Genomic DNA, 104,734 nt, shown 5'->3' on the forward strand with positions numbered 1-104,734 from the left:
CAGAAAATTTGCTGTCTGCTTTAGGAAATATTTTAAAAAAATAGGTGTCAACAACACTGTTGAACAAACCTTTTATTGCATTAGCAAAAGTACAGGCTGTAGCTGAAGTTTTGTACTTTTTCTAATGATTTTCTGATTGTTGGTATCTTGAAAGCACATAAAAAAGGTTGATCTCTGCACTGAAATGAAGAAAAATGACACTTGATTGTAGGAAGTCTTTGAAATGTGTTGATTTCTATTCATTTCAGGTCGCTTCAGACCTGTAGGTCTCCATAACAGAAAGAAAACTGTTATTTTTTCCAGTGTATTTTTTCACATTTACAATCCTTGTGTCGCCACGGACCAACACACAGAGACAAAGTCCTCATCTTGTAGGACGTCCCTCTGCTTCTGACCACTAACAGTCACATGTTTCATCTTCTTCAAGGCAACAGGACACAATGCATAAATAGAAAACATTTATTTGTGGTGCATAAATACAGTACAGTGGTGTTTACGTGTCTGATCGATCAGAGGTAGAAGAAAGTACCACTCTACCACAATAACCAACAATCAGCTCTGTGAGATGAAGTATTCAGGTTGCTCGCTTGAATAAAATAATACCACACTGAAGAAATATTCTATTACAAGTAAAAAAAAAAGTCAAAATCTGTCGACAAACCGGACATTATATCTCAGGATCCAAGACTGAGAAGTTTGAATTTTTGTGTTCACGTTATGCTGGAGTGGTGACGTGGCCACAGTTGTACCTGCTGTGTATTATAATCTTATTGTGAATGCCGCTTCACTTTAAAGTTTGTTATTAAGAATTAAAAAAAAATATGTAAAAAATACGTATTGATGTGTGAGCAGCATTTCAGTGGTACAGCTGATCATAACTGCATTTAATGAGAATAAAACAGTTCAGACTCATTCACATTCAAAACACCTGATTGATACCTGATGGTATCCACACCTGCACGAGTAATGTGGAACATGTCAAAAGTGAAAACTTCTGGAAAAATGCACAGTGTGGAGAGAATATGGTTCAGGTGGATTTGATGTGTAGACAGATGTCACCTAGAAGTCCTGAATGAGTCCTAAATGAAGTCCTACATTCAGTCTGATCGTGATCGCTCCTGGAGCTAACAGTCGTCACTTTGCAGGATGGAGAAGAAGAAGGAGCACAGACTGACCCACGAGCTGCTGCAGTGCTCCTCCGCCTTTCTCTGGTGGTCGGCGCGCCGCGTGCACGCGGTCGGACGCGCAGCGGTGGAGTTGAAGCGAGGCGGCAGCGGGGTCTCCGCTTGTCCGGACTGGGCGGAGGCAACGGAGCTGGACATGTCCAGCTTGAAGTGCGCGTCCCGAGGCGCGCGCTTACACATGGTCGCCCTCACGAGCGCGCGGTCGTCCCGGCACGCTTTGCCTTGCAGCCTTTTGAACGCGCGGCCCACCTGCTTCCAGAAGCCCTTGGGGTCGGACTGGTAGCCCGGGCAGCGCTGGGGTTTGCCGTTGTATTGACACTCCAGGTCGGTCACCCCGCCTTTGATGCGCGCCTCAGGGTTCTCGCACTTGACCGTCAGCCTGACCGCGTCCGCGACATCTCTCGCCCCCCACGTGCACTGCATCCCCGCATCGATGGAGAACTTCCCCCGGCCGTTCGCTGCGGTCTTGTCCCCGCTCCTCTGCGCTCTGCCGGGGGCTGGGGTCCTGTCCGCTCCTCGGTTCGCATGGCGCACACCGGAGGACAGAGAGACCTGCCGCCCCAGGAAGGCCAACAGCAACCAGGGAGCGAAAGTCCTCAACAGCAACATGTCTTCTTTCAGCAGTTTATTATCTGAAAGGATGCAATCAAGGTATGATCAGGTGTAAAACAGTGATATAAAAAAGAGGCTGGAATTTTCTCTATTATCTTATATTGTGAATTTACAATAAATAAAATTTTTATTTCCCAGCCGACATGCAGTAGGTTTTTATACCTACATGATAACTCTATGGCGCATAGAAAAAGATGCAATTAAAACTGAGTTCTTCAGCCTGCAGTAGGTTGACTGATGTTAAAAGTAAGGAGGAAATACTACAGAATAATTTACATATTAGACATAGATGAAAGTCCTGCACACCGAGTCTAACTTACCCAAAATGTCTAGTGCCTCTGTGCGTCAGGTTGCTCCTTGTTTGTGCGCGTCTGCGGTGTCGCGCATGGTTTTCATACAGAGGCCGCGCTCCTGCGGCACGCCCACCTTTCCCGGAGCAACACACATGCGGTGGCCCCGTGGGCCACGCGCCTCCATGAAACACATTCATTTTTTTTTTTTTTTTTTTTGTGAGGAGGGGAATGTGTTTTTGCTCTGGCCTGACCCGACCTGCCCAAAACTGAACTCCCGCCTTCAGAGATCAAAGAGGCGGTAAACCGAAGCTGACTTAACCCAAAGAGCTTGAACGAGCCTGAAAACCGCGTCACAACCACCTCACACACGCACACGCGCAGCTTTGGAGGCTCGACTCCAACTTTCCGCCAATCAGCTGCTGCGTTGCTACCACGAGTGATCCACTCTGTTAACCCCATACCGCCATGTGGCTTAAGATGTGCTGCCAAAGCAGAGGATAACAATGCTATAATATAATATAACATAATATAATATAATATAATATAATATAATATAATATAATATAATATAATATAATATAATATAATAACAATCTGCTACAGTGAAAAAACGTATAATAGTGTCCATTAAACACGGAGGGAACAGGCCAGATTTAGGATGCCTAAACAAATACAAATAAATAAAAATAATGGCACGTTGTTTTATGTTACACATCCTTCTTGTGTCATAATTAACAGAACTGTAAGGAGAATTATTAACCGTTTTGTCTTTTTAACAGAATTAATTGCTTTTCATTGTGACATGTTAAATGTCACATGTTTCAATTTCCATCTTTCAAGAATGGATTTTTAAAGATGGCATAGACGAGAGAAATTGACTGTTATGAATTTGATGCAACTTATAAATCTCTGACTCTGACTGAGGAAGATCATGTGATGCAGCTGACAGCTCCAGAACAGCCACTAAATGGACCTTGTTTTTGTGTCAGTTATTGCACATTATGCTTTATCTCTCTTGCAGTCACACTAGGAAGTAGTGGACACAATATGATAGCAACCTAGTGCATTCCTATTCTTTAAAGCTGCTGTAGTGACCCAATATATTCTTTCTCCGTAATCAAATAATGCTTAAATAGAGTACCTTGGTCTTCAGGGTTCTTGGGATTTGGTTGGATAATTTCATAAGTAAGGTGTTATTATAACTAGAGAGGCTCAAACACTGGAAGAAAAGCTATCTGTATATCCTGGAAAAGCCATCAAATAGCTGAAATTGTTGAATTCTAGGCCTTATATAGTCTTGAATATAGATAAATACAGTGTTGTAGGCACATCTTAAATAGGCCGTCTTCACAGCTGACATTTTGATTAACCCTGACGGTGTGACAGTAGCCAAACCTGCTAAATGGAACCAGTGTTGACTTTATTATTCATACATGTGAGAAAAAGCTTCCTGGTTTCCTGGTTGTTCCTGGAGAAACGACATCAGCTGTCCTCTGCTGGGACAACACTTCTAATTGCCTTCGTTCTGTCTTCAGCACTGTTATCTACCCAGCAGTGACGCATTTTCCAGGTGTCAGCTCTCTCTCCTTATAAAGTCTCATCTGGTCCTTCTCCTCCTTTAAGGGTCCTGACATTGACTCAGAGAGGGTCTTTATGTAAGTCAACTCAGAAGAAGTCTTCATACGTCAAGTTTCATCCTGTTTATTACAACAATCGTTATTTTTAATAGAACGTAACCTGGGATAACTCTCTGGAGTCCAGATTCATTTTAGTTTGCATTTATTTTTGTCTTTGTTTCACACCTTTTAAACTGTCCTTCCTCCATGTGCATGGTATCTGATCGTCAGCACAAACTCAGTCAGAAGTCTAATTTATCATGTTGTCAACTTTACAAAGAGTGAAGTGGCCAGAAACCCAGAATACAAGAAAAATGACCAAAGTGTTTGTGATAAACACTCAGTTAGTTCAAGCTTTACAAAACGTTGCTTCACTTTTTATACGTATGGAAAAAGTAAGAAATAATACTATAATAAGATCAAATCAAAGGTTTTAAAAATGTCTCCCCAAGAAATTTGTAAGGGCATAAATGAGACACATCTGCACTTTCAGCTGGTTTTCTCAGCTCTCCTCAACAAGATATATAAATAAAGTTATGGGAGAAGCCAGCCTCTCTTCAACAGACCTTTCTATCAGGGAATTTCTCACTTGTCAAACACAGGTGTAATTAATAATATCACATAATATTTTGGTGAAAGTATTTATGTTGACAAAATGACGATGGAGAATCACCAAAAAGCTCCTGCTTAGATTATTGTACGATGTTTGGAAACAAAATCGAGCCATGGGAATGAAAGATGATGCACATTTGTTGCAAGTAAGTAAGAAATGAACTGTTGCAGGTTGGAACGAAGACAACGTGGGAACAAGGAAGGAGCCAAAATAATTTACAGTTGTTTATCACTGGGTCACTGTGACGGAAAAAGTAGTAGAGGATTTACAATAAAAGGCTGTGTGTGTGTGTGTGTGTGTGTGTGTGTGTGTGTGTGTGTGTGTCTGCACAGCTTTTCCTCTCTGCACCGCACTGCGCCCTCTTGTGGTCACCATGGTACTGACTAATGAAGCTGTGTGTGAATGGACGCAGGAAACAACACGTCTACATAAATCTATATATTTCATACATGATGTAAAAAGTCTCATATTAGATTTAATTCACATGAAACACAGAAGTTGCTCCTTTGCTCTGGTCTATTGCTCCTCTTATTTTCACTATTTTGAGCACATAATAAAATATGCACACATTAAGAAAGCTTTGTCTCATCTGCTTCTACTTAAATTAATGTATTTTGCTCATTTTATCATCTTTTTTGTGGATTAAAAATTATTTGATTTTATTTTTGTTGTGATATTGAGCATTTTAAGAGAGTTACAATTTTACACTTCATGATTTTGTATGTGACTTTTGTTGAGACATTTATGGCTGCCTACTTAAAGCTACTGATGAATGTATTTAATGTAATTAGTTTGATGGACATGCATTGTAGATCGTCTTATGCACTATTTATGTAGAGATTAGAGCTCAGCTCTATGAGGCTCTCCACTTTAACATGCAATTTTCCCCTCATGTTTCCACTTAGGTAGCTTTAAGGTTGTTAAAATCATCATATTTCACACACAGCATCACATACTGTATGTTCTGCATCAGATTATTTTTGCTCTTGTATAGGATGTTTAAACTGACTAAAATATTCTAAATCATCACTGCATGTTTTTTTTTCCAGATCAATCTTCAAATGGAGATATTCTCGGTGTCTTGCCACAAAACTTAGCCTGATATTTTTGGTGTCTTTGCACACTATTAACTATAAATCAAAATGAATTTTGAAACAGTTTGTGTGAGGTGATTTGCAGCATCCTGCTCCGCTATGTGCTTGTGTTTGAGTGCAATATAGAAAACAACACTGGTGCTGCAGCTGCTTGGTTTCCACTCACACAGACGCCCTCTGTTCCTGCACACGGTAGCTCTTAAGACTCAATTCATCAGGTCGTACAAAGACGTGTTTAGCTCTGCTCAGACGCCTCCTGAGACTGAGCTGTATTATCTTCACCGCAGTCTGGCTTCAGTCTGCCTGTCCCTTAACAACTTCCTCAGCCAGGCGGCAGACATGTTGTTACAGCCGGCAATGCAAAGAAACAAGGAGGCCTTTGAGTGAATGAGCGTGAAAAGTGATTGCTTCAGCTCAGCAGAAGAAACAAAGCGACACAGAAGAAGAAGAAGAGAGTTCAGCACTCTGACTTTATTCTCTTTACCTTCACATTTTCTTCAGTGTTGTTGAAACATTTATTTGAGGAGAACATTTTCTGTCATATACAAACAGAATCACATGCCTGCCATATGTTGCCTTTGCCTTGCTGTGTGTTTTACAGATTTAAAAATGACATGTACGCTTCATGAGAGCACGAGCTGTAGTCCGCTAACTGTGCGCAGGTGTAGGTCGAGCGTTTTTAGGCTCAGCCCGCCAAAGATGCTGCATAGTGGGGAGTCGGACCTCACGAGGTGGCGAAATAACTTCAGACGCTCCCACACAGATCCTGGATCCATCGCTGTGGTTTCCAACCTGACACGATGAAAAATGGATTTAAAATTAAGTTTATGTCTGTTGCGAATGGGCAGCCTGCACAGAGATAAACAGCTGCATGACCTTAGAGACAAGCTTTGGAGTTGAATCTGCTGTCTGCTCACACACCTTTTTTTTTTGCAAGTGATCTCATTACTGATGAACACAGTGGTTCAGTTTAATTCATTCACACCAACGCTTTTAACCAACCTCCTTTCTAACATCCGTCTTTCTTTTCTCGTCCGTTTTTCTGTCACTCACCTGCATCCACAGTATCGTCTCAGTTCTGGAACCAGCTGATGAAGTAGGTGCAGAAGCCGTGGAAGCTCTTCCAGCAGTACTCTGTGGCGAGGCGGGAGGCTTTGGAATCAGGCTGCTCAGTGGGACGAGTAGTGGTCTTCCCAGGCTTGGGGGTAGTTTTCTTGGTCTGGGGGCCCTTGCCTGGCTGGGGCTTGACGGGCTGTGGCTTGACAGGTTTAGGAGTAGTGACAGGCTTGGTCTGGGCGGGCACCACCGGTTTACGCGGCTCCTGGACGGGCTTGGAGGTTTTGGGTGCGGCGGGCTTGGGCCAGGAGGCCAGGAAGGTCATCTGAGCCTCGTCGGGGTATTTCTTGCACATCTGTGGGCGGTAGATTTTGGGTCCCTGGCAAGCGTGGGTCAGCTTCCTCATGTCCCACATCATCTGGGTGAAGTAGTGGCGAGGATTGAGGTTGTAGGGGCGGCACAGGTTGGGTTTGCCCTGGAAGTCGCAGTAGTAGGAGCGCCCTGGCGTCTGGCCCTGACTTGGACCTTTGCAGGAGACACGCAGGCGAGTATAGTCCCCGGCTCCAGACACCACCATGGTACAGGAGTCCTTGGTCTTGGTGCTGAACCGGATGGGCTCATCCCAGACGCTGCGTTGCTGTTGCTTGCTGTCGTTGCTGCTGTTGGTCTGAGCGTTCGACACACAAACAGCCGCTGCCAAGAACAACAGCAGCACTCTCATCCTGGCTCTCATGGCGGCGCGAGCGGTGATAGTGATGTACCGATGAGGGTATGGGATGATGCGTCCGCACTGAGGGTTGAGGTGTGCAAGGGTAGAAAGCTTCTGAGCGTGACTTTATAAAGATGAAGCCTCACAAAGACGCCATTATTCAGGTGAGGTGAAGGGCTCAAACTCCTCCTCCAGCGCTGACGACCCCCCTCCCAAACACACCACACACATACACTACACACACACACACACACACAGTGACCACATGAGGCTTGTGTGGCATGTTCGAAACTAAAAAAGTGGTGGGTGAGACGGATGGAGGGAGGGGGAGAATATAAACTGAGGGAGGAGGAAGAGGGAAAGCGGTCAATGGGTCTGTGGGAGCTGAGGGGGGAGGGAGAGTAGGAGGCCTGTAGGACGGTGTGTACGTGAAGTCAAATGTTGTAAAAAAGAGACGCGAGACATTATATAATCCCGCATAGGAGGTTCTTTGACTATTGATGAGGAGGAGAGGAAGAGGAGAGGACTTAGTTATTTGCTGAGGATTTAAAGTTGATCTGTGAGCCTGCAATAAAAACCTCATCATATTCGTCTTAAGACGCAGAGACTTTGTTTCTGCAGCACTAACAGAGCTGCACACACACACATGGTTTTATCTTTCGCTGCCTTCAGCAGCAACATGTCTGTTTCAGAGTGCACTCACTTGGCCTCACATGACATGAAGCTTGATGCATGCATGGAGCTAAAATATCTACATATTTTATAAACCATATTAAATCATTTTTTAAAAACACCACTGGGAAATGTGCACATTTGCTTTTAATTGCCACATACTGTATTTATTAAATTAAGATACAGCTTGCAGAAGGTTATTTTAGCTTAGCATACAGATTGAGAGCTATCCTGGCTCTGTTTAGGGTAACAAAGTCAACCTACCTGCACCTCTAAACCTCAGTGATTAACAACTTAGATCTTGTTTGTGTAACTCTCTGTATCCCACGCTAACTCTACACACATACTGGATAAATATCGTACAATGGCAGTGCCCAGTGTCATTCCACTGGCCAAACTGGTGTGCAGGGTAGGCGTTCAAAACCAGGCCTGACTGCAGTCTACAGTGAGTTTAATCTTATCAAAGTCAACAGAAAAACAGATGCTGCTTTTAAAGAGACTTAAATATTCCATATGAACCAGCTGGGTTGGACACAGGGCGGGAGGACAGTGTGTAGCAGAGTCTGCTCACACATGCCCCCCGGTACATTCAGGAAGTTCAGTTTTTACAGCCATCAATCTGGAGGTAAGTAGCCCTATTGCGAATGCAAAGGAACAGATGTTTTCCAAAACGAAGTTAGTGTAGTCCTCTTCTGATAGGATGCAACAGCGTCAGGCCACCTTAAGCCCCCCACCGCTCCCCGCAAACCCCCCCCCTCCCTAAAACAGACCTGAACCTTCTCAGCCGCTGTGTGCATGTATTCAGCTCTGCATACATTACATGAACATCCTCAACGTTCCTGTGTGTTTTGGCAACACAGGCTAAGTTGCTTCGGGCGATGTCTGAACATTTTCTTTACTTACATCATCAAACGTGTCCTTTTTCATTCCTGCCTGTGGCTCAGCGCTTATATAAAGAGCATAAAAGCTCACTTTAAAGAACATTTTGGTGATTTATGGCCTTCGAAAGTTTCCTCAGTGGGTGTATTTTCTGCTATCTGTGCATGCATATGGAGGAAAAACAAAAGCAAAACTTATTGGACTGAAATGTTTATTCACAGATTTGCACCATCAGCACAAACACCACTGTATTTTCAATTTATTTTTTGTGTACCTTCCTCAACCAGGCCTCTGACACCATAGAGACTTTTGGGAGTTTTATTTCTCAAACCATAGGATGGCAAAGAAAAAAAAAACCTCTGACACCACAAGCAACTAGGCCCTCACTAATGGTCTGGCGAGAAATGCCTAAAGACACAATATTTGTTTGTTAGCTGTCTTAAAACCTTGTTGGGGTAGGTGTACGCACCTTATGTGGGTGTTGAATAGCAAGCAACACTTTGGCTGTTGTAGTAGCATCGGATCAGGATAAACTCTGGATCCCACAAATTGTTTTCAGCCATGCTAGCGGCAAGGCTTGGTTCGAGTACCAACATGAGGATGACATTTTTAGTTTTTAGTCCACAAATATAAGACAGATTGCCATAAAATGTGCGACAGATATCCATGGTTACAAGAGGAAGATCTGTGATAACTTTGGTGATCACCTGACTTTTCATCTAGTCCCACCATCAGGTCAAAATTTTTAATTTGTCCAGCACTTTGATTGTGACAATATACTCTGTTTGGTGCTAATTAGCAATGTTAGGATGCTAACATTGTAAAATAAGCTTCAAACATGGTAAACATTATACCATCTACAAATCAGCATGTTAGCATTGTCGTTATGGGCTTGTTAGCATGCTGATGTTAGCATTTAGCTCCCAGCACCACTGCTAGCATGGCTGTAAACTCTTTGTCTTTATGCTAAATGAAGCTTACTGGCTGCTGGTATTCAACCAAAAGACACAAGAGTGGCATCGTCTCTTCTAACTTTCAGAAAGAAAGCAAATAAGCGTATTTAGCAAAATGATGAAGTATTCCCAAATTTCCTGGCCGATGCAACATGTTGAGCCAAAATGATGCAAAGCTATATTACAAATATTAACAAAGAAAAGAAAAAAGAAAAAAAAGAAAATGGCTACCACTACAAAAAAAACTACTTACATTTTATAAAACAAACATTAACAAAAATATATAAAACTTTCAAAAGTTTTGAAAGCGTAAAAAATGTACAGTTGTGTCACCGTATGTTAAAACTGATCATGCAAATACAAACAAATGCATTCTCTACAGGTCAAACTAGCTATGCAGGAACATTGCTCTGATAGTTGACAGGAGAAGGACTGCCGTGGTACTGCTGTGACTACATGCTGGTGTGTATGAGAGAACACCTGATAAATTACAGTTGGCTGGCATCAGAGGTCCTTGTCAAATGGCTTGAAGGGGCACTGGAGGCTGAGATGCCCTCACCACACAGTTCCTGAATGTTGCTGTTCTTCCCTTTGGTTCTTGGAAGTGTCAAAAGATTTGAATAATAAAGCTGGAAAGTCCTGTGATCCTATAAAAGAGAGGAGCCATGTGAGAAGTGACCTGCAACCGTCATACAGAGTGTGTTCTTTCATTAACCCTGAGTGAGGATGAGGAGTAGAGGGAAGAGCACTTACCACGAGGGAAATATCAGTTCCAGCTCTCTTGTCCGCTGTGGAAAAACAAAAAATGAAATCAGTTTATCAGCGACTTTTTCTTTCGTTCATGCTCAAAACCTGCGAAAGTGCTTATTTTCAGAAAAGCCGGTGTGTTAGTGCGAGTCAAAAATAAAAACACGATAACTGGAGATCCTTTTCATCTTAAAATTCAATTCCTATTGTCTTCAAATTGCAACAAGCTGTAGTTGTACAAATATAAAATACATGAGCTGACTTTGTAGTGAAAATCTGCAGATGTCCAAGAAGATCAAAGGAGAAAAAAATATTAACTTGATGGCCACAATGTTCTAAATCAAAGGCACAAAAGGGTGTCATCTATTCAAGATAGAGGCTTCACTTTAAAACTCTTGTGTACACAATTTAACAAAATATATTACCATAAATCTAGTAATAATATCAGGATAATCAAATATTCCAACAAGAAGAAACGTTGCACCGCCAAAATAAATACAGAAACGGTCCAGGTCTGTATTTCTGATATTTTGTGAGCATGTTTAATGCTGTATTTGTATTTATAAGCTCTTTTTTCAGCGCACACAGCAGCTTGTCAAGCACACAAGTAAACGCTTTGTCACCATAAAAATCTTGTTCTCCTTAAAAGATGTCTCCTGCATGTTGAACAAATCCACGGACAAACACAAAAATCAATCGGTCATGTTGTCTGCACACGATATGGACGCCGGACACATGAAGGGTCTTCAGCTTAAACCAACCCCATCATGAGAAACTTTTGTCATGTTGAGTCCTGGCATTTGAATCGGCGGCTAAAAGAGACAATGATGTGATGGATGAAGGATGAAGATGAAAAAACAGAAGAAACACTGACAAGATTTTTTCTTGAGAAAGAAGAAAAAATGATGATTGAAGGGCTGGTGGTTCTCAGATGCTTTTAGTTGTTTGTTAACGTTGTTCGATGAGGGTTAGTGGAAGGTCGTGAGTGACGATCAGTACCTCATCCTGTTTCTTCAGGTAACCAGTTGCAGTAGCTTGGGGGAGCGGAGGCCCGAGGGAACCGGGTCAGAGTGTCGTAATAGGGAGAGCTACATGTACACGCACAGACACACACATGTACATACATACATACACACATATGGGGGATTCTTTATAAATTTAACATCTGTGGAGAAATGTAGCAACACGTATCACAGACTCTCAATCATACACACAAAAATAACCCTCCACCAATTAAGACCGCGGCATTCAAGCAAGCAGAGACGCTGCTCGTACCTGAGCACAGCGAGGTTTCCGTGGATATCGCACACTTGGTCACCATGATTACCTGTATTACCCATACTGCAACACAAGAGCGAGGGCGGACAGGTGAGAAGGAGAAGGGGAGGACTCAAAGCGACCAGGATGGAGCGATCCTCGGACAGCGAGGAGAGATGAGATGAAGATCCGTGCAAAGAGAGGAAGAGCGTGCTTGTGATTTCTGATGCAAGAAAGACGTGAAAGAGATCCAAAGGCGTGAAATGTCCCATACCGAAGACGGAGGGGGCACGTGGAGGAGGACGAAAGAGGCGTTAAGAGCAGACAAACATCAAAGTGCAACAAGCCACGGATACGAGGAGCTGGAGAGCGAGCGGAAATAACAGGAGGAGAAAATATGAAGAGAATCAAGGACCATGAGAAGGAATAATGACAGAAAAAAGCAGAGAAGATGATCAATTAATTTTCTCTTGATCTACAGAAAAGATTCAGAAAAAACTACAACATTTCTGTCTACGGCTACACAGTACGTATAAAAGAGTTTGGACTCACTCTTCAAAGACGTCCTCTGTGTCCATCCTTCTGTAATACTTGGCCAGTTTGACGGAGAAGATGATACTGGGGATGAGGAGGACACAGCAGCCTCCCAGACCGAACCAGAACGTGTTCTGAAAAAAAACCAAACATGTTTACAAGATCATTTTTCACACTTTTCTCCAGTTAAGCTTTGATTCATCCCTGTCACGCTCAATTAAACACTTTTCTCTCTAAAACACACTTTAAAGCTAAAGTAGGAAGTCAAAAGCAGCGATAACACTGTGTGTTGTACTTGAAGTATCAATAATGAAAGTACCATAGTAATGGGTTATTATGTTTTTGGTGTTGATGCATTTTAGCCAGCATTTGTGTGTTATAGCTGGAGGAGGTGGACCTAATTGAGACAACTCTATAAAGTGAGTAGTTTAATATATCACTGCATCATAATTTATTAATCTATCACGTTTTGCATGTAAAATCAATAAAGTATTGTAACTACAGATAAATGTAGTGCTGTAAGAAAGCATAAAATATTTGTATCAGAAATGTAGTTAAATCAGTGAAAGCAGTATAAAATGCTATAAAACACTCCACCACTGCTCAAATGACAAACTTCATTTGAATATCTTTTGGTTTTGCTCACAACAAATGAAGCAAAGTGAAGCTGGACTCCGGGAAATAATGATTTTTCTTGCATGCACCATTGCTAGGTTGAACAGTGAATGTATCATTATGCGCCTTTGTGTTTGTGGTCCTGTCTGTGTTTTGGACATTTTGAACACTGAAAAGACCAAATAAAAAATGGACGGAATAACTGATAATGAAAATAACTGTTAGTTGCAGCCCTGCAGATTTTTCCTGCTATACTTCACACAAAGGCACACACACCCGGATGCACGAGAAATGTAAACATCACCAGCATAAATAGGACAGAGCCTATAAATAAAAACACACATGCACTTCTGTCAGTGGCTGCAGGCTCTGCTGGAGCAGTGATATATAAAATCTGACCACAGTATGGGGCTTGTTCGAGCTCTTTAGTCTCACAAACTGATGTGCATGATATATAGCTGACATGGAAATATGAAACTTTACCACTTCTCAGGGCCGGACTGAAAACAGTTTAGAGTCTATGCGTATATAACTTCCTGTCCCGTCTCGAAACAGCCTCTATCTCATCTCAGTGTGTGTAAAGGAGTGTGTCGGAGCATTGAGAACATGCTGTTCTCATACGTGTGGCCGATTGACTCCCCAGTCTTTATCACTCCCACAAACCAACAGCCCGCTCAAGCCGTCAAAGAGCCGTTTATACTTCGAGTGGAAGTGAAATCCAAATACATACGGAACATGATGTACTGTACATATAGCTGTGAAGTGAATCAGTGCACCTCAGCAGCCTTCCACACACACGCGCACACACACACACACACACACACGTATTTGCATCACTTCAGAAGATACAAAATTGACTTACCTTAATTTCCTAAAATTTAATGATTTACAATATGAGGACTTGCAGTTTTTCCCCGAAATGGAAGACGAGTCTCTATCACACTTGTGCGCATTCACACACACACATACACACACACACACACATGCACACACTGCAGGTAACTGCAGTGTTCTGGTGCCTTACCACTGAATCCATTATGAAGCTGCATGCTACTATCTCCATGCTGTCCACAAGGTTACTGATGGGTTTGCACTGGGCCACCTCTGCAGTCAACTGTAGAGGGACACATACACACATGCAGTATATACTTAAAAAAACATAAAAACAAAACCAGAGGTACAGATTACGGTGTGTGTATCAATGACAGGAAACCAGAACTTGCTGTAGTAACAGTGGAAAGATTCTTCTCTTATGGACACTTCAGTTCCTGCTGACTGATCTCTCCTCAACCGTCTCATGACAGACTTCAAATTTAAATCAAAGTGACCTCTTGGACTGTTAAAATAATCTAGTTACAATCAGTCAACTTCTTCCTGAACATCTGAACATGCTGATTGTAAAGACAGCAGCATTTTAGAAACACTTTTTTGGGTTTCCAGTGAGCAGTTTGCACCTTACAGTAATGGATTTACTGTAAGTCATTAACCCATAATCTTTCAAAGGAGACTTCAACACTATGCAACATTTTACACCTTCACCTGCACCTTCGGTGTACTTAACTTTTAGGTACACACATGCTTAACTAAATGGTCAGCCATTTTGCACTATATACATTTTAGTATATTTATTTCAGCTGCTGTTGAGTATATTTTTATTGCATTTACACATATTTTTATCTGCATGTTGGTTTAGTTTATTCTAGTATCTTTATTTTATTTTATTATTACTTTCTTATATTTCTTATTGTTTCTAACATGGGGGTTGCAATACAAATTTCACTGACATGCTGTGCTCGGTGATAATAAAGACAATCTTGAATCTTGAATCAGAGGGAGCATACTCACCGAGTTTTTAACCCAGTCTGTGTACTGTTTGAAGTATCCCACCAAGCTCTGAATGTAGCCTTTTGTTTCCTAGACACCAACAGAGAAGAAAACATGTTCGACTGCAGTCCGCTTAAAGTGTCCAACAAGAATATCTTAACTATCTTGCCTTTGTAGTGCTGCTTCTGCTCAGCTTAATCAAGCTTGGATTGTTGTTTAGTGTGATTATTTAAAATGTCTAGTTTAAATAAGAGAAAAAGGAGCCTGGACTGAGCTGAAGGACTGATAAAAGTGTCATCTAACATAACAAATGTGGCAAGAAACAAAAAGGACGATGAGGTATCCACATGTGTGTATTCAGTTACATACTGTATTGGTCATACAGTGTAATTCTGATGGCATTTCTTCACCTGTTTCACCACATGGGAGGCGTTATGAGTGATGAGGTACTCTGCTGCATCGATGGCACTCAGGATATTTGTGACCTTGACCTGTTCAGTGAACAATACAGAAGTTAAGAAGACGTTTTCTGCATTTGGTTAGTAGTAAGAAGAGGCTGTAGTAAATCACACAAGTCCATATGATGGTAAAGTAAACTGCCTGTTACAAACAGTATAACTGTTGTACTAGAGTGTTTTCATGAGTGTGCTTCCTCACCGGCAGGTCGCTGGACATCCTCTGCAGCTGCTTGATGCTCTGGCTCAGGGTGCTCTGTGTGAGAAGACAAAGCGTTAGCAAACAAAGCATGACTGCACGTCTCAGTACTCATTAACAACGACCCCACCACATCAACGCTGCCACGACATGAACAACACTGCTACGACAAACACACACACTTTCACATCGCTGTGTCTCAACAGCGGCTTACCCGCGCTCTGACATATTTCTGTCACCATTTAACAAAAGAAGAAGAGAAGAGAAGGAAAGTTGACAATATGTTGACCAACGTTATGTCCTTTGTCTACAATATTGGGTTAAAATGCATGCTTCACTGTTTTGTGATCTGTGAGATGGTGGGGTGCGAGAGGGACGGTAAATCTGGCGCATGCTAACGGGTAATCAAACTGTGAAGACGGGCAGTTTGCAGGCAAACAGCCACAGAGGAGACGGTCAGCAGAGCAAAAAAACTGAAGACGGGTGGGGAGGTTGCTCTGTTTCTGCGTTGCTATGTTCTGCTAACGTAATGTTTGGTGGTGATTTGAGTATCAGGTAACATTAAATTACTCGCCCACGTGAAGGGAGGGGTGTATGTGTTTGAGTGTTGAGTTCAAATATCAACAATCTTTCCCCAGAAAGGTTAAACCCCTTTAATCTGACAAAACCACAGAACAAAATGCTGTTTGCTCCAAAGTGCTGCATGAAGCTGCTGTTGCTATGAAGTAATATATACATGCAGTTCAAAAACTTGTTTTTTGGACATAGTGATCGGATCTGTGTGTATTTTATAATAATAATTTTATAATTATAATATATGATGTGCAGGTGTTTAATGTGTGTGGTATTAGTGTTGTGAGGGGGGTAATTACCATTGCTTGCTCCATGGGAACCACATGTTCTCTGTGAATTTGTCTGATACTGCTGGCATGTCCTTTCAGTGCGTTCTCCAGAGCACCTCGTGGCTGTACACAAACAAACACACACACAATGTGCAAAGGATATTGCAGTTTGCTTCGGTTGCAGGTCACTGAGTTGCCACAGTAACTGACTCAAGATGATAAAATCTTCAGGATAATAAGGCAATGATCATTAACTCAATGATTTATTATTGTTTCCTTCCTTAGAAATACATACACACACTAATCTTTCTGTGGCATGTCCCATGTGCCTTTAAATGGCACACTTCCTGTACTATGTGTACCATGTGCCATAAATGTGTGTGTGTGTGTTCAGGGTGAAAGGGCAGCTTGTTCAGGCCAAAAAGTCCGATCGCAGAGGTTAAAGCAAAATCATTTTCCAGAGGAGCTGCCTGACTGTATATTTGGACTTGTTGGTTAAAGAGTGTTTTATATTGTAGATCTCATTCCTGTAGTCTGCAACATGCAAATCAATCAAATGAGCATAACAAACTAAACCGATTGACCCAAATTATTTCCAGCTGTATGAACAATCTACAGGGATATTAGGATGTGGATGATTCAGTTTAGGTCTGTGAAGAACCCCAGAGAGGTTTGCAGTACTTCTGCAGCATAAGTTGATACTCTGTGTACTTTAAGTTTGACCTGCATCGCTGTCCTCAGCATGGTTATCCTCGAAATCCTCCATTATCGTAAATCCAAGCAATGTGGAAAACATTGTGTGGAAAACATAACGCTGTTGTCATGTTTCTTTCTGATTTTGTCGTTTGAATGAAAACAGCAGTCATGCCGCTGCCGTAATTTGTAGGAGTGATAAAGGTGCGACTCACCAGTTGGTCGGCCTGAGCCTCCAGGTCAGCAGAGAAGGACAACAGATCCACGAGAGTGACTCCCTTATTTACCTAAAGCAACAAAACAAAGGCTGTCACTCGTGAAGCAGGGGTAATAAAGTTTGCACAGCTTTCAGTTTTCACCTTAATTTCTCCAGTTAAGGTTGTCAGGTGGATGTTGTTTAGGATTAGCAAATAAACTATTCCCTTTGTGTCGTGCAAATTGACAAAAATGAGAGTTGAAAACATTGTATCTTTTCTGAAGTAAATGATAATAACAAGAATAAATAAATAAATAAATAAATAAATAAAATAACTTTTTTCCTGAAATGTTATTTCTATAATAATTTCATATCACAAGTTATACTTATGTTTAGTTTTATAATATAGTTATTATAATAACCTTGACACAAAGGAGCAACAATCACATACAAAGAGAACAACACTTTGACTTCTTGTGACCTGTGTGAATATTTTATTCACTCACATTAATTACTGGAAGTTTAACTTTGACCAAAAACCAGGTCTCACTGCATAAGTTGAGGGGATCTGCTTGTCATGTCCCCATATCGGAGGAGAATTCCCACACATGTGATACGATACAAGCACCACACACACACACACAGATTACCTCAGCCAGGTAGGCCTCGTAGTCAATCTGTCCAACTCCAGAGTTGGCGAAGTTGATGAGGTTGTCTCTGCCGGCCTGCTCCAGCAGCGTGATGTCCTGCAGGTCGACCTGCACGCTGTCAAACACTTTGGCCAGGTCCCTGTTGTACTGTTGTGACACACACATTGAAAACTCAGAAGTTACCAGGTTGTTATTCATCTTACTCCAAAAATGCACCACTAATACAGATTTTTATCAGCAGTTCCTACACAGGAAAGTGACATTTACCACAGTTCTGTTGAGGAAGGAGTTGATGTTGAACATGGTCTCCAGCTGCAGAGCATGGTACAGGCCATTGTTCTCATAGCACTCCCTACGGCACATATACAGCATGGTCACACACTGAAGCTCCTCCACTGTAAATGTTTGTGTATTTGTACAGCTTGTTATTTTAGGTTTTTATCTTTAGAAATGTGGGAATTCATTAGTGTTTATTTCTAACATTACAAAAGTAGTGTGATTGTGAAGTGATTATACCAAGAAAACAGGGTTCAAATAGCATCCCAAAAATGCATTTTGCATAAAAAACAATAGTTTCCCTATTCATCTGTTATTTTGACAGATAATAAGCAGTTCATTAGCATTTCTCTTCACTCTCTATTACCACATGCACATTCTGCATATTGCAGTAAATAATGCCTTCTTGGAACAGAAAACAAACATCTTTTGGATGTGCAAATGCATAAAGTCCAAGTTAGGATAAAACACAATGAGCTTTATGCACAGTGTGCACAGCATTAGCTGCAGGCATGTTACCTGTACATGCTTCCCAGAGTCAAGTCAATGTTCGGATTCTGAAACAGCATCCCAGGAAGGAAGTTCCTCTTCTCGGGATGAACCAAGAATGGTGTGTCTATGATCTACAGACACACACACACACACACACACACACAAACACACACACACATGCATATTCATTAGCACAGAGCTACAGTGCTGTCTGTAACCTAACACTATCCTGCCCAGATAAAACTCTCCAAGATAAACACAGAGCGAGGCAGAGAGTGAAAATAAGACGATTCAGGAAGGGAGAGAGTTTCTATTCAGTACCTTGAACAACTGCCGGTTAGCCAGCGGTTCACAGATCAGCTTCTCAACGTTGCCACCAACAACAAACAGGGTGGTCACGATGCCCATCAGCACCCAGGCAAAGATGAAAGTGAAACCCACCCCACTGAAAGAGCAAGAGACAGAGTGTGGGAAACATCAGTTATCTTATAGGCTCCTTTACTATAATTAACCAACATTCAGGTTCCAATTTGAAGTTGCTGGCTCACTTGTCAGTAACTGGCAACCTAAAAAAGTACCTGCCAAGAATAACTTTTTACTGGCAAAGGGACAAAGCTGCAAAAATGTTAAACTGTGGGGCCTGAGGGTGTATGAAACGGAACTTAGCCTAGACCGTATCTATTCAAATCTTCCTATAAATAGGAAATATACTGTGAATATACTGTGTCAGTCTCAACTGCATCTTAGGAGAGATTCTTTAATGTACAGATACAGAATAATCTGTATCTACACATTAAATAATCTAATAAGTAGCAGCGAGACTGCACGCACAATAGCAGAGCTCTGAAACTGGTCCAATCGATTGCAGCCAGTATTAGCTTTAGAAGTTTATAATAATTGATTGCGATGAGAAAATCACTCCTTATTCACTGTATAGTGTTGTCTTGGTAACGTACGCCATTAGCAGGTTGCCGCCGGTGTTCGACAGGCAGCCTCGGGTTGTTGGTGTAGCTTGCTTGTCGTAGCCACAGGTGCCGCACAGCAGTCCGAGGACGTTGAAGGCCAGGACCAGGACGATCATGCAGAGCACGGCAACACAGCCGATCCACCTGCAGCACAGACGCATCGAACTGGTTAGCAAACGGTTGCTTATTCAAACATCCTGCGGTTATGGAGCAACATTAGCTTTCATTCGGAGTCGTGTTTCTGGTCACCTGGTGAATCTAAGTCAAATATTCACTCTCTCTAAACGCTCCACTACCTAGTAAATAACTGCATCTGTCTGCAGTTTGGTGCTGAGCAGGAAGTGTACAGTAGGTTTTTAGAGCATTTGGTTGAACCAAAACAGTAAAGTTGCAGGTCAGACCAGCCAAGGGGACCAGCAGATTCAGGTGATAAATCTCTACATGTTCATCCCTGCATTGTTCTCACATCGGCTCTTTATACATTGTTATTATAAGAAACATCGATCATAGCTTTTGTCCCAGTAATGTGACAGATTTTTGTTCACACAATCTAATAATAAATGTACAGAGACAAACCTGTAGAAATCCATTTGGTCAATCTGTGGGTAAAAGGACTCAATTTTTTTCTGTTCTTGGTTGAGGAAAATGGTGAAATTGCTCAGAGAAGCTTCCACTGGGAACATCTTGGCGAAGCCGTTGATCTCTGTACCAATCTTATCCAGCATGCCTTTTACCCCTACAAACAAAAAAAACCAGACAGCAACGTGAATCAGTGCTTTCATCTCGAAGGTCATCCACCTCACAGGTGACAAAATTAAGAAAGGGGGAAACAGAACAGAGAGTGAAAAGGGACACAGCAGGACTTACGAGGTAGAGCTGTAGTTTCATCATCCACATGAAGGCAGGTGAAGGTGAGAGAAAAAATATGGAAGTGAAATACTACGGTCAGACTTTGTGAAGAGGATAACAGCTTCATTTGTTTGGCAAACTAAACATACAGTACATACAGCACACAAACAGACACTTGTGTACCTGAGACAATGTTTTTAGTTTGTTCTTTAACCAGCCTTGGTGTGTCGTTAAATGACGAGTAACCCTGGAGGTGGACAGGAAGAGAGAAAAGATGTGCTTTTTTTCTGTATGATGGATGAAAAAGAACGTGACCAGGAGGATGATGACGGGCTGGAGACAGAGACGAACCTTTTGTACTATGTTGCTGAGGTCTGTTCTCAGGACGGTGTTGATGTTGGCCAAGGCATGACTGACATCTGGGAGCTGACACGCAAAAAGAGAAAAACAGGGAACGTGGGTTAAAATGCTTGTTTCCACTCATTTCACGTGTCAGGCAGTTTTTAGTTCCTCTGTACCCTGGAGAAGTCAGCGTTGACTCCCAGCTGGGACAGCGTGGAGCGGATGCTGTTACAGGTGTGAGACACCGCTCCGTTAGTGCAGGCGGGGTCCGACAGGGTGTTGGACAGAGAGGCGCGCTCCTCCGACAGGCTGGCCTGAACTTTCCCCGTCCCCTCCTGAAGAACCTCCAAGGAGGAGCTGACGTTCTCCAGGGCCTCTTTAGTCTCCCGCATGGCTACAGGAGAGAGAAGACGGATGAAATTTAACCAAAAGTTCAAAAAAATTCAATAAATATATACTTTTCTTACAGTAATATACAATAGTGTGCTGTTTTGTATGGATTTATATTAATATACATTCACAATTCATGCAACCACAACAGACCAACCTAACACTGACTGACAAGACGTTGCACAGGGCACAACACTGGATCCACTGACACTGAGTCACAAGCACTGAAACACCGAACTCAGATCAGCCGTAATTACCTTTGATGGCATTCTCAACTTTTGCTTTAGGTAAAAGGAAGTATGAGAGAATCATAGAGGAAAAAGGGAAAGTTAAAAAGTGGTGAGGATGTGGCCTTAAAAGACACTTAAGGGCTCTGTAGTAACAAAAGCAAACTGCATGTAAAAAGAGAGCATGTAGCATCAGCCAATAAATGTGGCAACAGTTCACATGATGACAATTAGATATATCCTGCAATCTGACTTTTAGTTCAGCAAAAATAAGAAGTGTTTTATAACGTCCGTCTATTGTAGCTTTCAACATAATAAAAATGATTTTGTGTTTAAAATGAAGCAATAAAGTTTAACTGTTCAGAGGTTTTGAAGTTTCTGAGCAGCTTTTGTGACATAAAACATTTTACATTGTCACAAAAATGTCTCATGGCTGAAAAGGTTCATCTTTAAAATAATCCTTTGACATAAATATCACCAATCAGATGTGGTGACAGAAATATTTTTCAGCTCAGCAGCCATCAGCACTGCATTGTCATACTAAGTCTCAGCTGTTTGAATTGAATCGTATTCAGAGGTAATACATGATCATGTGTGTTACCTCCTGCCATTCGCAGCGCAGTGTCCAATGAGGGAACCACCTCTTTCTCCAGCTGACTGTGGATCCTCCCACCCAGCAAAGGTCCAATGTCTGTCAGGGCATTGATCAGGGATGATCAGACTGTTTCTTGGCAATACTACAGTTATACAGATAAACTCAGGTAGACACAGGCGAACACAGTGAGAGACATGAGACAAATTCTGCATGTAAACAGTCTGAGTTCAACCTACTGTCGAGTTCTGACAGGACTTTGTTCTTTGCTGTGGTGTACTGGCCTGTCAGGTAATCAATTTGCTGAAACAGAAAACAGACAGTGCACATTGAAAATGAATTTTGATTTATATGTCTTTTACATGGAAATGTGTGCGTGTGTGTGTGTGTGTGTGTGTGTGTGTGTGTGTGAAAGCTTACCGCAGGTGTGTTGTTAGCAAACGTTTTCAGGTCTCTCATATTGGTGTTGATGAACCGCCGAGTGCTCTTAATCTGGGAGCTGACATTATGGTTCGCAGCATAGGCAATAAGTACTCCCAGACTGAAACACACACACGCACACGCACACACACACACACACACACACACACAAACACAGGATCAGGTAAGTGAAGTGAAGAAGTGCACCGACCTGTATTCACCAGCAGAGGGGAGCATGGCTACATTAACATGTATTTCTGCTGCATGTGCTTCAAAAGTCACTGATGAAGGATGTGACCGGCCTGCAAAGTCACATTTCTCAGCTACATTTGGGGGAATATGATTGTTATTGTTATTGTTATTTTATTTTTTTTATTATATCTCCATGTTAAAATGTGGATTTCAAAGGCTAAAAATGTGACACAGAAAGCAGCAGTTAAGAAAATAATGAAGAGTTATAAAGTCTGCCAAGGTGCTGCGCTGATGAAAAGCAAAATTTCACCTGTTTTTGTAAACTGCTGCACATTTTGGCTATTCCTGACAAGAATCATATTATTTTAGACCTTTTTAAGGTAAGTACCTGCCAGATAACTGAAAGAACCCTCTGTGTGAGAGATTATAAAGGAATCATAATAACAAAACCCTGATCGGGTAATATCTCCACATCTCCAAATGGCCACAAAGTGCTCTATGTATGCATATGTGTGTGTGTGTGTGTGTTTGTGTGTGCGTGAGCATGCATGTTTGTGATGTGAAAGCGCTCATTCAGACAGAGAGGCCTCTCACAGTCAGCCAAGTGATATCAGTAACTCCTAACTGTCCCACACACTTTGGATCGTGTTTCTCTGAGCGAGCACCTGTTTGCTCCACGGCAGGTGTACCGCACACATGTCAGTCGTGTCAGTCATCGTCAGTGTGCGAGCAGATGTGGTTAAAGATTTTACACACTAAGTCTGTTCGCAGGTGTTGGAGAGCACTACTGCAAGTGTGCAAAAAGTTGTGTAAAGCCATTTGTGGCTCCAGAGGGAGCTGTGCTACAGGCTACATTAGCTTCTATTAGCATCAAACACCAATTCTTCAAAACTTTCAGCAATCAAGTAGCATTGTGGGTAATGTAGGCAACATGTTTTGACAGGGAAGAAGAAGGTTTTGCGTAATTTCTTGCAGTACAAAATTATTTTACAATGAAATTATGTTTACTTTTGATCTGATACCGCTGAGTAAAATGGAAATTTAACAATTAGCAGTGTAGTGACTTTACCTTTCACTCTAATAATACTTTAATTTCTCTCATGAAAGGAAAAAAGTCAGATAAACAAGATGACAGAGACTAAAGAGAAGATGATGATGACTCACATGATGAAGATGGAGGTGGCGATGAGCGAGGCAGTGAAGAAACCCCTCTGACAGTCGATGTTCTTCCTCTGTCTCTGGTGCATCTCCCCGCCGCAGTTCTCACAGCATCGACACACACAGAAACACATGCCTATGATGGGGGTGAGGACCACGAACAGGACACCGATGGTCGTGCACACGAGGAATCCCACCTCGTAGTAGATCCACTGCAGGAGGACAGGATTCATTGAATCATCATTCACCCTCACATCGTCTCTTTTTTTAAACATCGTAGTTTGTTTGCATTGTGTGAGATTTCAGCGCACTGTTGTGAGGAGTTTACCTGCAGCAACAGGACCACATTTTCTGGCTGTAACCCCGTAGCACGTGCACACCGACGCATGCAGGAAAACAAGCGCACATGCATGCACGCAGATATTCACGCACAAAGCCACAGCAAGAGGAAAACAAAGAGAAACAAAACAAGGTCAGTGTGACAGCCAAGAGATTAGGAGGCAGCAGAATTCCAATTTCTGAAGAGGGAAGTGAAGGCAACATCGAGAGTCAAGGAAGAAAAAAAGTTCAGTTACTGATAAGAAGTTCAGTTCAAACCAAATGTCTGCTAACATCACAGATACAGTCTAAGTGATTCCCACTGTTCCTGTGTCCTGGTGTTTGCCCCTGAGACTCAGACTCATGAGACTAATTCTGAGACTAATTAATCTTCATCCAAACGTCCCCTCACTGGTAAGCAGAGTCAGAAATGAATGTACATTGGAATAAAGTTGAAAGTAAACACAAATGTGATGATGCATATGTACGTGGTGAATATGATGGATTTCAGACCCCAGGAGGACGAGCTGGTGACAATAGCATCAGCTCATGGGGACCCTTTTAAATAAATAAATGTGTCCAAAGTATTGGAAAGACTTAATATTGCACAATAATGAAGCTTTACAAGTTATATTTCGTATACATTTTTTCTCTTTCACTTTAAGGCCATAAAATGTGATGAAGAATGAATGAAATTTCTTGCATTCTTTTACAGTTTGCAACAACAATCAAACGTACCTTTCTCCATTCTTCTATTTTGATTCCTCCCATGTTCTGTTGAATAACTTGAACGATCAGATCTGAAAAAATAGAGCAGATAGGTGAGCCGTGAAGTGCACAAAGCTTTCAATCTGCACAAACTGTGCAGTAATAATATAATGTTCATGAGCAGACAACACAGATTATGCAGATTCATTGTTTATAGTTTGGCAGTATGTGTGAATTCAGATATTTAACAGCTGTGTGTTTTGCTGAAGTGATTTGAACTGCCAACGAGGACTGCAGCTGAGTCCAGCTGTCTGTGTGTTTATATAGGTCAGCCAACACTAAGCCTACCTGGAGGCGACTCATCCGCACTGTTACTCAGCAGGTAAACACTCCTTCACACACACACACACATACACACAATTGGTAATGGTGGCATTGGTACTTTTACTTAACTAAAACCTCTGAATAGTTTTTCTACCACTGACACAATCATAAGCTCCATATGAACACCGAGCACTACTTGTTTGAAGCTGCATAGATAGTAAAGGCAATATTTTCCGGTGTTATACGTCTCTCAGATCTCTCAAATCAAAGCAAAAGGAAGATTAAGGTGATGACATGTGCATTTCTTTTCTCTTTGAAGGATGGAATAATGTCATACAGCAAGGCTGTGTGGAAGGGTTGGCACTGAAGGTGTCAGCAGTGCACATGACAGGCAGATGGAGGCCAGTTTACAGCAGCATGTGGATGCTGACACACACACACTCTGTGTGTGCTCTGTGTCTGTTTCGCCTTCTGCTTGCACACCTGCTGACCCTCAGGTGAGGTGAGGAAACACGTGTTACATTTTTGTCATCATTGTTTTCCCACGTTTGAAAATGTTCCAGTAAATGCTGTGAATTTAAGTACTATTCCTGTCTTTGTGCACTAAACATCCCCCCTCTGTCCCTTTTCATGCAGGGCTGCAACTAACAATTAACTTCATTACCGATTGACCTCCCAGTTATTTTCTCGTTTAAACAATGAATCATTTTGTTAATAAAATGTCCAAAAATAGTGAAAATATCCCATTATAATACCCCAGAGCCCATTCTGGCATCTTTACAGGGGTCTGGGTCTTGTGTATGACAAAAGCAGCAAATGTGCACATTCGAGAAGCAAAAATTAGAGAAAATTCAGCATTCAGACGACAAATTTTCAACTTATTCATGAATCCTTTGAGCTCTCTGTGTATTGACTCCTATCAAAACAAAGGCAAACAGGCACAATTAGACAAAGTTATTGAGTGTGCTATAATAAATCTCACTAGACACTCAAAAGACGACACTCCTTTGAGTGTCTAGTGAGATTTACTTAGCTGAACGATTGGCTGCAAACCGACTGCCTCTAAATCATGTGAGGCTTTCAGTTTGCGCTTTAAATTCCTGGTAATTTGCGAAAGTAAAAATGTTTCTGAATAATCCTCTGTGTTGAATAACAGGAAGTGAGATTCTGGATATTTTTGCGACCATATGGATAATCCTCTCAACACCATCTTCACCTCCTGCCGAGAGGTGGCTGCCTTACTTCTCTCAAATCGTTGCTAATTGTTTACAAAAGCGGTTCACCTGCAGGAGACCTCAGAGCTTCATGCGGGGTGAAGACATCTATCTCTGTCAACTCTGCAGATGCAGCATATAAGCATATCTGAGTTGTGGCGATGCCACCTGCTGTTGCTCAGCTACTTAGTTAGCATTAGCCACCAAGGGCAGTTAAGCTTAGACAGCTTAGTTCAGTGACCCAATATAAGAGGTAGCTACTGCAAATGAAAGGAAGAGGAGGGGGATAAACAACCGTCAGAATTAGACTTGAAAGGATGAAGAGACCACTGCCCAACTTGAACTAATGAGTCCGCAGCAACAGTCTGAGAGAGGAACATTTTTTTTTTGCAGGCTCATATGTTTTCTGCACAGAAAGTGGGACATTTTCATGTTTTTCAGTGTCTGTTGTGAAAAGCTAGTTTCGATAAACCAACTTTTTAGTGAATATTCTGAGCGTGTCTCTTGACTGTTTCATAATCAAAGGCCTTTAACGAAAGCCCAGTTAGCATTTTACTTTGGTAAAAGAAAATGAAGCAAACACACACGTGTCCATGCATACAGGCCGCTGTAAGAATAGAAATGTCAGCAGCAAACCATCACACACTGCTGCTAGTTAACTGTAGTTAGAACATACAACCCTCTTACTGTAATGTGTAAATATAGGCTAGTGCAATCCTCTACACTGACCTGCTCTGAGAGATTACTGGAAGGTGTTGACAGAGCCTTACGCAACCCAGCGACACCTCTGCTTTTTACATTATACGCTTTATTTAGGGTAAACACTCTCATCCCCGCATACAGAAAAGAGTGAAACAATCAGTGCATCCACTCCCTGACATGGTTAATCGTGGATTAGTCTTCATAGTAGAACTACAGAAAGGATTAAAACACAGCTGTAACTTGAATTTAACTGCCAGAAATGCTCATTTTCCCTCAAGATGGATGTTTTCTGTAGCCACAGTGTTGAATAAGCATAATTTTCAGTATTTTCAAATATTCAGTGGGGGTGATGACAAGGGTTCATTCTGCGATTGTAGCCTAAAGAGTCTCTCCAGCCCTCTGGATAGTGATGATCTTAACACTTTGAACTCCCTTTAGAGGAAGCAAGTTAGATCACAGTTACCCTACTGGAAAAATGCTATGGAGAAGAAGAATAACAGAGGACAGTCAGAGGAATAAGGTGACAATGGTGGCGGAAACTAAAGATATTATGTAGCTATTGTTCCAAACTACATTATTCGCTTAATTTTCATACAGCGGTGCTCAGTGGCTCGCCATTTGAGGCACCCTTGAGATTTGAAAAGGTAGGACTATCCATTATGTCACAAGAGAGGAGCAAACAGTAGAAAAGCCAAACGTGTTTTCTTTCCAAAGCAGTTAATCAGGAGTCCTGATCCCCGGGTAGGGAACCACTGCTTTTAAGTTACCATGGGACAGCATATGGACACAGTCTTGACTGACGGTTTAACATTGGGGTGACAAAGTGAGATTGTGGAGTCTGGGGTCACACCTTTACTTTATTTTTTATTTACAAGCCACGCTGTTAACAGGATGTGATGACGTGGGCTGTAATTCAAAAGGTGCTATTGTTATGATATAAGTCATGTCAGGTTACTTTAAGTACTTTTAACTGTACAGTTTTTTTTTCTCAGTAGTACTCGAGACTGTAAGTACAGCATGTATTTTCATGGCACCAGGAGCTAAAGAAAGTTACACAGCCCACTGTGAGGTGAAGCAAAACAACTAAGAGGATTATGTGGATGTCTTTTTCCCCCCAGTTGAACTGGACACTTCATGAGACACCACCCAAAAGAAATTATATTTCAAGACAAGACAAGAGACTGCAACAATCATTTTCATTATCGGTTAATCTGCAAATAATTTCCTAGATAAATCGAGTTTCATCCATAAAATAGCAGAAAAAAGTGAAAACACAAAGATATGTAGTGTATTATCATAAAACTACGAATATTAAGAAACATTAGAGACGTAAGAAGCAGTGAACTTTTGTCATTTTTGCTTAAAAAACTACTTTAACAATTAATTGATTAATAGATTGTTGCCCATCTATTTTCTGTCACTTGTCTTCTGAATTAACTAATGTGTCTTGTGTTTCAGCTCTACAGGAGACACCCAAAGTATATGCTGACACTGTGAGGTCCTTGCTCGCAAAGAGTTAATTTCTTTATCAATACATGCGAGAAGAAGTGCATGAAAGTTGTATGGTAGCTGCAATATAAGATGCAGATTTGCAAAGTGTTTGATGACATTTGCTTCCTGATAAACAACCTGCCGACTACCAATCGCAGTAATTAAGGCAAACAGACAAACCCCAGGGCTATGACCCACTTTCAGTACGAGTGCATATGTGTGCCTGCCCGTATGTGCTCGCAAATTTGTGTGCGCGTGTGTGCGACAATGCCATCTGTAGCAGCAGTGGCTGCGCAGTGTTAGCATTAGCCCTGTGGATGCTAATCCTCTAATCTACCCTGTGTGTATCAGAGGGATAAGATGCTGCCTCCTCACACAGTGAACAAAAATGTTTCTTCATCGTAAACGAGGGAGTTCAGATTAGGACGAGTCAGAGCCGGTCAGGAACGAACAGAGGCCATCATCGCGCTCAGATGCAAGCAGCTCGACTGGAAACCTGAAAAATGAACTACATTAATAATGTAACTGGGATTTGTGGAGATTTTGCCGCAGGCTTTGTGCCACATTAAAATTAGACAATGCACCAATCAGTCAGAGCAATCGACCGTCTCCCTAACATCAATATGACTTTCTCAGCTCAACCCTAGCCCTGACCCCAACCAGTCACCTCTGCAAAAGCTAAGTATAAGTCGTAAGCTCGACCATGGACAGCAGCACCGAGGGAAACATTATTTGATGGGGCAACAAACACTTCTTAAAGCACAGTGAAATAATCTTGGATCGCAAACAAGCCTTTATTCGACAAAAATCGGACAGATTTTTTCCAAGTTTCGGGGGAGAGACAACATTTGCAGAGACGTAACCCTCGCCAGTAAAACTATAGAAGATGTAATATTTATTTGGCATGCTGCTGTGGTATGTTCCCACCTCGTGCTTGTTCAGCGGCCCTTCTGTAGCGTTTCTGTAAGTTTAATGTTGTGTGTTTCCTCGTCAGAGATGCTAACTAGGTTAATTCAGCGAGATGATGCTCTGATGTTGCTGGCTTGTCGGGTTTACAACGCCTCAAGAGAAAACTGCATTTGGGCATCAAAAATAATCAATAAGCACTAATTCTTGATTATGGGATGCAATCTTGACCATCATAAACTTGCAACAGAACACTTATTTAAGTGGTTCTATGTAACAGTGGCTTGGGGAATATGTACTGTCTGTAGCTGTGGTCATGTGAATGGTGACTAAAGACCAAACAACGTTTCTAACCCACAATATGTCCAAACCTGTTTCCTGTTATACTGTTTTTCTCATCTTAAAGAACTTTTCTTGATTTTACGGCTGTATTTTTTTCAACCTAACCTTCACAATAACTCCATAAGTCATGTACAGACAGTTTAACACACCTAAAAGGGTTTTTTAGGTCTTAACCAACAACTGATCTGACAAAAACAATTTAAATGCTGATGGTTATGACAGATCCAATGACCAAGTCATGCCAGTAACCATTATAACAAGTCCCGTCCTACAGGCGCCTTACTAACATGTAGTGTAAGCAGTTTGAACTCACATTAGTAAAGAGCTTCTGTTATCTCACACAGCTGTAAGAGACAGTAGAATATCTGTCTGCAAATACTAATAAAAGTGCAAACAGGTGAACTCTGTATAGAGTGAACAAAAAATGTGACCATAAGTACAATTTCTTTAAAAGTTAATTGTCCAAAGCTATCATGATTAGCATAATTTTAAATGTTAAATTAAGAAGTTCAGCTTTTAAACACTTTATTCAGAGTTTATTAATTCAGTCTCTTATGTGTCATACTGTACGTATCGGCTCTGTTCTGCCAGTTAAAGTTTAAAACAGCTTTATTTGTCTTAGCAAATATGTTTGAGCTGTTTGAGTAACATGCTGGCATGTTAAAATAGGTAGCATCCTGGTCATCTAAACCTGGCAAACCTCACCCTGTTGAGTAACGCAGCTATTAACAGCGTAATGACCAACCTCCAGGTATGTGCGTGTGTTTGATCTCTGTGATATGATATGCGATGCGGGACTGTGTGACATGACACCCAGGTGGTCTCTACCTGTGCGTGTCTGTGACAGTGAATCATACTGGAAAGTCCCTGGCAGCAGCAGCATATGGTCCAGTGGATTAAGGTATTATGTAGTGATGCAGGTGACCGAGAAAGCCGCCTCTAATCGCTGATTTGCTAATTGATTACCCAGCCAGCGGCCCTAACCTTGGTCACCAAAATGGCAGCAACTTAAAACCTTCAATCCTATTGCACTGTGTCATCCTCCAACGTGACCACTCATAGTTGTACATATAGCACACAAACAAACCACTTTACGTTGGTTGTAGCTCTATATAGCCATTACTATGTTACTGCACAACACCAGGGGGCCAAGAAAGCAACATTCATTACGTATGTATTGATTATGTCCCAGACCTGATCACCCGGTAATCACCTCCATAATGTTAAATCATGGGCCCTGAGAGGATCAGTTATGGGTTACGACAGCTATGGATCCCATTAATCTGCTCGATTTATGCTCTCAACGGGCTCGCGCCTCCGTGCACAGGTATGCTCTTTTGACTCTGCAGCGTATTAATTAGCACCTGAGGAGTGTTTTTTGGGAGTCATGCGTGAAGTCACCTATGATATGGTACACATTTCTAGAACCGAGTCCAGCTGCCCTCGTTTGGGCCCTCTTTGGATAACCAGGACCTGGGTGACTGAGAACCTTCACAGATATCATACAGACTCACACTTGACGAGCAGACAGCAGCAGTGTGGAAATAACTCCTGCCACTCTTTGAGCTCTTCAACATTTTTTTTGGACTTTGCTGTTTAGTTTATGACGTAATAACCGGTCAGTCGGAGAGTGTGATGTGAGATACACAGCTCGGCCACTGGTTTCCAACTTTGTGAGCACTTAAAATAAACCAAAGTGAAGCCCTCACCACAGTGTGGACATGAGCTGTGAGCAGTTTATGTCCAAAGAATTAGTTTTCTTCTCAGATTGTTTCATTTGAAGGATTAGTCTGAAGCCTGGAGATGTCAAAATATCCAGCATATTATAAAAAAGCAAAAATACAGTAATGTCATTGAACGTTTTTATCTCTTTTATCACTTAAATAATCTTCTTACCCCATCAGTTTTATTTTGGGACCTCTTAGGTGGGTCTCAACCCCCATGTTAGGTAATATTTAGCTATAGCTTTAGGTTAAAGACTGACAGTGTTACAAAGTACAGGCAGGTGAGGTATTAGTACTTTTTTATAACTTTTTCTACATGCATATTTATTTTCTCTTATTTTATTTTACTTTTCTACATAAACTGAGCACCTGTGGCACAAAAACCAATTTCTTTAGGATGAGTAAAGTTCTATCTTATCTTATGTTATAATTATCTTAATTATATATCTAAATTCCAGAGGTTCACAGCATGTGGCCATTAGAAAACATCTGCAGCGACAATAAAGCTAAAACTCTTAATCAGGTCACAGAATTTAGTGTAACACCTGTTACAGCCACGCGCGCGCACACACAGTTTACATTAGCCTAAATGTTACTTAATGGGAATTTGAGGTAACCTGTGTTTACTAAGAATGACTTTTCTCCAGAACAAAAACTAAAGCACAAAGTATTTTCCTGTGTCCTGTCCTGAGCATGGAGGGGGAAGAGGGGAGTAAGAGGAGGGACGTTAATCTCACCTTTGGGAAAGGGGTTCGGCTGGATCACGTAGAGAAAAGCGTGGACCATGTGGAAGAGGATCCCTATGGCCCCTGGCTCGTAGTAAGCGTGGGTATCATAAACCGCCGCCGGTACAAACCCAAAATCCAACGGCTCCACCGGCGGAGGGGAGCGCTGCCTGCGGGGGTCCGCCCGCAGTTCAGCCGGGGCCGCGTCCCGCTCAGGCGCCTGCTGCTCGCCGCTTGTGGCCCCCCAGCAGAGCAGCAGGACGAGCCACTTCGTCCACAACATGGCTCGGAAAAGTCCAGCTTCGTACAAAAAGAAAAGAGAACAACCGGGACGGGACACTCCGAGCCCGGGTGGTGCTGCAGTCTAGCGGGGGATGGAGAGGGGAGAAGGGCTGCTGACGTGAGAGGACACCTGTCCCTCTCGGTGGTTTAATCCCCTCAGATCACAAGCAACCGTCCGAAGGGAAACTTTTACACTCAACATCCAACGGTCGAGGCTCTCGCTGCCGTTAGCTCCTGGTTTCTCGGTCCGGACTCATCACAGACATCTTCCCGGAGATCTTCCACCACTCAGGGGACCAACGGCCGAGGATGTGCCTGTTCTGTCGGCGTCCTCACTCTCACCGGCAGCCCGCTTAATCCCGCGTGCACGTGAAGTCCGTGAACGCTCGTGACGGCTGAAATCTCGCCCGTGCGCCTCTGTGGCGCGCGACACGGAGCGGCCCAATCACCTGTCCAGGTCCGCTCTCTGTACTTTGGTTGAAAATTTTAGGTGCTTCTACAGAGTATTTCCACTTATAAATCTAGTCCACTACAACTGAGAGAGAACTACTGTACTTTTTACTCCATACTAAATATTTGTAGTGTAATTATCAGCATATAATAGCGTATAAAACATATGAACAGCTAATAAAGCATGATGGTTTGTTCTAAATTAAACTATCCATCACTAGTACGTAGTACAGCTGAAACGATTAATGCTCAATGAACCAATAAGTCTTTCATGTTAACACCTGGCCAACAATAACCTAGTGATATAAAATATAATAGTTTAACACTCGCACAGGCCTTTTTTCTGCATTGACTACTTTTACTTTCAAAACTTTAAGTACGTTTTCGTAATATTTGTACCTCATTTGTAACTTTTACCTAACGATCCTTCAGTGTGAGTGGTCCCCCTCTCTGACAGGTCGAATCCTGTGGTTAGCATTGTTGGAAGGTTATTTAAGTACTATACTTCAGGTTGATTGATTTGTATTAAGGTATTTCTACCTTAAGGCTATTAAGGTACTTCTACTTTACTTGAGCATTTCTATTTGATGCTTCTTTGTACTTTTACTCCTCTACTATTTGTTCGAAAGCTTTTGAGTCAGTTTTTGTTGATACATATACAAATCAATCAACTTATATATTGCAATGCATTGTTATAGATTAACATAACCAACAGTTAATGAATCAGTAATAATAATAATTACAAAGTAAATAGCAAAACTGACAGGGGCAATCAATTCTGCATAACTACTCTCACTTTTGATACTTTATGTAAATTTTGCTGATAACACTTTTATATTTTTTTGAGGCAAGCTTTTGAATGCAGGACTTTTTCGTGTAATATAGTATTTTGGCATTACTCCCTGAAGGTTATAAACAATCAATCTTACTTTTACTCCTACTCACCTGAGCAGTAGAGGTCAGATACTGTTATGGTGTCTGATTACGACAGAACTGAACTACACCATCTGAGTGGGTCTGCATGAACGTGAGGAAGGTCACTGACTCTGCTCTGAGGCTGCAGAGCATCTGATCAGCCTCAGGCCTTCAGCTCCGAGGCTGATCAGATAGGTGGTCAAGGCTGGTGACATTTGGGCAAGCACACAAGAACTGAGTTAAAAAAAAAGGGAAAACCCAAAGTTCAGTTACAGATAAGTTGTGCAAGTCTCAGAAAACAGCTTTGAAGTCAGCGCACTCTTTCATCCTCTCTCACATGGCTCACTTTACACCACACATGACACTGCAGGGGTTAAACGTAAATGTGAAGTATGTATGTTGATGCGATTAGGAAAACACAAGTCATGCATCCAGAAGCACATAATTCATCAGAGTTGGACCCTGAAAAAAAAGCCCCCCCTGTGTGTGAATGTGTGTGATGACAGACTCCCCCTCCAAATTGCCCATTCAAGGGGAACAGTGCACTGCAGTGTTTGCCCTGTGAACAGAGCCTGCAGTGACTCCTTTCAGTGAAACACTCGCCACTGTTCCCGTGCTCACACACACACACACACACACACACACACACACACACACACACAGACAAACACACACTAGGTTAGAGAGTCACATCACACCAGAAAGGGTTATAAAAAAAAATCTTGATTTATTCTCCTTCTACCATGTAGGAGATGTCTTACATAGAAGGGTCGTACATGAAAAATTAAAACAATGAAATATCTGATTCATACATATAGTATGTCTTTTGGTAATGAGATCCATCCATGCACTGCAAATTATCTCTCTCTCTCTCACACACACACTCACACAGTCATGATGCATTCACACTCTTAATCCTCCCTTCACAAGACTGCAGTTGTTTGTTACTGTACTGACAGCCCCCCTTATAGTAAGTTGGACTTAACCCCTGTTTGTGCCACTCATCTATTTCCATTACATTTGAGTCACAGCTAAGATGAGCATCTTTTTTCAGAACAGTAAATACCTGACCATCTTTGAAAAACCCAGACAGTCCTTTACTTGAAAAGAGACGTTCAAGACATTGTTAATGAAGTGAGTACGAGTGATGGACACTGTGCAGGATTCTTAGTTTCCCGGTGAAGTGAGTTTTTGATCCTACACACCTGTCACTGTTCTCTAAATCTAAACTCTAAATCATGTAGCTGGAAATTCTCCTTGTTCTGCATGACACAGGAAAAATATGAGCATGTTATTTTGTTTAAATACTTACAATAAACATTAACATAGGCAAATACTGTATAATAGATTCTGCATAATGTCTAATAAGACTAAAAAATATTGTTCACAAAGTATAAATTGCACAAGGAGATTTGCTTTTTATGGCTTGCAACTTTACTGGGATTAAGAAAATAGATCTTTCTTTGATGATTCTGGAAATCTTTTCAGAACAACAACAAGTGTTGATCATCAGGTCTTTCTTATTCAAAGAAACAAATGTTAAACGCTCTGGCTCCAATGTAATGAAACAGGGTACTGGCATGAGAGGCACAACGTGGGGCGTGGCTGGACCCAGCTTTAGGCCAGGACGTACAACTCCTGGCACTTCAGACCTCAGTTATATGATCCACTTAGCTTGTCAAACAGAGCTTTCTCAGCATCTCAAGACACAAGCATTTGGAAAGAGCTTCTTGGAATAATCAAAGCCAGCAGACAATCACACCAAACGATGCCAGGAACCTTTAGGGGTCAAACCTCTGTGGAGAATGAAAATAGCTGGATTCACTGCTGATCACAGTGCTGATATGATCCTCCTTTCTGATTCTTGTCATTTAGAGGTTCGCCCTCACAGCTGTGCCTCAGCCTTAAGGTATCCATGAACATTTTACCTGCATACATGTAGTCTCAATTATTTTTTCGCACTACTGCCAAAATAATGGTAAAGAATAAGAAAACACGTTAAGTCGATGCCAGTGTCACACACCATGAATTTCAAATGAGACCTAGAACAGAGTAGTGTAACACCAAGACATGATCATCTGTAGGCTACATGCTTGAATGATGACGGTACACATGAAGCATACTGGAAAAAGAAAAATCACCTAAAAATGAAATATCTTCCAAACTTGTCTGGCTCGGAGCCCACGTCAAAATAAATACTTGTGCCTTTACAAACAGGCAGCATCTTATCTCAGTGCTTCAAATGAACAATATCAACACAAATTGCACGATACTTAAACCTTAAAACTTTTATCTGCGCCTAAAAGGTAAAGTTACCGCTGTGACTGAGCCATGAGGGTGTCGGCTCATGTAGCACTGTACTTAGTGTCACTGCTGCCATGTCTAACAGCTATGAACATCTGGGCTCATCACAGTAACTAAATTTAAACAAGATTTTTAAATGTGTGTTGTAGAGCGACTCTGACCCCATTTACACCTGGTATTAAAATGCCATCTGTTTCCACACACATTATACGATAAACAGATATTAATGCGAGGTGTGCATGCCTTGTGACCGGATCTGCCTGACCGCATCTGGAAGTAGTCTGGCTCGGCATCCGTTCGCGACATAATGTTGATGCTGATATTTGTTTTTAGCTGACATAAAATACAGACTGCTCCAATTTACACTGTGAGCATAAGAGAAGTTATTTTATATACAAAGAAAGGAATAATGTATTACATTTGCTGAATTCAAGAGGAGAGAAATAATTCAGAATTAGTTGTAGACGGCGTTTCAAGAAGTTTATTAAGTTTCTTCTAACTCAACAAACCACAAAACTGTTTTTTTAGGGGAGTTTTTTAAGGTTTTGGAGGACAGAGATCTGATCTTAATGAGGATAACGAGAACCCATTGAAAATACCAGGTATAAATGCAAAGGCAAGATCAGATCATTTGTTATCCAGATATAGTGTCCGAATACAGATCCCAGTTTAATACCAGGTGTAAATGGGGTCTTTGAGATTTCTACAATGTGTTAATGTGATTGTGAGTTTTAGTCCTGCAGTTGAACACAGCCGATTTTAGAAAAAAGATCCGAGCTTCTTCATAAAAACTTCATTTCAAATATTAGAATTTTCCAGCTTTTGAAATTAAAAAAATGTACAAAAAATCGACGAGTTCTGTTCTTTCTAAAAACACCTCTGCGCTGTACATGTGATTGTGCTTTTGAACACATACTCGCACAGTCCAACTGTGATAAACCTGTGATCAATCGGCAACCCGCGTTGTACAATGTCACATATGTAGATTTTGTTCCTCTCTTCGTGCTCCAGCTGCACATTTCAGCCTTTTCCCCCCCCATCGTAGTTATCAGCGAGCGTGTCTGCAGGTTGCTTTGACAACCAAGACCCATCCTCAAGAGTCTACCTGGTTCACAGGGCACCGACTGGACCAGATGGAAACATCTGAAGCGTCCTCTGATGCTTATAGTAACAGCTTTATGCCTTGGCTGGTTTTGTCAGTAATAAATAAATAAATACTCCAGGGGTCAGGTGCATAAAACATGTCCGGTCTGAGCATGCTCCATGACCCGTGTCTGATCCCTGAACCTTGCTGTTTTGCCAGGACACTGGTAGTTTTATATGGCATTCAGTCTATTCGGTTGCCACAGATGGTGAAGCGGTCTATTTCCAGCAAATCTTTCTTGGGCGCTCTGTGTTCAAGTCCGTCCCCTTCCAGTCCCGTGTCGACGTTGATGATTTTGTCGTCGTCCTCGTCTGGCGTGGTCAGGAATGTGTCCGAGTCGCTCTTGGGGAGTGTGGGGGCAGAGCGCTCTGCCATGTTTGTGGCCTGAGGATTGTCTGATGCCAGTGATATTCCTCCTTTGTCTGTTGTGGGTTCTATTTAAAAGAAAATAGTAGAGTTTATGATAAGCGGCAGAATAGCATGCATACACAGAACATCTAAACTAAACACTTTGACACGCTTTGTCAAAGCTCTCATGACAGGCCTCATGTGTAGTATTTCTGTATGAAAGTAGGGTAATTTTAGCAGCTCTGTCCTGCTAATTCTGGGAGGTTTACACTCCAGCAACACCAGCCAATGTTTCCTGAGATACTAGTAGTATAGTAGAATACTAGGATTAACTAGATCTACGCTAAAATACTGTACAAGAACAATGCTGTTCCTTTATTCACATGGATCATCTACTTTTTCCTGGCACATGCAGCTTAACCCTCAATCTTTCAGCACAATCTCATGTATGTGGCCATCAAGTGCTTGTTTAAGAGGTTTCTCGGTTTAAAATTAGTCAGCTGGACATATCAGAAAGTCATTCGGAACCAGTGTTTTCAACAAAGACATGGAGCTAAAGTTAGCTTCATCAGCTAGTAACAGTTGGCATTTCAAAAGCTGCTGTTGTGAGAAGTCTGCTTTTGCATTGTTTCAAAACTACCCATAGGTCTGAGTGGTAGATCTGCCGCCGTCATCACTGAAAACTGCATATGTACCGTTCAAGAACAGAACGTTTTAAAGGCAAAGCAACAGTAACTAAGCAGGGCAGAGCTTATATGTGCTCTATTAAGTAATATAGGAGTGGGATGCTGCAGGAATTATGTATTTTTGTTGGCATTGCACTGGTTCCCTCGACAAAGGTGATGGAATTTTTCTATTGGATTTTTTATTATTGCAGAAAATAAACTCGTAGTTTAGGATACTTACACGTCATTGAACAAGAGTTAACGTTTAAACCTATTCAAAAAAAGCATCAACTTTGAGACGAGGGAACCGGAATGCAACAACACTAACTAAATTCAGGATTTTAGGACTGATTCCTGCAGCACTCCATTGAGACATGGATAAAATGAAAGCTACCTTGCTGTGGTGTGGTGTAAACGTGTTTGGTGCGGTGAGCTCTGGAGTTTACGCGGCTGGAGACGGCGGAGGGTGGAGGGTCGAAGAGCTTCTCTTCCATGTTGGCCTCTTTGACGAACACACAAGACGTCCCCAGCAGAACTATGCTGTTGAGCACCTTCAGAGTGATCATCCTGTCGACACAGAAAACATTAACACACACGTTAAAGACGACATACAACTGTTTAGAAATGCAGAAGTAATAACACTGTAAATGTGTGTTGACATTTACCCCAGATAAAACAGCAGAACACACATGAAGGAGAGCGAACCCTGGATCTTCACTGAGCTGGTCACTACTCTGATCAACTGAAAAAAAAAAAACACACAAGAACATAATTAGATGTAAAGCGTACAAACAGTCAACATTAGAACATACATGATATCAATAAAGAGCGACTGACCAGCAGAGCTAAAGGAAGAGGGATGAAGCCCATTCTTCTGGATACTGAGTCACTGTAGTCTGTGTAAGCCTGGAGACACATTTCAAACACTCTGTCACGATGCATCAACAACCAGCATTATTCCTCTTCCCCAACCCATGCATTCATCATCACATTATAACATTCAATCAAATCACTACATGTCACATCAGTAAAGACAGACATTTCCTCTGTGTTGCAGCCATTAGTCTGTTTTGCATTCACTCTTTAACAAGAAATAAACAGGTATTTGTGATTAGCAATGGGACAGATGCTTTGCTAGAAAAACACACTCATATTGAGAGACAATACAAAGCTGTCCTTCTGTTTTATACCATGGTGATTATATCTTAAGTCTCTCTGCTTACATTTGACCATCGTGGGTACCTGCAGCAGGATTTTTGCTATAATGTGAAAAAGTGCTCTGATATGTGGAGGAGTAGCTCCAGAGCGGGATTATGCAAGAATGATGATATACAATATTTCAGACCTACATTAAAAAAAAATTATGACTAAATACAGTGTATGACCATGCACCATGGGCACAGTTCTGAGAATCTCTGGTCTAGCTGATTTATATTCTTGTTCAGTCTTTAAAATTTGCTCAGCAGTTTGGTGGAGACGCAGCTGATATCCGAACTTATTTTACTCACATTTTTCTGTCGACTGCTGACAAGGTCAAATGCAAGGCTGGCTCTGTATTCCCCGTATACCTGGAAAGTCAACCAACATATAAACACCAAAATATCAAATAAATATAGTTACTGACGTAGATGAAATGAGCAGAGGGTATCTGTGTTATACTAACGATGTCTGTTGGAGCCACATAATTAGCTTATGTGTTGCCATTTGCTGTTGTGTGTAAAGTGAAAGATGAGGAGCACATTAAAGTGCATGTACTGGATGAGCGTGGATACAGAAGAGCCTGAACGCCAGCTATGTGTGAGTGAGGTTTGTGTGATTAGGTTTGACAGTTTGGAGATAAAGGGGTTAATCCCTTCCTGTGGAGCTGGTTTCCCTTACATAACCAAAGTTACGGCTCCTTGAGGGAAACGGAAGAGGAAGAGAACACAAGAGGGAAGCAGGTGGGCAGCTAACAAAGTGACTGACAGTTCCCCTCTGATACTACAGTGGATCTGTTGTGTGAGTCTGAGACAATGAGAAAAAGAGAAGGAACCAACAAACTCTGCAGTAGGACGGAACAGAGAAAGAAATGAGCGATCAAATCTGTTGGGCTTCAAGATTCATTCACCTCTGAAAAAGACGATAATCTTAACTCAAGGTCCTCAAAACTGCATCTCACAGTCTGTCATCAGTGGATGGAGTTTGTTCAGTGTCAAGCAATCGCATCCAAAACTGATCAGTGTCATTACTAGAAATCACTACTTGCTATTAAGCCACAGTTTGTGATATAAACAGCACTCCTGAGTCAAATCTGAACACACAGAAATGATACAGAGATTTTTACATTTGTCCATTGCAGAACTTGCCCGAGAATGATCACGTTTTTTAATTTTCTTCAGTATCAAAGTAATCCAGTGATGGCTGTCCGTACATCCGTGATAACTCTGCGAAGAGGAACCACTAACAGCTAATTCAGCAAACTTTTAATGATGCCAGTTTGCCAAAGGGTAAACAAATATTACAGGCTTAAAAAAAAAGGCTCAAGTTGCAGCTCACAGCTGATTCACAGAATCTAAGGCGACATTGTACTTCCAAAGCATTATGGGAACCCTAGTCCCAAAACATCATTATTCCCAAAGCAGAAATAAGACAAAGAGTAAGAACGAGAGTGACAAAAATCCATGAATATAAACTTTGTGTTGAACAATCAATATATTTTTTGACAGTACTACGGTTTACCAAGTTCTGTCAACATGGTTTTTATATTCCTGGAGCACTGACACACTCCTCTATCAATTCATGTACAGATACTACTGCAAATAAGCAACACATACAAAAAGTCAACAATTTAAATCATAATTTTAAATAAAAACTGTTCTCAAACACGTACAACTTACAGGCAAACTGATGGCATTTCTGAATATCCCAACTTATATCTAAAATAATAATAAATGACATGTCTGGTTAATAAATGCAGTGATTATGTTGAAAGCCTGTAAATAAAAAAAGGAGCAAAAAAAGCCACCAACTGAGTGAACTCCTTCCACAGATGAGGTGATTTAAACACAGGAAAAGGCCGGTAAGAGGAGCTGGAATTTGGATTATTTTTTTCAAATTGAACCTACTCTTGTCTTTTACTTGCTTTAACATTGTTGCTCCACTCGTCGAGACACTGACTGCACCATAACCTAATGCATAAACTGTGCAAGCACCGTATGCAAAAAGGACTCACATCAGCACTGATGTCATTGAATTTGGTGATGAAGGCGTGCTTGACAACGTCCACGGCGACCTCTGAGGCTATCACCATGACTACATCCGGAAACAGCACCCACAAGTGGTCTAAAAGCACAAACAGCAAAATCTGATCAGTGTCAATATTCGGTACGAGTTCGACAAGTGAGCGACAGTTCACTGCGTTAGTTACCAGGGTTCCATGAGAACTGCTCCATGTTTCTGAGACAGACGATGAGCAGGAGGATGTAGTTGGTGAACCTCTCTTTTATATCTGTGGGACACAAAAAAAATCAATCCTGGATTAACCTACTTTGCACTCACTGCGGCTGAGCTCGATTCCATAAATTTACCTTGTGCTAAACCACCAAGTTCAAAGGCCGAGTTACAAAATGTCCACAGGCTGCTGCCGCTGTGGCACACGTTTGGTTGTTTTAGGTCTCATTCGCCACTTACCGCTGTTTGACATCTGGAAAAGGTTGTTCTTTTCAAACTTTTTGAACACGCTGCCTTTGATCTCCACAAACTGCAAACACAAAAAACAGCATGGCTGAACTCCTGCTGCGTGCACCTTCAGTTGAGTTAAATGCGTCTGTGTGCGTTACACTCACGTTGTTCGACATCATGATGGTGAGCAGGGACTTGTTGTGGGAGTTGAAGGCTACGTTCAGAGTGGTGGCCTGAACCATGATGAGGATGGCGTGGAGAACTAGATGCAAACATGCTGAGGAAAGAAATACACTGGTGGCTGAAGAATATCAGGCTGTGTGTTAACTCATATGTAACCCACTAATAAGCACATTCTGCCAGTCTGAAGTAAAGCGTGTAAGGCTGCAAACAAAAGTGATTTCAGTAATCATTTTGCAGATTATTTTCCATTAATTGACATCTCGTTTTTGTCTATAAAATGTTCAACAATAGTGAAAAGTTACATCTTAGTTTGCAATCACAGAAGAAAACAGAAAACACGCTGAATCCCAGACCGACAAACTCTGATGCATATTCTGGATTTCGTTTATCTTCCATCGCTCTGTCCACGACAACATACTGTACACACCTATAGATATTAGGGAAGATATAATCTTTAAAATGTATTCAATAACTGTGACTTCTTATTTCTATTTATATATTTGTCTAAATCCCTTCAATGTGTATTTTATTTCTGTTATTCTCTTCCCTTTTTTTACCTGCTCTGTTTCTTATAATGTTTAAAAATGAACAGATTATCAAAAAAGGTTGCCGATTAATTTCCTGCCGATGGATTAACTCTTCAGCCCTAAAGGTGTGTTTCTGTCCCAACCCTCTGATGTTTGTGTGCTGAAGCAACACTATAAACAGACTGGCGACAACCACCACTGGTCATTCTCAGTGAGGATACAGACGTAGAGCACAGCCATGAGGAAGTGAGGAATCACGCCGATGTGCGCTCTCTTCTTCTCCTTCGGTTCTGTGGCTGTCCAGTACAGAGCGTCCAGGATGTCCTGGCCAAATGATGAGAAGAGGCGGTCTGCCACCTGATAACAGGACAGGGGAAGGACGAGAGGGGGCACGAGAGCGAATGAGCAGGTGACTCACTGTACAGCGCAGTCACAGTAATAAACAGTGGGAGGAATCATCATCTCGGTGTACCTCTAACATGTTGTATATGATGTACAATTTGATGACAGACTGTCCCCTGATCAGGTGGTACATCATGGAGTAGTCCACGTAGCTCATCATAGAGTAACACAGCACCATAATGAAGCCTTTCAGCACGTCACACACCTGGGCTGGCTGGAGCAGGCGAGAGCCACTAAAAGTAAACAAATAAAGAATTACACACTGAAGAAATGTTCACATAAGAAAGTCACAAGAAGAGAAAGAACAGAGGAACAGAACAGGTTATTATTAGTCAGGCAGGGCTCTACTGCCCTCTACAGGTGCAGAACAGCGTTGCATCGATTGTTTCTGTTTACAAACGTGGATGTTGCATATGAAGGTATTTACCAAGTCTGTGTGTATTAGCCAGTTTTTACCCGGGCTGAAACTAATTATTATTTTCTTATATAACTTAATTTATCACATTTTTTAAATTCACTGATAAATTGTTTGTCTGTTAAATGTGAGAGAATAGTGTTACAATCTAAATTTCCCACAGCACAACTCTCCATCTTCAAATTGTTTGAAGAGTCCAAAATCCAAAGATACTCAATTTACAGTTTTAGCAAAATAGAGAATAGAGCAAATCCTCACATCTGAGAAGGGGAAAACTAGAGAATGTTAGACAGTATTGATTGATAGAAGACTTGAGCGACCTTGACTCAATCAATTATCAACATTGTTAATTGATTTTCTATTATAAAGAACAATTATATATCTGCATAATTGACTAATAATTTCAGCAGTACTTTGACAATATATCGAAACACATTGAGAGGGAGGGTTCACTTTTATGACGAGTCAATCAACAGAAAATTAATCTGCTGCCTTTATGATAACCTCTTAATCATTTAAGTAATATTTCAAACAAAAATTCCAAACATTTGATGGTTCTGGTTTCTCACATGTGAAATTATAGTAAACTATGTATTTTCATACCAGTGTTCAGACAAAACGAGCAATTTGAAGAAGTCCCTTTGGGCTCTAGAAACTGGTGGTGGCTGTTTTCTAAGCACATACATTACCTGAGGCCACAGCAAGGCAACGTGAGGAGGCGTAAAAGGGCCAGAATCACCCTGAGGGGCAGCAGGGTGAACACATACAGAAAGGCATCCAGACAGAGGAAGAAGCCGAATGTCATCAACTAAAGAGCGAGAACGAGAGAGAAAGACACACAGAGAGACAATATTTATTCAGTCTTCTGTGATTTCTGAATCATTTCTCGCAGTGTTTGTGTGTACGTTTACCTTCTCCAGCTCCTTGGGGATGCGGAGGCAGGTGTAGACCCTCTCTCTGCGCTCGGTGTATTTGGCCTCGTTGTGCTCCAGGAAGTAGCCTCTGGTGAGCTCAGTAGTAATAAATCGAACCAGAGACAGGTCTAGAGGCAGAAAATGACAGAGGATAAGCTTTAAACACAGACCGTACAGACTTTTGCCTAAACCAGCCGTCTCTCATTTCACATGAGCAAAATCAGTCTGCTTTCTTTTGAGGTCGAAATCCTCACTTTCCAATAAGGGCTCTCCCTTTTCCTGACACACACACACTTCCATCCCTGAGTGCTCTGAAGACTTCATTCACAGGTTAACAGCAGGTGCCTGCATTCACTGTAAACAAACAGGAGCTCTTAGTTAATAATAAACCATGTATTACGATAAGAAATGCCTTCACTGTATGGCTAAACATGTGGACATTTGATCATTACACCCATATGTGATTAAACCATTAATTTGCTGCTATAACAGCCTTCATTGTTCTGGAGAAGTTTTCCAAAGATTTCTGGGACTTGGCTGCAGGGATTCGCTCCCATTCAGTCCCAAGAGCGTTAGTGAGGTCAAGACCTGACTTTAGGTGATAAGGCCTGGCTCATGGTTTGGGTTGGCATTCATCCCAAAGGTGTTTGATGGAGTAGAGGTCAGGGCTCTGTGCAGGCAAGTCACCTTCTTCCATTTTGACGCTTTGTGCATTGCTGGGTTGAAATGGAAAAGGACCTTTCCCAAACTATTATCTAAACCAGGCATGTCCAAACTATTCCATAAAGGGCCGTGTGGCTGCAGGTTTTCGTTCCAACCAAGGAGGAGCGCACCAGGCCAACCAATCAACATCAAGGGATCCCTTAGTTATCAGCTGAAAAGTGAGATCAGCTGATTAAATGAGTCCAGCCTGGTGCGCTCCTCCTTGGTTGACATGAAAACCTGCAGCCACACGGCCCTTTATGGAATAGTTTGGACATGGCTGATCTAAACTATTACTGTATTCTGCAGCAGGAAGTTTTTCCATAAAGGTTTACTGCACCAATTCTATGCATCAAAGTAAATGTATTAGTCAACAGACTCAGCCTGTGAAAACAGCTGTATCACGATTTTTTTGGCTCTGAGTTGTGCTCCCTGGGTTATGGCAGGTAACTCATTGGACATTGGACATTTTTACGCGCGCATTATGTAATGCGACAGCGGAATTTCAAAGATGTGGGTGTTCACCTGGCATGAAGGGTCTATGGAAAGGCTTGACCTAGTTGCAAAGGGTAAAAAACAGCATGATCTGGAGCTTGAGTCAATAGTCAGAACATCTCAGATGAAAATATTAAAATCAATAATGGCTCAATGCCATTTAGCTGCTACGGTTTCAGGGCAGAACACCTGTGCTTTCCCTGATCTCTGTCACAACTCCCCCAACTTCATGCAAGTGCAACACTAAATAACTGGAGTGCCTTTTACTTGTAAGCAATAAGCCTAGCCCAAACCATGAAAAAAATAACCGATCAAAAAGTCCACTGAAGTAGGTGAACATGGTGTACCTCACTAAGCAGCACCTCTGAATGCGCCTGTGCAAAGAATTGGCACGTCTTGCTTTGACAGAGAAGCAAACCGGCCTGTTTACACTCCTGCATGATCACATGCAGCTGCGCTGTCTTGATGACAGTCGGGACTCCTAATACCAGCTATAATGAAAATGCACATATCATTAACAATCCACCCACAACAAACAGCAGCTGTGGTGATGCTAGCTAATTAACTAGCTACGTCCTGAGACCAAGTGCAAACTCGAGCAGCGCCCAAAGCTGCACACACCTAGCTGCTTGAAACTGCAGCTGCGTGCCGAAGCAACGTTGCTGTCACAGATAACCTCACACACATTGCGGTAAGGCAGCCACCTAACCAAGAACTGGTCTGTCCGTAAATGAAAAAACTCACTTCAGCAGCTAGCTAGCGCTGTCAAACCGGGGTCTGTGGCTGTGATACCGAAGCTAGCTCTCACCTGACAGGTTGCGTTTCTTGGCCTTGCTGCCGCCATTTTTGTTGTTGAGCCTCAACGCCTCCGTTAGTATGTCTTTCTCCTTGTTCTTCTCCGCCGTGGCAGCCTTCTTGTCCTTCTCGCTGTCCTCCTTCTCCTTCTCTTTCTCCTCTCCCAGACCTGACGAATGCGAGTCCGCCATCTTCGCCAAACGGTCTCATCTGCTGCCTGGGAGACTGACACCTGCGTCACATGATACGACGTCATCACGCACTGTAGTTTCACAGAGCCACCAGCAGATGTTGCCAAAGTGCGTCCATTCACGTCAATTCTGAATGACTGATAACAATAAATAAATAATAAAACAAAACAAAATAAGGTGCTACATAGAATTTCTATATAATTTTCATGTTTTTGAGATTACATTTTGAGATTATCCACACAATCTTTAAATTTTGCATGTTGAATTTGTCTAATAATGTAATGAATTTAATCATATGTTTTGGTGTGGGAAGATTACAGATAGATAGATAGATACTTTATTCATCTCCAAAGAGAAATTTGCAAAATTAATACAATACAATGGAATTCAGCGACAGTGTTTTTATTCCTTCGTTGTATGGCACAGCTTGAATTGTTCTTTCGATCTTTCTAAAACTTTAACTTCACAATTAGTCTTATAGAATACATTTTTTTAAATAACTTATTATTCCTTTCACTGTGTGGCTCTTAGTTTGTGGTAATATGTACCACTGAAGCACAATATAAATGAAAAGATTTAACAGTTTAAAAAGTTTAATACAGACGCCATGTAGCCTGCAAAGTGCTATGTGTGCACTGAAGTACAGTGTACACTGTGCATGATGTGCAGATGATGGAAGGAACAGGTTTGGTTAGTGTCTCACAGCTCATTTTTGCCCTCGGGCCCCAAAGCACACTGCTGGATTAACCTGCTTGGAGGTCCTGGGGCAAAAATGCACAGATTTCCCATCTTAACCTCTCTGTTACACCCCACTATGGTCATTGTGCACTGTAATAAATTTCTCTGTAAACTTACAGTAAATTACTGGTTAATAATTGCATTACTTTCACAGCAATTAGCTGTAAATATTTTCACAACAATTTACCGTAATTAATTCACAGTACTTTACTGTAATTATTCCACAGTAATTTACAATAAAACAGCAACACTTTACCGTAAATTCATGGTTGCCATGCCCAAGGAATTACTGTGATATAGCAGTAATTAGCTGTGGACTTACTGTAAATTAATGTTAAATAAGTACAATTAATTGCTGTGAAAATATTTACGTTAAATTACTGTAAAAGTAATGCAATTATTAACCAGTAATTTACTGTAAATTTACAATTTAACAGCGTAATATATTGTAAAATCAATTTCTTAATTGTAATTTTTCTGCACCCTCTCACTTTATGCTCAAAAAAGATGACAAAACAAAATAATGATTTTTTTTTTTCACTTTTTAATCAAGCTTGGGATAAGTGCAATATTACATTTAACAGAAAATTTTCCTGGGCAAACATGCTGCCAACATATTCAGAACAAGCATACAAGCACCTTTACAAAATGTATAAAATGTGCAACAGCAAAAGTGTGCAACAGTAAACCACTCACAGGAAATACAGATTTTTTTGGCTCTTACATAAAATCAAAATGGCTGCATGACAAAAGGGACACCCTTTACAAGCAGCTTTAAAAAATTAACGATTTAAAATGTGCAACAGCAAAACTGTACAACAGTATTTCAGGCATGTTTTAAAGGAACAGTTCAATATTTTTGGCAAACTGGCCCATTGCCATAACCCCTATAGTCATAGTCAGTAGGTCCATTATCTTTGTCAGTACAAGCTATTTTTTTTAGATAAGGACACTCACAAGTTTTTAAAAAAACAAAACAAAACATTCTACCTTCTACAACCATCTACATTGCCTGCCACTCGAAATCTTTCAGTGCAGTTCAATCCAGTTTGCGCATTAGAGTGCGTTGATCCCTCCACGCTTCCTTTCAATTTTTCAATATTTCAAATGCAAAGGCTGGTTTTCTATATAATAAATGATCTGGGGGGAGGGATATTTTTATCTGGTATCCGAGTCTTGGATAAGTCAAAGATTTGTAAAGAAACAAAAAACAAAAACTGATTTTGATGCCTAACTGTTCCATCAGTAGATGGCGCTATTTACGTTCTTTTGTGTGTGTGTGTGTGCATTACGATTTTCATTTTTAAACAAAAAAGGGTGTCAACTAAGGATCCAATACAAACAAGGACAACCGATGCAAATCAAACTATGAACTAGAGCATATGCAGCAGGTCAATGATTTAGCTACAATATGAACTTTTTATTCCATCATTTGATGGCTGTAAAAAAAATAAAATAAAGTTGTTAAGGCCTAAAAGACAAACACCCTGGTTACAAGCCGTTGATTAATCAAGAAATGCTTGGAAAAATGAATTTTAAAAAAGGACTGGTGTTATATTAGCCTACGTGCTGCTCTACTGAGAATTTCACATGCAAGATGAAAGAGAAACGTAAGCTAACGTTAGCGTGGGTGTTTTGCACCTTATCAAACAGCGACACAAAACGTCCCTTTAGCTCAGACAAATAGTTAAACAAACCAACTAACCGTGTTAATCCTCTGGACGATTGTCCCTCGCAGCCTTCGGTGAGGTGGGTGTCACTCGGTTTGACCGTGTAGAAATAAACGCGTCAGAGAATAAAGAGTAATTAATACGACTAACGTCACACTCGTTTAAAATGTCAATACAGTGAACGCAAAGGTGGAAAATGAGGCTAAATTACCTTCTCTTGTTCTCCGGGCGGGTGGTACCAAGTCCATGCACTGACAGTTAATAATATTTGAAAAAATCTGCGGCAGGTCCCACAATTCAGTGCGGTTCATGTAATTTGCTGTGTTTTTGCGTGGAGAGTCTTAATACAGTATTTTGCACTGAAATAACACAATAAAATGCTGTGAAATCCCAGTAATAATTAGAGATGCATGATAATTATCAGCCCGATAGTTATCGGGCAGATAACAGGAAGTTATGACGTCATTCCAATAAGTCCGATATGACGAACAGCCCCGATAACATATGTGTTTTTGTCAGCACGGCAGTGCCTCGCTCCCACTATGAGACCCGAATGGCCTGCAGTGAATGCTGCGTTCAAGTGACGTTAGCATAATCAGAAAAACTCTTTCTCACTGGGAAAAATCAAGAATACCCCCTCATGCCAGAAAACAACTCCTTAACTCGGTCATACTTTTGCTAGTTGCTGAGTTGAATTATCATTCGCAGTATTTCTTCACATGTTACACACAAAAAATAGAAACATGAACTTAAATAGGCCGAAAGAACGACTGGCAAACGAGGGAACGGGGGAATGTACGTTACACCTTGAATGCAGCATGCGGTACAGCGTGCTTATGAAAACAGAGTTCAGACTTCTTCAAAGTTTCCGAAGGAGACAGTTCGCTGGTTATTCGTAACAAATGTTCCAAGCGAGTTCCACTAGGAGTGAGAAATGGCACATGTTGGAAAAGAAGCACTTCATTTGTTACTTTGATTACATGGAGGCAGAGTTACAGAAACAGAAATTGAGCTGTTTGATCAAATGTAAAGAAGTTACAACGACTTCCTGTCAGTTTTCACTTCTGATAAACTGGAAATATTTCATGTTAAACCCTGTTACCGTGGTTACTCAGTGTGATCTGTGATGTCACAGTGTTGTCTGTGATGTCAGTGTGTGATGTCACAGTGTGATGTCACTGTGATTTCACAGTGCGATGTCAGTGTGTGATGTCAGTGTGTGATGTCAGTGTGATGTCACAGTGTGATGTCAGTGTGTGATGTCACCGTGTGATGTCACTGTGATTTCACAGTGCGATGTCAGTGTGTGATGTCAGTGTGTGATGTCACCGTGTGATGTCAGTGTGTGATGTCACCGTGTGATGTCAGTGTGATGTCACCGTGTGATGTCAGTGTGTGATGTCAGTGTGTGATGTCACCGTGTGATGTGTGATGTGATGTCATCATGTGATGTCACCGTGTGATGTCAGTGTGTGATGTCACCGTGTGATGTCAGTGTGTGATGTGATGTCAGTCTGTGATGTCACCGTGTGATGTCACTGTGTGATGTCAGTGTGATGTCAGTGTGAGATGTCAGTGTGTGATGTCACTGTGTGATGTGTGATGTGATGTCATCATGTGATGTCACCGCATGATGTCAGTGTGTGATGTCACCATGTGATGTCAGTGTGTGATGTGATGTCAGAGTGTGATGTCAGTGTGATGTTAGTGTGTCATGTCAGTGTGTCATGTCAGTGTGTGATCAGACCTGATCAGTCACCTGAAACATAACCACCGCTTTGACGGAGTTTGGAAAGCGTATGAGGACGCCCGGCCTGCTAAAGACGCTAACGTTAGCAAGGCAGCCGCAAAGAAGCCACCGGGACTTACGCGACGGAGAGGCTTTCGAAAAGTCCAAGAAATTTGCCAAAGATGACCCACGGGCTAAGGTTATTGAAGATTTAATCATGGACGTGATGGTGCTTGACTTACTATGGACTGCCCTTCTTCAGTTTGTTTACATACTAGTCTAAGTAAGGGATCATGTATCTTCCTTCAGGATGACATAGAAGCCCGACGCGATGCTTCTCCGTAGGAAACTGCTCACTATACGTTATCCCACTTAGGACACGGCTTACTACTAAAGCATTCAATAGTGTGACACAAAATACTGATTAAAACATATTTTATTGATTTAAAATGAGTCTACTCTTGCCTGTCACCGCTCTCACTGTGCAGTGGCTCTAAAAGTAAACAGGTACGTTGCCTAGCAACCGCCTCTCACTGTGCGCAGGCCGGCAGGCAGGAAAACTTATTTCTTTACAGCTATTCAGCGAAATCATGTAAAATATCCCAGACCTGAGAGAGACGTAGCTGGAGACAGAGCTTTGTTTACCACTATTTTTTCGGACTGATGGATAAAAGTCCTGCATCAGCTGATTTCTGCTTTCAGCGTCAGACATTAAAAAATCTGTCTCCAGTTTTGTCTCCACTCAGCAGTCTTTTAGCAGACCGATCGTCCATGCTGTGTTTCTCTTGGTGTTTTTTTCGTGTCTGTCGGCTTCAGTTTGGTCAATCTCTGCGTCCTCAAGTCTTTTGTGTCTTAATATCGCTCCTGCTGTCGGTCCAGCGTTGTTCTTTACTTTTCTCGTCTTTTTTGCTGGGGACATCATTCTCCAGCCAAGTGTTGGTCCTCTCCAAACAAATTAAAAATAATGTACGGAAAATGCTCCATATTTTGCCCCCAAATCAGTTGGCGATGTGTTATTGAGCTTGGTACATTAAGGGATTGCCCCTTTAGTCTGACTGTTAGGAACACCGCTGAATTTTCGCGATTGACCAATCAGAATTGAGTATTTAAGAGTGCTGTCTTCTAACTTCTGTCAGTACAATATGCACTGTGCATTACTTTTGTTGTCATTGAGGAATGCACTTTTTCAGTTTGTTTAAATAGAAATGTTGGAATCTAACTTGTGCCAGTGCATTAATTTTCTATGTATATTTATTTTTTGCAAACTTCTGGAATACACTTTTTCAGTTTGTAATCCTGATGCATGTATTTGCATCATTTCAAGGGGCCTTTGTTTTTTATATCAGTAAGTAATGCACCTTATTTAAATTGATGTGAGATATCAAATAGGTTTGTTTGATAGCTTTAAGAACATGTTTGAGAGGCTTACCAATAGTTTTTCATTGGAAAAATAAATATCTCTTCATTTAAAGAGTCAAAACTGATTTTGGTTTTGTTCGTGGTATTGATGTCATGTTAGGTATATGTGTGTGTTTTCGGTTATCGGTATCGGCCTTTAGGAGCTGAAAGTTATTGGTTATCGGTATTGGTTTTAAAAAACAGTTATCGTGCATCCCTATTAATAATTAAAACAACAAATAATACAGTAGTTTACTGTGATGGCACTGTTTTTATAGTAAACTTCTAAATTACAGTGTCATACTGTGAACATTACAGTTAAATCCTGTAAAGTGATAATACTGCAATTTAGAGTGAAATTTTACAGTTGACTATTGTGAAATCCTGGTAATTATTTACAGTGTGTTTTTCATTTTTTCATTCTGTTATATTTTTAATTGCTTTTACGAATATTTTTACTGCATGTTTATTTAATTTATTGTAGTTATCTTAATTTTATTCTTTCTAATCTTCTTATCTTACTATCTGTTCTTACTATCTGTATCTGGGGTTGCAATGAAAATTTCATTGACATGCTCAATGACAATAAAGACTCTTGAATCTTGAATCTTGAATTGTGCAACAAGTAAGCAGTAACTCAGGCTGTCTGAGGGGATGAGGCAATAAATAAAATAAAACGGGCACCAGCTGCATGCTGTGCTGCACCGGTCCTGGTGCTTTTATGGCGAAACACTTCTAAGTAGACTTTACTGTACAATGAAAAGTAGTGCATGCAAGAAAGGATGAGAGATGAAGGACTATAAAACTGTGGTAGCCTGAACCCATTGGTCCCTCTGCAGTTAATGCTCCCCTGACCTTTAAGGTCTGTGTTAAAGTGGGCCATAGCTGTCATTCTGACACCATTAACCAAGCTTACATGATTTCCTAAGGTCATCTATCATGATAAATTTCCAGCTCAAAGGCCAAGTCGCAAAAGGTTAATTCATTCCCTGAATAAAGAGGAGAGGGAGTGAGAGGGAGGACGCAGGAGCCAGGCGCACGGCGCACGGATAGAGTTTCTCCCGGTAAGAGATCCCTTTGACCGCCATAGATTCGGTTTCTCCTCCTGCGACTCGCTCATCAACACATGCAACATTTGCGAAGAGAAATTACTATTTTTCTCTTATCATGATTCACCTTTCTTTGTCAAACTGTAGAATAAACTCATGCTGATCGCCGAGTGCGCTTCGTGGTCGCTGCCCGGCGTCGCGTTACCTTCCTCGGGGCACCATGGGCTCGTAAGATGCCTTCGCTGTGGAAACGGATAACGTTCTCGGTGGCCTCGGTGCTCTGTGTGGGCTCGGTGGTCCTCCTGGTAGTGGCCCTGTCCACGGAGCGGTGGGTCACCGGACGGATCCTGTGTAAAACCGGGGCGGAGATAGTGAACGCGTCTCACCCGGAGCTGCATCAGTTCATCGGGGACATTTACTACGGTTTGTTCCAGGGAGGAAAGACCAAGAAGTGCGGGCTCGGCAAGAGGCGCTCCAAAATATACAGTAAGACTGAAAATAAATAAACGATTCTGAAATAAGAAGATAATACTGCAAAATGTACATTTATCTTTTCATTTACAGTCAAGATTAATTGAATGTAAAAAACAACAACAACATAGTTTACAGAACATATATGATACAGTGGAATTATTTGTCCAACCTTAAAGCTTCTTAAGGGAAGACTGTGAGTTAAGGGGTTTTTGCATTACAAATACACACCTGTTACTTGGAGTGGTTCATTAGATATTTTCTATTAATCATGATTATTGTATTTTTTTTTCATTGCTTGAGTTTTAAATACTTCTGGCAGTTGTTGCTTGATATAAATGACATGAAGACAATCATGCTGCAACACATATATAGATGCATTACTACAACTACTACTTGTACTGCAAACATACAGACATGCTAGTGAGTTATTTAGGTTACTGATTTATATCACAAATAGTTTTATATTATCAAATTAAGACTTTATGTCTAACCAACAGCTTATTACAATCATGTTAAGGCTTAAAAAAACTAAATAAATACATAAATAATTAACAAAAACTATAGTTTTATATTGCGCGCCATTACTCATCCTTGAATCTTAAGACATTATCTTACATGTTTTTCATCATAGTGCCACACAAGTGCAGGTGTTGTTGCAGCTGTTGTTCAGGTGGTGCATGACTCCTCCTAGTTTGATATTCAGGAAAAGAGAAACTGCATCCACATACACACACCCCAGCCAGTTGAATACATGTTTTTTCTCTGTTTCTTTGTCCAGTTTTCCCAAAGCTTGTGCGGACGTTGAACGGCGGCCTTCACATGATGGTGATCCTCTTCCTGTTGGTGGCCGTGGGCTTCGCGTTTGTCAGCCTGTCCTTCTGCATTTACAACGCACGCAAGGTCCCCTACCAGAGCATCAAAGGGCACAAGGGGCTCTACCTGTGGAACTTCATTGCTGGTGTGTGAAGCAACTCTTTCCCTCAAAATATCCATCAAAAGTTGATTTTTTTTTTTTTTTTTGCTTGCTTCACATTTCCACCCTCATGTCTCTTTATCAGTTTCTCTTTATTTTAATGTCACCTCCCAGTATTTCCCCTCACCCCTCTGTCACACACTTGAGTGTTTTTTCCTTTACTTCCCTTCCTCGTGACTCTGAGCCTTACTGTACCTCTCTAGTTTCCTCCCCTGACTCTTCTGCCCATCTGTCTCCAGCTCTTTTCGGCGCCCTGGCCGTGCTGTGTTTCCTGGCAGCCGTGAGGCACCACAGTCTGACCGAGAGGGTGGCCAACTATCGCGAGAACCTCTTTGTGCTCGTCGTCCTGGATGACAGCCTGGACTGGTCTTTCTGGCTGGGTGTTGGCAGTGTTGCGACTCACTTTGCCGTATGTGGAGTGGTTGCCATGAGCCGGATCAAGCTGCCCAAACCGGAGATCAAGAAACCTGAAGAACCCACAATCTCTTCTCTGGACCTGCTCTACTGAAGGACAAGATTGGTACATTTACATCATTGGTGGTTGGCTATACAGCAAACCACACTGACCGACAGCAGAGTAGAACCAACAGTGTGCCAGAGCCCCTTTCCTTTAGATCACTTATAGGCTCATTGCAGCCTCAGTTTATGGCTCATTTCCACATAAATGCTCACTTCCAAATCATTTTCCAGTGTTAATAAATGTTTATCTGTGACAATTATTTAAAGGATTCAAGTGTTGACTGGAAAGAAGTTTGCTTGTACTGTTGTATGAGAATAGAGCAACTTGACCTTTGCACTCTAGACATCCTGTGCTGTATATATTCTGTCTATAGCTGCAATATGTAAATACATTTTGTTCGTTATTTGTGTAGAATGTTGTTAACGGATCTGTTTTTCAGTCACTTTTTGGTTCGCAGTGTAAAGACTTCAGTCTTTGGTTTAGAGTGTGATTCAAGTCCCTTTATGAAAGGCAGTTTTTTTTACAGTCATGATCTTTTATTCTCTGTCAGAAAGTGTGAAGCTATGCATGAATAGTGATTTATTTATTGCTCTTTCATAAATAGAAGGAGACTAACTAATTATCCATTGATTCTTATTCACTTTAAATTGGTCATTTGGCTTTCAGGTCAAAATAAGCACCGTCATGTTAAGGCCATCGTTAAAGGATTTTATGACACATGTTTGATTGGTTATAATCTCCTGACTTGAGAAGGATGTGAAGCCTTTCTCTCTTTTCTCATCATTGTTTTTAAATAAATATTTCCAGAAGATATTGATTAAACAATTGGAGTATGTGTTTCCTCTTTGTGCGTGTGCTGGTTTGTTTTATTTTTCCAATCTTCTGAAGACCTAAAGTTCTGTCTTAAGTGCTCACTACTGTAATATAAAATTCTCTTTCCAAAACCTGCCAATATTAGGTCTCAACCCACTGAGGATTTCCTGATAAATTCTAATGTTAACTTGAAGTGGTGGAAGAAGTACTCAGATCTTTTTAGCAAAGCCATTGTGTAGAAGTCCTGCATTGCATTCAAAAGCATACGATATACTTAAAGTACCAAAAGCACAGTAAAAGTGCTCATCATGCAGAATGGCCCAATTCATAATAGTATATATTATTTTATTGTATTATAACTATTGATGCATGAATGTGTACATCACTTTAATGTTACATCTGATAATGGCGGAGCTCATTTAAATTACTTTATATCCTGCTGGGTAGCTTGAGATCATGATTAAATCTAATCTTCACCTACAGTAATACATCATAATTTATTTGCTACATATAGGTTATTTTGAATTATTGATCTGTATCTGCAAAGTAACTAAAGTTGTTAGATAAATGTATTGACTCAAAAGTACATTTTTTGCCTCTGGAAGTTTGTGTAGAAGTATGAAACAGCAGAGAATGGATATACTCAAGCAGACTACCTCAAAATTGTACTTAAGTACAATACACATACAGTGCTTGGGTTCTGCTGATTCAAGGCCTCCTGCAGCTTCACACTGCCGCCAGGTGGCGACAAAGATCTATCTTTGTCGCTTGTGGGTGACGTATGAGAAACGCGACGCTGTCAGGTCGAGCTACCTCCTTCTGCACATGTATGCGACCTCTAAAACTGTGAGTTTATAGTTTGTTTGGGGTTCATATATGCACGACAGATGACAATGCTTCTTCTGAGGAGAGCTGCGCAGGCGGCGCTGCGGACAAACCACTGCAGGTCGTTTTCTGCGTCACAGACTCACCTGAACGGGAGAAAAGTAAGTAGCTAACGTTAGCCTGTCAACATCAGTTGGCCGATAGTTACATCAGGGACACACACACGCATTTTATCCCATCCACTGCTGTGTGTGTGTGTGTGCGCGCGCGCATGTGCGTGTGTGCGTGCGTGCGTGCGTGCGTGTTTGAGTGTCTTTTTTCTTTTGTTAAGCCTCACTGTGTTGATGTGTGTCTGCAGGGTCTGGTGCTGGGAGTGTTTGAGAAGGAGGGAGAGGAGGGCGGCCTTCATCTGACTGAAGCAGCTGCAGGTTTTGACCAAACTCTGTCTGGAAAACTCTCTGAACTGCTGAAAATGTGAGTCTGTAGGCTAATACAATCCAATATAACAGTGCTGCAGTAAATCCTGCCTTCTACGCTAAGCTTTGATGTAACTGCATGGTCTTTTTGTTGGCTAACATAGTAGTATGTAGTTTATCCTCATTGATGAGAACTGGGTTGCCAAGAGACGAGAGCACCACCAACTACAACCTCCATAATCCTCAACACCTCTCCCAAACATTGATCTTGAGTGTTCATTCATGCAAACAGCAGTTGACAAAATAGTCTCCTCTCAAGGTCCACTTATTCATTTATTTCCTGTGTCTGTGTGTGTGTGTATTTTAGGCCTGTGCATGCAATGAAGGCACTAACAGCAGAGTTTAAAAACAATTTCCTCAAGCAGGATTAATAAAGTGCTAAATCTAGACCTTATATACAGCCTATGATAACACTTTATGAATCTCTGTCCTCACTATATGTATTGTTATATAGCCAAGTGTTTGTGGCTTGTTGTGGAATATAGATGTTTGCAGGTTTTTACTTTGTTTGTGGCTTTAACTTAATTACCAGAAAGACAGTGCCTGCATTTGTCGGTCCTGGTTTCGGCAACATATTGGGTATTCATTACTGCTTAAATACCCTGGATCACATCTGTACTGATACTGCTCTAATGAAGCAGATGTGGAGATCCACATAAATTACTATCTCTTAGCCACTGTCATTGTGATATTTACATACTTTTCTCCCAGAACCACGAATGAATGTCTACAGTTTTAGTGAAAAAGTTTCACCCAGTAAAATCTCACTGATAGTTTAAAGCACTTGTTATTGGCCACTCAGTTGAGATATTAATCTCAGCAGAGAAATGTGACTGATGCATACCTAATATTGCTATCAGCTGTGAAAAAACACATTACTGGGCATTCCTAATGGATATCACACTGTGTGTCTAACTTGTAGCATGGTTGGTTAATGAACTGGTTTATTAAACTGGTTTTGTTTTTACCTTCCAGCTCTGGACCAGCTCTGAAAAAAGGCAAAAGCAGAATATTTTATGGCATCCACAAGGTAAGAGGGTGTGACAGTAGATGGATAACACCATGTCTCCTGACAGCATCAGAGTAATTAAATCGTCCCTGTGTCTTCTTCAGGACTTCCCGTGCGTCGCCGTCGTCGGGCTGGGTAAGAGCAGCGCAGGTGTGTGTGGGACAGAGAACTGGGACACCAGCAAGGAGAGCATCAGGCAGGCGGTGTCAGGTAAGACGCTGACTCTGCTCGATTAAAGCTGGCTACATGGAGGATTTTCTGGAGTTAGCACCTGGCTGATGTCTGTGTGTTCAGCTGGCTGCCGGTTACTTCAGGACCTGGAGGTGAACCATGTGGAGGTGGACGCCTGCGGGGATGCCCAGTCAGCAGCAGAAGGTGCCGCTCTGGGCTTGTTTCAGTATGACCAACTCAAATCCAAGAAGAAGACCAAAGTGACCACGCAGCTCTATGGAAGGTAGAACGGCAGCACAGAGCTGGGGCTGAATTTCACGTATGCAGCTTCATGCTAACGTATAATTGTCCGTGTGCATTCCTTCTCAGTGCTGACTCGGTCGGTTGGGAGAAAGGAGTCATGTATGCAGAAGGACAAAACCTGGCGCGGCTTCTCATGGAGGCTCCGGCCAATCACATCACTCCTACTGTTTTTGCCAACACCATCGAAGAGAAGCTAGCGCCGCACGCTGGACGAGTCACAATAAATAAGAGGTTTGTGCTTCATTTGTCATCACTGAACGTGTTAAGCCTTCTATCATTTATCTGTCAGTTGAAGTGAGTCCAACTAAGACATGTGAAGTATTTTGATTTGTGGCATTATTGAAGGGCATTTTAGATTAATGTATTTTGTAATCAATGTGTTTTCAAGGCATTGTGGGACTATAAGTGCTTCTTTTAGAGTTGCCAGATATCGAGCAAATTTGACTGCATGGTGTGGGAAAACATTTTGCTTGTAGGGAAGATAAATATTCAGCTGGCGTGAGATAATTCTGGTCTCTTTTTAAGTTTTGTCTGCATTTTGAGCATTTATTTGACTGGAAACTATCAATAGCTGGGAAACAATTAGCAGATTAATCAATGAGTCAATGTACAGAAAATTAATCTGCCTCTAACACCAAAGTTCCCTCAGTTTTGAGGATTTGCTGCTTTGCTCTGTTTTCATTTCACGTTGAACTTGAATGCCTTTGGGTTGCAGATGTTTGATCGCATTAAAACAAATTTAAGGTGTTCCCATGGGCTCTTGAGACTGTGATGGGTATTTTTAAACTATTTTTCAACATTATAGAGCCTGAATGTTTAGTTGATTAAAAAAGAAAAGAATTGATAAGGAAAATAAGAATATTTTTTTGCAGCCATAAGCCAAATGTACCAAAGTCTGGTCTGATTATTGATCCTTTTTGTTCTTGAGTTTTTGTCTAATGATTTGTGTGTTTATGCAGATGTCAGGCTTGGATAGAGGAGCAACAGATGGGGGCCTTTCTTAGCGTCTCTAAAGGTTCAGAGGAGCCCCCTGTCTTCCTGGAGATACATTACAACGGTTCTGCTGACAGCAAGCAGGCCCCGCTGCTCTTAGTGGGCAAGGGCATCACCTTTGACAGGTAAACCGCAATAGCACACACTCCAGCTCACCACCGTCACAGTCAGTATCTGGATCACATAAACAGCTGATCACCACTTGTCCTCTCTGTGCCCGTAGTGGTGGTATTTCTCTGAAGCCGTCTCCTTCTATGGATGCAATGAGAGCTGATATGGGTGGAGCTGCCACCGTGTGCGCGTCCATCGTCACAGCAGCAGCGCTGAAACTGCCCGTCAACATCGTTGGTGAGCACAAGCGTTCATTTGGACTGAAGGATGAACTGATTAGATTAGTGCTGATTGTACGGATCTTCTGTGCTGCCGGGTTGAACATGTGCGTGAGGCGTCCACGTTTTACAGTTTGAAGCTTGTTTGCACCAACAAACATGTGTGAATCATTGAAGTCCACCACAAGCTGATTGGTTCTGCTGATACAGAGCTTCAGGTGGTTGTTGTTGCACCATGTGATGAAGCTCTCTATCAGCCCTCTGTACTCCTCTGTAAAAATACTCTTTAAGGGAATACACCAGGTTTCTCACTGGAAGTAATTCGCTGGAATCATACATGTCAACACAGAGATAACTTCCATGAAGCTGTCTTTGAATCACTGTGTGCTGTATTTTTTTTCTTTACAATAAATCAGGTCTGGCTCCCCTGTGTGAGAACATGCCCAGTGGAAAAGCTACGAAACCAGGTGATGTTGTCACAGCAAAAAACGGAAAAACAATCCAGGTGGGTGGAATGTGAAGGTTTCAAAAAGTTACCTGAGTGTAGTGTTTGTGTACTTCTAATGTGTGTGTGTGTGTGCACAGATGAACAGGCTCTGTTGTTGTTGTGTACAGGTTGATAATACAGATGCTGAAGGCCGCCTGGTTCTCGCTGATGCCCTGTGTTATGGACACACCTTTAACCCCAGAGCTATTGTCAATGTTGCGACGCTAACAGGTGAGACTTCTCCGCTGATTTATTTACAGTGACATCAGTGACTAAAAACCACGTTATGAGGCTGGCTTTGACTTCAACTTGACTTTTCGTTGACTGAGACTGCTTTTGAAGCTCTCTCTCAAGAAAGGTTTGTCAAAAAAAGTGCTCTGCATAAGTGATTTCTATAATTATACATCATCACTTGTTAACTAACCATAGAAACACATGTACATGTCAGGACCTGTGTGCAGGAATTTTCCCTGACTCATCAGAAAGTAAAGAGGTGTTTAAACAGAGGCGTGTCAATGGTCTCATAGTTTGGACACATATAGAACAACCATAACATCCCCAGGGCAAATTTCACGGGGCACTTTCGATGCACGTTATACTGCTTTCTCTTTCTCCCCTTATTTCATGTCTGTATCTTCATTATAAAGCTAAAAATGCCCAGAAAACAGTCCTAAAACCAGGTGTGTTGTGTATCTGTGTCATTTGAAATCAAATAGAATAAATCGTTCATCAGAGGCAGGAGATTGTCTTTGCTTTCACTCTGGAAAATATGAACACAAACATGTCCACAGGATAAAAACATCACATTAATTTGGCAGAGAACTGTAGTAATCCCATAGTATCTATAAACTCTGTAAATTACAGGATTAGATGCTTCTTTTTTGTCTTGTCTCAACCTGTCTGTCATTATTCATCTCTAGCATTTGTGCTGTTTTTCTTTGTGAGCTCTTTGTGACACCAGAGAAGATGATTTAACACACACTGTGCATGTGCTGCATGACTGTCACTGTCACGCACAAGGATTCGATTTCCCCACGTGGGTCCATGTGGAACTAATGATGCAGGATGTATGTCCGATCAATGACTTTCCTCTACATATGAGTTCACATGCACAGCTCTTAGTTTGTTGGTAATAAGTCAATATGAACATGAAACAGATGAGATTTTGTGGACCGAATGAACCGAACGCCAGGTGTGAAAGCCACCTCTGGCCAATAATGTTGCATGATTAAATGAATGACGGGGAAATCTAATTGGTAAATATTAAAATGTGGCTTCTCCTGTCTCCAAGGTGCGATGGATGTTGCTCTTGGCTCAGCAGCAACTGGAGTGTTTACAAACTCTGACTGGCTCTGGGAGCAGCTGCACAAGGTGCTGTGTCTGCACGATAGACACACTCTCAACATCTCAGTCTCTCAGCTCCACTGTTGACTAATGGTGTGTGTGTGTGTGTGTGTGTGTGTGTGTGTGTGTGTGTGTGTGTGTGTGTGTGTGTGTGTGTGTGTGTGTGTGTGCAGGCAAGTGTTGTGACAGGTGACCGAGTGTGGCGGATGCCTCTGTTCCAGCACTACACCAGGCAGGTGACTGACAGCCAGCTGGCTGACCTCAACAACATCGGCAAGTACAGCCGGTACGTATCTCGCTACGCTCAGCGGGCGGCTGCAGTTCCTGCTTCAGACGTCACAGTGATACAAGGCCCCAAGCTGGTTTATTAATCTGGAGCTGTTGTCAGAGCAACAAGTCTTTAAACCCAAACCTGCAAAATTGCAGCCTATTGACAATTAGCTGGATCAGGACCAAGTCGGATACAAATGACTCGCTTTCTGAGATTGATAAGTATTGATGTAATAATGGTTTTAAATGGGGTTATTGTAAAATCACTATGATCTGTTCACAATCACAATCGAATATTCATAATGAAGAGTCACCTATACTGTACTTAAGCATGATAACTAATAATGAATAGAATTATCATAATCATGTTTTCATTAGTGTCTGAGCTCTTTATCTCTGCAGAGGGAACTGGTCCTCCTCCATGCAGTCCACCATGTTGCACTGCTGTGTTTCTACAGTAGCCCAGAACAGACAAACCAAACACTGGCTGCACAAGGGACCTTTTCATGTGTTTAGTGGCCCCTGCAGGGGGAAGTGAGGGTAGGGCTCACCTCACTGCTAGATGCCACTAAATCCTACACACTTAAGAGATTTTAGTAAGGTTTTATTTTCATAGCAGGCTCATGATTATCACGTTATCACCCCCACCAATCATGCATCAACGTCACTCACAGTCTAACTATATTCACTGGCATGATATAATGTTATTGTATATTATATAGATTTTATACATCCAGTGTAACAGAGATGAAAGTGTGGAAACATTGCACAGCACAATGTCGGACAAAATGACAACAATAACAACTGCGCAACTTTTCTCAAGTTTTGTGCACATAAAATGAGACTTATGTCCATGAATCTATGGCCCCAGTGCATGCTGGGAAGGCTCCCACGTACCTACATTATCTACCTGCAAACACTCATTCATGCTAATAATGGGTTGAACTCATTTTTCCTTTATTTACCTGAATCTGACTGTTGTGTCTGTTGAATCTTCCTAGTTCTGGTGGAGCCTGCACAGCAGCTGCATTCCTGAGAGAGTTTGTCACAGCTCCTCATTGGGCCCATCTGGACATCGCTGGGGTGATGAGTAACAAAGACGAGATTCCCTACCTGAGAAAAGGCATGTCTGGAAGACCGACACGCACGCTGGTGGAGTTTGCTGCTGGACTGGCCCACAGCGGCTGAGAGATTGACACGACACCAGACCGGACACAAGACTCTCTGACTGGGAGCTTCCTTCTGCAGGATTCAACAGTGATCTGTCAGCACACAACGTGACAGCTGTGATGTTTACATACAGCTAATGCATCAGTCTTAGAGGTTTTTGAGATGCTTTTCAAGGAGATTCATGTTTAGTGTCTCCCCATGCTGTTATTTTAGTTTAAAAAGCCTGAAGCTCTGCAGTAGCTACATAATTTACATAATTTATATGTTGTATAAATAAACTGGAAAATTTGAATTATGTCTGATACATTTATTATCTCCTTGGCTTTGTTGTCGACACAATACAGAATTGGGAAACCCAAACATTACTCTCTTATTTGATCCTTTCAAAACCATCAATGTGCTGCCGTAACAGCATCCACTCCTGTGGAGGCCTGCCACCCGATCTTGGAGCCTGGAAGCAGGGACTCGCTTGAATTCACCCGCAAGAGCATCAGTGAGGTCGGGCAGAGATGTTGGGCGATAAGTAAAAGAATGGTTCCATACCTTTTTGGGTTGTGGCCCCTTAAAACAAATGTCTGTTAAACCAAAGAGCGCTTTTTCTGTTTTGTTTTGCTTCAAAGAAATGACTTGTAGAAGCCTAAAGAGGTGAAAAGAAAAAAATACAGAAAATAGAAAAGAGCCTGAAAAAACAAGCATAGTTTGTGTAAAAGAAGTTTTATTTCTTCGTACCTAAAGGGTCCTGACCCCCAGGTTGAGAACCACTTGTTTAAAATATTGTGTGCTGTAGCATCTACATTACTGTTAACTGAAACTTGCCAAACTACGAAAAACAACCCCAAATCAACAAAAACATGTGAGCAGGGTTGTCCACATACTTTTGGCCAGAGAGCCTTCACAGGCACCTACCTCTTGTGCGCATGTGCGGACCGCTGTACGGAAAACGCTCGGATCAAGATGGCATCGTCCATGAGTGGGATGTTTTCCGGTCAGCAGACGTCTGGTGCGCATCCCGTCGGGGGTCCCGGTGGACCGGGCCAGCCGGGCTTCCCCGGTACCGCTACCAGAGCCCAAGGAAGCAACACACTGGTGGATGAACTAGAGGCTTCATTCGAGGTAGAGAGCAAAGGTGCTAGCTTCCGTTAGCTGTGTGCGCTAGCAGATTTTAGCAAAGTTAGCAAGCTAGGTTAGGCTTATGGCTAACGTTTGCTTTCCTGGTGTTACTAAGATGATGCAGTCTCACACCAAACTGCTGTGGAAAGCTTACCACGTTTAGCATATCTTTATTTAGCGAAGATACCTGGTCTGTGGCACTTAGATAAATGAGCTAATGCTAAGCTACTTTCAGACTAGCTCATTAGCTTCGCGCCCCAGGCTACAGCTCTACTCCAGTCTCATTTCCCAACACTAAGATCCTTAAATGTCCTTAAAACGGGCTTCATCTTAAATTGAGAGCTGACAAATCAATGATAAAGTCTAGCTTTCCTCTGTGCAAACCCAACCTAATCCAAACCTGTAACACCTACATAACAACACAGTACTGTAAACTTTGTCTCCTTTAAGAAACTATAGCCAAGGCTGCAACTCTTAATTACTGTCTTAATTAGTAAGGAGCCCTACACTACCGTGCAGAGATGTAACCAACAAAACATGAATGATTTCTCTGATCTTATCAAGTGTCACAACGAAATGGAATTTTATTATTTATGGATATGCTGGATTTGTCTTTGGGGAAAAGGCCTGTGTCCAGATTTCAACCTGAAGCTGATAGCCTGTAGAATAGTTTGTTCCTCTGAAGGCTGGTCCTACTGATTTTCAAATAGTGGCACTTAAAACTTATCTTGAATGCAGCATTTTTGGCTGCTGGGAAGAAGATGGAGACCCCACCACTGTACGCTTTTACTTTGCCTCTGTGAGCCTGGGCACTATCACCCAATGTCAGTGACCAACCTCACCAGTGCTCTTGGTGGCTGAATGAGAGCAAATCTCTATGGGTAGTTTCCAATTTTTGTTTTGTTTTTCCCTCTGTATTTATTCTTCAGGCATGTTTTGCATCCCTGGTAAGCCAAGACTACGTTAATGGAACTGACCAGGAGGAGATCCGCACTGGTGAGTGCAGCCTCTTATCTTGAATTGATTTGTGGTAGTTTTCGTTTATCTCATACTGGAATCTGAATATGGATGTATATCTATTTGTGTGTTGGTTGCAGGTGTTGATCAGTGCATACAAAAGTTCCTGGACGTGGCTCGACAGACAGAGTGCTTCTTCTTACAGAAAAGGCTTCAGTTATCTGTGCAGAAACCAGAGCAGGTGGTGAAAGAGGTGAATTATTATACTGACATTCTCACGAATCTTGACGGTTTTAAGTGGTCCTTTCCACCTTCCATCCTCTTTCCACTCCTAGTGATACCCAGATGATCTGTATAAGCTCTGAGAGATACTTGTTGAGAAGCATTATCTGTGTCGTATCCAAGGTTCCCTGGCATTACCTTTATTTGTTGCACCTGAATTTGTTACATGCTGTCAGTGTTTACATTTTATTTATTTCTCTCTGTTTGTTAATGTGGCTTCTCTCTTCTCACCTACATTTTTTTTCCTCGCTTCAGGATGTGTCAGAGTTACGTAATGAGCTACAGAGGAAAGAATTGCTGGTTCAGAAACACTTGTCCAAGCTGCACCACTGGCAACAAGTACTCGAGGATGTGAGCGTTCAGCACCGCAAACCCTCAGACCTTCCTCCTCCTGGACCACTGGCCTTTCTGGAGCAGGCCTCTGCGAGTCTGCCCCCTGCCCCTTTAAAACCAAACTAACACACCAAAGGTATGCTCACATTAGTCTTCTGTTAAATGACACACTCAGAATGTGATGTTGAACTTTACAAGTTAACTGCAACCGGATGGAGATCACACCGAAACAGGAAATGCATGCCTGCATTTATCAACCATACAGACGTGATTTGAAGTGAATGGAAAAAGGAGCGAACATATGCAGGATAGAGGTGTAATGTGACCGTACCGGAACTAGTCAGTCGTGTGATGGCGACTGTGAAGTGTCACACTAAGAGCAAACTGAAGAACAGTTTGCCGCGGGGGAGTCATGACATAGATAGTTTTATTTCCAGTGTTTTGATTGATGTAAATATTTCTGTTGCTGACTTTTTTTTACTGTAAAAATAAAATTTGTGAGTATTTTGAATCTTGACTGAAGTCTTCATTATGTTTTCTTATCAAACAGTGTTTACATTTTGACATGCCTTGAGTTGAAAGCAGGGTTGAGCACTTTATGTTGAATTTAAAGGGGCATTCCACCAATTTCAGCCAAGAACATGAGTTTACCAGTCATGGAGACAGCAGTATAATGTATTTTGTTCCGGAAGAGCTTTGCTATGGGAACCCTGGTAATGTAATCATGGTTGTCTCAGTTTAGACTCGGAGACAACTTTTTTAACTTGTTTACTGGCTGTGTTACAAACTGGGATCATGGAGTGTAAAGGACCTGACAAAGAGATGCTATCAAGCTGCTTCTTGAAGAGTTAGCCATACTTTTGACTTTTACTCAAGATCTGGGCCTATTCTGTTGAAATTATGACCAGTCTTTGTTTCAATCTGTCTCTCAGAAGTGCCCAAACTTTATAGAATGGAACTGGCTGTGATTGCTTCACTTAGAAAACAGCTATAACTATGATGCATAATTTAAAATGTCCACAAATTTACATTAAACATCACAGTGGACTCTTGTCATTATGGGTCAAAACACGAACCTGCTGACAGCTTTAATTCCCTATCACCTTTGTATGGAATCATGACAGAGAAATGACTTCAGATAAGCCATGACTGAGCCTCCTGACAGCCTGCTTTCTCTAATGTATTCAACGTCTTCACACCATGACAGACTTGTTCTCCCCAGTTTCACAGCTATCGCCCGTGCACTCACGGCACAGCCAGACACAAATCTTCACAGATGGACAAAGCTTTGTGCAAAACAGGGGTCTGTGGGCTTGGCATGAGGAAAGGGGGAGCCGTGGATTTATCATTGCATTTGTAGAATTACAAATGGGGTTCCCTTTTCTCCTTTTGACACATTCTCTGATTGAGATGTCTGCTGAACTGAACCAGTGTTAGTTGTGTAAACCTTTGTTATGCCTCCTCTGGTTGAATTTTTCATTTACAGAAGCCAATTTCTGCCTGAAAAGAAGATAAATTGATGAAATGTTATGCATTTGAAAACAGAAATACTCATTATGACTAAGTCATGATTAAGAGATAGTATACCACAGTGTGGTCAGTCAAAATTATGTATTTTACACATGTTCAGTCACTAAGAAATAATGATTTGATTTGTAAACCCGAAAGTATACTGAGGAATATTAATGAAGTCAAAATAATATATAGACATGTACTTAAGTTTTGATTTACCAAGTCATAATTATATCAGGTCAAAATAATTATTCATTGTTTATTAGGATCCTCTTTAATTATTTCCTTGAAAACAGCTACTCTTCCAGGGGTCATGAGGTCTATGAGATCCAAAATCAAAATTCTCAGTTTGTAAGTGAACATTGTGAGATACTGAACCAAAATCGTAAGATTTCAGGGCAAGTTCTGACTTACTAAATCCAAAGTTTCACTCAACTTTATTAGATTTATGAGATACTCAAAATTAGCTAGTCACTATGCTGTGTTACACTTATTTCTGTGTTAACAAGGACAATCTAGCACCTGGTTGTATAGTATATAACATTATCCACAGATATGCAGTGTTGATCTGCAGTGTATTAATGGCCACTATTTTTACAGTGTGTGTTCAATACATTTAGATGATTTTGGGATTATTTATTTATATTTGTGTTTATTTGAATTTTGATTGATTTCTGCTCTTACCTTTCTTTGTGAACTGGCTGCTGTGGCTCTACGCTCCCTCTGTCTGAAGCACTGGTGGTGGTTTTCTCCCATTATTTCCAGTGAGGATTGGCGTCTGTGCTCCCCGGGTCAGTCTTCCACCGCTAGGGGGAGACAGTGCTTTCTTGCGGGACGCCTTGGCTGCTCAGAGGACCGTCTTTGCCGACATGTCCTTGTTTGTGCGTTTTAATCAGCGATTGGAAAATAACAGGTAGCCTCGTCCGTCCGCCCCTCGCACCCGTATACACCCAGGAGGGAAGAGGGGAAGAAATAGATCCCGTTGAGCCCTTTTTTGACGCTGCGGTTGGCTCCTGTTTTTCTCCTTTTTTCCTGGCCGACAGGAGAAGCCGTCCGCAGGGTACAGCAGCCGGGTCGAATCGCAACGTGTTTGCACGGAGTGTCACCGCAGTCGGGCTGTGTGTTTATGTGGAAGAGCCCGATTTAATGGGGCTGCCGTCAGCCCGTCTCCCCGCCTCTGGACGGAGGATCGCCGCGATCCACGCCTGCATTTAGACCCACTAAAGACGACATCGTGGATATGGAATGGTGCATGCCGCTGGGCCAAGTTTTCAGCCTCTGAAAAACACCGGAATCATGGACAGTCATCCGCTGTAAGTGTGTGTGTGTGTGTGTGTGTGTGTGTGTGTTGACGGTTCCCACTGGCTGCTTGACTGATGGTGCCGCATTGACAGAGACAGCGGCCAGCCGGTGTGGCTGCTCGCGGACCGGGGGGACCGGTCACTGAGAGCCGGGGACTGATACCGAGCCTGTCCGCAGCAGGCTGGGTGGGGGTTTGTGCTCGTTATAATGCTCTGATTTACTGAGGTGTTAATAGCAGAGGCGATGTGTATATATACATATACATGTACATATACATATATATATATATGTGTGTGTGTGTTAACTGCTATATTAGCCATGTGTGTGTGGGTGTGTTTGTGACAGAAAACAGGGGCCACGTGATCTTGCCACGAGCAGTATATTTATAAGTGTTGGATGTTTTATTATGAGGGAGAGAGGCCACTTGTGTGTGCAGACCAGCGCTGGAAAGCACTCAGCTGCAACGATTCATCGATTAATCAATTAGTTGTCAACTATTAACTTAATCGGCAAACTGTTTTGATAATTAATTAATCGGTTTCAGTCATTTTTTTCAAATAATTAAGTCAATATTCGCTCAGTCCAGCCTCTTAAATGTGAATATGTTGTCTTTCTTCACTCCTCTATGACAACAAACTGAAAATGTTTCAGTTGTGGACAGAACAAAACACTTGCATCATCTTGGGCTTTTTAGAAACACTGATGGACGTTTTTCCCCATTTTCTGACATTTTACAGACCAAACAACTAGTTAATCGAGACAGTAATTGGCAGATTAATCAATAATGAAAATACTCATAACTTCCATCTGTAGCGTACATGTACAGTTTTGAGGTGCTTGTCCTTTAAAATCATTTTCTGCTGTTTTAAATATTTATTTTTTTCTGATGCAATACTGTGCTTTAACTCCACATTTATTTGACAACTATAGTTTCTAGTTTCAGGTTTAGATTTTACATGCAAAACGTATGATAAGTTAGAAGATACCACATCATCAGTAGCTTCCAACTTTTTTTTTGCCTTGTCACCCCTAAAATTATAAAAAATTTCACAAAAATGCTGCTAAAATTAGAGAAAAGTCCAAAAACTAGATATAAATCTGTCCCATCAATCATCTCACTGTCACACTTATCATGTGACCATTTGTAGGGCCCTGACCCCTGGTTTGGGGACCACAGGACTGAACTCAGTGTAGTGTCTGAACATACTGAGCTAAGTGTATATAAGGTGGTTCAGATCAGCTCCACATCAACAAGCTGCAACAGTTAAATGTGACTTGATGCATCAGTATTCATTTAAAAATGCAAACCATAATAATATATCAGCCATTTTTCTTCAGGACAAGTTCTTATGATTTTTTTTTAAGTATGTTTTGTTTAGAATATATCTGAACTAAATTGTGATTGAATTTTTTACATTAAAGTTTTTTGTACTTTTACTCCTATGCATTATCTGAGTACTTCTTCCATGCAGTACTGTATAAGTATTAGTTAATGATGTTTGTGTGTCGTGCAGCATCTGCAAATTCAACACTGAGTGGTCACTTTATGAGGTCAAGGCTGTTTTATCATGCGGGCCCCCGGGGGCCATGTCCACTTTGTGGCAGTTTGTTCAGGTAGTTTATTTAACTGCTAATTTGTTTGTGAGTTCAAGTACAAATGGCCGTTGTTTGCATATTTTGCGGTCCTGTCTTGTAGAGGATTCCTTTGTCAAAAGCTTGTCTGATGAGCTGAATTATGAATTGATGTTGTGCATATTCCTTAAAAAGGTGTGGCTTTAATCAAATCACCAGGTAGCCTTATTCCAGTAAAGGACTGACTGTAACTTAAAAACAAAAGGGTCCATATGCACTGCTCAGAGGGTGGGAGGTGAGGGGTGGGGTCGTCAGTTTGTTTGATACTTCTGACTCAAACTAATGCAGCTTAATGCAACAGTCCTGCAATAACTCCACATCCATGAAGGTTGTAATTGTTGCAACAGTTTTAGAGGTGTTGATTCAACTTCACGGTCATTTTGGAGGATGTAGTTTGTGGTGCTGTTGAATTGTACTACATTATATTGAGAAGTTGTTTTTAGTATTTGTTATATTCTAATATTCTTCTCTGATCTGCCCCTCAGTGCAAAGGAGGAGAATATAACGTGTGTCCTCACAGCATTTCAAACGTACTTAGCAGTGTTCATGGGGCCTGTGTCTGTTGTAGAACGTATATTTCTATACATTTCTATATGTGTATATTTGTAATTTGGGTGAATCAACCCTTTAACTAAATCACAGTTGCAGACTGCTTCAGTGCTGACTCATAACAGGTTTCATGCCAGAGCAACATTTGTCACGTACTAATCCGTCATATCCACGTCAACCTGTGACCTCGGTTTCGTCATGCAGCGTCTTCATGCTTGGCGTTTATTGTGATGATTCTTGTGAACGCTTCCTTTTAAAGAGAAAAATAGCCAGTCGCGCACCAGCGCATCTGCAGACTGACGTCTTTATACCTGACGGATGCTGCTGATCGACATTCAACCTGCTGTGATCAGGCACATTAGTTGAAGCAGTGTTTGTCGTTGATATGAAGAAAGGGATCGTGCAGGAAGTGTTCACGCTATTTTATGTCCTGGTCCTGGAAAATACTCGTTTCTGATTGGCTGTCAGGTGTCCGGTCAATGCATTAAACGGTGGGTTCACCCAAAATAATAAAAAAGGTGCGAATGGAGGCAGAAATCTGAGAAATATCTTAAAACTGGGACAAATAAAACCACAACTATTTGCATGGCTGGATACAACTAGAGAGGGTTTTTTTATTTAAATTGAATGATTTTTGATCACCTAGCGTTATCTTCTAAATCTCTGTGTAAGACATATCAAACTAAAGGCAACAACAAATGCTAATTGCTACAGTCCCTCCTTGCTGTCAGTTAAAGAAACTGTTGCTGGTCAAATACACTGAACTTCCTGTTTTAAAGTGATCGCAAGCAAACTTGACACACCTTGTCACACACTCCCAGATGTCCTGTTACAGACAATAACCGCTACAGGCATGTATCAGGACACCTTGTTGTGTATTATCACTGACTTGCAGTCGTGGGCAGCACAGTAATGCGTGTGTGCATGTTTGTGTGCCGTCCCACGCAGGTGCACCAGACTTTGTCCACACGCTCTGGACAAAGAAGATGGAGTCGAGAGGCAAGGTCCCGTCACGCTCAACCCTCGGCACATGAGGAAGGCATTCAAAGTCATGAACGAGCTGCGCAGGTGATGCAGGTCTTTGTCGTCTCATTATCTCCAGATCCTCCGGGCACCACTTTTTAAACTTTAACCTCTCGCCTCTCAATCTCTTCAACGCCCCGTACAGCCAGAACTTGCTGTGTGACGTGACCATAGTGGCGGAGGACGTAGAGATCGCCGCTCACAGGGTGGTTCTGGCTGCTGGGAGCCCCTACTTCCACGCTATGTTTACAGGTGAGGACTCCCTTCCGTCCACGCTGCAGGACATTTGACACCATCTTTCCGCCTTTGTTTCAGTGTTCTTGAGTTCCTGTAATGCAGCACAAGTGTTACATCCTGTGTGACGATGGATGTCTAACACGTGTGTGTCGACAGGTGAGATGGCAGAGAGCAGGGCGAAGCGAGTGAGGATAAAGGAGATGGACGGTTGGACACTGGGCCTGCTGGTGGACTACATCTACACAGCAGAGATCCAGGTCACGGAGGATAACGTGCAGGTAAAGCCACCCGTATTTATATTTACATACATGCATTATCTGTAGGCCTACATCCTGCATTGGAAACACAGCCACTGCTGAGATCCTGTTGATTGCTTACAGGGATCTGCATGACCCTCCAGTTATGTTTCTGATCTCCTCGTCCCGTATTCCACTTCTCCACTGCTCCGATCCTCTAATCTCTGCCTTTATCCCCCCCCCCCCCCTCGCTCCAGCTGCAAAACAAAAGGCGATGGTGCCTTTGCTGTTTTAGCCCCAACCCTCTGGAATCATCTATCAGATTCGCAGAATCTTTGGACTCTTTTAAGTGGCGTCTAACAACATGTTTTCATAGGCAAACCTTTGTTATAGATCTCCACTCGGGGCTGTTTTTTGTTGTTTTCGTTGTCTGGTCTGTCCCTCATTGTGCTGTGTTTTACATTGTTATGTGTTTTTGCCTCATTTCTTTATTTCTTATCTTTTGTATAATCATTTTTACATGCTTCACACACACGAAAAGATTTGCAACTATATGAATAACACTTCACTTACTTACCTTTAAACCCCAGCTGACATGGAGCTGATCACATCCCTTGGAATGAGTTCTTGAAGTTCCTGGAAAATCGGTGAATCTAAAGTCTGTGCAAAAAGGAATTTGGAGAGTGCCGAGGTTGTGTATCGTGATGTTTTTGAAGTGAAGTGAAACAGGACAAGTAGGCAGACGTAACACTGGGAGGAATTTGATTTGAACATTGAAAAGTGGGCATGTCATAACAAACATGGAGAATTACTGTGATTCACAGTTGTACCACGCTGTTCCCAGCTAGTTAACCAATGAATCTTAGCTCTGTGCCGCTAAATGAACCTTTCTGAGCGCCCTATCAAATGAAACTTCCTGTTTTTCCATAAGTGATTACCAAACCCACTGATTTTCACTTTCAGATTGACTGTTCTGTGGTCAGCCTCAACACATTACACATCCCATTAATGACATAATGGCCCTCCTTTAAAGCAAGTCATCAAAATGGACTGGTCAAGTAATCAGGCTTTTCACCAAAAGTGTTGCTGGATTTTAATTTACTAGATTATCCTGAAAATGGGAATCGGTTGTCATGATCATATCGACGCTGCTGGCATCAGATTGCTGCTGAGTTAAGGGAATAATCAGATCACGGCTGTGCAAATAGCACAGTAGGTTTCTTTATTTATTTTATGTGATAAGTGGTGACATCTTTAGGCTCATTTGTAAACTCCTGGCTTGCGTACACTCAGATTCCCTCTTTTTTGTTACACAGACATATAATATATATATATATATATATATATATATATATATATATAAACTCGTCGTTCACCCAGAGACACGTTCACTCAACAGTTCATCGTGGCTCGCTGAGTGGGAAAATCACAGGAGTTCAAGTCCGTCCTGGAGAAAGCTGGAGACTAGCTTCTCTCCCTGGAAACAGATTGATCCTGTATTAGAACAACAGTCAGAAGAGCCGAGAGACAAGAACAAAGCTGAGGAAGTCAGTTCATTCCGCCAAAACAAGTTGCATGCCCACGTTCCACTTTCACGAGAGTGGAGTGAAAGTGTTTGACTTCTCTGACACCAAGTTAACATGCATTTTAGTAGCATATTGGCTCTTTGTTAGTCATTATAAAACACTTTTTAATTCCTTATTCTGGGGATTAGGGTCATTAAGATCGTAATTCATGTACAACCACTTCCTTATTCCTTATTATTCCTACTATCAATAAGCAGGTAGGAGGTTATTGAGGGAAAACTCTTAGTTAATGGCCAAGTAGTTGTAGAATATGGTCACGTAGAATAAAGCATATAATGACTAATAAGGAGCCAGTATGCTGCTTATATGCATGCTGATAAGCCACTGGTTAATGGTGAATATGTGTACCTTAATATAAAGTGTGACCTGGAGTTCTTACTGCTGTTTTTTCAGTTTAGTTTGGAAACTCCTTGCACTCTAATCCACACGTGTGCATTGTTAGTCTCAGGTGGACTCTCTCTCACTCAGAGAGACTGCAGCAGTAACAAGCAGGTCATATTTGGTGATTGAACCTGTGATCAGCTGACATAAAGATGGTGTCGCTGCATCTGTTGCATCTGCATCACATAGTCCGCAAACTGCCACTTTATGCAGGATTTTCTCTGTGTGTGTGTTTGACAGGCGTTGCTGCCAGCAGCAGGCCTGCTCCAGCTGAACGAGGTAAAAAAGGCTTGTTGTGAGTTCCTGAGCTCTCAGCTTCATCCATCCAACTGCCTGGGAATACGAGCCTTCGCCGACCTCCACGCCTGCTCTCAGCTCCTCACGCAGGCCAACAGCTACGCAGGTTTGTGTGTGCAAATTTTTTTTTTTTGTATGTGTGCGTGTGTGTGTGAGAACATCTTCTGTTGCTCTGTTGAAATGGGTTTGTGTGTGTCCTGGAGGATATGGGCCAGTAGATGAGGCAGAATGAGAGCAGGTTAAATTAATGGAAATGTTGAGAAAGTAGCGAAAATTCATCCGCACTCACAAAGTTTTTTTCATGGCAGAGCAACATTTCACCGAGGTGGTTGGGAGTGAAGAGTTCCTCAACTTGGGCATGGAGCAGGTGTCGAGCCTGATCGCCAGCGACAAGCTCACCATCCCCACGGAGGAGAAGGTACGCGCTCACCGTGCTCGGTGCGCTCAGGTAGGCCGACACGTGATGTGCTTAAAGTGTGTCCGTGCTCTTCACTGTGTAGGTTTTCGAGGCAGTGATAGCTTGGGTCAACCACGATAAAGATGTCCGACAGGAACACTTGGCCCACCTGATGGAACACGTCCGCCTGCCGCTTCTCTCCAGAGAATACCTGGTGCAGGTATGAACTTCATGACCTTAAACTCAGGACTCAGAAACCAGGTTCAGACTAAAGCACTGGTGCAGTTTAAATTTAAGCTTGTGAAGACACAGCTCAGCTAATGACAGAGCAACAGCCTGTTGTTCTGTAATCGAAGGCAGATGAGTTTTAGCTGCAGAACGCTGAAGGTCATCTGGCTTCAGTAACGTTTCTTGCCGGCGGCTCGTGTTGCATGTTTTAAGCACAGCACAACCATCACTGCTTCTTCACAACGGCTCTGTGCTGAAGTGTCAGTCTTGCTTCAGCACCCAGGCAGGATAACCACTCTGTCTGTGTTTGCTAGCACGCAGGCAGACAACATGCAGCTACGTATCCAGTTTACAGGAGACGTTGTCCAATTAGTTTTTTTTTTCTGTTCTTGCTGAAACAGGGATGAGGTGGCAAAAAAATGTCAGATTGTGTTTTATAGCAAAGCCAAACGATGTAAACTCCACAGGCAGCTTGACAATAAGACTTACACTTACATGCTGTGGTTTGCATCAAATACTTGGCTACCGTGTCCATGGACCGTGCATAGTGCATAGTATCGTAAAATAAGATATGGTAAGATGTAAATAATAAAAATGCACTAATATTGACTTTTAAAAAGAAGCTTCAGGTAAAAGAAAAGAGAAGGAGTCAAATGGAGAATGAATGCAAGTAATTAGAAAGTGGATGTGGAGGAAGCGGACATGCAGGGCAACATGTAAATATGGTCATTTTAAAGGAAATATAGAGATAAAGTGCAGGATGAGAGGAGTATCATATCAGGCTGCACTGGAAGCAGGATTTAAATTTTTAATCATGCTGCTATTGTTATTTTTTTCTTTGTTTTGGAGCTCAAACACCCAGATTCAAGCAGGTTTTTAGTTAATGAGACATCCACAGACAAGATGTTGTTATGCCGAGAATGTTCTGCATGTGTGTTATTGAATGATTTGCTCTCGTTGCTAACAAAACAGCTGCGTGACTCACATTTTCTGGCCGAACGAGAAAAAAGAATCTATGAATAACACAATATGATGCTAGCAGTGGCGTCGTGAATGCGGCCGACGGTGCTGCTTCTTCTTTAACGCGACTTCAGAGGCTCTGTCAGATTGAACGGGCATCAGATGAACATTGACTAATCGGCTGCTTCCTCTCCCGCTTTGTTCGTGTTAGCGGGTGGAGGAGGAGTCGCTGATTAAGAACAGCAGCGCCTGTAAAGACTACCTGATCGAGGCCATGAAGTACCACCTGCTGCCAGCTGACCAGAGAGCGCTGATGAAGACTGCACGCACACGCATGAGGACGCCAGCCTGCTGTCCTAAGGTCAGTCATGATGACGCGCTCTCGGTTAAAAACAATAGCCGATCCACGATTCTTTGTGTAGTTTCACCGCTGTTTCTCCTCTGTTTAGGTGATGGTTGTGGTTGGAGGCCAGGCTCCCAAGGCCATCCGCAGTGTGGAGTGTTATGACTTTGAGGAGCAGCGATGGTACCAGGTGGCTGAGCTCCCGACCAGGAGGTGCAGAGCAGGTGGGAAACCGTCACAGTTAAGGGGCTGGATCCTCTGAGCAACATGGACTTTGGATATTTAGTTAAGGTTAGGTTTCAGGATGTAGGACCAGTGTCAAATAGTGTCCAAGGTTGATATTTATTACGCTGTATTCATATAGTGATGCATTTTCCAGGCACTGACGACCATATGAACACACACCCCTCACACGGTGGCACGTTTAGTCGATGAGATTCACCTGAACACTATTTTGTGAAATCCAGTAGAGTCGAGGCTGCTGGGAGACGCCGTCTATATGCTGGTTTTGGTTATCCTCCAAACTGCGTGTGAAGAGGAAACAGGCCTCGTCGACCTGATATGACGTGTTCAGGTCGACGCACCTACAGAATGTGGCTAACACCTGTCTTTCAGTCAGCTGTGCCCGCTCTCAGGTCAGATCCTGGCTATCTTGGCACATTCTGAAGCACTCCTGTTTGATTTTCAGGATTGTGCATATTTAAATGTGCTCTGGGTATTGCTGCAAACACCCCCGGTGGCATGTTTCCGCCCGTCTTCCCCTACATATATCCACAGATCCTCGGTTTAAAGATGCATGAAGGGAAATAAGTTTGTCAGTTTATTACAATCTTGTTACTGCAGCACAAATGCCAGTGATGGAAGAAGCACTCAGATGTTTTACTTTAGCAAAAGTAGCAATACTACAGTGAAGAATACTAAGTAAAAGTCCTGCATTCAAAAATCTTAAAAGTATATAAGTATTAGTATCAAACTAGTTTTGTCAAATACATGTAGTGGAGTAAAAAGTACAATATTTGACTCCAAAATGTAGAGCATGTAAGAATAAAGAAGCATAACTCTATGTTTGTGTGTCCTGTGTTGTTGCCTGTAGGTGTGGTGTACGTCAGTGGGTGTGTGTATGCGGTCGGCGGCTTCAACGGCTCTCTGCGTGTGCGGACGGTGGACTGTTACGACCCGATGATGGACCGCTGGACGAGCGTGAGCAGCATGCAGGACCGCCGCTCCACGCTCGGGGCCGCCGTGCTTAATGGGCTCCTGTACGCTGTGGGGGGCTTCGACGGCAGCACGGGTACGTTTGTGCTGTCGTCAATATGTTTTTTAAACTGCTGTGATTGCTGACTCCCTGCAGGCTTTTAATTTGTGTGCCAACAGGAAATGATAAGACTTGTGTGTGTGTGTGTGTGTGTGTGTGTGTGTGTGTGTGTGTGTGTGTGTGTGTGTGTTCGCAGGTCTGTCCACGATCGAGGCGTACAACGCTAAGACAGACGAGTGGTTCCATGTGTTACCCATGAGTACCCGACGAAGCAGTGTAGGAGTGGGTGTTGTCAATGGTGAATACAGTTCCCAGTTCAGTTTTACACTCTGCATTTAGAAATAAATCAGAAGGTGGACAAAATAACAGAGACACCTATACAATGAATACATTCCTTTGTTATTTTTAGAGCTGTTAGTTTGTGGAGACAGGAACTGGCATGAAGCTCTTAATATAATAATGCATTATTGCACTCGTTTACTGTTATGAGTATAAAATAGAGGAAAACCATATTAACAAAATTATTGCAAGTTGACCCTACAAAGAATACGGATGCTTAAACAGAAGATTGCTGAGGTGCTTTACAGGAAGAAGAGAAGGGAAAAAGAGACACAGCAGAAAGTTTATAAAACAAAGAGAAATAAGCCATGAAGTACAGTAAATAGCAAAATGCTTAAACAGCTATTGTCTATTTTGCAAATACTGCATGGCTGTATTTTACATGTTTCTATTATTTTGTCCACCACTGTGCCTCCTTCATTCCAAGTCACGAGCTGCATGCATTTCTTGTCGGGCTAAACAATACACAAAAAACATCATGTTGCGATGGCTTTGACAGATACTACGATTGAAATATGAGTCACAGGCTTCTTTTGATATGATGATGGTGTTATTTTTGCCGCAGTTTGTCCCAAACAAGCATGTTTCCTGACACCTGGAGAAAACGATTTGTAGACTTTGATCTCTGTTTTTTTAAATGTATTATATGTTGCACTTTTGATAATATTTCATTGCTCAGCCTTAATTTCACGTGTTTTCCAGGCATCCTGTATGCAGTTGGAGGTTACGATGGTGCGACCAGGCAGTGTCTGAGTACTGTAGAAGCTTACAACCCTAAAAGCAACACGTGGAGCTACATCGCAGAGATGGGCACGAGACGCAGTGGAGCGGGTGAGGACAGATAAAACCATTCTGACAGACTTATCCATTAAAACATTAAAACAAACACGCTGGATCATATAATTATGCTGTTTGTTGTAAACAATGTCTTCCTCAGGTGTAGGTGTGTTAAAAGGTTTACTGTACGCTGTGGGGGGTCATGATGGTCCATTGGTGAGGAAGAGCTGTGAAGTTTATGATCCGGCCTCGAACAGCTGGCGACAGGTAGCTGACATGAACATGTGTCGGCGTAACGCAGGTAACGCAGACCGCTGGCAGACGTCCTCAGATGAGCTGCTGCTCTGTTAGATGTCCGCTGATCTCCCCTCTGTGTGTTTTCAGGTGTGTGCGCTGTAAACAACTTGCTGTATGTGGTGGGAGGAGACGATGGCAGCTGCAATTTGGCCTCTGTGGAGTTCTACAATCCGAACTCGGACAAGTGGACGCTACTGCCGACCTGCATGAGCACGGGGCGCAGTTATGCAGGTGTGTAGGCAGCACGGGAACATGCATGCCTGACACTTACTTAACGTTTTGCATCCAAACTGAAGTGAGAAAGAAGGTTAAACTGAAGTTTGGGCCACAGAATCATAATGATGTGAATGGAAATAGAAGTTTTTGTTTACATGTGAACGGTTTTGTCTGCTGTAATGCAAATAACAGTGGAACATATTCATTATATTGCACTGAACTTTAATTTGATTGATACAGGGCTGCAGCTAATGATTATTTTCAGTGCCGATTAATCTGTTGATTATTTTCCGGATTCATCAATTAGTCGTTTGGTCTATAAAATATCAGAAAATGGTGAAAAATGTTCATCAGTGTTCCCCAAAGCCCCAGCAGCCCAAAAACATTCAGTTTACTGTCATAGAGGAGTGAAGAAACTGGAAAATATTCACATTTAAGAAGATTAAATCAGAGAATTTTGACTTTTTTCTCAGAAAGAATTACTTTAACTATCAAAATAATTTAATAGTCGACAACTAATCAAGCGTGAAATGTGATTTTGGATTAATTTTCCATGTAATGATGAAAAGAAATCATGTTATTATGATACTGATTTCAAACGTATTGTCCTGCTCTAACTCTGGAATCGTGTAGTAAACTGTACACACTTGCATTTACTTATGGTTCCCAGATACCAGCTTTTTCACACTGACATTTGAGAGTTAAGAACAACCTCATAACATTTTTAATAAGGATCCCTTTGTGTTGGGCATTAAAGAGCTGTGAGCAAGAATGTATTCAGCAGACATTTAAACGTGCTGGTCTTCTCTGGTGGACAGACCTTGTAATGACGACACTTTTTAAACGACCTCGTCGCTGCTCGACCCGTGTGAGTGGTTCAGGATTGGTGAGGGTGAGGATTACCGATCGGTCCCGTGCTGCTCAGATCAGGTAGAGACACACCTCAGTCATATCTGTAGCACTTCCTGTACTGGAATCTCCGCTCGCGATTGGCTGACATGTGCGCAGAGAGCGATAGAGGCTGGTTGAACAAATGCAGGATATTAGAAAAAGATATAACAACAAAGGAAAAGAAAATAGAATTAAATAAATATATATGATCTGAAGATGGAGACTAACTTAACCTAAAACTTTATTTCTTATTATTATGTTATTTTTATATAATGCATAACAGCAACACTAACACTTTGTTGCTGTAATACATTTGTCACCATATACTTTCTATATATTTCTGTTTATCACTGTGTTTTCTATTATCATGTAGTTATTGGAAGACTACCTCATTATACTATAGCTATCCTGTATGTATATATATCTACCTCACCTTTGTCTATTACTGTTATATATTTATACATGTTAAACTGTATTATTCCAACAACACTGTCTTGTACATATACATAATTATTACACATTTGACAGACTTGCAACACAATACATTGCTGTAATATGTAGCTTTATACTTCAATTTGTGCAAATTTATTACAATTTTATTACATTTTTTTGTGGATTGACCTCTACTTTCCATTTACTTGTTTGTATCTTTATAGAGATTTAATTCTGATTCATTTTGATTTTTTGGTAGTTTTCCTGATGTTTACATCTTTCGTTGTCTCTACTGCACGTGGCCTGTTTGTTCTTGTGCTGCTGTAACATCTAACTTCCCCTCTGGGATCAATACACTGTTATCTCATCATACAAATAGACAATAACGTATCAAGAACAGTATGTGCAGGACAGCTGTAGTGGACATAAACACTGTTTGCTTTCACTAGTTTTCATTATTTTTACATTTATGTTAGCCTTCTATAATGATAATAACTTTTTTTTTTGGGAACCACAGGTGTGACTGTGATCGACAAGCCCTTATGACTGCTCTTGACACCTGCCACTGATTCGGAGCAGAATGTATTCTCCTGCTGAATACTGATCTTGGATCTGTCTACGATGCCAATGCTTCGATGTTGGGCAGCATTCGCACAGGCACTGACGAAGATGAAGAAAATGACAAGATTGTTGTTGTTGAGGATTGCGATGAAGATTTTTGCACTTACCTGAACGGGGGAGCTGTAACAAACGGGGGGGATCGAACCCGCGTTTTGATCCCCTCCTGGCAGGACTGCCGCAGCGACTGGACAAACCAGTTTGAATCGCCACTGCACCACTGCAGTGTCTCTGAAACGCTACTGATATGAAGCTACTAAAACTGCAAAGTTACTTTAACTTTAGTGATGTTAACACGAGAGAGACCACTGATTGAATCTATGGGAGGGGGAGGCAGAGAAGGACCATCTGGGACTGAAATCTTTGTTTCTCCTTGTTTTTACCCCTCCTAGTGTGTGTTTGTGTGTTGTGTGTCTGAGTGTGTGTGCGCTTGCATTTCAAGGTGCTCCTTTGCTTGCACATGTGAGCATGTGTGTGTTTGTGCGCATCTGAGTCTCAGTGTGGTGACGCCCGGTCCGACGCCGCATGAGCGCGCTCTGTCTGACCTCTGACCTTTTACAGTGTTGCAGTGTGGCTGTTCAAGAGTGCCTGAATGTCAAATTAGGCCCCTGCTTCCCTCTTCTTTTTTCCTCCGTTACGTCTCGAGTACTGTTACTGGACACAGCTCCGCTGGACTCTGCTGACCTTAGATCGGCGATGACGCGTGGTTGCGTTAGCCAGCGTTAATTCAGAACAGCCGGGGGAGAAGCAGTTGCAGAAAATGTACATTTCTTCTAAAAAAAAACAAAACAAAACAGACTTTCACTGGAATACAGTTGTTCTGGTAAAGGAGAAGCCTCATTCATGTTGCCAAAAACAGTGACAGACAGAGGGAGAATGGATGTATCAGTGCTTTACTGTCACTCGGCAGCCATCTTTGCTGTGGTTGTAGCCACTAATGACAACAACAGCCTGAACTCACTGCATGGTCCCCAACTCTAACCTCCTCTCCTTCAACAGTACCCTCCTCTCCCTTGGTGTAGCAACCCTATTAACTACTGCACACCCTGACGTACTATGAATGTGCCAATTTTACTATGTCTCCTTATTTCTGTCTCTCTTTGCTACTTTACTAATCTGTTCTCTCTTTCTGGAAAGTGACCAAACCTACTCTTCATTTCCTTTTTCTTCCCTCTCATCCTATATTGAAAATTGCTATAATAGTAACTGGTATCGCTGTTTCTTGTCAGTGTATTGAGGAATGTCATGTAGGCTAATGACTTTGACAATGTTTCATTACTTGTTTTATATTATCATTAATAAATATGCTTCTTGTATTTAAAGCTGTGAAATGACATAACCTGTTTTTAAAACTTTGCCAAATCAGTAAAACATTGAAATGGAATAAGCTGTGTGTGATAATTTCATGACTTAACTGTGATTCATTTTTTACAAGTTATCTCATAATATGTCAAGTAAAGAGCATTAATATGTCTTTGTACTGAACATTTTATGTTACTTATTACTTTATATCTCAGTATATTTATTTACGATTTTACATACTTAAACTCACTGTATGATCATCTTATAAAATATGATGCATTCTCATTGATTGCATACATCAATAATTATAATATGGAGTTATATATCACTGACAGATGTCATTCTGCTGCATATTGAATACTTACATAAGATTTTTGTGGTCCTGCTACAGTACTGTGCTGTTCTTTTGAATTAATGACATGAATAGTTCTTCCACCACTGGATGATCAAGTAAGTATTAGAAAAAAGTATTATTTTGTCATTGCCACAGAAACTTTAGCATTACTTTTAAATGATGTTCAGCTCTACAGTCACAATTAGCTGTATGACAAGAACTGAAATGTGACATGGATGCTTTTTAATTAATGTAGACAAATTTCTGGAAAAAAAATAGCAACTAGAATGAACAGAAAATTGTATTTGACTTTTTGTTAAACAAGACATCAGTTTGTTGGTGCTTAAATTGAATATAATATTAATTTGATTAAAACATAACTGAAATTTATACCATTATGATATGTCTCAAAATCTCTGTAACGTTTTTAAAGTTGAAACTGGACTCACACTGTTAAAATGTAAGTTTAAGATGGAGGACACGCGTACGACTCAAACGTGCTCCGACCACCCCATCTCCTCCCTCATACTGTCTGTTCAACACTGTCGCGGTTATGAAAGCCGAGCACGCCTCTGATTGGCCGTTGCTGTAGAAACCTCCAGTCTCACTATCATCACTCCATCCCGCCGGCCAATCAGCTACGCCGCTCGGCCCTCCGACGTCAGTCTCCTCTCCGCTCGGCCAATCAGATGGCTCGATATGACTATACTTCACCCGGCCGGCCGCTAGAAGCTCAGGTAGACGGGACGTACCGCGGAAAGGTGAGAGTTTACCGTCATTTCTGGCTGCAAATGACTTATTTAGCTGAAATTTGCTGAAGTAAATCTGTTGTTTATGTGTTTGGGTGAAGAATAGAGGCAGATTTTGGTTTGTGAAACCAATAGAAAAGATATTTAGGCCTGGTTCGCAGGGCTGTATTAATCATCAATTAATTAATCATGAAATAGTGTCAGTGTCTCAGTATGAGTGATATGTTTTATCTGTTCAAGTCTCTTCTGATTGAATGTAACGGACAGCTGCACTCATGTAGTAGTTGTTGAACTAACGGCTTGTTAGCAGTGTGAACCTGCATGCTCCTGTACAGCATTTAATGGTCCACACAGTATTCAGATGAAGCCTTATGCAAATGGTATTAGTGTCATATCAAAGTGTTGTTTTAAAGCCAAGGCAAAACATTAATAAAACATTAGTAAGTATTAATATTGGCATGTGGTAATTATATTTGCAGCACTTTCTTTTGATTTTTAGTGAAGTTATAGTCACTAAAAACAAGTGCACATTGTTCACTGTGCTCTGAGTGTAGTTGTTATATTGTAGTAATAGTGTTTTTAATTTCTGCAGTGGTGTAGCGTTACGTTTACTCAAGCACTACACTCAAGTATGACTCCATGGTACTTCTACTTCCCTGACTGTTTCCAGTTTTATTTTCACTTCCTACTACATTCCAGAGGGGAATGTTGTACTTTTACTGCACTATGTTTATCTGACAACTGTAGTTACTAGTTTGCAGAATCAGATTGCATTTATGCATTTATCAAATATGATGCATTATTATAAACTATCCACCACTCTAGAAAGCAGTTAACAGCTCCACCTTAAGATTCCACCTGCTTATTTATTAATGCACCGCTAATGATCCCATAAGACACTGGTGAAGAGGTCATTTTGCATTAGCAGTACTTTAGTTTTGATACTTGGAAGTTTATTTTGCTGGTAACACTTCACTTTTATTTAAGTTACATTGTGATTGCAGGATTGAAACAGAGTATTTTGACATGGTGTGATAAGTACTTTAACTTCAATTAAAGATCTGAGCGCCTCTTACAGTCTATCAGTGCTGTTTCGGCATGCATGTAAATAGTATTTAATGCCTCAAGAAGTATTTAGTTTGCAGATAATTCATGTCATTTTTAAAACGATGGTGTAAGAACCAGGCACGTTTTAGTGGGCTAACAGGACAGAGAACTTCAGTCTGCCCACCTGGAGCTGTAAAGACTTGTCCTGTCTGATTGGTGTACGTGTAACACGGTGTTCCTGTTTTCCAGTCTTCCCTCCACACCCGCAGTCACCTCACATTGTCCATCATGGCGGCGAACGGCACGGCAGACATCTTGAGCTCTGCTTACCTGGCGGTGGAGTACGTAGATGCAGTGCTGCCAGAAAACCCCTTCCAGCCCTCCCTGAAGCACGCTTGGGGCTACATGCTGGACAACTACACCAAGTTCCAGATTGCCACCTGGGGGTCGCTCATCGTCCATGAGTTCATCTACTTCCTGTTCTGCCTGCCTGGTTTCCTCTTCCAGTTCATGCCCTTCATGCAGAAATACAAGATCCAGCAGGTTTGTGTGCAGTTTTTGGTTGTTGTGAGTTTTTTTTTTTTTAATCTAAGATGATGTTCCTCCTTATAGACCTTCTGGCTGTACGTGTGTGTGTGTGTGTATGTGTGCAGGACAAACCAGAGACCTGGGAGAAACAGTGGAGATGTTTCAAGATGCTCCTGTTCAACCATTTCTGCATCCAGCTGCCTTTGATCTGTGGGACTTACTACTTCACTGAGTTCTTCAATATCCCGTATGACTGGGACTCCATGCCTCGCTGGTCAGTGGAAGCAGAGTAAAACACACCTGAGCACGGCACATTCAAAGTACCCCGGACGTACACTCAGATTTGGGCTGGACTAAAACACTTTTGCCTTTTTTAGGGAGTTAAATTTAAAATCCACGCTTGTGCTAAATGTGATGACGGCAGAAATGAGACTGGTTTACACAGAAAACGTGTTTTATTTCTTCTGAATAGCCTTGAAATGAATAACACAGAGTATCAATACATATTAAAATATAGGAAACTGAGATAAAATCACATAAAAAATTATCAAAGCAACTGTTTGATTGTTATGCGATGTGTTCAAAAAACTTATTACCTGTAAACAATTACAGTTTGCTAGAAAACATAACTTTGAACAACAACATTACGAAAAAAGATAACAAATAATAATAATATTAATGCATTTATTTATGTAGTGTAGTTTTTATTTGTCTTGTCCATACAGGATATGAATGATAATGAATGTTTTTGTCTCTTATTGCGAACACCTTGAATTATCTGGTCACAAGTCATTCACCATGAGATGAAAAAAAGATATTTCCAGTTGAATTGATTGAGAATATTGGGCAGACATGGCTGTTTGTTGCATATGCTGCCATCAGTGAAATCTGTTGGTTGGGGTTTTCTGACCCGCCTCTCCTGGTCTCTTCCTCCAGGCCCTATGTTCTGGCTCAGTGCTTTGGCTGTGCTGTCGTTGAAGACACCTGGCACTACTTCCTGCATCGCCTGCTGCACCATCGCAGGATCTACAAATACATCCACAAAGTCCACCATGAGTTCACAGTGAGTACAAACAGCACGTGATCGGGTGGATAAACACAAACGCACCGTTTCCCAGTTGATCTGTTTACAGTGGGGTTACACATTAAAAGCGGCCTCGCTTCCACAAATGTAGGAAAACACACACACACACACATACAAACAAACACACACAGTTGTGTTTCCATCCCTTCAGAGGACATTACATAGACTTACATTCATTTCCTGGAGACTTGCCCTATCTGCAGCCACTACTTGCCTAACCCTAACCCAAATCTTCAACCAAAAATACTTTTTGGGGACTGTCTCCGCTGTCCCACAGTCTCCATTCGGCATGCAGGCAGAATACGCTCATCCCGCCGAGACGCTCATCCTGGGTGCTGGTTTCTTCATCGGCATCATGATCTTCTGTAACCACGTGTTCTTCCTGTGGGCCTGGGTGTCCTTCCGCCTGCTGGAGACCATTGATGTCCACAGGTAGGACACAGTAACAGCTCCTCTCATGGTTACGTGACTGATTACAGTAAAGGGTGAGATGGTGGTTACGTGGGAAACCGCACGTTTCTCATCATGTTAACTGATGGGGTCGACCACTAGAGGGCCACAGAGAACACCAGATGTTACTGTCATATTAGATGACACACAACTCCCTTCTCTTTAAACACTGTTGGCTTATTATTATATCAACATGTTTATATTTTGCTATTATTTTTGGATTACATACATCCAGATTTACTGAGTGATAAATACTGTGATGTATAAACATTGATCAGACAACCTAAATAGATTGTTTTATAGGTCACGTTTCGTTGTGCTTTTGTTACTTTCTTGGTTTAAAATTAAAGTGAAATCTAAAATCTAATTTTAAATAAAAAGAATTTTTAAATTTAAATCAAAATTTTGTTTCACTCAGATTCACATTTTTACCTTTTTGTAAATTACTTTGTAACTTGCTTTTAAAATTCTCTCTCAAAATTCTCAACCCTCTCATTCTAAATTACATAATTTTTTTCGTAATTTCAGAAATCAAATAATCCTTTAATTGTGGATACAATATAGAGCATGTATGACTCACAGAAGTCACGCAATGTAGAAAAAATGAGAGAGGTAAAATAAATACATTTAGAAGAAATTAATTAATAAATAAACATGAATAATCCCACTGTTTCACCAGATTTTGCCTCAATTTACACATTTTCTCTTGTAATCCTTTATTGATCAGTATTTTCTTATTTTTTTGCAGTTAGGCCCTCTAAGAAAAAAAAATGCTTGTATCTTTCGTCCTATTTCCAGTATCACCATTACAAAATCAGTATTTTTGATAATTTCCTATCCCACATCTAAAAAACATTTGTCTCTGGATCTTTTTTATAAAACAAATGATATCTGAGGCAGAACAGAAACTGATGGATTCTTTGAATGAATAACTGACAGATTCTTTCTTGCTCCCTCTCAGTGGTTACGACATCCCTCTGAACCCGCTCCACCTGATCCCGTTCTACGCCGGCACTCGTTTCCACGACTTCCACCACATGAACTTCGTTGGGAACTACGCCTCCACCTTCACCTGGTGGGACAAGCTGCTGAAGACGGACAGCCAGTACAACAAGTACATGCTGAAAGAGGGAGACAAGAAGGAGCAGTAAACCACTCGTGCCTCTGCTCTCTGTTGGAGGAGAGAAGAGGCAGTGAGTTATAGAGACACATGGCAAACAGTGCTGCTTCTGAATCTGAATCACACGCTACAGGTGTACCTTAAATGAATCAGGACGACTGCTTTGATTCTGAACGGGACTGCAAGTTGACTTCAGTCCGCCTTCTGTGCCTTCCTGCAAAAGAAGTGTTGTTGTCTGCTTCTGTCAACAGCTTCTGGCTGAATAAAAACCGTCAACATCCTCATTTTGATTTGTTGCTTTGCTCATTGAATGAAAAAAGTCGTACCACAGGAGTCTGTTGTGAAATGCTTCCATATACCTCTGTACGTCTGAGCACTTTAGCGCTTCCTCTTGAGTTGAACTGAGTCACTGGGTGACTGTGTGTTATAGCTGCAGTTCAGTGGGAACTCTCGAAATGTTTGGCACAAGCCGTGTCAGATTTTGTAAGAAGAAATTAATTTTGATTTTACAAAAAGAAACCTTGGACATGTTTTGTTTTTTCTGTTTTTGTCATGTTAGAATAAAGATGGCTAAATGAATTTAAACAGGACTTTGGTTGTGTTGAGCATTTTTTTCCTGCTCCTCTGATCATGATATATGTTTTGTTGCATTAATAAGATCGTCCATGACTGGCACATTTCAACTGGAATCACCTGCAGCTCGGGCTTGAACATTTCTGTTAAAGACAAACATCACAGGGTCCTCTCAGTGAGTGTTTTTGCTATTTCTCTGTAGACACTGGTAAGTGAATGGGGAAGTGGGTAGTTTCGTGTGTACATGCTGAAGGTTCCCTCCATCTCCTCTCTGCTGCACTGTGGACACACCCCGCTGCCCCGTTCAGCTCATACATCTCCGTCAAGACAGCCAGCAGCAGCAGGTACCAAACCGGAAGTGAAGCAGTCTGACTAAAGATTGAAAGGCTGAGTGAGTACACACCAGAATAAGTGGATGCATCCCATGATCAAATTAATGGCTGTAGTGTGACCTCAAGATTTGTTGTCCATGAGCTGACATTGCGCAACAAAGATGAATCTTTCCTGAACTGTATTTAATTTTGTGCTCTGTAATAGAAAACACTGTTGGGGGTTACAGTAGGGTTGCAATAGACAATTATTTTCATTATCCTTTACTCTGTTCATTTTTTCTCCAATTAACGATTTTATGAAAAATATCATGTCCCAGAGTCTAGATGATATCCTCACTTCCTCACATTAGTCCAAGACCCAAATATCTTCAACTTAAAGTGGGTCACTTGTTGTGATGTTCCTTTTGCTTCTTTTCACAATAAAACTGTTTATTGCGAGTCGATTTTATTTAATTCCAGCAGTTTTTATTTCTATGTCTGTTGTTTTCCACAGTGACAATTTGATTTTATGACCCCAGCTTTCACCACAGTCTGTCTGGAATGAAAAAAAAACTTACCAGACTTCCCATAAACTCTTTTATTGTGAAAGAAGCAGGAAGAAATAACAATAAATAAGAAGAAGTGGGCTTTGAATATTTTTTTCTCTTTGATCATTTCACATTTAGTGGTCCATAGTTTGTCTTATTTATCTATTCATTTATATGGAACACTTTCGGTCTCACTGTTCTTTATCGTCTGCAGTGCTCCAAATATCGCCTAGATGTGTACTTTTACGAGTTTGACGTATGGGTTTTTATTTAAAACATATAAAATGAACGCCTTCTTCCGTTGAGCTCCTGAAGAAAAGTCTTTATTCTGAAAATTGTGACCGGATGTGGTAATCCTCTGTGGCACTTTACTCTGGAGGCAGTCTGCGCTCAGGTACGGCAGCGCATCACGCTCCGTTAGACGGAGAGAGAGAGAGGGAGAGGTATTTATAGCCTAAAGCGAGGCTGCAGCACAGAGATAAGGCTTGGGACCAAGCCGCAGGCAGGCAGACATACAGGGCTTAGGGAAAAGAGGACACGTCAAAATGAAGCCGTTCCTTTCGGTCGTTTTATTCGGGGCCGCGGTGGTCGCCCTGGTCAGCGCGGCCGGTACCGATGGTGAAATCTCCTTCGAGTACCACCGTTATGAGGAGCTGCGGAAGGCGCTGGTGTCGGTGTGGCTGCAGTGCCCGACCATCACCCGCATCTACACCATCGGGGAGAGCTTCGAGGGCCGCGAGCTGCTGGTGCTGGAGATGTCCGACAACCCCGGGACGCACGAGCCTGGTCAGTTTTTACGCATACGTTAAGTCTTGCTTCATAATGCGGTGAATGCGCACCCCATCCCGCACCCTTTGTCCCCGCTTTCCTCCACGGTAGGAAGCCATCCCCGCACGCCGTGATAACACAAACAGATCACGCACTATTGCGCACACAGAAGCAACCTTGTTTTTCTTTTTTTTCTGTGAGGGTGATTCGGAAACGACCCGTGTGTCTGATGTCGGAGAACCGTGGAGCAGGCGCGCAGGTGTGTCGTGCCGCGCGTGAGACGGTGAGCGCAGGGCCTGCCGCATCACTTCAGAGGAATGTAGATGATAGATTGTGGGATCAACCACGCAAAGCCGCCATTTTGCTGGTTGATAAGGATCCCTTATCCCGAGTCGTGATTCTGACCAACACATCCCGGAGGCGGTGAAGCATGCCACGGCTCATTGGGCCGAATTAACATCCATTCAAACCAGAAGCAGTTGTGTCAGCGGTGTTGGCTGCAAAGAGTTCAGAGCATTCAGAGAACTGAATATTAAGGGAATCTGTAAGTCCTGGTGGGGTTAGTGCAGTTCTGGTGTTCCTTGGTGGACCTGGGCTATGTCATGACTTTTTAGCATCCCCATCACTGTTCCTCAGACCTTCAGGACTGGACTGCAGATGGAACAAACCACAGAGCAGGAGAAGTGATGTGAGGCAGGTTACACACCACCCGCTGTTTTTAGATGCAGTGCACCGTCTTCTATAATAGAGGGGAAAAAAGTCCAGCATTTGTGTTTGTTAAATGTTTATTTAGGAGTGCAGCATCTGATTTGTTTCAGAAATTTGGCCTTAAAGCAACAGGAGTAGAAAACATCTGAAAATATTAAACACTGGTTAAAATGCAGCTTGAAAGGCTTGTTGGAAACGTAGGACAGGCTTGAGTTATCTGAAACTGTTTGTGTGATGGAGGTGATGGACACCGAGAGCCAGATTCTCTGGAACGTTCCTTTACTTCTTCCCTGTTGTTGTTTCATGTCAGGCTGGAGTTAAATCACACCAGATATGAGTCAGTATTCCAGCTTCTATCTATATCTATTGTCTTCTTAATGTCAGAAATTGAATGCTTGCCTCCATCTTGACAAAGGTTGGTAAAAAATAAAACAGACACAATGCTGGAAATAAGCCCAGGACCAAGTCTGACATGTCGCATTTTAGAAATATGTGTTCATAATTAACCAAATTTGCTGCTTAATCCAAAGCAAACTTAACATCAAGGGCACCAGCCAGAAAGACGTGTCCTGTAAATGTTAAAAACAGGTGCACTTCCTACTCCTGATGCTGAGAGGACATTGTGTTTGCACCTATGGAGCAATAATGCAACATTAATGGATTCGCTTGTAGTCCATTTAACCTCCAGCTAAAGTCTGGGAGTGGGTTAGTGATTCCTGTCCAGCACCGTTAGCAGGAGGCTGAACAGTGACATGTTGCAGGAAGTGATTAATTTCATACTGAGACAGAGCCTTCAAAAGAAAAACCCCTGCCTGTAATTACAGCACATGCAGCTTACACTCTAGTTTGTGGGGATTTAACTGTACGTCTCATGTAGCTGTTTTGTTGTAAAGGTGTATTTTCTTCTCTGGGTGTGTTTGTGTGGTCTTAACGCTGCACCACAGGTTTTGTGTGTTTTTGCCGCTCACATGGTCACAGAGTCTAATGACCGTATGGACGTACTAAATAAGCCTGTAATAGTCTGGTGGGCGTGCGCAGCCATGAGTCACAGTAGCTTTGTGGAGTCCTTATTACTACCAGATGAGTTTCCAAGCCGCTGCTTCACCAACAGGGGCAGCACCTCCACCCCCTCCCCCTCCTAACGTCTCCTCTCTCTCCACCTCTGCTGAGCAAAACATCCACAGCAAGGAGGAGGGGGATGAAACAGAGAAGGGAAGGGGGAGACGAGCTCCAGAGAGTGAGCGGGCAGAGGAGAGAGGAGGAAGACGAAGATGATGCTTTCACTGTCAAATCCTGCAAACATTGGAAACATTTTTGAGCCTCCCTTTACGGCGCCCAGCCAATATTTTATCTGACCCTGCGATGTGTTGAAACTCTAAGGTGGGGCCGAAATAGCAGTTGCCGGGGCAACAGATCGGCTTAGTGCACTGAGCTGACTGTCTGCTCGTGGTTGGCTGGCTCCGAAGGACGGCGGTCCTGAGCTCGTGCATCTGTCAGTAAGCAGCCATCTGTCATGCACTGCGGCACAGGAAGTGCCTATAGCCGACAGTGTAAACACGCCGGTTACATATTAATACCGAGTGCGTGAAATGTAGGAGCATGGGCGGTGGTGGAGAGGACAGCAACAAGTACAGTTACTAAAGTAATTGGGTGTAATCATTATTTTTGAATTGGCAATGGATCACATGAGTCAGTAGGCGATTTGAGGGGTGGAGTTGCCAACTCCATTGTTAGCAAAAGGACAAATATGCATCCCCCTTGTTAACTTGCATCCACCATACTCACTGATCATGTATGTCTCTGAATTATCAGTAGTAACTGTGCTGTGTATTGATAAATCCATGGCGCTGTCTGTGGTGCTGAAGTAGCAGACAGGTGTGCAATTGCACCTTTTTCTCTCAGTCATATGGCACTCGCTGAGTGCTTGCTTGTGAATGACTGAGCCTTTTGAGGATGCAGCTTTCATAACCAATCATGATACTATCACCTGTTACCAATCAACCTGTTTACCTGTGGAATGTTCCAAACAGGTGTTTTTGGAGCGTTCCACAGCTTGCCCAGTCTCTTGTTGCCCCTGTCCCATCTTATTTAACCAGCTGGTGAAAGTGAACATCCAGCAGCTTAACAGCCAGATTTCTCCCCATAGAGTTGGTGAAGACTACAAGAGAGCTAAAAGAAGAGTGAATATAGACACAAACACAACTCCAAATCAAGACTAACACTCTCTGCTGGATGTGTAAATGGTCAACTGCTTGAGAGCAAATTCACCATATCTAGATGGATTCACTTAATACCACTCTCACCAATCTATCCTTTAAATATGAAATAATATAGAATGTTAGCTGCAGCCTTAGCTTAGCTTAAAGCAAAGACTGGAGAAACAACTAGCCTGGCTCCATCCAGCATTAACAAAATATGTCCTGCAGCACATCTTAATTCTCACTATTCACAGAATGAGCTATAAAAACCGCACTTCACAGTTTTACAGGGGTTATGTGGTGACTTTTTCTTGGCCAGGTACAGTCGCTTCCTGGACTCTCGGCTGGTTGCTAGGCAACTGCTCAGAACCAAGAAAAAGGGAGGCACATAGCCCCCCTGAAAACAGCCACGGTCGTTTTGACTTTCGTTTTTGTGCAGATTAAACAACCAAAAGATCCTATGTGTTTTCTTAGCGATCTGAGCTAAGCTAACTGGATGCTTGCTTTATATTTAGCGTATACCCGTTGGAGCAGTATGGGTCTTCTCATTTAACTCTCTGCAGAGACAATTAAAACAATTATAAGGCAACAGTGTTTAAGTTGGTTAAACATTCACATTAACACATCTATAATAGAATTCAACAATATAATATATATAATAATATAACTCTAACCGGCCATTCTGATGCATAATGAGTATGAATATACCTTTGAGCCTTTCATTGCATGGTGATGATAGTGATTGGTACATTTACTTAAGTAAGACTGAATGCAGGACTTTTACCTGTAATAGAGCAGTTTTATTGTATACTGTTGTTTAACATAAGTAAAGGATCTGAATGACACTTGTTTTCTTGAAGCTGGGTCATGTTTGAGTGTACAGGAGCTGAAAAGAAAGGTTTCCCTTTGGTGAAGTGGACTCTGGCTAAACTCTTTTGACTCTCATGTCTGGAAGTATTTACGAGGCTTCCAGTGAGAGGAGAAACTCTATCTTGCCCTGGGTTTGCCTTTGTCTGAAGGTGAAAAAAAAGGAGTCATGTCAGTATGAGGCACTGCTTCATCCAATATGCTGCAGACCATCTCATGTGGTGGAGACGCTGGACTGTTTTATCAGACGACAGAGGAAGTATGTAATCCCCAGTGAGCACGCACACAGATGCTTAGTTAAAGCGTGTAGCAGCCCGACACACAGCTGGATTCGGTCGTATCAAATGACATGTGACATGTCGAATACAAAGTGAAACACGGGTAGACCTGAATTTAATAGTCTACGTTGCACTAGAGGAGAGCTGAGTGTAAATCCAGTGCACTGTTTGGACGTTTTGGCCTCGAGGAGCCTCCTCCTTAAGCAGAGGTAGCGAAAACAGCTGAGAGGGAGGAGGAGCCGATGACAAACGGAGATGGAGAAGAAAGGAATGATGATGGAGAAAACGGGAAATGTAAGAGGAGTGACGAGGGAGAAGAAGAGGGGTGGTCCAAAGAGCGCAGAGGGAATGAGGGAGAGGCTGGAACGGAAGGAGGATGTGAGGAAGGCCAAGGCATCAGCCAGAGGTCATTTATTATACATCAGACACCCGCGTGCACCCTCCTCCACTCCGCCTTCACTGTGCTCTGACTGCTTCTTCTTCTTCTTTCGTTTACGCCACCAAAGCCTCCTTTCAGTTTCTTCCTTTCTTCTGTGCATATTTTTTATTCCTCTTTCCTCTGTTGTTTGCTGTGTTGCAGCTTCTCTGGTTTACATGCTTCATATTCAGCGTCTCAGCATGCTGCAATCACCTCATGTCATGCTGTGTGTTGGCAGTGCGAGCGGTAGACATTCATACAACACCTCTGTTCGACTGGCTTCTGGAGGTCTTTGCCTGCAAGAGCTCAAGCATATTAAAGACAACACAGCAGGTGTTTGGTGGATTTTGTCAAAATCTTAAAAGCTTGATAATAACATATTAAAAGAGTAACGCTAACATAGAGGCTAGCTAGGAGAAGGTTTGGGACTTGGCTCTGTGCACATATCAGCTATTATATTAGCATATGTCAATTTATTGTTTGACCTGTCTCTTCTGTGTGTGTGTGTCTCTGTAATATCAGATGACAGAGCTGGCAGTCATTCAGAGCCAACAAACTGCTTGTGTGTGTGTGTGTGTGTGTGTGTGTTTGTGTGTGTGTGTGCGCGTGTGTGTATGAGACAGGCAGATAGACGCAGAGCGAGAGTCTGTTTACTCAACCTCCAAGCTGATTTGTCTCCCGAAGCGCCTGCCTGTGTCAGGGTTGCCACGACGACTGAGAGCACTCCAATGTGGTGCTTCCCTTATGACGTTGCAGCGGCAGTCATTATTGCGCCGTCGCCTAGGAGACCGCATTGATCACCTGCCAGGCACCTTTGATGACTCCTGACAAAGTGCAGGATGATGTGGTGGGCTTTGTTTGCCTCAGATCTATTTTACTGACCTGTGGAGAAATCATCGCGCTGTGCCACGTCAGCCTTTCACGCACACATTTAGAAGATCTCCACTGCTGAGGGATATTTAACATCCTTCCACACTGAATTTAGCAAGGTAGCAAATATATCATGATGCAACCCTCCACCTTCAAACATACATGTGAGCCTATTTTGATCGTTTCCAAACAAAAAGAAAGTAAAGGTTTGCTAGATTTCTGTGTTTTATGTTGTGAAAAACTAAATATATTTTGGTTTTGGACCAAACGAGACACTTCAATTCATCACCTTGGCCTCTGGGAAACTGTCTCAACTGTAGTTTTTCACAATTTTCTGACATTTTCTGGATTTGGTGATACATAAAACCACGTGCACACACATGTGAAGTTATCACACATGCTTTTTCTTTTACTTTTCTTTTACTCTAAGTGTGCGGTGATGGGTGCGCACAAGAGAAAAGAAGCTCAGAGAGGTGCAGACAGTCTGACAGAGAAGAGTAATAAACTGAGAATAAAAGGAGAAGACTAGGTTGGCTCCAGAGGGAAAAGGACATTATGATTTTTTCCACCTACGCAGTGATGTGTCACATTCGCTTTGGTGCAAAAATGCGTCCTCTGTGTGTGTGTGTATGTGTGCAAAAAGAGTAAACAGAGCTGTTACATCAGCGTGAGTCTGCAAAAATGATCATTAATGACATTAATACAAAAGAATCATGCAGTGAATCATCATCAGCCCCACCTGCTCTGCACCGGCACATCGCCCAGAGCTCACCCAAATGCATCTTTAAATACATGTGTGAGCGAGAGGGAAGGTCTCCGAATACTGAGCATCTGTGTAATAGCTTGAATCATAGTAACTCATTTAGACAGAGTTCAACTTCAAAGTGTGTGTGTGTGTGTGTGTGAACGTGTGAGTGCATGTGTTTGACAGCTCCGTCAGGCCTCTGAAGCCTGTAAAAAACATTCCCCAACATCAGAACAGAAAGAGTTAATTGTAGTCTTGAAATCATTAGTAGCAACTGGGAGAGAAACCAGATTTGAGCGTTTAAAAATAACCTGAGTACCAGATGTTTGCTGGGCGGTGTGTGTGTGTGTGTGTCTCTGTGTGTGTGTGTGTGTGTGTTACTCACTCATGTAGCCACTGGGATTATTTCACAGATACATCAAACTCTCAAAGAAATCCACAGAAATAGATTAAAAAGGGGAAATGGGAAAACACTGACACACATGCACACTATCTTGACAGCATTATTTTTGTACATTATATTAGTTTGACAAATCTACAAAGAGTAGAGGCACAAACACAATAACAGGACACACACAAAGCCCCCCTATAAAAACAGGACCCCTGCTTTAACTTGACTGATCTGAGCGCTCAACCACAGAAAGCTACTAAAGGGCTACGTAGCTCCTCATTAGCACGCTTCTCTCTCTTGCTTGTGTGTGTGTGTGTGTTTGTATATATATTTGCATACATAAAGAGGCTAAGAGAAGAGAAGGAACAGCTAATTAGTATATTAAACAGATGGCCAGAGCCTTGGTCATTAAAACACAGCTTTACAGAGAGTTATGATATAAATAACACTCAAACATAAAGCCAGTGTTTCCTCCGATGAAGGTAAGCACAGCGAGCCGATGTGAAGCAGTCTAGTCATGATTTTATGCCTGTAAACTGACATGGAATCAGATTTAGAATCAAAAGCGTCAAGTGTACATTTTTAATGATAAATTGATTAATCTGTTTGTCAGAACAAAGACAATTAATCTACAGCAATTGTAATGATCACTGAATTGTTTGAGTCATTTATTGAGGGGAAAAAAGCCAACCATTCTCTAAGTCTGGCTTCTCATATGTGAGTATTTGCCGCTTTTCCCTGGTTTACATTGCAGCTGCCCTCATTATGCATGTAGGTGCGCGGCTATGCAGCTAAATGCACTTCCAATAAAAGCTTTAGGATTAGAGTTGCCCTTTGAAGTTTTCCCTGGAAGCGGTTGTGAAACAGTATAAAAGAAATTCAGATTAGTATAGTGGATATATAAATAAAGCTTTACTCACTTACATTTGACTTGTTTATTAAAGGTGAAATGCCATTTTCACATGAGAAAAACTTTCACTTGACGTTTATCACAGCAGCTTTTCAGATTCACACATTTCACCTGTTAAGAGTCTGAAAATCTTTGTGCCTGTATGTGAATTTTTAACCTGCTGTTTTTCTAGTGCTGGAATATTATATTTCACATGTGAAAACATGAGTTTCCTCTGTGCTTTTTTCTAAGAGCAGCAGCAGCATGAAGGTTTATATGCTGCAAAAAAGAAACAAAACAAAACCCAACAGGAGCCCTCATTTTGTAACATCATGCCCGAGTCAAATCTGATCCCAGACCTGTCACTCCTCTCCACCAAGATTTAGGCAGAACAGTCTTTGACAGTGTCTCTCACTAATCTCGGTCATTACCGTCCAAGTGGAGTTCTGGGCTGCGATGTTCAATTCAGTTTAACCTTTGAGCTGATGAGTCAGTGTGTGAGTGTCACTGCTGGAGTGTGTAGATCCACTGTTGCAGTCTAAGGGTGTGTGTGTGTCCAGGGTAACCTCTCTAACACTTGGGAATGCTTTATCCGTGGCCTTCCACCACCTCTTGGTCCATCAGAGATGGAGGAAATGTTTGTTTCCATGACGACCGACTAAGATTGCTTCCCTCTAGCAAAGATTGTGACATCACTGTGATATTCCTCTCTGTGGTTTTGTGGGCTGTTTTGTTTTGCGTTCAGCCTCTCGCTCTGAGCCATAAACGCGCTGCACAGACGAAGGTCGAACACGTTGTGCAGAATCACAGCTCTGGTTTGTTCCCCGCAGGTGAGCCTGAGTTTAAGTACATCGCCAACATGCACGGCAACGAGGCTGTGGGCAGAGAGCTGCTCATCTACCTGGCTCAGTACCTGTGCAACCAGTACCAGCAAGGCAACGAGACCATCATCGACCTCGTGCACAACACCCGCATCCACCTCATGCCCTCCATGAACCCAGATGGCTTCGAGAAGGCCGCTTCTCAGGTACAACACGATGAAAACGCACAAACCTGATCCAGGGATTTAACTCAGAGGACTACAAACACTGACTTTAAACACTGGCTTTCCAGCACACACACACACACACACACAGCAAGATTAGCAGATCTAATTAATAAAGCTCCAGACAACTCGCTTCTCCTCGCTCGAGGGTCTAAACATCATCTCCTGTTTCAGCCCGGGGAGATCAAGGACTGGTTTGTGGGCCGCAGTAACGCACAGGGGGTGGATCTGAACCGGAACTTCCCCGATCTGGACCGCATCATCTACATCAACGAGCGGGAGGGCGGAGCCAACAACCACCTGCTGCAGAACATGAAGAAGGCTGTGGATGAAAACACCAAGGTGAGCGAAGAGACATGCAGATTCAGACAGTGTGTTTGATTAAAGGATGAGGCCGGTGTTATTTCTTAAAGTTGCAAATGTTGGTGTCGACTGAAAGCGGTTATGTTTCACGTACAGAAATACTTCTTTGACTTGTTTGCAGGTGCAGTATGTATTTTTACATGTTGGTAATTAATGATCTTTTTACCTTTGCAGCTGGCTCCAGAGACCAAGGCTGTGATCCACTGGATCATGGACATCCCCTTTGTCCTCTCAGCCAACCTGCATGGAGGTGACGTGGTGGCCAACTACCCATACGACGAGACCCGCACTGGTACGTGAACACATGTGGACACACAGTCTGAAACACACCCTGTTTTCATGTGTTGGTTGTTAAACTGTATATAAACTGTTCTCTTGCTCCAACAAAGAATGTTTCCACTGATTTTATGAGACTGATATTTGGCTTGTGCCAGGACGGGAATGATCCAGGGCCTTGTTGTAGGAGAAGAAGCATACGGTCCGGGCTGGCATGGTGGTGTCCTCACAGAATCTGATGTACTCGGTGATGCAGTCAGTCATGTTGTCAATGTCCTCCTCATGTGGCTCACAGAGTACATCCCAGTCCGTCGATGCAAAGCAGTCCTGCAGTGCTTCAGTGGCATCATGTGTCCACTTCCTTACTGTCCTGGTGTGCTTGGGTTGTCTTTTCACCAGAGGGACATACCTTGGAGTCATCCTGACCAAGTTGTGGTCTGACCTGCCAAGGGGGGGAGGGCAGTGGCGTCATATGCGTCAATGGTGTTGGCATAAAAAAGATCCAGCGTTTTAGTTTCTCTGGTGGGGCAGTCGATGTACTGATGAAAGTTATTTAAGGTGATGTTTAGTGAAGCATGATTAATGTTCAGTCAGTAGTTTAGTGGCGGTGGAGCTGATGACTTCACAGGCTACCGCTGCATCAGCTGACGGGGGGATGTAAACAGCGATAACAATGGTGGACGTGAACTCCCTCGATAAATAATACGGGCGCATTCCCACAGCCAGCAGTTCAATGTCATTACTCGATGTAAACAAAATATGTTTGTGCAGGCACACCCACAATAATGTGTTGCAGATGCAGGTGTGCAGTCAGTGCTTTATCGGAGCTGCTGTCTAAACATCGCGGACTTGCTTGTTTTCCTCCATCTCGTTCTTCCTGTAAGGCTCCACCCATGAGTACAGCGCCAGTCCAGATGATGTGATGTTCAAGTCCCTGGCAAAGGCCTACTCCATTTACAACCCGGTCATGTCCGACTCTCACCGACCCCCCTGCCGTAAGAACGATGACGACTCCAGCTTCAAAGATGGCATCACTAATGGGGGGGCCTGGTACAGCGTGCCAGGAGGTAAGACACAGCAAGCGCCCAGTATGTGAGGATTTGGTGAGCTGCAGGTGAAGACACACCTGGGCTTATGTGCTTAAACTAGGCTAGATTTGGTTGAGGCTGATGCTAATGTTGCTATATGAGGTAAGATCGCCCTGCTGGTCAAGATGTTTAAGATGCAATCGCATGGTATTCTCTTTGAATCGCTTGTTGCATGTCAACTCCATCTATTTCTCTTTCCTGCATCTTCTGTTAATTCTCTACTGTACTCTATATAATAAAGAAAAGAAAGAAAGAAAATGTCCCCAAAATAAAAAAAATATTAAAACATGTTTCTTTTGAACAAAATGTAGCCTATCATAACAAAAAAAAGCCTGACAGTCTTCTGAAAATCACCAAAACCAGGCAGCATCTTGACTTCCTGCCACTTTCTCTCATCTCCTCTTCTTCTTCTTCTATCCGTTTTTTTTTTGACCCGTGACAGGAATGCAGGATTTCAACTACCTCAGCAGCAACTGCTTTGAGATCACGCTGGAGCTCAGCTGTGACAAGTTCCCCAATGAGGACACACTCAAGACCTACTGGGAGCAGAACCGCAACTCACTGGTCAACTACATCGAGCAGGTAGGCAGCACCAGCAGGACTGTGAATATGTCCTTGGACCAGTGGATGGGATGTAGTCTTCAGTCTGGTATTAATGCGTCTTCAGGAGGTCACTGTGTATGAACATTTGAGAGAGGGATCCCTCACTGGCATGGTGTGTTTGTGTTTTTGCAGGTTCATCGTGGCGTCAAAGGGTTCGTGCGTGACCTGCAGGGCAACCCCATTTCCAATGCCACTATCTCTGTGGAGGGCATTGACCATGACATAACCACAGGTATCAGCATCCAGTGCAAATTCACATAAGCCTGAAAACCATACCTGCACTCTGTTCCAACACACAACACTGACTGTGACTTGTGAAGTGTAATGGAAAGGTGTTGTAGTGTCATCTGGTGGACAAACTTGGTAATGCACCACTTTTTCAGCAGTTGATTTTTATTTGCACCTGGTTCATCATATTAGAGTGACAGTAACCGTTGGTCTAAGCACTCAATGTTGTGACGATCTATTTGATGTCCTATTTGTTGCTTACTTACTTGAATTAATGATAAAAAATCTGTATTTTATAGCCAAAGATGGAGACTACTGGCGCCTACTGGCTCCAGGAAACTACAAAGTGGCAGCCTCCGCTCCAGGATACCTGACCGTCATCAAGAAGGTGGCTGTTCCCTACAGCCCTGCAACCAGGGTAGGACTCACAGACGCATGAGCCAAACAAAAGCTGCCCCGCATTCACTGTGTGCTCACCTCATATTTACAAAAGGGTAGCTGACAGGGAGTCTGACAGTGTCGAGCAAACTATTCTCAGATCAAATCAACCATTTTATCTGTGGTGTCAGACACAACATGTCAACATCCTGCACAAATAGCATTTATTGTATATATTTGGAAAAGACTTTGATCTAATAGGAAACTGTAACTGGATCACTCGAATCATGCACCTCTAGCAGAGAGGATACTGTATATTTGACCAATGCTTGGTTTTAACAAATCTAATCACGGCTTTAAAGGATGGGCTTATCCACTGTAAAGATCTCTTAAATCAATGGCAATCAATCTCAACCACTTTGACTTTGAACTGTTTAAAACAAAGCTGTGTCTATTGCTTTATTTTAGAATCGTATATTGTCAACAAGCCAACAGATGAATACATCCTACTAACAAGTCTTCCTGTGTGGCCAAAGAGTCATGTAGCTTATTCCTCAGACCTCACTGGTCTCCAAAAACTGTCAACCCTAACCTATCAAAACCAAATGAGTTTTTTCTATCCTGATGCCAGAAGTTCTCACTGGAGCACCAAATGTGTGTGAAAAAGTCCCCATCAAATCCACAATTTACTCCTGTTTGAGTGATGTTTGCTAATAACTACTGTGCTAAGCTGTTTGTGGAAATTATTCCTTTTTTTTTTATTAAAACCTACGTATTTGTGACCTGTTTTTAAAGATTTATTTTATTCAGGAGGAATGGCTTTAGTGCTGGGAGCCACCCACAAAGCAGGGAAGCATTGAGAGATGAACTAAAGCTTCAGTGATTCAGGTCATTTAATGGGATTAGGTCATAATAAGAAAAATATAGAATAAGGACAGCTTTATCCTTTCAAGTCCAATGCATAAAAATCAAAAAATCCACCCTATGGTGGGAGACTTATAAATTGGAATCTCATCTGTCTCTGTGTGGCTCTCTCTGTCAGGTGGACTTTGAGCTGGAGTCTATGATGGAGAGGAAGGAGGAAGAGCGGGAGGAGCTGATGGACTGGTGGAAGATGATGTCAGAGACATTGAACTTCTAAAGTGATTGTCTGGCTGATGATTGAACCGTCCGCACATCGATGTAATATACTCGACATTTTGTGTGCCCGTCCACTCTAAAAAAAGAATATATTGTCTCATCTTTGTTTCGTTCTCTTTCAATCATTATTTGATTATATTGTTTATTATGTAACAGTTTGCCTCATTCTCCTGTAGATTAAATACCCTGCAGACACACAAACACATACTGATGGACACAGGAGGAATTTGCAGGTAGTTTTGTGCGGCGAGATCGATGTTGATTTCTGTGGTATTGTGTTCTTTATCGTACACGTGATTGGTAACCATGGCACCCATCTATATAACCAATGAGTGACTGATTATGTATGTAAAAGAGCTGTTTACATCATGACCACATGGCTCTGTCCATAATAATTCGTCTTTTTCCCTGTTTTAAATGTCTCTGTTTCTCCAGGCTTTAGTACAAATACACTAACAGAAACACGCAACTCAAGTGCACACGAAACACACAGCTGTAACGTACACACACACACACACACACACGCACACTGCTTCTCTCTCTGTTTCTTTCCTGTAATATAAAAAAATCCAACACTATGGTTCTGAGGTTATCAGGGACATTAAAAACACTGTAAAATCACTGTAAACAAGATATTGTACACAATCTATACAGGCAAGCTCATTTCCCTGTATGTTATTGATGTTGAGATTTCTTTTTTTAACTGAGTGCAGCACAGCTTTGATTTTAGCACAAGATGAATGGTTATAATATATACTGTATTTATGAACTAGGTATAGCAAGAAATATGTGTTTTTTTGTAACTAAAAGAAATCAAAGAACACAAGGCCATGACACCTATAAATCTGCCCCCCTCAGTCTACCCAAAGCCATTCCTTTGTATGTGCACTACACTGGGAATTCTATGGTACGTAAGGGACTGTAGTACATGTAGAAACTGTTTTTCAAGAATAAATTAACACTAATCTTCTGAGTGGGGCTGTATGGATGTAGTTGAGACTACAGGAAGAATTTATTGAATGTATAGCTATAGAAACGGTTACACGTGTAAAGAATTAACTGATCAATAAATCTCCCCTCGTTATGTTGTCAAACTGCTGTCTTGTCGCCTTTGTTTGAGCTCATTCAGGTGAAATTAACCACCCCAGAAATAAAGTGATGGTGTCCTACGGTGCATATATTAACTGGTGTATTGCACTTCTTAACAAGGCTGAATGGTGCATAATAGTGATGATAAAGCTTTTTTTCCCGTTGTATTTATACATCATATGAGACCTAAATTAAAAATGAATTTGGGAAAACATTTGTCGCCTGCAAGGAAATGTGTATAATTGAAATGGGTTGAGTTGGTGCCCCCTAGAGTTAGTACTGTATATGGCCCAACGAAATACAGATTTATTGCAGTCTTGGGCGTGAGTGAAGTAAAGTTTAGGCAATTTTTTTTTAATTATTTATGACACAGGATTAAATGTGCCTCTGGCATGGTGGTGGTAATTAAACTCTAATACATTAGAAGGATTAATTCATTGTAGAAAAAAACAAAAGTGTTGCACTTAAAGCAACATAGTGCTTTTCCACAGTTGTTGGGGCAATCCATATTTTTTATATATTTTTTCTACACATTTTTTTCTTTTATAGAGTCAAAAATTTCATTTTGCTTGTATAATGTGTACATATATAGTCTACTTTTTTATTTTGTATTGCGTTTTTTTTTTTATTTCTCTGTTGCTATTTTTCTTCCCACTGCTACTACATGCTGCTGTAATGCCCAAATTTCCCCGGCTGGAGATAAATAAAGTTTTTTCTTATCTTAGTGATTAATAGCTGCAGTCACCAAATTGTGTAGCTTGATACCATATTGTATAACAGCACACACCAGAGTAGAATATGATATGAGTAATGGTACTTAGTGTTTGTATGAAATATGATGTAGCACATAATGGGATTTACCTGTGTTTGTATGTTTGTTATGGTTGCACATATGACCTGTATGTTCAAATTCTGGACGCTAGGGGGCAAACAACTTCCAAACAAGCTAACAGATAAACAGCTAATGTTATCATCAAAACACCGGTTTGATAAAGTTGTCATGGCTAACGTGTCGGCCAACAGTTGCGTACTT

At 41.9% G+C, this 104,734-nt stretch overlaps 10 protein-coding genes across 11 annotated transcripts; 6 read left to right on the forward strand and 4 right to left on the reverse strand.

Annotated features, from left to right (window-relative positions):
- Positions 1–445: 445 nt before the first annotated feature.
- On the reverse strand, positions 446–2,159 carry LOC121604558 (fibroblast growth factor-binding protein 1-like). The gene is made up of 2 exons (XM_041934109.1): positions 2,117–2,159; positions 446–1,816 (listed from the first exon to the last, which is right to left on the reverse strand). The coding sequence occupies exon 2, from the start codon at positions 1,791–1,793 to the stop codon at positions 1,125–1,127; it is 669 nt and encodes a 222-aa protein (XP_041790043.1). The 5' UTR covers positions 1,794–1,816; positions 2,117–2,159; the 3' UTR covers positions 446–1,124.
- Positions 2,160–6,020: 3,861 nt separating this feature from the next.
- fgfbp2b (fibroblast growth factor binding protein 2b) lies at positions 6,021–7,201 on the reverse strand. The gene is made up of 2 exons (XM_041934255.1): positions 6,466–7,201; positions 6,021–6,204 (listed from the first exon to the last, which is right to left on the reverse strand). Exon 1 carries the CDS (start codon positions 7,199–7,201, stop codon positions 6,485–6,487), a length of 717 nt encoding a protein of 238 aa, XP_041790189.1. The 3' UTR covers positions 6,021–6,204; positions 6,466–6,484.
- A 1,892-nt stretch (positions 7,202–9,093) lies between these two features.
- On the reverse strand, positions 9,094–32,609 carry prom1b (prominin 1 b). Of its 2 annotated transcripts, XM_041933097.1 has the most exons (27): positions 32,063–32,609; positions 24,653–24,714; positions 23,925–23,951; positions 23,603–23,808; positions 22,247–22,367; positions 22,066–22,129; positions 21,836–21,925; positions 21,265–21,288; positions 20,794–21,011; positions 20,627–20,701; positions 20,459–20,522; positions 20,294–20,302; positions 20,003–20,162; positions 19,418–19,570; positions 18,783–18,906; positions 18,489–18,592; positions 17,961–18,045; positions 17,694–17,840; positions 17,063–17,134; positions 16,185–16,277; positions 15,316–15,369; positions 15,069–15,149; positions 14,680–14,748; positions 13,859–13,948; positions 12,238–12,353; positions 10,435–10,469; positions 9,094–10,328 (listed from the first exon to the last, which is right to left on the reverse strand). In XM_041933097.1, exons 1-26 carry the CDS (start codon positions 32,331–32,333, stop codon positions 10,448–10,450), a joined length of 2,601 nt encoding a protein of 866 aa, XP_041789031.1. In that variant the 5' UTR covers positions 32,334–32,609; the 3' UTR covers positions 9,094–10,328; positions 10,435–10,447. The 2 variants fall into 2 exon arrangements, with proteins under 2 accessions (XP_041789031.1, XP_041789032.1); XM_041933098.1 differs by lacking the exon at positions 21,265–21,288.
- Positions 32,610–34,422: 1,813 nt separating this feature from the next.
- On the reverse strand, positions 34,423–46,448 carry tapt1b (transmembrane anterior posterior transformation 1b). The gene is made up of 14 exons (XM_041933111.1): positions 46,265–46,448; positions 44,257–44,387; positions 44,035–44,153; positions 43,001–43,163; positions 42,750–42,885; positions 41,983–42,080; positions 41,828–41,897; positions 41,565–41,645; positions 41,370–41,479; positions 39,667–39,726; positions 38,996–39,064; positions 38,824–38,900; positions 38,553–38,725; positions 34,423–37,579 (listed from the first exon to the last, which is right to left on the reverse strand). The coding sequence occupies exons 1-14, from the start codon at positions 46,440–46,442 to the stop codon at positions 37,329–37,331; spliced, it is 1,716 nt and encodes a 571-aa protein (XP_041789045.1). The 5' UTR covers positions 46,443–46,448; the 3' UTR covers positions 34,423–37,328.
- Positions 46,449–53,259: 6,811 nt separating this feature from the next.
- clrn2 (clarin 2) lies at positions 53,260–54,981 on the forward strand. Its single transcript, XM_041934427.1, has 3 exons — positions 53,260–53,512; positions 54,279–54,458; positions 54,713–54,981. Exons 1-3 carry the CDS (start codon positions 53,260–53,262, stop codon positions 54,979–54,981), a joined length of 702 nt encoding a protein of 233 aa, XP_041790361.1.
- Positions 54,982–56,541: 1,560 nt separating this feature from the next.
- lap3 (leucine aminopeptidase 3) lies at positions 56,542–63,486 on the forward strand. The gene is made up of 13 exons (XM_041933799.1): positions 56,542–56,732; positions 56,930–57,045; positions 58,023–58,077; positions 58,161–58,266; positions 58,351–58,510; positions 58,597–58,761; positions 59,490–59,648; positions 59,747–59,871; positions 60,269–60,357; positions 60,468–60,570; positions 61,631–61,710; positions 61,857–61,969; positions 62,955–63,486. Exons 1-13 carry the CDS (start codon positions 56,634–56,636, stop codon positions 63,139–63,141), a joined length of 1,557 nt encoding a protein of 518 aa, XP_041789733.1. The 5' UTR covers positions 56,542–56,633; the 3' UTR covers positions 63,142–63,486.
- A 571-nt stretch (positions 63,487–64,057) lies between these two features.
- med28 (mediator complex subunit 28) lies at positions 64,058–66,322 on the forward strand. The gene is made up of 4 exons (XM_041934065.1): positions 64,058–64,236; positions 65,163–65,229; positions 65,331–65,443; positions 65,728–66,322. The coding sequence occupies exons 1-4, from the start codon at positions 64,078–64,080 to the stop codon at positions 65,929–65,931; spliced, it is 543 nt and encodes a 180-aa protein (XP_041789999.1). The 5' UTR covers positions 64,058–64,077; the 3' UTR covers positions 65,932–66,322.
- A 1,927-nt stretch (positions 66,323–68,249) lies between these two features.
- Positions 68,250–82,651, forward strand: klhl2 (kelch-like family member 2). The gene is made up of 15 exons (XM_041933114.1): positions 68,250–68,630; positions 71,749–71,868; positions 71,969–72,075; positions 72,217–72,338; positions 74,504–74,666; positions 74,869–74,978; positions 75,061–75,177; positions 76,357–76,506; positions 76,595–76,712; positions 77,582–77,779; positions 77,940–78,041; positions 78,785–78,913; positions 79,020–79,160; positions 79,244–79,387; positions 81,213–82,651. The coding sequence occupies exons 1-15, from the start codon at positions 68,563–68,565 to the stop codon at positions 81,239–81,241; spliced, it is 1,818 nt and encodes a 605-aa protein (XP_041789048.1). The 5' UTR covers positions 68,250–68,562; the 3' UTR covers positions 81,242–82,651.
- Positions 82,652–83,678: 1,027 nt separating this feature from the next.
- msmo1 (methylsterol monooxygenase 1) lies at positions 83,679–88,472 on the forward strand. The gene is made up of 6 exons (XM_041934114.1): positions 83,679–83,710; positions 84,995–85,288; positions 85,399–85,547; positions 86,210–86,336; positions 86,635–86,789; positions 87,769–88,472. Exons 2-6 carry the CDS (start codon positions 85,034–85,036, stop codon positions 87,956–87,958), a joined length of 876 nt encoding a protein of 291 aa, XP_041790048.1. The 5' UTR covers positions 83,679–83,710; positions 84,995–85,033; the 3' UTR covers positions 87,959–88,472.
- Positions 88,473–89,764: 1,292 nt separating this feature from the next.
- cpe (carboxypeptidase E) lies at positions 89,765–103,695 on the forward strand. The gene is made up of 9 exons (XM_041933509.1): positions 89,765–90,145; positions 98,322–98,518; positions 98,711–98,878; positions 99,074–99,191; positions 100,060–100,242; positions 100,706–100,845; positions 100,999–101,098; positions 101,394–101,512; positions 102,515–103,695. Exons 1-9 carry the CDS (start codon positions 89,905–89,907, stop codon positions 102,611–102,613), a joined length of 1,365 nt encoding a protein of 454 aa, XP_041789443.1. The 5' UTR covers positions 89,765–89,904; the 3' UTR covers positions 102,614–103,695.
- The last annotated feature ends 1,039 nt before the right edge of the window (positions 103,696–104,734 follow it).

The sequence above is a fragment of the Chelmon rostratus genome, chromosome 3 (genome assembly GCF_017976325.1).
Source record: "Chelmon rostratus isolate fCheRos1 chromosome 3, fCheRos1.pri, whole genome shotgun sequence".
Taxonomy (NCBI): Eukaryota; Metazoa; Chordata; class Actinopteri; order Chaetodontiformes; family Chaetodontidae; genus Chelmon; species Chelmon rostratus.

Bases quoted from the DNA above. Each gene is read 5' to 3' on its own strand.
- prom1b (XM_041933097.1), bottom strand. From the start codon at position 32,333: ATGTTGTGGACGAAGTGGCTCGTCCTGCTGCTCTGCTGGGGGGCCACA. The intron at 22,368-23,602 runs GTGAGTCATCAT...TGTGTGTTTCAG, and splicing joins GCCACCTCCATCTTCATCAT to TCTGGGAGTACTTATTGCCT. The intron at 15,150-15,315 runs GTGAGGAAGCAC...TTCACTGAACAG, and splicing joins GGATGTCCAGCGACCTGCCG to GTCAAGGTCACAAATATCCT.
- fgfbp2b (XM_041934255.1), bottom strand. From the start codon at position 7,201: ATGAGAGCCAGGATGAGAGTGCTGCTGTTGTTCTTGGCAGCGGCTGTT.
- cpe (XM_041933509.1), top strand. From the start codon at position 89,905: ATGAAGCCGTTCCTTTCGGTCGTTTTATTCGGGGCCGCGGTGGTCGCC. The intron at 100,243-100,705 runs GTAAGACACAGC...GACCCGTGACAG, and splicing joins CTGGTACAGCGTGCCAGGAG to GAATGCAGGATTTCAACTAC. The intron at 101,099-101,393 runs GTATCAGCATCC...TGTATTTTATAG, and splicing joins TGACCATGACATAACCACAG to CCAAAGATGGAGACTACTGG.
- klhl2 (XM_041933114.1), top strand. From the start codon at position 68,563: ATGGTGCATGCCGCTGGGCCAAGTTTTCAGCCTCTGAAAAACACCGGA. The intron at 74,979-75,060 runs GTACGCGCTCAC...TTCACTGTGTAG, and splicing joins CCATCCCCACGGAGGAGAAG to GTTTTCGAGGCAGTGATAGC. The intron at 76,507-76,594 runs GTCAGTCATGAT...TCCTCTGTTTAG, and splicing joins CGCCAGCCTGCTGTCCTAAG to GTGATGGTTGTGGTTGGAGG.
- tapt1b (XM_041933111.1), bottom strand. From the start codon at position 46,442: ATGGCGGACTCGCATTCGTCAGGTCTGGGAGAGGAGAAAGAGAAGGAG. The intron at 43,164-44,034 runs GTAATGTATGTG...GTTTACTTTTAG, and splicing joins TTGCCTTGCTGTGGCCTCAG to TGGCTCTCGCCTGCTCCAGC. The intron at 41,646-41,827 runs GTAAGTGGCGAA...TGTGTCCCACAG, and splicing joins TTTCCAGATGTCAAACAGCG to ATATAAAAGAGAGGTTCACC.
- msmo1 (XM_041934114.1), top strand. From the start codon at position 85,034: ATGGCGGCGAACGGCACGGCAGACATCTTGAGCTCTGCTTACCTGGCG. The intron at 85,289-85,398 runs GTTTGTGTGCAG...GTATGTGTGCAG, and splicing joins AGAAATACAAGATCCAGCAG to GACAAACCAGAGACCTGGGA. The intron at 86,790-87,768 runs GTAGGACACAGT...GCTCCCTCTCAG, and splicing joins GAGACCATTGATGTCCACAG to TGGTTACGACATCCCTCTGA.
- LOC121604558 (XM_041934109.1), bottom strand. From the start codon at position 1,793: ATGTTGCTGTTGAGGACTTTCGCTCCCTGGTTGCTGTTGGCCTTCCTG.
- clrn2 (XM_041934427.1), top strand. From the start codon at position 53,260: ATGCCTTCGCTGTGGAAACGGATAACGTTCTCGGTGGCCTCGGTGCTC. The intron at 53,513-54,278 runs GTAAGACTGAAA...TTCTTTGTCCAG, and splicing joins GAGGCGCTCCAAAATATACA to TTTTCCCAAAGCTTGTGCGG. The intron at 54,459-54,712 runs GTGTGTGAAGCA...ATCTGTCTCCAG, and splicing joins CCTGTGGAACTTCATTGCTG to CTCTTTTCGGCGCCCTGGCC.
- lap3 (XM_041933799.1), top strand. From the start codon at position 56,634: ATGACAATGCTTCTTCTGAGGAGAGCTGCGCAGGCGGCGCTGCGGACA. The intron at 58,267-58,350 runs GTAAGACGCTGA...CTGTGTGTTCAG, and splicing joins CATCAGGCAGGCGGTGTCAG to CTGGCTGCCGGTTACTTCAG. The intron at 58,762-59,489 runs GTTTGTGCTTCA...GTGTTTATGCAG, and splicing joins CGAGTCACAATAAATAAGAG to ATGTCAGGCTTGGATAGAGG.
- med28 (XM_041934065.1), top strand. From the start codon at position 64,078: ATGGCATCGTCCATGAGTGGGATGTTTTCCGGTCAGCAGACGTCTGGT. The intron at 64,237-65,162 runs GTAGAGAGCAAA...TTTATTCTTCAG, and splicing joins AACTAGAGGCTTCATTCGAG to GCATGTTTTGCATCCCTGGT. The intron at 65,230-65,330 runs GTGAGTGCAGCC...TGTTGGTTGCAG, and splicing joins CCAGGAGGAGATCCGCACTG to GTGTTGATCAGTGCATACAA.